Source organism: Chaetodon auriga, chromosome 15, assembly GCF_051107435.1.
Source record: "Chaetodon auriga isolate fChaAug3 chromosome 15, fChaAug3.hap1, whole genome shotgun sequence".
NCBI classification, from domain to species: Eukaryota; Metazoa; Chordata; class Actinopteri; order Chaetodontiformes; family Chaetodontidae; genus Chaetodon; species Chaetodon auriga.
Window position 1 is genome coordinate 8,032,658 of NC_135088.1, and position 144,179 is coordinate 8,176,836.

General features: G+C 41.4%; 2 protein-coding genes across 9 annotated transcripts; both read left to right on the plus strand.

Moving 5' to 3' along the window:
- Positions 1-789: 789 nt before the first annotated feature.
- Positions 790-31,616, plus strand: gabra1 (gamma-aminobutyric acid type A receptor subunit alpha1). 5 transcript variants are annotated; one of them, XM_076750966.1, is made up of 10 exons: positions 790-1,808; positions 3,280-3,385; positions 7,602-7,714; positions 8,817-8,884; positions 10,653-10,873; positions 13,110-13,192; positions 14,364-14,507; positions 15,320-15,472; positions 26,522-26,724; positions 27,439-31,616. In XM_076750966.1, exons 2-10 carry the CDS (start codon positions 3,306-3,308, stop codon positions 27,757-27,759), a joined length of 1,386 nt encoding a protein of 461 aa, XP_076607081.1. In that variant the 5' UTR covers positions 790-1,808; positions 3,280-3,305; the 3' UTR covers positions 27,760-31,616. The 5 variants fall into 5 exon arrangements, with proteins under 5 accessions (XP_076607081.1, XP_076607080.1, XP_076607082.1 ...); XM_076750965.1 differs by having other exon boundaries at positions 790-950; XM_076750967.1 differs by having other exon boundaries at positions 816-1,010.
- Positions 31,617-59,790: 28,174 nt separating this feature from the next.
- On the plus strand, positions 59,791-112,209 carry gabrg2 (gamma-aminobutyric acid type A receptor subunit gamma2). Of its 4 annotated transcripts, none has more exons than XM_076750533.1 (10): positions 59,791-60,350; positions 69,498-69,637; positions 75,231-75,298; positions 78,237-78,457; positions 80,123-80,205; positions 82,582-82,719; positions 101,317-101,469; positions 103,542-103,747; positions 105,399-105,422; positions 108,285-112,209. In XM_076750533.1, exons 1-10 carry the CDS (start codon positions 60,235-60,237, stop codon positions 108,564-108,566), a joined length of 1,431 nt encoding a protein of 476 aa, XP_076606648.1. In that variant the 5' UTR covers positions 59,791-60,234; the 3' UTR covers positions 108,567-112,209. The 4 variants fall into 4 exon arrangements, with proteins under 4 accessions (XP_076606648.1, XP_076606649.1, XP_076606651.1 ...); XM_076750534.1 differs by having other exon boundaries at positions 108,288-110,824; XM_076750536.1 differs by lacking the exon at positions 105,399-105,422 and having other exon boundaries at positions 108,288-112,209.
- Positions 112,210-144,179: the final 31,970 nt, after the last annotated feature.

Consider the following 144,179-nt stretch of genomic DNA (forward strand, 5'->3'; position numbering starts at 1 on the left):
TTGAGGGAAGGGAAGCAGCTTGAAATGGTACTCCACTTGCGTTACAGTAGCATTAACTCTACGGGAAGGAGCTCGGTGGGGTGGTGGAGTTTTTTTTTTTTTTTTTTTTTTCCTTGTTATCATTATTAAAATAGGCGCGTGCACCTGAGGCATTAGGTTACGAAGACGAAATGTGGGAGAAAACAGGGAGAAGAAGTGCACACATCCATATATTTGGATTATTATTGGTCATTATTCTAACTTAGTTGTATTTAGGAGGTTTGAAAATGACGTTCATGTGACATGTCCGTCCCAAAACGACGTCCAGTTGGACTGTAGATACACAGATAGACCTCTTATTGAACACAGTGAATACAGAGGCACATAAGCCCGTGACGTCCCTCATAACTAATCACGCACATGCACTACTTTAACCACGCGTGAGGAGGCTGCACACACACTCGCACTCACACACATCCACAGAGGAAACGTTGCACTGCAGACCAGACTGACGTGACTACACTGCCAGCTCACTCTGCCTGCTCTAATGAAAATAAACCCCGAGTCAAAACTGAAGGCGAAAAATGAGTTGCTCCTCTGTCAAAAGCGTTCCAAAATCAACAGCTGGGCTTTTAGACGAGGCTTATGCAACCGAGAATTACACTGACATGATCATAAACTGCCCATAAGAATGCCCTTGTTTCCCCCCCCATGCCTCCCGCTGTAGTCCTTGCTGATGAAAATGTCCTCTGATTTGTAGTTTAACTTGAAATACGCAGATGACTACAAAAATATACGCTGGGTATCATCAGCCCAATTTTTTTTCCCTCCCTTGCAGATGCACGCAGCTCAGCGCTCCTCGCCGTTCTGAGCTCAGTCTTGAGTGGCGCGGCTGTAGCAGCAGAATATTTGGCTGTAAACAGAGACGCTGTGCTGTTGCCTCGATGCGAAACGCAGGCTTTTAGGAGTCGGTGAGTGATTCGAGGGGGGATTTTATTGCAGAGGGAGGCTCGTCTCATCAGTGCAAGCTGGTGAGGGAACACGATTATCTTAACATTTTGGAGGTGTCTTTTCCCTGCTTGCGTGCGCGCGTATCCGAGCCGTGTCATCCATTCGTCTTTAATTCTCTCTCTTTTTTTCTCTCCTTCATCGTAAGTACTTACTGTCGGTTTTATGACTGCTACTCTTGTCCATAAGATGCCCTAGCTGTCCTCGTCGCGAGACGGTCTTTTGATAAATGTCAATTTTATCCCCGTGGAAATCATCACGTAGGAGTCAGGGAGCGAGACAGAGAAAGCGCGATGGGTACAAAAAAAAACAAGGGATCCCAGTTGAAAATCTAAGAGGATTTTTATTTAGCAGCCACCGAAAAGAGATTAGGGCGATAGCAGTGGAAGTTAAATTGTGCTGCATATAAAATGGGCGGGCTAGTCTTTATATTAGGCTGGTACAGCCTATTCTAAAATGAAACGCTCTGCGCTTGGACACAGTCTGTTTGCCATGCACTTTATTCACCGGCACGATTGATGAACTAAAAACATTTATTTTGGACAGAGACCTCGGTACCCAGAGCAGATTTGTTAGTTTAGAGGAACATTTTTTGTTGTTGTTGCTGACAGACTGAGAGAGTTCAACTCACTACAGCACCACCAATGAACAGTGAGAGAGACCTGCGCATATCGTCAGCAGCCGCTTCTCCAGCCTCAAGCTAAAATTCGTCAGATCTGAGATCACAGAGGATTTTTCTCATTCAGTCCGGCTGGAAAAGATATTCTCAAAAGTTTGAGGATATAGCCAGCGGACACCGAATATACCCCGACTCATCTGCTGTAAGTGATTTTCTCCATTTTTTTCCCTCGCCTTTTTGTCAGGCAGAAGAAGGGGAGAGGGGAGTAACACTCGGATTTAGAAAGGGATGGTTTGTGTTGCTGGACACCGCTAGAATCGAAGACGAGTTTCATTGGGGAGAAGGGGGAGTCTGCCGTCGAATTTGGGACCGTTTGCGGGGTATTTTATGGCAAACAAGAACCGCTTGATGGTTTTAACGGGAGGCAGCCTGGTTTCAGCACCACGGACAGCGCGCCGAATAAAACAGCATCAACGCACATTTGCTTAATTACTCCGCCACGCACGCACTGGATCGCCATGCATGTATTTAGACCAGCCTTGCAGGGATGCCAGTTGCATGCAAAATTTCTATCCAGATGAAATTCGCTCATATGTCGTCGGGGAGAGGGTGACATTTCCTCTGAATAACTTAGAAAGTGTGCTTGTGCGGGATTTTCTCCTCCATTCGTTAATCTGCATCATCCCCGCTTTGTCAAATCCTTGTCAACCAGAGGATTTATTTTATTTTTATTTCATTTTAAGAGAGCATTGTACGTCCCCCGACACCCATCCGCTCACAGTGCACCTTGGAGCGTCACAAGCAAGTATAGCAGGGGCATTGTCTTCTATGTGGGCTGTGTTTCAGTGGCAGGATTTTGTGCTCGTTTGACAAATATTGGTTTTGCGCTTTCCTGTAAGTAAGTAATTGGTCCTCTCGCGGACACATAGATTCTGCCTTCAAAAATGGACCGTGAATCTGAGCATTGTGTTTTGCATGCGCAATAGCGCAGGCTAATTGCTTACATACTTTATGACCCGGCTGACATCATAGCTTAATGATTGAGGAGGACGCAAATGCTCTTATTTTAGGGGATTTGGTTTGATATTGCGGTACCGCCGCGTTTCACATTGCAGGGTATTAGAGGAGGCTGTGTACAGGTGCTACACGCTCACACAGGGTGTTATGTGGTCGATGATGTGTTGCCTTGTTATTTATTCTTAATCATTATGCGCTACAGATGCAGCCATACCCTATGCGTGTGTACCAGTTATGGAAGTCGTATTTACACTGGATCTTTATCTGATCATTGACATGCTGAGCAGCTATTTTAAATCCGGTCTCCAACATAGTTAGGGTGTAGAATATGTCTCAGTCAATGTGACATAATTCAAAATGATGTAAAGTGCGTGTGTCATGTGATGGCCCAATGCATGTGGCAGGGCCATTTGGTTTGATTCATGTGCTGTCAGTGAATCTGTGAGAGATGTTAAGCAGCAGGACCAAAAACCTCACATAAAGCATCTCTATAGGAACAAGGTCTCCCTCATATCCTCCACCTCCACGTTGGCTGTTGTCTCAGAGCATCTACATGTTTGTTGACGCTTGATGTGATGAAATGTTGGAGCTCACGGTGGACCACTGGCTCATGTGACTTGGTAATGATGTTCCTTCTCTGTCTCTTTGACCTCCAGCAGTGAAAGGTCCTCATATTGCAACTATGTGTGGACGGAGCAGGACGGCCTTTCTGTGTCTGTGGGCTTGCTTGCTTGTGGCCAACAGCGTACTGGGTGCAAAAAGGTAAGAGCAAACTTTGACTTACAGATGCATGTAGCACCAGTGTATTACAATGGATCGCTGGATAATTCAAAATATATGAAAGCCACAACTAATTTGCACATATCATGCATGCTGTTTGTATGACTGGGATTTGAAGCCATACACTGAATGTGAGACAAACACTCAGTGGGCTCATTATCATAGCTGTGTGTTACCTATATGATCATGATATTACTGGAATACTTTAATCGCACGTATGACATTTGGAGGACAAACTGTGCAGACCACACTGCATTGGGCAAAATATGGAATTTTTTTTTCTTCTTCTTTTGAGAGGACAATTACCTTTTAATGCTGGTCTCAGTGCTTGCCAAATAGTCAACTGGCTAGTAAATTTGTCAGTAAATCAGTCAGGCAGTCAGCCAAGGGAGCAGCCAGTGGTGCACCTGCTAGGCTGATATTCTGCTTTCCTGCCTATTGCTTGCTTTATTGGGTTACACCCTTACAGAGCATATCCTCTGTGGTTGTAACTGGGGCATCCCCACAGGACACCTCCATGTGTATAATTGCATAAGATAATAAGAAATGCATCACAAAGAGAGGAGATGAGGAACCAAAGTAGCCCCTGTCCATGTTACCACGGTGTAACACTTATTTTGGTTGACGAGCCTTGTGGGCCTACAGCTGTTCAGTTTTAAGACCTTGGCTATGCCCATCAGATGATGTGTGTTGCAGCGTGATGTTTGGCACAGATTTGTGCACACGTGTTTTTGACAGTGACTGCAGAGATGGTAGGCTCAATTTACAGACACACTTCTCAATGTCAACACCGAGGTGTTGGATGTCACCGAACCAGGGGCAGACAGAAGCAGAAAGAGAGAGAATGACTGGATGAGAGATGACAGCAATGAGATCCACTGTCATGTGACTGAAACTGCATTAATTCCCACATGATTTAAATGCTGGGCAGCCGCTCGTGTGCAGCATACCTCAAGGCATCATAATCTGACTCCACTCCTTGGATTAATGTGGATAACTTTGACGTTGAACACTACAGTACATAAAACCTGCATACCAGTCAAACATTCAAGGTGACAAATAAAACTACGGCACCAAAGATTCATCAGCTGTTGCAACTGCATGAGATCGTTCTAGCTCTCATCCGACTGTAGTTCTTCTGGAGAACCCTGGAGACACTGAAGGGATCAGGCTTTTCTGCACGGTTGAATAATTCAGTAGAACTGTCGCAGGCGGTTGACTTGAACAGTGATGTCTTGAGATGGTCCAGCTTGCTTCTCTCTCAGTGACAGCAACCACGCCACAAAAACACACATCCATACAGTACACACAACATGCCTCTGCCTTCACGCCCAGAGCACATGCGGAACACAGATGGAACGTGTCCTACTTGAAATATATAATGCACTGCCATACGTCTCTTGAGTTGCTCTAACTGATTAATCACGGCTGTGGCTTAGGTTTGAGATGTACTGACTAGCCAGTGGAGGGTCTGATTTACAGGGTTTGATGTGCTGTGTGTTGAGCACATTAGAGAAAATGTAAAAGTACTGATTACTTTACTGAGGGACTGTCACTGCAAACTGCAAAGCAATTATCACCCAAAGATTTACTGTATAATCCAGTCCCCGTTTTGAAGTCAAATACAGAGTCACACACTCACACGTACACACACACCTAGGGGGATTTCAACGAGACACGGTAATCAGGAAGACCTAGCACTCTGCTACAGTATGTTGCCAACGCTAGAAATTGCCTTATAATTAGATATCCGAGTGAGTGGAGAGAGAGACAGAGAGACAGACAGAGAGAGAGAGAGAGAGAGAGAGAGAGAGAGAGAGAGAGAGAGAGAGAGAGAGAGAGAGGTACAGTAACATGGAGAAGGAGAGAAAAAGAGGGAGACATTGGCAGAGTGTGAACGGTACTGTTGCTGTTCAGATGACCTGTAGATGGGGATGGTGTACAATGTTTTATGAGGAAGTGGCCCCTGGCTGATAAACATGTGTATTCTTCCACAGCACCTTTTCCCTCTCCATTTTCTTTTCCTTGACATGCAACCTTAAACTCCCCACCACCCGAAGTTTCCCATATGTCACTGTAAAAAATGTCTACCTTAAATAAAATAAAATATGCGTGCCATATTAGTCAGTGCATGTACAAATTTGGGTTTTCTCCTGGGTTGAGATGAGGAATTTGACTGGTCGGTATCTTGACTCAAACTACAATGAAACAGTGTGCCCTTTTATCAATATGTTCATTCATTTTAACAAAAAAAATCATTTACACCATTGCTTCCACTGATTGCTAATGACTTATAAGGATGGATTTTTTCCTTGTATGTGTCCTATTAAGTGTATTTTAATTATTGGTGAACTTGAAAGAGCTGGCTTGTTTTCTCTGACTATAACAAGAGGACTTCAACCCTTGGGGCGGCTTCGGTGTCTCGCTCTGATTTGGAAATGCCTAAAAAAAATGTAGAAAGCAGGAATATTAAGAAGGGAGGGAAGAGGAGGTTGTGTTTTATTTCAGCCTCAGCTGACGTCCCATGGATCCTATTTATGCTTCCTGTATTTATATATAATTGGCTTCCCAGACCTGAACAAAACAGATTAATTATTGTTTTGAATGTGAGTATTTCAAAGCTGTTACCTTCAAGATTGCCGCAAAACAAAATTGCTCATCAGAGTTTGTACAGTTCTAATGCAGGCTTCGGTTTTCAGAGGGTCCTCTTTTTTTGGCAGATAGAGGGACGCTTGCGAATTAAGGGAAATTGGTGGCAGAGAGATGCGCATTAACCCTTTTATACAAATCCATGTGTGACGCGGATGCCGCATCCTTATTTAGAAAGCAAAATGTTTAGCTGCTCACATTCAAAGCTGTGGGATCTGCCTCAATCCCACAGCTTTGAATGTGAGCCGTGTCTCTCTGAAACGCCACTCCCCTGTTTCACTTAACGGTGTTCTCACCTTTTCCCCACCTCGCTCCTCTGCCTTTTATCTCCGCCTCCTCCATCTCCGTTATCTCCGTCTTGTTTTCTCTTCTTTGTCTTTTCTTTGGAGGTTTCCTCGCATGTTTCTCCAAGTGCCACTCTCCCTTCCGCCATCCCTCCTACTTTTCCTTCCCTCCCATTGCAGGTCCCTGCTAACTAATCTTGATGACCTCTCCCTCTCCTTGGAGCCATTCAGCTAGCAGAGCTTGTTTCTAAACACTTGCTGTTTATTTAGCATGCAATCAAACCGCTCGCCATTGGCATGAAAAGCGGGAGAGGGTGATTGCTTAGCGGCACACAATACATTGTTAGAGACTTTCATCTGATTATTATCAGCACAAACACACATGCAAACATATGCATATGTACATAAGCTTGCATGCGCGCACAGACGTTGAGCCTACGGTCCATTCACGCATTGATTCAGGTATGCAAACACATTCATGCACACACATGCTCTATAAACATTCCTGCCGCATCCTGCTTTTATGAGACTTAATGTAATTAGGGGCTGTATTCCTGATTATGAGTGTCTTGAAATATTTATGCGTGGAGATGCTGCAAACTCTGCTCTCACAATTACTGATTGTGACTGTTTTCGGCATTGCTCTAAGCATTTTGTTTCATGTTCAAAGAGTACATTCAGCAAGGCCTTTGTGGTCTAAAAGACCATATTAAGGGATAAATAATGTATTATGATTTCTCTCTCTCCGTGAGATTGTGCCTATGTGTGGGTGTGTGTGTGCATGCACGTGTATGCTCTGCATGCCCAGCTTTACAACCCGCAGATAACAATAACTTCAACACTTGCAAACACGCCTTTGTTAATACACAGATTTTCCAAAGCGATAATACAGGATTAATTGGCCCAATGAGATATTTGATATTATTGAATTAGCAGATATTATTGTCCACCTCTGAACAAACATTTGCGCCTTCGTCTCATATCATTATGATTGAAAACCTCACGGTCACACATTGTGAATTGTAAACTGTGAATTGTGTAAGTGTCATATAAGACTTTTTTGTACACAATGTCATTCATGATGCGTTCTCTCCTGCTCGTGTTCTTCACCAGAACGGTCTCGGTAACTACAGAGCAGGGATTCACTTTTTTTGGTCTTTGATATATGATTCATATCAGAGTTCGGTCTTACTCTTTTGGCAGTTGTGACTCTGGTTTTGGACTCTAGCTGTGACGACTTTAAATCTTTTGCTTTGCTTTGCCAGCTCTGGGCAGAACGGCATGACAGACGAACAGAAAGATAACACTACAGTGTTCACCAAGATCTTAGACAGCCTTCTGGATGGCTATGACAATCGCCTCAGGCCAGGACTGGGAGGTCAGTAAACTCAAGTCATTGAATGTATTTTATCCCTCGCGGTGACTGTTTGAAACGTTGTTTTCTTTTTTTTCCTTTTTCATAGAAATGCAAATATCATCCAAAGTGCTCCTACAAATAGCCTACTTTCCACATAACTACAAATAGTAATAAATGACTAAATCTTATGGAGGTGGGTTTGCTTTTAGTGTCAGATTCTGTGTGTGATAATTAAAAAAAAAAAAAAAGAAAGAAAGAAAAACAATTGGAGCCTCATTCTTCACCTGCTGCTTTTGTGAAACTGTGAATTGTCATAAAGCCAGCACTTCTAATAGAGCACACAGCGGATGTCATTTTATTGTGTGGGCTCCTCTTCACTCTATTGTCAACTGTCCATTGTTAGAGAGCGAAACAAAATGGCAGAAAGACAGAGAGCCAAATCCAGAAAGAGAAAATGAGAGAAATAGAGAAATAGAAAGAAACGGAGAGTTAAAGAGGAAAGAGGGAGACAGATAATGTGAGAATTGGTGTGTGAAGGACACTGAGGATCGCACAGTGTGATGCAGCAGACATCAAACAGACAGGCGAATAAAAGCAGGCCTGCTAGAAGTTCAGCAGCCAAGGGGAAGAAATTATGGATTATGATGGGTATCATTCATAAATCATGCTGTCATATTTCGGTTTCAGAATCACGAGGAACGAACCCTCACACACACACACACACACACACACACACACACACCTCGCCACATCGCCTCTGCCACCCCCTCCAATTGAATCCCCACTGGACCCATTTTGGCTATCAGTATTATGGGACCAGAGTGGCATATTTTCAGTAATACAGCAATGCGCGAATTTATTAAGAGATTGAACCACTGTCCGGGTAATGGAGCTGACACTGAAACCAATACCAGCAGAAATGGTTATCGACATCCAAAAATGGGCATTTTTATGGTGGTGTTTTTTTCCCCGATGCGTGTGTGTGTCTGTGTGTGTTAAAAATAATCTTGAATAGATTGAATGGATCAGAGGCTATAGCCAGGTGGTCTTGTATTAACAGGTAGTTAAGGGCTAATGAATGCCACTGATAGTCACTCACTCTGGCAATTTCCTGCTTCAACAGAGCGTGTAACTGAAGTCAAGACTGACATTTTCGTGACTAGTATTGGGCCAGTTTCGGACCATGACATGGTAAGACTCTTTTCGCCTCTGTAAATGTCACTAGCGTCCCCGTATCCCTCCACCCTCCATCCTGTCTTCTAACCTCTCTGGACACTGTGGGCTCTGAGCTGTAAGATGATTATTAATTTGATGATTCATTCCATTAACTCCTGATGTGTTAATAAAACTGTCACATGTGTGAAAACGTATTTTCTGCTGCACGGTTTGTAATCCCACTCTACATAAATGCCACCCTGACTCATAAATAAGGCTGCATGTGTCTTTTATGTGCATGCCGTAATAATCTTTGAACTCTGACCCCCTGTGTATTTGTTATGGAATATTAAAAACAGCAAATCTGATATGTCTTTACTGAAATATCCGAAGCTAAGAAATATGTAGATGTTGAGGTTCAACGACCAAAATGTAACTGCAGCTGTCTAGAAGTACCAGATTAAGATGCTGATGCTTCTTCCACTCCTGAAATGTAATTAAATTGCAGCAAACGTAGCCACAGTTTACGTTATGTGTCGCTGTGATTCGGAAAGTCAAGCTGTTGTTAAATCCCATTTTGAGATTACTGATAAACGCTGCAGTGTGATGACAGTAGGTGCTGATGACAAAGTTGAGAAATTTCACCATCAAATTAAAATGCTACATCAAAATATGAATCATCACTTTTGTGATTTCTTCAATATGCTGTCTAAAAAAAGCTGTGGGCTGTTCAAACATGAGCATCTGCTCTTTGCACTGTGCACCGGAAACCAATTAATCTCATCCAAATGTCTCCCTGCCTCTCCTTTACCACTTGAAAAAAGAAAAAGACTCCTGTTATCTGCACGTGAAGTGTGTGTACTCTATTTGACATAATCTCAGTTAATTGCACTGGCTGACATGCAGCCCAAGACTACTTTGCAGCCGTGTTAAAGCCAGAAGGAAGAGCTAAAGAACATTTTCTCCATCTCCAGTCTTTCCCTATCCCTCTCTATTACCTTGAAGCTCTGTTTCAGTTCATACTAATGATCTTACGCGGGCCGAGTGGAAAGTAGGAGGGTGGGGGTGGGCGAGAGAACAAAAAACAGGCTGAACTGTAATTTTTACAGGCTCCCTTTACTCTGCCGGGCAGTCATGTGGAACCATTAAAATCTGCTCACAGCTATAGTCATTAGCTGCCTCCAAAATGAAATGTCCTCCTAATTTTTTGCGTCCAGTTCTTCCTGTTTGTGTCCAGTGTAATTTAGATTACTGAGAAAAGAAGTTTCCCTAAAGATAAATGCTAACAATGATCATTCCTGGCACTTACCTAACAATGCAATACCAAATGACTAAATACCAAATGACCCACCACTTACATGGAGCGTATTAAACTGTCCAGACCACAATTATGTAAATGATAAAATGACAGAAAATGGAAAGGCAACCACAGGAAGAGCAGTTTCTATACTCTAACAATGAAAGCCGTTTTTTTAAAGGTACCAGCCAGAAAACTATCCACTAGATCTTCCCTAGGTTTGCCAAAGCCGTTAACATGAAGAGACAGTCACCGGCAGGGAAACTAGGCCAAGACTACCGTAAGAAAGTCAAAGTGACACGAGGGAGAGAAAAAGGGAAAAGCGAGAATATGAGGAAGGATAAGAAAAGGAAAAAAAAAAATGTTGGATAACTCAGCATCTGCCCCAAACCAGCTGTAGTAGATAGAAAAACCAGCTACGAGGTTGGGGTTTTGGCTCCTCTTATTTTTTTCATCTACTTCTTTGTTGACTTCTGTTTTCCCCGACCCCTCACTGTCCACCCGTAGGAGTACACCATTGATGTGTTCTTCAGACAGAGCTGGAAGGATGAAAGGTTAAAGTTCAAAGGCCCCATGGCCGTGCTGCGTCTCAACAACCTGATGGCCAGCAAGATCTGGACCCCCGATACCTTCTTCCACAATGGCAAAAAGTCAGTGGCCCACAACATGACCATGCCGAACAAGCTGCTGCGAATCACAGAGGAAGGCACGCTGCTGTATACCATGAGGTAGGCTGACACTCCACTATGATGGTGCAATGAAGGATTTTAGAACAAGCCAGAGACTAAAATGCTTTTGAGCTTGAAGAAAAAGCAGAGATCAGAGACCAAGGCGTTTTTTTTTACCCTGTCACATTTTTACTGTGGGCTCGTCTTTCACTGCAATATATAAGACCTGCACCTCGATGGAAACAGCACATTTGTGCCTGGAAGTACAGAGGACTCAAAAATGTCTTTTGTGCAGCACAACACACTTCTAATGCCATAAGTCATAAGAAGAGAACAAAAAGTTGAACTGCTTTGATATTTTGTTTTACAGAATAAAAGGAATACGTTTTCCAAGTGCCCACAAGTGTTACCAGCGTTGGAGGAAAAAGGGCCGGGGCTCCACATTCTGTATTTGCATTTTTACAACCTCTACAAACCTGGAGGTTTCCTCTGCCCCTCTCTGCTCTGTGTAAACACAGCCTGCAGCTCTGTTCACTTTCACTGAATTTTTGTCAGCTGCACTGATGAGCGAAGAAATGTAGTGGTTCGTGCCAACGGTTTATCTTTGGTGAAAATTAAAGTGAAAATACAGTGATTTTGGTGAAACATCAAAATTTTAAGCTTAATTTTGCTTATTTTTCCTGACTGAAGCATTCGTGTCGCACAATATGTTCAATGACGGTCAGAAAGGTGAAAATCTGATGATTAATTTTCTGGCTGTGATAAATGGTGACATTTTGGTGACCTTTTAAAAAAAAACAAGCCTTTTAAACCCACCGGCGGGTTGTGGGATTCTGAGGGTTGATATCAGTGCGCACTTCATTTGTTCAAGAGGACGGAGGGTTAAGGGCTCACTGAACCTATATTGCCTGAATTGAAAAGAGGGTGACTGATGTAATTTTATGTGGAAACATGACTGGTGACAGTTTCAATGATTCCAGCTCAAAGGATACGGCCAGCTTTATTCCATATTTTTCACCAAATCCCATCAAACAACCAAAACCAACAATGCGTTTACGGTCTCTCAATACGATTTGACTTCCCTACACTATCTGTAGCATGCAGCCCCAAGACCATTTGCAAACACAAACAGTTTCTCAGTAGTTTCCTAAAACAGCTCAACACATTATTCAAACTGGGTAAATAGTTGCTGGGGACCGTTTTCAGCTGCGGATTAGTACACATTTGGTGAACTAGAAAACATTTATGGCACCAGGATGACATATGTAGGATTGACTCATAATAAATTACAGTATCCATGTTCATGGTAATGAAGGAACATGCCACCGATGCTGTGGTTTGCTGATGTGTTTTGAATGTTTTTTGGACAATGATGGAGATCTTTGACTCATAGGAATAAGCTTCTATTAAACATGAAACATGTTCAACTGTGAATATACATAATACTTCACTTTCTATCGTTACATAGATATTTCTTTGCACACAAAGATTATTTACTACACTACTGAATCTCTATTTTTTATTTTTATGAATTTACAGATTATACTCAGCCATTTATAAGCCCTTGCAAATATCCTGTACAATTTGTCATTTTTTCCATTGTGGTGCTCACCAGGAAAAATAAAATAGTTTTATCCTGTCATGATTTATCACTCTGGGGATGCTACCTGACAGCTGCGAGCAGGAAGATAAGGTGTACGACCAGCTGAGCTGAGTTTAGAACCACTCGTGGCACCTCAGTAGCCTTCAGCGGAAAAGGAGCTAAATAAAAGCTTAAAGGCAGTGCAAACCTTGACGCACACCACGGGGCGATGCTAATGTGAGACGTCTAAGGCGAGGATCGTAAAACATTTGTTTTAGCATGTTTACTAGCGGGGGGAGGGGGTAGAGGCGGAGCCCATATTGCTGTCACAGATGAGCGAGATGAGGGATGGATGGGAGATTAGTGTGTCACGGGTGGCCTGACATGCTGTTTTTCACCAAGCTGTCAGGAAATAGAAACCCACAGCTCAGGGAACTGGAGCGTTTTCTGTTGGTTTGGGGGAAAGTATCTGCAGTTTGACAGTGTTTGGTGCTGAGAGACTGGAGCGGAAAAAAAGTACTCCACATGTTCCTGGTGCCTCACTGTACAGACATATCACTCTTGTGCCATAATTCTTCCAGTCCTCTTCCTCCGCCCTCCACCAGCACTACCACCATGCTTTCTTCCTTCCTGACTTTGCCACACGCTGTGTTATCCCTTCTTTTTCTAGCTGCTTTTCTAATTCACTATCCATGTCTGTGTGGTTCTCTCTAGGCTTACAGTAAGAGCAGAATGTCCCATGCACCTGGAAGACTTCCCTATGGATGCCCATGCTTGTCCGCTGAAGTTTGGCAGCTGTAAGTGGCCTCTGCGCTCGCACACAGCCTTACCTTACATGCACATAAATGCACACAAACACAGCAAGCAGACACACATATGCCTCTTTGACACGCTGTCGCTGCCTCTTCCAACTGGAAGCCCGACCCCGGCACCAGTCCCTGATAAGGGATGACAGTGTGGTAACAGCTGTTCTCCCAGAGGAACTGTCTGCCAAGGCCCCTCTGGTCCCCCCCGTTCAACCCTGCCAGGCCCTGCAAGACCCTGCAAGACCCTGGCAGGCATGTAGCGCACAGACCTGTGTTTATCCAAGGCAGCACTCTCTGTAATAGTTCCAGAACATCACACCAGCTGCTCACCGCTGACAGCTACCCCTACTCTGCATCATCCTTGAGAAGACATAACAAGAGATAGAATGATGGAGGTTGGAGACAAGAATAGAAAAACTAAAGGGTGAGAAAGGCATAGGGGGTGGTGGATGAGAGGTGGGAGGGGTACAGCAAAAGTGAAACAGATAGAAAAGTGAACATCACACTGTCTCTGCGCCATTCTTCAGACAGATGCACAGCGAGAGTGAAAGGACCGAGCCTTAACCCCCTTTAAATTGAACTCACTCCCTAAATATTTCAGTGATGAGCTCTCTTCCTTATGCTGCAGTCTGCAGTCGAGCCATCCTTTCCTCTGCAGTGGTCGAGCCACACTGCAGCTTTGACAGGTTGGGTGGCCAGAGGGAAGGAAAGACTGACTTGGCTGTTTTAAGGTCATGTCGTCCTGCTGGGATGTTGTTTGTTTGTTTTCTTGTAAGTCTGGGGATGACATGATGTGACACGACATCACCCGAAAAAATGGTAAAATGTTGGAGACGAGACAACAACATATGAGACGGGATGAGCTTAGATAATAAAAAAAGATTAGATAAAACAGTGGAGACGAGGTTAGCAGGCACTCTAACAAGGTGAAAGAAAAGGATAATGTGCTTAAATAGCAAATGAGACAAGACAGGCAGAATTGAGATGAGAGGAGCTTAGACGAGATGAGAGAAGACAAGATGAGACAAAATGAGATGAGGTAAGACAAAACTAGGGAACCTCGTTTCAGATTTGTCTGTTTTTTTTTCCCACCTGGCATCCCCCTGCAAGGCAACCAGCAGCAAAATAATTCAGAACTTTTCACTCTCTTCGTCCTTGTCAGATGCCTACACTCGAGCAGAGGTGGTGTATGTGTGGACCAGAGGGGCTGCCCAGTCTGTGGTGGTGGCAGAGGATGGATCCAGATTAAACCAGTACGATCTGATGGGGCAGAGTGTGGATTCTGGTGTGGTACAGTCCAGCACGGGTAGGTTTCAGCAAGGTTACAAACTGCTTACTGTGAAATGCGTTGCACCAGTCAAAGCCGCTGAGAAAGACTAAAGGTCGACACCCACACATTAACGTTTACCTTCTCATCTGTCTCTGAACAAACCAATGGCCCGAAACTGCAAATTTCCCATCAGTTTGTCAGCGGCGTCAGTTTGTCGCTTCACGTATGACAGGCCATGTCCCAGATTCATAATTTCCCTACTGGCCATTTCCACCTCTTCCTTTCTCAATTGATACTGGCAAAAATTAGTGACAGCATAAAATGGGTGACCTGTTTGCAGTGACGCGAGCTGCAGGCACAAAGTACGGCTTAAGACAGTCCGATCCCCCAGGCCACACTTTGCTTTATTAGCAACAAGCTCCCAAGTGACTGTGTCTACCGAGCTTGAGTGAATACGCTATGTTGGTGTATAAATGCATTCAATTGTTTTTGTTGCAGTTATTTATGTCTTTGGTAAACTCAAAATCAACATATTGTTCTAACCAAATGAAAGCTTAGTGCTGTTCCTGTAACTGTTGTACTCTCTGCGAATGGGTCTGAATGCACTGATGAAATGGATCATGCCTGGGTATTGAGTTTGTTGACAAATGAAGCCCATAACTGTTCCAATAAATCTCAACTACAATAAAACTGAAGGCCAAAACACAACAAACCATTTAGGAGAAAAACGCTTTAGACTATAGGGACAGGTACAATAGATCTTCTAAATATATATTTTAAAAGTAAAGCACAAAGTTTGTCTGTGCTTTCTCTCTGACTTCGTCGTGTCTTTTGTCTACTGACCACAGGAGAGTATGTGGTGATGACAACCCACTTCCACCTGAAGAGGAAAATTGGTTACTTTGTGATCCAGACATATCTGCCCTGCATCATGACAGTCATCCTATCCCAAGTGTCTTTCTGGCTCAACAGAGAGTCCGTCCCTGCCAGGACTGTCTTTGGTGAGTCGTCTGCTCTCTTCTCTTCTAAACATCTGTGGGTAGAGAAACGCATCCATCAACAGAAGGTTTCAAATCTGTTCTTGGGAAATCCATGTGGAAGATATGATGACAGGACATTAGGCACTCAGTCAAAAACTACAGTGCTGCTGACAAACAAACTGGGTTTCTTAAAGATGTGAGAAAAGTCCCTCTAAATGGAACAAATACACAACATAGCCTCTTGATATTATGATGTCACAATATGACATTATGTACTGATTTTACCTTGCAAACACAGCTGACTCATGATTAATATAATCTTAATAAGTATTACATGGTTGAAAGAACTATGCTATGATTTGAAAATGATGCTTCATCCATCATTATTATGATTGGTTAACATATTAATGAGTTCACACTACACTGTGCAGGATTGATTATGTCAATATCACAAACATCGTTTGAGCTGTTTCACTCTAAATGCACCACTTACTGCATTCGTTTACCGGTTTGTAAAAAAGAAAAAATGATGAGCGTATATGGATTTTTATCTTAATATAAATGAGCGTAACACCGTCTAAAATAAAATACTGACACTTGGCTTTAGATTAACTAGAAGCAACTGTGAGACACACGGCTTTTCCACATGCAGCTGTCAATGCCCCTGGAGTGTCAGTATTTTCTGCCATGTGCATAGCACACATTCATTTTTCCTACAAGGCAACACCTCAGTTGTCCAAAAATGAAGAAGAGGGCCATCGATCGATTGGCTCACAGTACCACAGAATGTGGATTGAGCTTAATGGCCGTCAAAGTGAAACGAATGCGTGACGGTTTCACGTGCCATCATTTCAGGAAGATTTTCTGATATGGACAAAAATCATCATTTAAAGGCATGTTTTGCGATTGTTTTTGTTGAGGAGGTTTAGATGAGAGCTGGAACTGGAAGGTTGTTAGCCTAGCATAGCGGAAAGCCTGGAAACAGGGGGTGGAAAAAGCTAGCTTGGCTTCAGGAATACCAACACCTCTAAAGCTCACTCATTTGCATGTTGTATCTGTTTTTTTAATCTGTACACAAACAGAAATAGACAGAACCAACACAAAATAGGACAACATGCTGTAATCATTTCTTGGTAAACAGTGGCCGGTTGCATGGTATCTCTGCTGGTTGCCCAGCAACCTCACAATGATGACAGAGAGGTATCAGCCTTCTCATCTAATTCACAGCAAGAAAGCTAATAAGCGAACTATTCCTTTGAAGGGTATCAAATGTAAAAAAAGACTGATTGAGTAATTACACATTCAGTCGGAAATTTGTTGTGCAGTATTTCTATTCTGTTCTGTTCTATCCTGTCTCTGCACCATCGAGGTGAACATGAGCTTTAATCAGTTGTGGCTGGCTGCAGTAGAATTTCAAGCGCAAGGCTGAGTGTGAATTTAGATTTACGTGCTCTGAATGTGTGTCCACAACTGTGTGTGCGTGCGTGTGTGTGTGTGTGTGTGCCTCCCTGTGTGTGATGTAAGTGTTCGTCTGTGTGTGTTGTGTGCATGTGTCTGGTCATGTGTATGTGAGTGTTTGTGTGTGTTTGTGTATGTGTGTGTGTGTATCTGGTGTGTATCTGTCTGTCTGTCACACTAAGGTCTTACATAATGCTGCCCAAAAGGAAAGCTCTTGCTAGTCTGCAGCATGCTCTGTAGCAGCAAAGCACAGCAGCAGGCAGAATGTCCTTGAGTTACCTCGCCCTGTACACTTTCTTCTTCTTTTCCTTCTCCCTCTCCCTCTCTCTCTCTCTCTCTCTCTCTCCTCGTGGATGTCAGTGAGTGTCTCCCCTGGCCCATTACTTAAAGAGCTTTCACAGAAACATTATACATGCAACAGATTTTGCAGCTCTGCAGTCTCCAGCAGATTTTTGTACTCTTTCTGCGATGTTTTGGTGTCTTCAGCTGCATATGCATGTGCGTTGCCACAGCTAGCTACCTGCGGTGCTCGTCACGTGTCAAGGGGAAATGAGGATGGCCTAGATTAGACTCAAACAACTATCTAGGGCATGTGTGTGTCCCTCATGCTATCATTGCTGGTTCTGCTTCACGAGATTACATGCATGCAGCATGTGCACACATGTGCACAAACACACATACGCAGTTGAATAAACACATGTACACGCTTTTATGAAGACGCAGAGCAGCACAGCATCACTCTATACTAGGTAGGTCATTCATGTGATTAATATGCATCATTTGAGACAGCAGATGAATGAGCCTGTTCTTCAAAGAGGTTACAATGTCAATATCGCTGTAAATGAATCATTAAAAAGACATAGCAGACAATCAGGATCTTTCATTGCCATCTTAATCCTTTGGTTATCATCTAAGTCAAGGATTTATGTGGTATATCAAACCATTGTACATGTGTCGAGTGCTATTAGGATGAAAGAGTACACCGAGCTGTCTTCAGACAGAGGCTTTTATATGCTCTGCATCTACATACAGCTGCTGAAGGCTTGACAGGACCAGTTGTAAATGCTGATAAACACAAATAACACTTGATGTACTGAAGTTTTGAGGTCCCTTTTAGAGATGAACCCCATTATGTGATATGTGATTGCAATTTTACAGTGTGTCTCATGTCTAAATCAGTGCCCAGGTCACTTTTACCTTGAAGTCAGAACGGCAAATTTACCAGGTTCGTCCCAGGTTTAACACTCCCAACACAGCACGAGTCTAGATTGAATGCCGTCACTTTGGCAAGTCTAATGCAGAATAAATGAAATACATGGAGAGATATTAAATGCACACACTGTTCTGCCTTATTAAGAGCACTGCAATAAATGTGTCACTTAATTATTACCTCCTATGCAAAAGGAAAATAAAATTGGTTTAACAATCCAGAAAACAAAAATGACAATCAGACCATCACTGCCGCCCTGTCTTTTCACGTTTCAGTAATGCCACCTGCATGTATGAATAATTGAATATTCTGCAAAACCCTTCACAAAAAACATGTGGGCAGATAGGAGTTAAACGAGAGTACCAGTTTAATGTCTCCGTGCTTGTGCACTGTTGGATATTAGAAAGTAGGCAGCACAATTCTCTAATAAATGATGAAATTAATGAGAATTTTGATTAGGGGGATTCAATGTGTGAAGTGGGAAGAGCATCACTCATGGCCATGATGGTCATTAATTAAATCTTCAAAAGGCAAAGCAAGTTGTAAAATCCACTGTTGATGCAGCCTGTGAGAGAACAGAAAACGCTCATCTTCCTTCATACCACATTATGACTTGTCAGTTCACTGCTGTTCTCCAGTTGTGCCACCGCTCTTTCTTGCGAACTAGGTGCGAAACATAACGCAAGCGTTGTAGTTCTTTCCGTATTGGTCATGCCTGATGAAAGGCGTAAAAAGACACATATGTCTGATTGACATGGCAACATTACATTAAAAAATACAGACTTGGAACCAGCAATGTTATGTATTCCAAGGCTCTAGGAGTACAGAAAAGCTCCTAAAAGAAAATATGGTGTTTTTAATATTACATTTAATGTGGGAGGAATGACTAAACTGCACAAATGCACTTTAGTCATTCCTCCTGCAGACACCTATTCACAGCTTGCTTTCTCTCTGTTTTCATTTCAGGACAGAATTACAATGTATCACATGACGCACCGACACTAAGAATAAAAACAAACAACTGCTGTAATACTACCACAGATGTGATCAAGTTTATGTTTCCAACGTAAATGTCTAAAGCTGACACAGAAACCCCATTAACATGGACCAGCACGGCACTGAAAACACTGTTCAAATCACATTGTGTCTATGAAGCACAGCCTCTGCTCTAAATCTCTTTCCTAAAGCCTGCCTTGTAGATGAATAGGCAATTTGAAAACACAGCAGTGGGTAGAGTTATCTTATTCATCATTGTGCAGATTAAGAGGTTGATTAGTTTATAGCTAGTTCAGTATGGTGGAAAACTGTTGGCAATTTATTTATTTGCAGTCCAAATGAAAACCAAAAGGAAGCAGCCTCTGATGGTGCTGATATGCTCTCTCCCCTTCCTCTCTCTGTATCTAAGCTGTCAGGGACAGCGGCGCTCAGAAGATTAGCTCGCTTCCTTCTCTCGTCTTTAGGAGCGATTGGCTGGGTATTTATTGGTTCTCCCATAAAGCTGTTTAATGTATCTGCTCATTAAGGAATAACTCCCTCTGTGTGTGTTTGTGTGTGTGTGTGTGTGGTTGTGTATTGGAGTTTGGTTGTGTATATGCACATAAGGGAGCACGTGTTTATGTGTTACGTATATGTATCTATGTGCGTGTGTTTGTTCACTATATGTGCACATGCTGATTGTGTGCCAGTGGGAGCTCATAAATTCATGATTACTAGCTGATACATTGGGTGTGTGTGTGTGTGTGTGTGTGTGTGTGTGTGTGTATGTGGCACAATTCCCACAGCTGTGGTGCTGGCACAGTCATTTAACTCACCCGCCAATCAACATGTCAATTTATTTCTTCATTTCTGTAAATGGGAGGTGACGTTGTGATGCTGAAGGTAATGTGTTTCTGAGGCAGGCCCCCCTGAGGCCTCAGTTATTGATAAGGCATGAATAAATGAGTAGCTGCAGCACAGGGGAGATGTTGATAGACATTGAACAAAGACACCTTCACTCTCGGGACTGGTTGAGGGAATATAGAAAGTTGTTTGACAACTCCTTACACAGTAATCATTCATCAAGTTACACGGCAGTGGCAAATTCACTAATTTATTAATATGAGATCCAGCTCATCATCTACATCTTCCTGTGAACAGTGTTCTCGTTACACATTACAGTAGCATATTACCTTTTCGCAACAACAAAGTCATCGAACACATAAATAATAACATTTCAGCTGGCTATTATTACTGTTAGTATGTGATGTAATATGTTACCAGCAGCTCAAAATGACACTGTTGTTACATACAGCTAATATCAAGAAGCATAACAGCCACTTCACAAATGGTTAAAACTATAAAACCAGCACAAAAATGACAATTACCAACAGAAACCACCACACTGAACAATAAACCACAATGAACAGACTCGTTACAACCACTGCTGTACAAACACTAATGGACAAGTAGCACTTTGGGATATAAAACAGCCAACTTAAACTACTGAGTCCAGCACGGCATGATGTGAAATGTAGGCTGAGCTCCAGCTTTTAACGAATGTGGTGCAAAAAGAGTTGTGTGTGTCTGTGTATGTGTGTGTATGTATATGAGGCTGTCTGCGTGCAGACAGCAGCACATTTTGCTCTGCAGAGGTTGCAAATGAAAGTAGTTATATTTATTCAGTGGCTTTTTATTGTGCATAAACCTGCTGTTTATGAGCGTATTGTTGAAAAATAGACTTAAAGCGTAAACAAATGCTTCAGCTGAGACGCGAGCCTGCAAGGAGCCGGTGCAGACAGCTGCATAGATTAACATGAGAGTGCATCTGTTGCATGACACACGCGAGTAAGAAAAACAGGACTGACAAAATTTGTCAGCAAATTTCCTATCAAAACCAGTCGTAAGGTAAGCTAGCATCACCATAGAGCGCAGGTTATGCTGAGGCTATAGTAGCAATAGCATTATTATTACAAACCAGAAAATAAGCATAATATATAGCCAAAGGTAACGCTCGTTGTACTTCTACAGCTATGTTGGTAAAAGTGTGATCAGTGACGCATTATTCTACACAGACAGTAACATTATAAAGAAACATGTTACTTTCAAAGTTTTAAAGTAACAAGCACATGTCATATATTACATTTTGTAAGTAACTTGACCAACACTGACTCTCAGTGAAAAACTGTCAAAGACTAAAATGATATGTGATATGCATGCAGGCAACTCTGATGTCTCCAAATAAACTTATATACAGCTTATTTCATATTTTCTTGAATGTATTTGTGGTTAAGTTTAGGCAGCTAAAAGCACTGGATTTTAGGGTTTGGACAGAGAAAGATGGTGGTCAAATAGTGAAAGAGTGACTGACGTGAAGCTCAAGATGGGAGACATTTAATATCTGTTCAACATCATTCCCCCAACCAAGTGTTCACCCCTGATGTCAAAGTCCTTTCACTAGAGGAGCTTTTAAGAGTCTTTTAAACATCTTCTTAAAGCCTCGAAAATAAAAGAGTATTTGCATCCTTGCAAATGTGTAACAGGCACCGTCCTTGTCCAGGTGTAATTGTGCCAGTAAACAGTTTGTAAAACAGTTCATTAACAGCAACTTTACTGCGGGGCCCTCTTTAGCATCCGGCCCAGACACGGCCTTTAAGTCACACACAAAGGACGGTGAATTCTTTGAGTGAGCTGCCTTCTCACTTCACAATGTACTTTTGACCTCGTCCCACATTTTGATTGTCATGTTTGATTGGTTGCCTACTCAGTCAAAACGTTGTCAGAGGCACATTTCTGCCTGGAACCAGAGAGTGCAAGGGGGGGGGGGGGGAGGGAGGGAGAGAGAGAGAGAGAGAGAGAGAGAGAGAGAGAGAGGGAGAGAGAGAGAGAGAGAGAGACTTGGCTGTTATCCAATGGCAGGGCAGTACATTTCACTCACTGGTTTGAGATTGGTCAGATTAGCTGACGCCTGTCATTCAAGGGTTGTCAATCAAGTACTAAAGTTGGAACCAACAGAGCAAACAATAAAGTGTCAGAAAGATCAATAATAATAATAATAATAATAATAAACAATGACTTTGCACCTTATGCTGAATAAATTGTTTGACCTTAAGGGACAAACAAAGTTCAGCTCAAAGAGCGTTCATTTATTTTTAGCCGTGCCTGGAGCAGTTTATTTTCTAATATGCGGCTTCTTACAGGCGGTCGAGCACTAAAAGTCTATCAGACTGATTACCCCGATAGACGTTAAATCAAATTTCAATAAGCTTTACCTTGCTATGTCAGAAACCTATTAACCAAGTGGACATTATTTTCCCAGCATTCTCCAGAAATGCACATTTGGGCTGTTTGCCTTCGTGTAGTTATGTCAAACTTTCCTCGCCTCAGGCAGCAGTCATAGCCTTCCCACCTTGAAATAGTCTGCCTCACCTTGTCATTCACAACCTTAAATAAATTTAGCTTCCCCAGATTAGCTTTCTCCCACCATCTTTCTCTATATTTTTACTGTTTTTTTTTTTTTCTCCCACCACCCTGCACATGTGTGTGTGAGTGCACGCATGAGTCTGCAAACACAGGCAAAAAGCTTGTTCGAAGACATGTATCATATAAATCAAGTGTCAGTGCCTGTTCACACTGAGCTAAATTGAGTGGAAGGAACTCTCAAGAATTGAGTTACACCACTATTAATCCAGTTAGAACTTTCCAGATCAGTGACTTTGTTCATTAACAGCCTTCAAAGCCTCAAGTCTATTAGTTACAACATGTCAAATGGAGTCATTTAAAACCAGCTCTGGAGTCATGTTCTAATGAATCAACTTAGTTGTTCTAAATTATTCCTGCGAAGGCCCATCACTAAACAGACACAGAGGGGAATCGTTCTTCCTGGAGGTGGGAAACCTGTCCACCTTGTTAGCACAGTCACACACACATACGCACACACACACACACACACACACACGAGGAACAAAGCGAGCCAACACTTAATGATCATGCATTGTTCCAAACCTTAAAACCGAGCGTTTTTCCCCTTTTCTTTTTCTTTTTTCGTTTTCTCTCGTGGTATTAAGACGTTGGAGGAGTTGGAAGACTTGTTTCCATGACAACGGAGCTTGTCAAACTCAGTAAAGTATATATGATTCCAAGCATCGGGGCGCTTTTGTGAGGACTTGTGTAATACCCAGTGGTGCTGCCTTCATCCGCCCCCACAAAATTAACTGATTTACTGGCAAACAAAATAGCTGACAGATTGACACCGCGCTGTTTCCACCCATCTTTCAGTCCACCTTCTCTTACCTGCCTCCATCCCTTCTTCTACTTTACCCAAGTGTCTCTAAAAGGCCTTCGCTCTCCCTCCTCTCATGTGTTTGGGCTGTCTCGTTGTCCCTCATAACAGATATCCCTTTGAATACTCATCTGCACTCACTCCATCTTACCTCCGTAGCTCTCAGAACAGAAGAGATGGATGTGAGGTGATGCGCTTTTGTGCTCCAGCACCTGCTGAGGCCGTAAATTCACATGACTGCTGGCAAAATCACTTCGCACTGGCTGCTCTCCTATGGAGAACATTGTGGCACCCACCTCATAAGCAGTGACACCTTGATGTTAGAGACACAAGTCCACTGGAAAACTCAACACACTGTTCTCAATCCTGGACTGGTCTTAAATGGGACACCAAGCGGGTGCATCCGGTCACATTACAACTGTATGTGCTGACAGCCTACAGTTGCATGTAACTAATTTGCAGGAGTAATTTAGGTAAACTTGCAGCTCTCCCCAAATCCATGGCTATTCATTCTAGTATGTTCATGGGCCCTCCTCACATGAAAACCCTGTGTACTTAGTCCCCTGTCCCCATAGTCCAACACCCCTGGATCCACTAAAAACACAAAAAGTCTTTCTAGCTTAGAGAAATGTTGAAGGTTGAACAAAGCTTTGAACTCTGACATTAACATTTACACCTCATCCTCTGAAGTGTCTCTTTATATTTATTCTACCCAAAAGCACAGCTCTTTCCTAACCAGGTGCTTATTGTGGCCTTAATATAACTATCACCCCCGTAATCATACTTCATGCTTCAGCAGGTGCTTTGGGAGAAACAAACAACATAATACGAATTGTTTTGTGCATAACTGATCCAGCACCTAATTTAGTGTTTACGTGGGTGTGTTGGATTTATATATTTATTGTTCCTAAAAATGCAGCATGTATTCCCCCAGAATGGTTTTTTTTTTTTTTTTTTTTTAGCTAATGCAAGTTAGCTGTGTATAAATGTAACTCTGAGCTGAGATGGAAATCTATGCATCACCTCACATTTTTGTATTCCCTGCTGCCATACATTCCCATAACGACATATCACAAACATTCAATGCACGACTTCGCATTGTGGGTACCGTGCAGAGCATGGCCAGCTCTAATAATACACTAACTGCTGTAGAAAAATGGCTTTTATACTTCACATCTTAGTGTATTCAACTGTGGCTACTTTCGTGATTCTTGCTCTCCCTTTCTGTGGACATGGCTTATGTGCGCGCCTGAGTTGTGTCCTTCCTTACTGGAACTGAACATTGCCGCTCTCATGTGAAGCTACCGTTGGTTTTTCATTTGTACAAGCTGTGCTCATGCTAAGTAAACCGTGTGTGATGATGAGGCAGCGGTTACTCTTGATTATCCCTGCGTGTACTTTTTAATCAATTTAAACAAATTATCTATGCAGGACATTTGATTAAAGAACAAGCGATGAAAAGCTCTGAAACAAATTTCAACAATAAATTACGTCAGAATAAATAACTTTGACCGATTTATTTGTTATTCTCACTGGAGCCATAATGAACAACACAAATGTGTGACCACACGCCCTGCGCACCTACTATGCAGATCCAGTGAATCCATCAGAGGTGTCTTGTTCAGTTATGGCTAGTGACCAATCATTTATTTGGCTCTGACTAATGAGAACATAATAATCATCCTTTATGCTTCATGTCACAGCACCAAGTCAGCAATGCCAAAAGCATGTGAAAAGAGAGTGGGAGGATGAGGAATCGGTGATTCATCACTTAACACTTCATCAGAGCTGAGGAGGAAGAAGAAGAAGAAGAAGAAGAAGAAGAATTCGGAAGGGAACCAGTAACATTGTAGAACACGTGCAATAACTGGGTACCAGCTACTTTTGTGACTTGGAGGTGGTGGACACAATAAGAGAAACCCTACAGGACAATATAATGTAATCCAATACAAAGTCTAACTGTACGAGGCTTTGCTTGTTTATTTGTTTTTGTAGCTATGAAAAGTCAATAACAGATTGCAGCAGAGTACCAGATGTTTGCTCAGCGTCACGGAAACATTTCCAAAAAGCAAATTTAATGTTATCATTTTAAGTCTGAAATAAGGCTGAGAGGATTTTAAGAGGTGGTCGGGCATTTCTGTGCATCTTTCAAACATGGATGTGTGTCTAAGTTGGGGTATCATGTGCACTTTTCCGTAAACATCTCTCTTCACATGTGTGGGAGGGTCCTCTCTGCATATTTCATAATTCCTGTGCAAGCCAGCTGTTCGTCAGCTCCCTTCACGATAGCCCGGGTTGAATTTGTGACTTGTTTGCTGCTCGGGCTGATGTTATGTGGTGTGTAAACATCTGCAGTAGACTGTTCTGTGATGAGCGCCGCATCGTTAGATATGCTCTGACCCAGTTCCTCTCCCTCAGCGTTCAGTCGCTGATGTTGTAGTTTAGCGATTTGGTTTTCCAGGGTTGACATGTGCTCCTTCATATGATGCCCTCTGTTTAAAAACATGCCTCAGCTGTGTTAAAGGATGCTTTTTTCATTGTTTATTTTGTTATAACGGCTTGCGCATTGGTGTGCAGGTCAGAAAGCCTATTTTGCCTGCTATTAGTCAGCAGCAGCAGTATCTCTGAGGCCAACTGCATCTTCCAGCTGCATCTGTGGAAGTCTACCTTTCTGAGTCTATTAAAAGCACAAGCTGCAAGACTGCATCAGCTGCTCACATAGATTAATGTGAAAGAACTGCTTGCTTGTTTGATTTTATGGAGAAAAAAAAAAAAAAAAAAAAAAAACTTGGCCTGGAAAGTCCCTGTAAGATGGTACCTTAAAATTGTTCCATTTTAGTTTCCTGATACATAATTTAGTAGTTCTCACACAATGTTAGATTATAACAACAGTAAATTCATATTCATGTCACAACACCACTGTTCTGGAAATTTCTCATTTAGGAAATTAATGAAGGTGGTTGTTTCCAGCCATTTACTTGACAATGACTTCATTCATCTTAGTGGATAGCATTTATAACACTGACATACTCTTCATATTTTCTTTTCAAACACTTATGCTACACAAATGAGTAACGATGGCAGTGAATTATCTGACATTTGACCAGATTTCATGTATCCATCTTGTCTGTGTATCTCCCTGCAGGAGTGACCACTGTCCTGACCATGACCACACTCAGTATCAGCGCCAGGAACTCTCTCCCTAAAGTGGCCTATGCCACAGCCATGGACTGGTTCATTGCTGTCTGCTATGCCTTTGTCTTCTCGGCCCTCATTGAGTTTGCCACAGTCAACTACTTCACCAAGAGGGGTTACGCCTGGGACGGGAAAAGTGTGGTGCCAGAGAAGGTATTTGAAGCCTCCGTTTTTTGTATTAGGTACACTCCTAAGAGATCCTCATAGACGAAAATGGAGATTATTCACAAAAACTTGATTGACTGATTGATTGACTGACTGTTAGGTGATAATAAGGCACTGGACTGCATTTATTAACCCTATTTCTTCAGCTACAATGTCGGTGTCTTTACCAAAACAAAATGCAAAATACCTCCTGGCAAAATGAGGGCAAATCCATGCACCTAGGAAAGGAAAGCCCCATGATCAGACCAGACACCAGTTACCAAAGATCTAATTATAAAAATTATATATATGGACTCTCAAAGAGCCATTCAGCAGGACAGTTAGCACTTAGCTGTTGAGGGAATGAGGCATGGCACATTTACTTGTCACCACCTCATCTAATAGAAAATGCAATTTGAGTAACATGGCATGAACATTAATAGTTTAGTGTTCATCTTGTGCTTTCTGCTCCACTTGTCTCTGTGCTGCAGTTAGCAGCAGCACACTCTGCAATCTCCTCCCAGATGCTGTTTAAAAAAAACCCACAAACATTAATTCTTAGGAAATGTGTAGATAGGAGGAAATGATATTTCTCAACTGAATATTCACCCAGTTGCTGAATGACACATTCGCATCAGTAATTGTGCAAAAGGCATAAAATGCATCTTTAAAGAAAAATCTGAACTCTATCCTTTTCACTTCTCCCACTACGAACAAAATCAGCAAAAGAAGAAGAAGGAGTCCCTCCTCAAGAAGAACAACACTACAGCCTACCCAGCTGCCACTGCTACAGCCTTCGCCCCCAATATTGCCAGGGACCCTGGATTGGCCACTATTGCCAAAAGCGCCCCACCACCCCCAACCGAGCCCAAGGAGGAGCCAAAGCCCAAGCCTCCAGAGGCCAAGAAGACCTTTAACAGTGTGAGCAAGATAGACAGGATTGCCAGAATAGCCTTCCCTCTGCTCTTTGGAACCTTTAACTTGGTCTACTGGGCGACCTACTTGAATAAGAAGCCCAAATTGCAGGGGGTAACTCCACACTAATCCATGTTTCATTCCTTTTAAATTATAACTGTAATATTCTTCTTATTTTTTTTCAATTTTCTTTCTTATTCCTCTTAAAACAGGTGTTTATTTTCAGACAAACATGGTGTCCATGCTGGTTTGAATTCCCAGTTGTTGCATTGCTTCTATGTTTACCTAAAGATTGAAGATTTTGAAAAAACAAAATAGAGAAAAAAGAACGATAACGATACAGACTTTTGAAAGGGTGTTGTTCAGGTCTCAGATGATGCTACTAAGAAAATGCTACTATAAATATATAGCCAAGAGAATGCTATTCTACAACTGCACATAGCCCAAACTTGTCAAGGGGCTTTTGTTTCTATGTTTGTTTTCTTATTTTACATTTTTCTTTTCTATTTTATTTAAAACATGGAATCACAGACATGGTAAAAGGCACTTGTGTATATGCATGGGCAGGGCATCTTCTTATTTCTGTTTATTTATTCAAAATACAGATCAACATTGACTGATAGCTTAGTTTATTTGATATCAGCAGCAAAATGCTTCGCTCAGTCTCTGTCAGAATATCTTCAATCCTCTGTAGATGTTTCATGAGATTAATTATGTCATACTTCAAAATACGTTAGGGTTTCTGCAATAGCAATAAAACATGTCTCAGTGGACCCACCATTTATTTAGGGATAAAAAATACAAAAATTCAGTCATTTCTGCGCTCAGCATTGAAAATATTGATTTCCTTTCACAGCGTTGTAAATATTATCAAGTGTTAGAGATGTCAATATTATGTTTCAGCTTTGCAAAGTGTAACTAAAGGGTATGTTTATTGAATACATGGAAAAAGTAAACTTTTTTTTTAATTTCATCTATTTTTGTTTCTGTTTACGATACTCTACAAAAAAGAGTATATAGTGGTCTAATTCACGCTTAAGTGACAATTTCTCGCCACGTTCGCGTTCCATTCAAAGCTGCTTTCACACCGAAGTTAAATATTATTCAACTGTGTACGTTTGTGTACACGCTAACGGCAACAACAGCAACAACAACAACAACATCAACGGTTTAAACTGAGATTGGCTAGAGTGAGAATGTAAAAATCATCTCGAATCCTGGAGTGCATTTTACATTTAGAATTAAAAAAAACCTCATTATTTACGTATTTTGTTTGTTTTATTTATGGTGGGGCCTCGTTGGCCAAAACGCCATTTATAGCAAAGTACAGTTAGCATCACTTGAAGAGGGGCGGGGCACATTGAGAAGGAGGAGAAGTGCCTTTTCCATTTCCAGAGTTGAAGCTGTAATGGCTACTGCTTTGTTGATTGATGGCGCGTCTGTATTTTCCATCCCACTGTGTCCCCTGACACTGTTTCCCATAGTTCCCATCTCCTTTCAGTTGAAAATTGAGACATAACACTCAGAAAGTACCAGCTACACTGCCTTCAGTATCACATGCCCGTTTGGACTCATTTGTTGCTGCTTGTTGGTGAGCAACAGCGAGAGACAGGGACAGAGACAGAAAGAGACAAAAGAGAGGAAGGAGACGTTGAGTTGAAGTGGCACTGTAATCTTGCTTTAGCCCGTGCTGTGTTTCGCACAGAGGACTTGTCTTGTAGTTCTACGATAGTGACGAAGATGAATATATTTTTGTAGCATGATGTCAATCCCTCTTCCGAGAAAAACCAACAGAAACTAACGCTAATGTGAAAAGAATGCTTTTTTTTTTTTTTTTTTTTTTTTTGTCTCGAACATTGCTTGCTCTTTTTTTCTTTTTACTTATAAAAAAAAAACCACACTTTAACAAAATGCTTCTTCTCTGATGTGGCACGTTGAGGTTTCTGAACAGTCCATTTTAGATTATGTTAATGTAGCAATATTAATTAGCAAGGGCTTTTCTTAGGACCTGAACCTGACACTCAGTCTGGGGGTAATATCCATTGTAGCTTTACATTGACCCCTCTCTACTTGTAGTTTCATCTGTATACTGCACATGGACATCTAGGATCTATTTAGATTTGGTCAAAAATGAAAGGCGTTCCATTGTGTGTCCATCATGGGTTCTGAAGCCACTCTAATCTTGTTTTACAAAATCTCCACATTTCTTGTCAGGGACTGGGGATGCATTGTATTGCATTATGGGTTCTGGGTCTGCTTTTTTCAATATGTTTTACAGGGCACTGAACAGGTCAAAAGCATGTAAGAACCCTCAGAATTCTCTGTGTGTTTGTGCACTGGGGTGAAGAGATCACGCTATTGCCGGAGGGAAACGAAAAAGAGATTGGTGGTTGTTGCTATTGTTATTATTTGCATTATCATTATGACCAATACCGAACCTATCCCCTAATGGCAGACGTCTTTGCAAGCATATGCAAGCGGTCTACTGTTAACAGCCACTTAACCTACAAGCAGAGGGTCAAGGAACTGCAAAGTTCAGGGTGAAGAGTTGTATAAAGATATCTGAATTCTAAACTATTGTATGTATGTTTATTATCATGAAGAAAAAATATATATACATATGTAAAATACATAATGCATACAGTATTTGATTCTATTAATGAAGATATTAGCTGAGATGATGATGAATATTGTTTGTATTATCAACCTATTGTTATGCATTTTGCACATTTAGAAGAACAATAACATTACATTTATGTAGTCAGCTTCGTGCTATGCAAGGACAGCTTTGAACCACATCATTGACCTTCTCTCCCTGACCATTGTGTTTCAAATTTACAAGCTATCATAAAAAAAAAAAAAGAAATAAAAAAAGCTTAGCTTTTATATCAGCTGCGCACCCATTAGCTTTTTTTCTTTCAACCATGGCTACACAGGGTGACATCAAAGAAAACAGTGGATTATCGCTTTTGTTTGCGCTTTGGATTTGTTGGTGGTTGAAGGGAAACTGGCTTTCATTGTTGATTGCACTTTTTCTCCAGAGAAATGCAATAAAGGGATTGAACCGGAGAAAAAAACAAAAACAAAAAAACAACAGGAGCAAAACTGTAACAAGATCACCTTGTTAATATTATTTCTGTTCACTTCTTGAGCTTGTTTGCCGTTACAAAAATGGAGGCAAGTGCAAATCTTATTTTGCTAAAGGGATCATTTTGTTTATCTATCGCCTTCCAAAGCTCAACGATATTACAGTGAGCGCCACAGAGTTCTTGACTTTGAGTAAAAGTGAGTTTTGTACACTTGTCTGTCGGGAATATCTTTGCTAAGCCCCTCTCTTGTACTCCAAGCAGGATCAAACAAATGCTATCGACCATTCGCAAGTATTTTTGAGCCAGATCTGGTTTTGCTACGTTTAATGCTCCAGAGAGAGAATGTGAAATATGAGGCACAGTGCAATCATGAGCTTCCAACTTTTACCTTCACATTCATATGCAGAGCATACATGTAAATATCACATTTGTAGGCACGTCAGTCATTTCTTTCATTATGTTTGATGCAAGGTACATTGCAGTTCTCAGCAGCACTTGCTTTTCAACATTGAGTCTTTGGTTATTCCTAGATACCTACTGGAGTTTTTTCTTGTATTTTTATCAAGCAAAATATGTTCTGATTTTCACTGAAATGTAAAAAAAAAAACTAATTTTCTAAAGCACAAAAGTTGATTAAGGTAAGAGAAGTTATAGTGAGACTGTATACATACGGACATCGACAAACACGCTTTCCAAACGCACACAAACACACATACCCACACACAGTACACAGGAATGTGTTGGTAGTTCAATGATACTGACAAAGGGTTCTGATGGATGTAGATGAAATGGTGAACCTTCTGTAAATGTTTTCTTTTTGTTTCTTTTGGTTATGATATGGCCCTGTAGAATCTGATTCTCTGCATTAGTCTTTAAATAAAAAGAAAACAAATGAAAGTCGTGGCTACACTTCTGTCCTTGTGCTATGGATTACCAGACAAAGAGTGCGACACATACAGCAGAGCTCGGTCCAAGCATAAAATACTGTTTACTGTCTGCATCACAAGTAAAAAAATAGAGCTCACATGGCTTGTGTTTTTAAAGATGTGTCATTTTCAGAATATGTGTCAGTTTTAACGCAGCACACATTAATATGACATGGCTGAACTTTTCAATAAGAGCTCTGATGGACAGGTTTCACTGGTTGGCTGAGGGAATATAAAAAAATAAATAAGCAGGAAACATAGGTATGTGCACATATAAGTCAATAGCTACATTTACATAAAACTTTGGTACGATTTCGGGTAAGAAGAAACCTGAATGATGAAGGGCGCCCAGAACCCTGAACCATGCCAGAGCAGGGTTTAGAGACCCAGTTGCAGCCCAAATTAGCAGCAGCCTTGACATTAAGTCTGATATCTCACCAGTAACTGAGAGTAACTGATGAATAGGAATAAAACTGGCCCAGTCGAAAAGTCCACTCCACGTAAAGAGATGCTGTAAATATCCTATCAAATTTTAACATAAATTCTGTTTCTGTTTTGTTTCTCTGGCTCTCGGCTGACAATGTCATTCCACAACTATCTCAAATATCTCAGCAACTATTTAGATGGATTGCCATATAATTCTGGACAGGATTAGGTGCCCAGAGGAAGAATCCCTCTGACTTTTCCTCCAGCACCACTAACAGGCCAGAGTTTCCATTTGTCGTGTAAAATATTGCAACATCTACTTCTACTAGAAATGTTTAGTCGTTCAGTACTTGACATAACTAATGATACTCCCATCAGCCTCTGCTGTATTTTCTGTTACTAATTAGTAAATATTAGTATGTTAACACACAAAGGTTGTCCTTTTAAGCCTACTAGCATACTGATGTTAGCATTTAGCTCAAAGCACCGCTGTGTGAAAGTGCAGCTTCACAGCTAAGATAGCTCTAGATTCGTTTGAAGTTTGCCCAGTGGGCATCCAGTATGACATACTGCACATCAGAGCATTCTTTATAATACTTAGAATTAAAATGGACAACTGTCCTGACTTTTCCCTAATCCCACACCCTTAAGCCATGCAGGATTTTCCCCTAAAGTCCAAACTTTCCCAACCATCCAACTTTTTAAATCACTGTTATCGGTTTTCAAGACCCAGATTAATTCAATCACAGTGCATCAGTGTATTTTACTGTACATCAGTCATTTTCTCCTGATCTGCGTTATAGTGTTGCTTCCCTTCTATACTTCAACGCTGTTGGAACTGGCTAAAAGTTACAGAGATTAATTTGCAGGCGAACAGTGGTGCAAAGCCTCCGCAAGGCCCTTTCCCTTTGATATTCCTACAATGAATTTGAATGTTGACTTATTATTGTGGTCTATTTCAAACAAACTGCTGTTGTTCATTTCTGTAATATAAAGCCTCATATTTCCCTGACACCCCTTGGTTTACAGCCAAAGAGTTCTAACTAACACAAAGCATTCATTAAAGCGACAAAGAACATTGCAAAGCTTTGACTAATTAATTGATTCCTGCGACCATCTCAGCTGACATCTGTATTTTTTTCCGGATTGTTTTCTGCCTCACTCATCGTCTCTTGCCGCCTCTGCTCTCAAACCTCCACCTTGTCCCCATCTTCTCCCACCCTGCCATGAGATTTCAGGTGCAGGGGAACGTGTGCTTCTTCCTTAAAAGCATGTGAGCTGCCAAGCCCTGAGACTGTTATGTAATAAAGCTGTTTCTCCCTGGCAGAGGAGCAAAGAGAAGAGGCTTTTTCTCTTTCTCTCTGCCTGCTTCTCCTCCTCCTCCCTCTCTCTGTCTGTCACTTTTTCCCCTCATAGGCACAGATTTTTTCCTGTTTTTTTGGAGGGGTGGAGGGATGGGGGGTGGGGACATGTCCCACTCAGTCCCGGGTGCAAGATGAATCGTACTCCAGTTGTTTCTGCCTCAAATGCGTATACTGTGTTTTTCTCTTGATTTGCGCTTTTAGACACACGTTTGAATTTCACAGAAGCGCTGTGTGGACGGCTATTGTCACAAGTACAAACCCCCCTTTCCCTTTTAAGAAAAGACACTGCTTTTTCCCATCTCCTAGTTTCCCTAGGATCCCCATTTAGAGAGGCACTGAACAGCCTTGTGAATTGTGTTTTTGCGGGAATGAATGTAAATTCAGGCAATCCCCACGTTATACAAAAGGGCTTGCAATGCTGTCAAAATGTAGCAATAGCTGCGCAAAAAAAGGTAAATCAGAAAATGCTTAACGGGATCGCCCTTCTGAACACAAAGCAATCCATCTCTGAACCACTTTCTTTGACTTTCAGTGGCCAGTGGAAGCTATTATAGCTGTTGTGAACGATTTCTGAATAAAGCTGATGCCTCTTAGCTAGAAACTTTGATAGCTGAAGGATGGGTTTTTGTTGGGGTATTAATTGCATATTGGCCAACAATTAGGTTGGTATTCTTCGCTGAATTTTGCTAATGAAGAGAGGAAAAATGTTACTTAATGTTATGTTATTTAGCCTATTGCACTGCGCTCAGGATATTGGACCATAAATGTGAAATTTCCCATTTCTCGTGGAAGTTCACATTGTCCACGTGGAGATGATGGAGGCTCCAGATCACTCGTTCCCACACACAGACAAAGCGCCTTTGTCCAATTCTCCAGGACTCTAAATTCTCAAGCAGCAGCCACATCAGGGACTAACATCTCCTGAGATTTCTATTAGTTCTCTCCCCGCTTGCTCATTTTTCTGTCCCTTTGCTTCAGTGGCTCACTCACTTCCAGTGCCCGCTGTCTTCCCCCAATTATCCTTTGGAAGACTCCATAGATTACTTGGCCAGGTATCAGGATCTGTGATTTGTTTTTCTCCTTCAATTGAAATGAATAAATGAATACGAAAACAGCAAGGAAAAAGCAATTGGAGCAAAAGATAATTACTTTACATTCTGCACCCACTGAAAGTAAATGCTTCTGTTATAAAGGCTTTGTGTCCAAGGACAGCATTGTTTTTATTTTTAACAATGCTTTCTATCTGCACATGTGCTGCAAACTGTTTCTGTACAACAGAAACTCCCTGCACCAGGGTGGCTGTTTTTATAAAAATTCAAATCAGTCATTTATTTTCCTCAACAGGGCTTAAGGAGTCAATATTGAATTGTACTCTCCAATGCTGCCATTTCCATTGTGAATTCCTTCCATTGTCAAAAGCTCCTCCTGAATAGGAGCTAGAATAAAATTTAAATGTCCAGTCCATAACAGCAAGATGTTCTGCAGTAATGTCAGAGTATTATGACACAAAGTGGTAACCTTTCTATGGTGACTCAGTGAGACAGGATGGAAAGGCAGGACACCTTTTCAGGTGTCTGTCCATGCACAGAGATGAATGCCACAAAGTATACTTCTAACATCAAGTACAGTTTGCTGATAATACTTCCACACTTTAACATCGGTATGTTTTTAAAAAAGGGACTCTTGCTTGTAATGGATTACTTTTCAGACTATGGAATTGGGACTTTTACCTTAAACGCGAAACACCAAACAGCAACCAAACAAGCTACATTAGGATTCGTTTGGAGTCTACAGTAAATGTTCTACTAGCAGCTTGCTGCTAACCTTGTATGCTAATGGTTTGATGTTGGGCAGGTAGTGTGCAGTGGTTTTTTCGAGCCATTTTCACTGAAAACATCTGCTTGCTGAGGACCGAATTTGGGTTCACAAGAATGATGAAATGTAAAATTACTGGTCGTAAAATCAAAACAATGAGCTGAAAGATGCCAGAAAACAGGTAGAGTTGATAATAGTTTGTCACTATGAGTGGCTCGCACTACACAAATGAAAACAAAAATATTGTTTGGTGAATATTTAAGCAAAAGGTCTGAAGACTTTTCCTGTTCTTCTTTAAAATATGTTTTTAAATGCTAGAAGGCACGGTATCCAAATAATTGTGACTGTGCAGTGCCGCAGTGAAATAAATTGCCATCACTGACTACTCTGTGGGGATGACAAGCTTTGGCCGATGTTGCTACACAAATAAGTGCTTCACCAAGGAAAAGCAACAGTTCTATAATGTGAGAAGTGAAGTTATCACATCCATCAAACACTTCTGAATTGGCTCCATGTGCTGCCTTTTCTGTCCATGACGTTCGACCCCGAACTGAACTCGAGAGCTGTGGCTTGTTCATTTCAGCCAAATTGGACGACGGCGCAGTTTCCCCTGAGGGGCTCTGTCGCACTGCATGAGATTTCCACAAATTACCAAGACACAAAGCAGCCCCATATAACGAAAGTATCAACCTCAAATGCGCTTAGATGCAAATACCACAAAAAAAGAAGTCCCTCTTGGGCGATGTTACCATTTGTTGCCATAATGTTGCACAGAACACAGAAAATGACTTGCTAAACTTGGCCAGGCCAGTTCATGGAAGCAGCGCGACGCAGACTTTAGCCCACGAGCTGTTTCTTTGCAATAAGGATAATGTTAGTCATATAACACGACATTTGCAGAGCCACCACAGTGACAGGTTTATCTCAATGAGCTAGTCGTTAAGTCTTGTTTGAACGTGGCACAACGCTGTGCATCAACTAATGATGGTGGAGGCGGCCGAAGGCAAGACTCGTCAGTCCAGAGGAAAGACTGGGTGATGATGAGGATAAGAATGGGACATATTCTCCAGGCCATCATGATATCATCAGCATATTGTCTTTCTTCCCACAGCTCTCATTAGAAAACAAACATCCTCTTTTGCCTTCTCCCATTCTATCATTCATGTTTAGATTTGTTTTCTAAGACAAGAGTCATGCATTCACCTTGTCTCCACAGTTTAGTTTTTTCCCTCTGTCCTTATATTACTCTCGTTCTTCTCATTGTTTTGAAGTTGACATTCACTGAACCACTGATGTCCTATTCAACCATCCCATCAGAAGAGTCTGTATTGTCACACTCGCTACGCCATAATGAAATTTGTTCTGCGCCTTTGACACGTCCCTGAGCAGTATTGGGCCTAAGACACATCTTGTAATGATTAGTGAAAGCTAGCCAAACATGCAGATTCCACACAGAAAGGCACTTGCCACACCCAGGATTCGAACGCACAACCTCCTAGTTCTGAGGCAACGCTGCTAACTGTGCTGCTCCAACCCACTGCAGCTGTTTCTCTACTCTCCCGGAGGAGTGAACTCGAGCCAAGATAGAAATGATGTACGGCAGACAGAGAGCACAAGTAACTAAAGGTGAAATGAGAGAATAGGAGCTGGATGGAAAGGGGTGGGAGGAGAGGAGGGTGGGCAGGGGCATGTGAGATGATAGATCAAGGGATAGCTGAAGATGATCAACAAGGATGAGCGAGGGTCCAGAGGCAGAAAAAGTCATGGGAGGAAGTAAGAATGAGGAAAACAAAGAAGTGAGAGGAAGACAGAATGGAAGGCAAAGGGAGAAAACAGGGGTAATTACAGAGTAAAGTGAAGAAGAAGAAGCTGGGGATAGTGGAGGGGAATATAGTGATTTGGGAGGAGGCGGTGGAGAGAAAGGCCAGGAAGGAGAAAAAGATGACAATGAGTTGAGAGAAGAGCACAGAAAAGCCCAGGAACAATTACAACAGAGAGATGTAGCAGATAATGAACCAGTAAAAGAAGCCGTTAAGAAAATATTTTAGTTATTGTTGATGGTTGATCATGTTTTGTGCACGTCTCTTATCAGCTTTGCCCTTTTGACAGCTCTCTCACCCGTTCTTCTCACCCTCCTTCATAGACGTCCCTCAACTTTTTCCTCTCACTCTCCCGTGTCCCATTCTTTCAGATTTACTCTTCCAGATTGCAAACACCACCCTCCTCCTCCTCCACCTCTAAATATGTATGCTGGACTTTAATAAGACAAAAGCCGCTTTGTCATCTACAGAATTGCTTTCCTTATTCGTGGGATACACATTCAATTTGTCTGTAGGGTTGACTTATATAATGGCAGTTATGTAACATAATTAAAAGTTGTTGTTTTACCATCATTGGATTACATTTGTGTGCTTTCCACTTGCCAGCCAAGCATCCTGAATCAAGAGAGGTCTTAAGCTTGTTGCAATCCGTGGTTATATTTAATACCAGACAACAGAGGGGTAATTTGTTTGGCTTACATCACCGAATGCATCCTGTTCCATTAAATTGCAAGTGAGGGCTTTCATGTGGAATTAACTGGTTTCCTTACTGCTTACAGAAACACCACTTCAACTCCCCCAGTTAATAAGAGCCACAGACATAGTACATTATAGAGGCATATGGAGCCCCTTGTTATTTTTGGACCACTACAGTAAAACATGAGTAGTTTTGCTGCGATGAAATAATGGAACTTTGATAATCACATTTGTTAACTGCGTCAAGCAGAATCTCTCAAGTTGCTCAGATAGGTACACTCATTAAAATGATATGTAGAAGTTCTATTTGCAGTGTGCTTTCTCATTTTTGCACAGCAGCAAGGTGGTGCTTATGCATTCAGTGACCATATCTGCAGCACACAATCCACTCTTTGTGGTAATACAACTGGATTTATGTGGAACAAATTCGACCCGTTTGCGGTTTTGAATTCTTTTATTCCAAACAATGGCCCTTGCTTCAGTTTTGCTGCAGTAAGCTCGTTGGCTACACAGTCAGTAAACACTGCCTAATTCTTGAAGGTCAAAGCATAAATACTCTTGGATCCAAAGGGGACAATATGTTTGCCTGGTTCAGTGCGAGGCTATTTGGAACTATTTTTTTTGCTCGGAAATGATTTTCTTTAGAGGGTATTATCAGAATGTGTGTGCTGTCAGCTGTCTTGTATTAAGCTCCAGCAGGCATGTTCAGTATTGACCCGATGCAGCTACAGTACCTGTCACAGCCAGAAGGCCCGTTGAGCACATAGATATCTAAAGAGCTGCGGAATGTAACAAATTTATAGCTTCACCTTTGCCAGTTTGATGGCATGATTTTTCACCTATGTGTTTACTGTGTGTGAGTGCCTGTGTGTGTACATAGTCATAACCTCATATATGCTTCATGCACTTATGTGTGTGAATGTGCGTGGGCTTGTGTGTGTCCTGCCTAGAGCTGCAATTCACTCCTATAAATCACAGTGTAAACCCACGTTTACCACCGTCAGCACAAGCATCACCTGGTTACGGTTCGTCTTTGTCTTCTGCCCTGTTCAACCTGAGCACCTTCAGGGATCCCCCCCCCCCCTTTTCTCCATCTGTTCTCATCCCTCCAAATTTTCCTTCTCCCTTCAAGGCCTTCCGGATGTTCTTTGTCAAAACCAATAGTTTCCATGCGTATCACTAACAAGCTCTGCAGTTCAAAAGGCTATGAAGCTCACTTCTGCTCAGCCACACATTCCCATTCAATCATATCTTGTTACCCTGACACGCCCCTTTGAAACCATCTATTCTGGGAGGAAAAATAGCCACTCAAAGGGCACAAGTTGTATTGAATTCAATCATAAGAGCATAACATTTTTTCTTCCTATCACATTTTATTATTCCAAGTAATTGCACCGTGGACTTTCCGAGCGAGCTTTGCCCTGCTCCCCACCAGGGATTACCCTGCAAAACTGACTCCATGAAAGTATGACACAGCACTGACTGGAACCTCAATAAATGTCTTGGCTTGTGCAGGTTTACAAACTATGATTTCCTTTGGAGGCCAGTGCTTTTCTAGTCTCAAGAGCATAAATCAATAAGGAACTTACAGGATAGCAGGGTGTGTGACAAAAGAGGCGCAGTGTAGAACATTAATTGGATGTATAGTTAGGATACATCGTGCTTTTGCAATGCAATTTTGAGGGGAATCATCTCAAGACAACCAGATTTGAGGAGGACATGCTTCTCTGCTTCCAGTTCTGTTGTCATATTTTCACATCATGCCACACAATGTCACAACCCCTCGTCATCGACCTGCACCTTTTATCTTTAGATGTGTGGTTTGGCTCTCAATCTGCTGCTCTGTGTGTGGTAGGCAGCAAATATTACAGTATGTTGAACCATAAATCAAGCCTTGATAGACTGTGTACACCGAATCGACACATATCTCACATCATCTCTCGAGGGATGAATGGGACGCTAAAGCATTTATCAGTGGACAGGAGGGCTCTTGATCAGACAAAGTGTATTCAAAAGATGTTGCATGCAGGGTAAAACTTGGAGCTTGTTACCAGGGACATGACAAGGCTAAATATGAAAAACATAATCAGTAGGTTCTGCTGACTTGATACTTCGCTCACACTTGCCTCCAGTGAGACTTGGCTTAACTGACATTAGACTAAAGACTCGACTTGATGTGAGACTTGAATGAGAACAATAATTATTCATTTTTACTTGTGCCTCAAATATGAATCTCAAAAGGTTATTTTATATAAAAAATATAACTAACTGTCACTGTATTCTATTGAAAAACAATCCCACATAAACTTGTGTTCTGATGGGTTGCTTAAAGCTCATCGCTCCTTTTGAAAAGTCAGTATGGCTGTATTAGCAGGTATGTCATGATTTGTAAGAAAGACGTTTTAGCCATCAACCAGAGGTGTAGCTGTGGTGTGGTTGCAGGTCAATTTTCTGCTGATTACTGATCATTGATAATAATAACACTATACCATGCCAGCAGTGCAGTTTGACCCGCTCTTGCAGCTGTGGAAATAATCCAGTTTGCATGGTCCAGTGTTGTTGCCACTGAGTTGAATGCGAAGGTTGTGTATTGAAACCTTTGCAGCACCTGCAACTATACTGAAAATGAGAGGTAAATAGCATTAATCTAAGTTGTTGGGGTTTTTTTATGTTGCCATTTTGTTATTAGAGTTATAATTCTCCTCCTTCGCTCCTCCAGCAAAAATCATCTATCACTGATACTGGTCTCAGCTACTACTTGCCAGTGCGTTGATTGACAGGGAAAACGTAAATGTGTGACGTTTTAATGGTCAAATGGCCTGAAATTACAACCTGCAATTTGACTGAAGACTTGTCCTTGCCCTCAAGGACTTACCAATTGACCCCAAACACTCAAACACAACTATGCTCTGAATAGTAACATTTTACACTGATTACATGAAACACTGGGGGAATATATTTATATGCAAATGAGATGAATTGGTGTGTATATGGAATAATGTAAAATATTAAGTCCTGTAACTGTGTTGGCCAAAACGTCAGGCTGAAGAAAGACAGCCGAGACTTTCTTTTGCAATATTGTGCCATGTCATTGTTTTGTTTTTAACTTACTTATCTATTTATTTTATTGCTTCTTTTATCAGCTCTCCTGGGCAATTGCTCTGTTTGAAGTTCTTCAGAAATTCAGAGATTTCAAAACACAGTGGGCCATGGAGGAAAAGACTTGAAAAACATGTTACGCTGTCATAAAATACAGATGTACTACTGTTGTTTTTTGGGCAACATTTGCATATTACATGAGGGTGCGCCTGAGGCTCTCTCTCCCATAAAAACCCTGCAGATTTCCTTCTCAAACACAAAAGATCTGTAGGATTTTAAATCTCTTCCTCTGTCATGTTTTGGCAAGAAGAGAAACAGCAAAGCACCCATAACAAACCGAGCTCTGTGTACGCATGCTATACGTGGACCTATATGCCACACACACACACACACATACACATACACATACACATACACACACACACACACACACACACACACACACACACACACACACAGGACAAATACATCCATTATAATTTGCTCTAGTATATAATTATGTGGCTGGTTACCATAAACAGTGCCACATATTTAAAAATCCTTAGGGAACACACATTGAAAGCACTTGTTTGTGTGTAACCCCTCCACTCCCTCACACTCTGAGGCACGCACGCACACACACACACACACACACACACACACACACACACACACACACACACACACAGAGCTAATGCTGATGTAATTTCTTCATGTTGACATTTGTTCCACCCTCAGGCAATACATTTTTCTACATTTTTCCTCTTCATCCACCCCTTACATTGTTTCACTGTGTGTCATCCGGCATTCTGACCCCACCCTCCGAGCAAACAACAACAGGAAGAGAGTGATAGATAGATAGATAGATAGATAGATAGATAGATAGATAGATAGATAGATAGATAGATAGATAGATAGATAGATAGATAGAATACTTGAAAGGATCTTTAAAATACATCAAATATATAGAGAGATATGCAACTAAGACGACAGAGAAAGCTCATGAGGGTAAGAGAGTAAGAGACTGAGAGAAAAAGATCGGGACAGATAGAGAGAGATAGAGAGAGCACCTACATTATTCATCTGCTCATCTCACTGCAGTAGATCCAGCAGGGGGAGGTGTTGCAATATTTGGTTGGTTGCTGGCTGTCTGTTGCAAAAACCCAACTAAACACACAATCACATCACATGTACAATGAATGCATGCAGCTTCTTCTCCACGCTTCAGAAGCTTTTCCCGAAACAGAGACGCACAAAACTGCACAGTCATTGACAGAGTCTTTTGATATCGAATAGAGAGTTGATGTGTCTTTTTGTCGGTTTTCCCTCTCTTCATATCCCTTTTACATGTCACTTTCACTCTTCTCTTTCTCCCCTCTTTTTGTGCTCAAGTCCGACTCACTTTGCTGGAGGAAAGGTACGAGTGGTGCGGGATGGTGAAATAGCTGTTCAAAACCATGAAATGTCTCCTCTCACTTGGGAAGTTCTGACGTTTTGTGTGTGCGCGTGTGTGTGTGTGTGAGAGAGAGAGAGAGAGACAGAGAGAGAGAGAGAGAGAGAGAGAGAGAGAGAGGTCGTAGCTCTCTGTCACACACAATGTGATTGCTGCATTCAGTAGGTCGTCATTATCAGTGTCACTGTCACGCTGAATCTCCTCATTTGATTTCACGGGCCTCTTAACGATGTGTGAGTCTACAACCCTGATTCCAAAAAAGCTGAGATGTGTGACACATAAACACAATAGAATGTGATCATTTGCTAATCCTAAAGACAATATATCTAATGTTTCACTCCATCAACAAGCCCTTGAGTAACATTTTAGTATACTTGAAGTGTAGACAGTTGCTAACTTGGCACAGCTTTTTTACAAACTTTAAGTTCACCAGTGAAAATCATTCATGAGCATTCAAAACACACTTGTAGTACCATTGTATTATATCATCAGTGTGTTGTAAATATACTTAAATATACTTCAAATGACATGAAATTGAAGTACACATTGATTAAGCATGCTGATGCATTACACAGGACTTGAAAATATGCACACTGTATTACTATTGAAAGCATTTGGAATTTAGTACACTATAAAAGTACACTAAAGCACAATTTATAATACACTTACAATAAAGAACACTTTTTATAAGTACTTTGAAATACCACTTTGAGTATTGCAGATTTAGTATATTAATTTTTAATACATTTAAGTAGAGCTTAAAGACATCTAGTTGGAAGTACACATTGTAAAAGTACACTTAAGCACAAAAAGCAAAAGTGTACTTGTAAAGGCTTTTCTATACTTAAATGATATTTCTAATACTCTAAAGCATACTGCTTTTTGAACTGGGCAAGGACAGAGTGACGATCACCACTTGGTGCGACTCATGATTGCATAAAGGATATGACCACATGGGCTCAGGGACACTTTGCAAAACTGTTGTCAGTAAACACAGTTCCTTTCCAATGATGACATTCTGTTTTTATTTCCTTTTACACAGCGTCCCAACTTTTTTGGAACTGGTGTGTTAGTTTAAAAAACGAGTGATATGTTTGACGCTGATTGGCCCAAGCTGTTCCAGTTCCCTGTTTGTTTTCCAGACTTCACTTCTGCTTATGTTGCGGCTGAGGATGCGAATTTGACAAATAACCGCACACACAAGAACATAATTATCAAGAGACACGCATCCCGTCAACAATAAGTATTTATCTGACGGATAAAACATGTCATGAAGTCAAAATTATAACAACAAGAGGCAGAATTTTTCTTACAGGTGCCAATTTTGAAATGATGTGAAGTCTCATTTACCGCTACATTATTAAAACACTGCCCGGGCACACACACAGCCAGGCCGTGACATGCCTCGGAAGCCAGCTATTACTCATTCTGAGACCGGCCACGTGTATGATCTTGATTTTTTAGCACTAAATAAATCATTTTTGTATTCCAAACCTGACCGCTGACAAATCTCTCTCCCTGCATTTCTGCACAGTCCTCCAGCCCTCTGCTTCCCTTTCTGTTCCAAATGATGTCTCAAAGCCAAACTCATAAAATTCTTGCATTTGAATTTTTCATAAGTTGGTGTTTTGTTCAGAGAGGAACGGCTCCCTCTGACTGAAATTCAATTAGGCAAACGAAGCAAATTGTGTTTCATAAATACGCCGGGCAGCCAAATGTCTGAACAGATGCATGTGTGTCAACATAATCAGATTTTTATTAATTCAAAGTGCCAATTAACTTCCACTGAAGGTGACAAATTCAGTTTATGGTCCTGAAAGGCCACTGAACCATCTTTTTTTTAACTTCATTTTCTTGTTTTCTTGCTTTCATGCTGTGTTTAGGTTCCTTAACTCTTAATTCCATCATATAAGTCAATTAAAAAACTTATTTGTTATGCTAATGTGAAGCAAGCTGTAAAAAAGTCTCCTGACGGCAGACTGTGAGAACAGAGCAGTTCATTACTTTTATGAACAAAAACCAAATTCTCTTCATTTTTATTTTTAAAAAAAAATGTAAAAACTTCTCAACTAATGCTCAGCCATGAAAATACATATAAAGTCTGAACTAATTATTTTAAAAAAAGAGGCTCGACATGGTGTCAAATCATTGCACAACATTATATGTTTAAACATAATTTAAGAACCCTTTATACCCCATAACCTTATCCCCTTAACTGTCATGGCAACAACAGCTTTCTCCCATTGATTTTATGTTTTTTGCTTCAAAGAACAGAACACTTTTGCGAGTATTACAAACACCAACTTCTAAAACAACAAATGCTCCAAAAAGTGTTCTCAAAACTCTGGTTCTACTTGTGTCTACAAAAAAAAAAAAAACTTGAAATAATAAACAAGGACCATCAAATCAGAAGCTCACAGCCGCAATCGTAAAACTGAAAATGCTGTAAAATTGATCAAATATCTGAGTCAGCCTGTTTACTACTCCATATATTGCCTGTCACTCACACACGCCCACAACACGGCTGCATTTCCAACTCTCTCTGATACCAAGTTGGTCACCTGGTGCAGTTACGCTACATGTGGTTTCACTTCTTCGACCTCTGCATATTTTCTCACATTTAATTAGCCAAAACCACAGAACCACTCTTCTTTTCACCGGGATCGAGAATGACAACATTGTGAGCAGGGCACTCTCTGCACTCTTTGCCTACTTGTGTGAATGTTCTGCAAAGCTTTCTGTGTGATTGATAGTTGAGTGAAGAGTGGAGAGAACTGTGCGAGGAGAAGCAGAAATCACTAAAACTGCAGTCTTGGCAGAAGTACATCAAATCAATGGAGAAAAACTGTAGTATCTCCTTAAACCCTGCCCTTGAGGCACTGCTCTCTGCCAAATTGTCTGTTGTGCCATCCCAGCTGTAGTGGTTTATCCCTCTTGTCATGTTTTTCCTCCTGGCCTTCTTGGACTTTTTGCCTCCATGCTTTGCTCCTCTGGACGTAGCTGCCGGTTCCCACTGCGAGCCAGTGACTGAACAGAATGCATTTAAGTCCACAACCTGTTTTCCTGAGCGGTTCTATAGCAAAAATCGTTTTCGCGTAGATAAAGGAGAAGAAAAATCTACTTCATTGTAAACATAGAGAGCAAACTGAACCAAACTCAAGCAGAAATCTAGTGAATTCTGTTCTGAATGTGTTAACGAGCCTCCCTTTCTGCCTGCAGCGGTTCAGCCGGCCTCTTCATGCATGAGCCTGCAGTCAGGGAGGGTTGTTAAGGTAATGTTGTGGCACCTGTGCAGGCCTCCTCTAATGCTAGAACTACCAGCCTCTTCTCATTGTCTTTCTCTCCTAGACTGCACATCTCCAGGTTTTGTATTTGGTTTGGCGTTTTTGCTGCCCCTAACAGTAACACAGGCAGTACATCCTTCACTCATCCATTCATTCCACTCACGAATGATGCAATTCATCTCCACACCCCATAACTTTCTTTGTCAATAGTTATGTTTATTTTTAGCACATTGGCACTTTGAACTGTCATGTCTCCCCTCATATGTGTTGAGGTGGTTTGAGAAAGTGGGGCCTTATTTTGTGGTTATTCACCAACTAATGCCAGTTACTTCCCTTAAAGTATTTTGTGGGAGAGTTTGGTACGCGTATGTTTTTGCTAGTTGATTTGGGGGGGCTTACCTGGGGTATTTTGGTATCTGTTTGAGCATGAGTACCTTTTCTCCTGTTAGGCTTGGCAGCAGCTTCCCCTTTGAGACTTGTGGTGTCTAATTTAGGCAGCGCTGAAGGTGGATGTTGGAAGGGAACAGCATTAGTCTCCAATGTGTTTGCAAACCTATAGTATAGAAATTAAGTCAGGCACTGGTGCATGTAATTGGTGACTACTGCCACATCTCCTATGCATCTCCTTTGCAGGCAAGTCTCAACAGGAGACCAACCAGTTTGCTGTTTTCACTTTAGTGTGGTGGAAAATGTGGGTGAAGACAATGTCTTGGGACCATTTCCGTGGTTTCAAGATAGCCGCCAGTTCCCTGGTTGCCTTTAGATTCTGGTGAAATCAGTGCATAAGTGCCCACCACCAGTATTTGTCTGAAGACTAGGGTTGAGACTAGTCAGATTATTACTGCATCAATGCACATGTTCCAATACATGCGTAAGCATTTGTTCCTTGGGTTTATAATCTTGTGACAAAATCGGGGCAGACAAGCACTCGTTTTGTCACAGCCCAGCTCAAGGCTGGACAAAGAAGGGGAAAACATGCAAGACAGCAACTAAAAATAAGTTCATTTTACATAACTTAAAGGAAAATGACAAAGAAAATACAACAAAACCAAACAGGGTGGAAGTGAGGGGAAAGAGCAGCTGGCTCACAGCCACCAGCTTATATATCTTTGGGCCAGAGCTGATGACATGCATCTCCCCAATGACTGGATTCTGCACATCAGGCTCCTGGAGTGAGAGGCCTCCTCAGAGGGTCATCACAGAGGGTACAGTACTTCATGTACTGAATGTCAAGTGAGGGTCCACGGTAGGTAAGCATGTGACTGACAGAGCATCAGATATACCACTGGCAGGGCATAGCGAGACCACCGTTATCTCATATGCGCTTTCTCTCTGTCTCTCTAGTGACTCTTCCACGCTGTCTTGCAGCCGTCCAAGCGAGTTTCATATGCATCCCAACTGGCATGAGACCAGACGCGGCGAGGAAAGCAGCGGTAGAGCGAGGGACAAAGAGACAGAGCAAGAGATACAGCTTGAAGAATGATGGAGGGAATGTTAGAGGCAGCAGAAAGGTAGGGAGGAGGAAGTGAGGGATGATGAAAAAAAAAAAAATCCAGTAGAGGTTTTGAATGCTCTCCAGAAAAGGCATTAAGAAGTTAATTAGCTGAATCCATTATGCTTCACAGGATGTGGCTGTCTCTTTGCTCTAAATCAAATCATGCATCCAGGTAATTGTTCTCACATTAGAAAAACTACATCCTACCTCCATCCTCCTGAATGCTCACTCACCCTGCCCCATCCATCTGAGATGAGAGATGGTTGAAAGTGCAGGGCTGAGCATAAAGTACGAGACGGATGATGATGGTTATAATGTTGATGATGCTGTAAACACTACGAGGACGGTGTCACCAAGATTGTGTTGATGAGATGAAATGAAGTATAATGAAGCAGAAACAACACTGAAGACAAAGATGACAACATTGGGGATGGGGATGGTGATGATGATGATGTGATTACCTCTCAGGATTTAGTGACTGTGCCTGTGACTTTTCAGTGGCACAGTTTCTCAGTTACATACCGTTATGCATGCAGGCTCTCCAAATGAATGCTGTTCTTCTGCTGAGGACTGTGCTGCCAAAGGATAAGTACCTTCCTCAAGGTTAGCATGATGCGGTTTTGGAGGACCATTGAACATGAAACCTCACACAGGTTCTGAAATGTCAAATGACAAAGAAAGAAGTCAACAACATACAGGAAATACTTGTAGGTCAAGTTTTGAGCACAGCTGTAGAAAACATTTTCAATGACCTTGGCAGCTACAAAAATAAAAAAGAAAGTCCATCAGTCAAAGACGGATGAGACAAACTCAAGGTTTCCCATAAAGGAACCAGCAAAATACAAATGCTGAATATTAGTGAAATACTTTGCAGTCTGCAATGAAGAGGGACAAGAGATGATAAATCAGTTTATCTACAGTTATTTAAATTGTTTTTAAGATCCACTTACGAGCTTTTTTGGAGCTCAGTGGACTTAAGTAGCACATTGTTCCACCTGGAATGAAATATGCTATCGGGTATGAACAAAGTTTTGCTTTCTTCAGTATGGAACGTGGGTCGTATGATAACAGTTAACATAAATGTGTATCTTCTACACAGCATAATTTGAGCTCAATGAAAAGTTTGCTAATATGGTCTCATGCATAATTTAGAAACTCATATAGCCTTTAACACACTAGCACACAAATCAGAATTTACAACACACTGCAGGCGGACCACATTAGTCCTCATTCGTTCTGCTGCAAGTAAGAAAAATGACTGTGCCACAGCAAATGAATTACTCAAACCTTCAATGTGTGAAGCCCAAATTGACCTTTACATAGTGCCTATCAAAGGAGTGCATTGCATAATTGAAAATCTTTAAAATATAAATGGACACTGAATCTCATCAACTTTCAATGTAGAACATCAGCAGGAGTGGACTCATGTTCCTCCTCTGCGTTCTGGGTTCAGTCCAGTTCTTTGACTTGGTGTTTTTTTTTTTTTACATCAACCAGAAAAATGTTAATTTCAGTATCAATTACTCTCGCACCACACACACATACCCACCGTCTTTCTTTAGCTTGAAGATTGAAATATTCCTTTAAGACTGTTAAAAGTGTCTACAACTGCAACGTAAGCTAAATGAATCTCTCTCTCCTCTTCCGAAGTGCCTTGCCCATTCATTATCTTTCATTGAATAACACTAAAATCAGGCGAGTTAGAAGATGCTGTCCAAGATGCCCACTCTTTTACAGAACTAATCCGCTACGGTCAGTTATAAAAACCCAAATAAAGTCGCAGTCTGACCTCCAATACTTTGATGTCATTTGCAGCTTTTCAAAAGCATGCCTGAATCCACTGAAATGTGGTTTAAGTCAAAGTGAACATAGTGTCTCTATGACCTTGGCTCATTCGGTCTAATTCTGCAAACATGAAAAACTCTCTGGAAGTCACACAAAAGAGAGTGAAGACTAATCTTTGAAGCCGTCAAGCAACACCTCCTGGAGCCATTCCATTTGCTGTGGATGGGCCAACTTTTTGAATAGTGTGACAGCGCTCAAGGCTATTTTCTGGGGATATAGGCCCATCTTTTGGTTCAGAGCACTTTTATGAAATAAAACCCATTTGGGTGTAAAAGACCTAACAGTTATTCTTCTATTAGAGGCAGACTGCCCAATCCCCCATTATTTGGCATGAGAGCAGCTGCAGAAATGTGATCCTGATCACATAGTTGTGGCTGTCTGGATTTCAGCTTTGGGGTCCACTTGTTCACGTTCATGAATATTGATTAACAACAGGAACAACAGGAATTAATTAACAGGATGATTAGTGTGTGAATATTATATCTGGTCATAGTAGAATTGAACATTATGGAGTACGATTTGATGATGATTTGAGTGTAATTGTTATGAAAAGGTGTTTGATGAGTCACACAATTTTGTAGTATTTAATGCATAGCAGCACAGGAAGAGTAAGAACTGGGGCAGTTGTACACCTGCAGGTCTCTATAACTCAATTTTGTGGATGCTTTTATTCATAATATTAGATTATTTTAAAGAATTTGTCTCAAACCAACTTCAACATTAAGAGTGAAATGTTGCCAAATTAACTCCAACAGTTTGGAGGCTTTGTGAATGCAGCAGCTCATCACCTAAAGCCTGTAAAAATAAAACATAACCAGGGGTATTACCGTGAACTCAAGTACACTCCCAAAGCGGAGTCCTACACACGGCAATTTTACCAAATGCATCGCTTTCTGCCCAAGGCGCTCTATTCTCATCCCTAAATTAGACACAAAGCATGTTTCGGGTCCCCAGGTAAGCGCGAATGGCCTTGGGTTAGGCAACAGGCATGAAGACACTCCCACTGATCCAGAATATATTAGGCTGCTTTATAAACAAAGCACGCTTGCTAAACTCTGTGATGTGTCAGAGGGGAATGAATTTTGTAGCAATTCCTGATGTGATTTCTTGTCGACAGGAGGTCTCTATCAACAACGCCTCTTGTTTGTTTGCACTTCCTGCATATCATCACCTCCTCTTATTTTACCTATTAGGTTATCTCTGACTGTGTGTCTCTCTTCGTCTCTTTCCCTGTTATTTCTCAGTGACTGTGGCTGCTGGCAGATTTCCTGTCCTTCATGTCTCAAAAACCGTAGCGCTGTCCTTGATCTGTCTCCAAACATCAGTCCAGCAGTGCACTTTACCTCTGGCACTGGTAGTATTTCTGCGTGAGGAGCCCAAGGATCCAAACTCGTAGAGGCACACAACACACGGTTATAGCTTTGCTGTCCGAGTTCATACAGCAAGCCAGTCTGGTACTGAGGCTCCCTGGCCGTTGAAGGCTGCTGACTAGGGGAGCAGAAAGGGACAAGCTTCCACATACGCCCCAGTGCCCAGTGGAGAGGGATAAAAGACAGTGGCAGGCAGATGACCTGCACTTGCCAGATGTACAGCCACATCTCAGGGTACACAAATACAAGTGGGTGCAGAGGCACTAACAGGTTGTACCAATACTGGAGGTCATTCTGCACACATGCAGAGGCTTAAATGTAAAACAGTGGTGCTAACCAAAAAAAAATTCTGTACAGCTGCATGAATCAATATTGTGTCTGTGAATGTGTGTAGTGTGAAAGGTGTTGCTCATAGTGACAAACGCAAAGAGAATTATCCCCCAACTCTGAAGGTTTCCTCAGCTCAAGTGTCTTTCAGCACATTGTTTGGATTTCACTGCCTGAAAACTTTTCAGTTTCAGTTCTCTCTCAGCGCTCTCATCAACTTCATTTCTAGCCAAAGCAGACAGCTCAGGTAAACCAGCTGTACACCACCTGCCCACCACCAAACAGCAGCCAGTTAGCTTCTACAACCCTGATTCCAAAAAGTTTGGAATGCTGTGTCAATAAAAACAGAATTCAACCATTTACAAATGAACTGTGTTTACCAACAACAGTTGTTCCTGAGCCTGTGTAGTAAGATCCTTTATCCAATCATGTGTTCACAAAGTGGTGAACCTCGCTCCTTCCTCACTTGTGAATGGCTGAGCCTTTCCAGGATGCCCCTTTCATACCCAATCATGATACTATCACCTGTTACCAATCAACCTGCTTACCTGTGGAATGATCCAAACAGGTGTTTTTGGAGCGTTCCACAGCTTTCCCAGTCTTTAGTCGCTCCTGTACCAACTTGTTTGAAATGTGTTGCTGGCATCAAATTCACATATATTAACAAAAATCAATGAAGTTTTTGTACTGTTTTAAATAGAGTATATGCCAAAATGGATTAGCGAATCATCACACTGTGTTTTATTTATTTTTACACCGCATTTTTGGGAATTGGGGTTTTTCTTACAGTTAGGCAATGCCTTCAACATTGTGCATATAGGAAGAATAAATCCAGCACAAGTTGCTCTCTTCCACTCCATTTGAATTTGGCAAATGGCCTAGAGAAATCGAAGTGAGAGTTCATCAACCAAGCAAGAAATATAACAACATCTTAGATTGAAATTCAGTTTTCAGACTTGTTTCACCTTGTTGAATGGAAGTTCAAAAAGACAATGTGTCTGCCTCTATCCAAATTGTTCTGATCCAGTAAACCATCCATTGTATATGGATTGAACAAACCGTAAGGATTATTTAGATTTTCAGTTTGCTCTAAGCCTGTAAAAGTCAAGCTCAGTCAGCTGCTTTCCATGAGGCTTGCACACGCTCCTGAACTGTGGCTCATGGGGCGCCTGCCAGCATCGAACCTCTCCTCTGTGATTAGGGGGAAATTTAGCTGGCTGATTTCATAGCCTCTTTATATGGTATTTGGTCTGCTTGACGTTAAGCAGGTATAATCTCCACTCCCAAAGGTAGATCACAGGGAGTTTCTGCTTTCAGCTCTGGTATTATTTCTGAGGCTTTTATGTTCTCTTCAGGGTCACGGCTTTATCAAACACAAACCACAATTGAGCCCAAAGTCACTGATGCAGATACTACAGATTACAAATGAGGAGAAAAAATGCCAAAATGGAAGAATGGGGCAAGTTGCAGGCAGGATCCTGCCAAGCAAGTTAAAACAGAGGGATGCTGGGATATACGAGTGTGTTTTCAAATATTTCTGTGTTGAAATCTCAGGAATTTGTCTTTTTTTTTTTTTTTTTTTTTTTTCTAAAGCCTCTTTATAAAGGAAAAAAAAAAAAGTGGGAGAAAGCAGCACCACAGAAATGCTTCCACACAAGTACACACACATACCGGATGCAGATGCCAAAATATTTATCTGCTTTGGGATGTACTTACAGTATGATGCATTTTTCTATCAAAAGTAAATCTCCCTATCATTACACAACAGTTGCCATCAAGATTAGCTGTTCCGCTTGCAGAATGCTAATGCCTTGAAAATTCCAGCAATGCTTGTAGTGCTGCACAGAACAACTTCACAGTGAAAAACATTTCTGCCTGTGGCCTTCATCGCACCCTGATGTTTCCAAAATAAAGTTGTTCTCCACAACACCACAAGTGCTGCTGGTATTTTCACCTCCAAGGTGGCCTCTCTGTTTCCATTTACCGTTTTATGTAGTTGAAGATGTGCCAGAGGCCAGCTTTGTCATCTGAGGAACTCTAATGCTCTGCCACCCCCCATTCATCACAGCCTTGAGTTTCCAAAAAAGGCTTGAGAATCCATATTATATTGTTAGTCTGTACAGGCTTATATATTTACTTTGATCACAGATAACAGAAAAAGCTCTAATGTAGCCTGATGCCTGTGTCAGAAAGAGGATAGGCTGCTGGCACCCGTTGTCGCTAAATGGACAATCCCCAGGGAACTCTTCACCATCACATCGACCATCAGCTATAAACTCTATGTCTCTGTGTTTTAATGGCATCCAAAGCACCACACTAGAGGAGGAGACATTTAGTCCATTTACTCTGGCCTGCACCACTACGAATTCAACACCCCTTCAAATTAGAGGATGTCACCTAAGTCATTAAGAAAACAGCAGGGGAATCGATTCTCAAGGCAATATTTCTTTCATGTCTCATTTTAATAATATTAAAAGAGTTTCCTAATGGTGGCCAAAGGCTGTGACTCACACCACTGCAGATAGGAGAGCAGAGCACTACTGTATCTTTGTTATTCATTAGCCAGCGTGGTGATGTCATGGAATAAGTCAACGTGATTGGACGAGAACTGTGGGAAAAATGTGTATGGGTAATGTTTAAAGTATCATGACTATCATATGAAGATAAACCCGCAGAAATTGAATCTCTGGGCGAAAATAATGACTGTTTAACATTTACTATGAAATTCTGTTCATCGTACAGGATCACCTGTAAGGGTGAAGATGAAAGCTTAATTGTGGCTGACACTGGAAACATTGTTTTTACAGGGCAGAGCAACACATCGCATTCACTTTATGAGGACATTCAAAAGGACTGGGGAAGAAAAAAACTCTAATTCAGCACAGCAGTTTTATTTTTATGAATATGGGTCCTATCTCACCTAATCAGTGCAGTGCATCTTCACACACCTCAGTGGTTTTTAATGCCTTTGATTTAAATTCATTGCGTAGGAAAGGGCTTTATCCAAACCTCATCACTCATTTCTGTGCCTCCATCAGGATGCTTACATAACATCTTGTTCAACCCAAGGCCACAGCACTCTGTCCCATTGTGCATAGCTGGCATATTGGTTACTCACAACAGCAGCTGATAATTTACCTGGCATTGTTGAGCTCATGGTGGAGGGGTCTTCACATTTTGTCTGTGACTAAGAGGATACCAACAGCCAGGGTTGATATATTTGAGTAGTTCAGGTACTGTAACTCCCTGAAAACATCCTAAAACTGTTGAAACTGTAACTGAAAATGTAGTTTTTAAGTTTCCATGACAAGCAACAAAGGAAAAGCATTTCTTAAACAAGCTCCATATGAAAGACTGCACACCAAAAATTGTCCACAACCTGTATGGACTCTCTATGATCAGAGCTGCAAAAAAGAAAAAAAGAAAAATCTCCACAGAAACCTCAAACGCTCTTCCCCTGTAGGCTTGACAGCTGGATGTGTTGCTCGCTCCTTCATAGAGGATGGCAGCTGTAGTCAGCTTGAATTCACAACACTTAAAACAGATTTAAACAGCAATTCAGGTTCATAGGGGGGAAAAAAAATCCTTATGATCAGTGTGTTCCCAGAACATTTCACCATATGGGCAAAAAGTTGTCGCTAACAATTAGCAGTATCCAAAAACATATGGTCCTTTTACAAGTGACTAGCTTGACCAAAATCCAAGATGATTTTAGCATCATGATTGGGTATCCGGGTCCCGACGGTTTTGGAATCTGGGTTGTAATAACAATCATTATTGAACAAAAATATCTATACTGCATGTACAGCAATGAAAATTAAGCCAAAGCTATTGACCGTTCCAAGCATTACAATGTGCAGTATGTCTTAAACCGGCTGTTTGAGCTTATCTTCAAGAAGACAACATCTATTATTCCAGCAATCTGTCAAAACGACCTCAAAACCGCTTCAAATTGTAGATTGGCTGATGATCGTTAGACTATTGTCAATTAAATTGCACCTTATTGCCAGATTCCCTCTTGTAGCTCAGTACAACTCTATTTCACATGCAATTATTTAGAACAATATTATTTTTATATAAAGATTAAGTACAGCATCCTACCAAACTGCACATTACGCTTAGCCTAAAATGTCAATCATTCATCACATCTGCTCACTCGGAGAGTCATTTTTCTTAAAGTCCAGTATTTAAAGTGAGATCCACCCACCATCCAAACACAGTCCACATAGTTTGCCAGGCTAAATGCAAACAGCGTGAGGGTAAAAGCCTGTTTAGGCACGCCATCATGCCTGAGAGGTGATTGATTTGGTTGTCTGTGCCCCCTTCAGTTTGACAGATCTGAATGTCCACAAATCTGAAACAGTTCACACCCTCTGCAGCTGTCCACAGCTGGGGGATTGCTGGCCCATTCTAGTGTTATTATCCTCCACAGTGATATCATGGTGTTATTCAGCTGCAAACCTCCAGGCTTTACTTAACATAACTTGAGCTTTTGAAAACAACTTTCATTAAAAATCCAATAATACGAAGAATATGAAGTAACTTTAGGTACTTCAGATACTGTCTGAACTTATGGTACCAGTTGTTTGGGAGAGGTAGTATGTTTGACAAGGAAGTGTCCACATGTTCCACTCATATACAGATAATATACAGCACATTTAATATTCTGGTTTAAGGTGCAATGATACAAAAACTGCTTATTTTCAAGGCCATCTCTGAGAATGTCCACTAGGTTGTTCCAGTAATCAGTGTGCTGCTTCTAGTTAACATGATGGATGTTGGAGTGAAAGAAACCATTATGAAGGTAAAAGCAAACTACAGAAAGAGACACAGAGATGCTACTCTTAATGGGAGCCCTCATTAAATCAGCAGAGAGCACCAAATGACACAGCGTGACATGTTGTTGGATTAAGGAACTATCTTTTCTAAAGGGGGTCTAATAAAGACTATATAACAGGCAAGGGAAAATAAAGAGACAGCGCGGATTCCAGTCTGGTGGTATTTCAGATGTCCGAAAACTCTCAGTAAGGAGGAAATGTGTTGTGCATTTCAGAAACAGACCACCTGGCTTTATACTGCACCTGTCTTTTACAGTTTCAGCGCTCGTTAGTTGTTTTTTTTTGTCATTGCTTCGGCAGAATCCAGGCAAAATCTCCTGGTGAACAAGTTTCAGATTTGGTTGCGTATGTTTTTCTCCTACTGTTTCTGGATGTCTGATGTTACATCACTTAGGTCTGAATGCCAGATTGCTTCTCATATCCAATAATGCTTACCGTAGATCATTCTGCTCCCACAGCTTGATGCTAACCGAGTGGGGCTGTGACAGCATATGTGTGGGTTGTAAAACTGGAATGATAGTGGAACTGGGCATCTGTGTGTCCAATGATGCCATTATAGAAGACTACACCTCCCCCAGCTCTTATCTAAAGATGACACAACATATCATCGCAGCCAGACTCACACATGCCACTCTGTCTGCAGAGAGAATGGATGCCACGCAAGATGAAATCATTATTGATTTAAAAAAAAAAAAAAAAAAAAAAAGACATGTCACTAATGCCAGTACTGTCATTGCCCACAGTGTACCCAATCTTTTTGAATACAGAAATGAAAGCCCTGCATGCTCCGTAACTGACTTCTGTTATTCATATTATGCTGCATTCTAATACTCTCAATACATTTCATGCACCTCAACATGACAGCACAGTCAGACATGCTCGGTTTTGCTTACTACAGATATTTGGATCAGGTTTGTGTAATGCATCTGTATAACACTAATTTCACGTGGAAGTCTGGGGCCTTGTAAGATTTGTACACTGATGTCAGTAAAGGTAATTGTCTGCATGTACAGTATCTTCTCAGTGTTATAAGCACACACAGATGAAGAGTCCTCTGGAGGTAGGTCAGCGCATGAGAGCTCAGGTGCATCCATGATATGGGGAGGCGCCAATTTGGCTCAAATTTGTGCTGTGACTATTGAACCGAGCGAATATAACCTGACGTCTCTCTCGCTTTCTCTCTGTTAGTGTGCGTGTGTGTGTGTGTGTGTGTGTGAAAGAGAGATAGAGACAGAGTATGAAAAAGAGAAGCAGAGGCAGATTCTGCCAGGGATATTAACTGGCTGCCTTGTATAATCAGAAAAAATGGTCAATATAAGCAATATAGACTAAAAGCAACCATCTAGTCTACATGCTGTAATCGGCAATAAGTAAGCAAAAGCCTCCTCCCTCTAAAGCTCCACCCATCCTTCCATTCATATATCTAATTATCAACCAACCGTGACCGTCTCACATCCACATGGGTTAATTAGGTGTTACAATATAGTGGCCATTGGACATATCAGCATTTATCTAAATTACCTCCTCCATCTCAGCTCGATCAATACCTCCTACCACTAACCAGCATCCCTGATGCTGAAGTTTAGGTCATGACCTGCGTGGCCAGAGTCTCTTGACAGCTGCGGTGACATGGCTGCAGGGCAGAGAGAGATATCCGGCCCTGGGGACCGAATGATATATAGGCCATGTATGTGTGTGCCTCTGTTTAATGTACAGTATATGATGAGTAAGGCCTGCATTTACATTTCCAAAGTGGTAGCTATGTAGAATATTTATACATGAAATGTGAGAATAATGGAGATTACGCATCTTTGCTTTTTACTCAGTTCATGGCAGTGTTGGAAAGGCACGAAAATTATAGAATAGCAAAAGAAAGAGAGTGTTTTTCGAGGATAGCCATATTTTTCAAACATGAAAAGAGTGTCAAAATGACCTAAATGTGTCCCCTGCTTTCCTCGTGAAACCTTTGATCACAGTCAAGAAGTGCTGAGGTACAGTATCGCCAAGGAACGTGAACTGCAAACTGTTCATAGGAGTGTGTGTTAAATATTTCAAGAGACTTCCTGTCTTTATCTAATCTTTATTCAGGAGTGGTTGCTAGTTTATGCTGCTTTGAGGAGCACTGCATGGCTGATGAAGCATCTGTCAATTTCCTTAAGATGATTAACCTACGCCGAGCCTCACTTGCCACAAATAAACACATGATGGTGTTTTCAAATCAGACACACCTAATCTTCCATGCATGTCACACTTAGGCGGCAACAGCTGCAATCACGTCTGATTGCCAGAGTCAAATTTTAATAACTAATGTTGAAAAACAGAACCCAGACAATGACTGGTTGTCATTCTGGGTGAACTGAAGTTTAAAAGGCTACAAATGGATAAAAATGGCCTCATGGGACTGTAAAAGTGATTGTGCAGCATGTTCACGGCCTGTACGCCCGTGGAATAAACGTTCAGAGGGAAATTTGGGCTAATGCACCATGACAACGTGACGACTCTGCAAGCACCTGCTTGTTTTCACTGCACCTGCCACTCTCCTGAGTTCTCACTGTTCCCCCCTTCAGCTTTCACGCTGGTAGGTTTCATTTCAATTTAGATCAATTAAGTGCATTTTTGTTTGCTTTTATGTGTCACTGGACACCAACATTTTACTGGATTGGGACAAAATATACACACATAAAAAATGGGAAAAAAAACACACCAGTTTTTTTTTTTTTTTTCTTGTTTTGGTCATTTTGTAACCTATGGGTTGATATACTGAAGCTGTTCTTCTCATCTTCATTGTGTCTAACATACAAGAAATGCAGTTCAGGTGAGCTCAGGCATAAACACACATATGTGTCCTTGGGTCAGTCATAAGAGAAGGCAGAGCAATGCTGCTGAGGACACGTGACCCGCTTTGCTCAAGCCATTCACGTCACGCACACAGACCTAACAAAGACCAATTGTTTTATTTATTCATTTCTATTCATTTTCCTGCTCTCTCCTGAAGTAAGATTCTAAACTTGCCGTTCAAGCTATGAGTGTGTCTGGAGGGAAAGAGAGGGCGAGAGAGAAGAAGAGGAGAGGGAGAGATATTGTCAAGTGTAACAGCCGTATCAAAGTAATTTATGAGACAGTGCGGGACAGGCTACCATTTTGTATTTTAGATTATGAACACATAGTTTTTCCTCAAACATCCCCTCAAGGAGTCCTTGGAAAGAAGTTACACCCTACCACAGCAGGAGCATTAGCATACTTATGTAAGGATTTTTGAAATGGGTACTGGAGCACCTTTCAAAGGACAATGCAAACCTCAGGATACTCTCCCTGGACCGGTTTCAAAATATGTTTGAAGACCTGGAAAACCAGATATATCATAGAAGAATTGTGCCCGCTGTCCAAACATAAATATATCCTCTGGCACGGGGTGCTTTCCTACTTAACCTCATTCAGTCAAACCATCAATTAATTACAAAATCAAACAGCAAAGTAAACTAAACGGATTTCTGGGCTCCATTTTGGGGATGTCAGGATTTATTTATTTATTTTCCGTTAAATCGGGCGGGCCGTGAGAGGCAGCATTCCTCTGATTTAAGCAGCTACAAACTGACGGGAGCTGTCCTTGGTGCTGATTGGTGGTTCATAATGCTGATGAAACTAATAGAGCTGTCCAAGGTGCTGAAAGCGTGACTGGCCTGGACTGGTGCCTGCGGCTCATTTAGGATCCCAAATAGATCTGGGTGGCATCAAGGAACCCACGCGCGCGCACGCACGCACGCACGCACACACACACACACACACACACACACACACACACACACACACACACAAACACACACACACACACACACACACACACACACACACACACACACTTCTCCACCTGAAAGGATTTGTGTCATCACTTATACAAGAGTTTCTTTGTCTGCACTGGAGGTCGGAAAAGTGCCAGTGAAGCATGATGACAACTTCCTGTCCTCTACAGACTAATCGCGGTCACACATTCTGCACAAACTGATGTGTTTGCTCCTCATTAGCCCGTTAGGGACCCCAGGATGCCACCTTTGATCTCATTTTGTGAGCCCCTGCACTGAATTTTGTTAATTGCTGACTCACATTATTTGGCAGTAATTATCAAGTTTTACACTCACACCAGAAGCCATGTAATTTTCCTGATACTGAAAATATATATATATTATTAACAAGCATCACGTGGTACGCACCCGTAGTGTGCTGGCAGTAAGAAATAAAACCACCATTTTTTTTTCCTGTAGCACCAAGCTAAGGCTTTTTCCCCCTCTTCTGTGCTCCCCTGCTTCCGCTCGCTGAAACCACGCATGTGTTGATCCGTGCTGCAGCAACGTGCATCAGTTCCTCCCTGACCCCGGTGTTAATCTGCATTCAGACTGAGGCTCCGCTGGTTTTCTCAGCTGCTCCATATCAGTGTAGCTTATTACAAGACAGAGAGAGAGAGAGAGAGAGAGAGAGAGAGAGAGAGAGAGAGAGAGAGAGAGAGGGTGGGGGGGGGCTTCATCGTCTGTGGCAGTTTTTGAGGGCCCCGTTAGGCTGTCGATTCGGCAACAGACACGAAAAAAAAAGAAAAAAAAAAAGCGAGCGATACGAAATCAGGCTTTCGCCTCGCATCGATTTTGTTTTGGCTGATCTGACTCCACCGCACGTCCGCCTCGGGTCTGGATTCGCGGACCCGCTACTGCTAACGTGCGTAATGTATCGTAGACAGGAAACACAGTAAATAGACGGACACGTCCATCTGCAATAAAGAGGAAACGAAGATGGTGATGATGGCTTCGCCAAATTTAGGCTCCAAATGCTCGACAGCAATGGCGAAGCCTTCCCTGCCCCTGAAGCTGCTTCTCTGGGTGTTTATTGTCGTTAATCTCCCGACAAGGTAAGCTATGAATGCGTGATATTTCCTCTGTGGACCGTATTTCTGTGTCGGCTGTGTTGGGTTGCATTTTCTTCCTTATTTTACATCATTTTGCGGTGCCTCCCATCTAATGCCAACACAAGCCTGCTATTTGAGCGGCTGGCCGTCTGAAGGGAGATGTATAGTTTTAGAAGAAACAAGCAAAGCGCGCACTGTGCGTATTTATATCACATTATTATCAGTGTGGTTCGACGTGGATGTGCAATGTGAATTTTTCAGGCACAGCGACACATGTATCGCGTTTCTCTGAGGTTTCGAGCCTCTTTATGTTTCTATTCATGGGAAACAAAAACGACTACAGCTTTTGAATATGTGGCGGATGATTTAGCGATTTAATGCGGATAAACGTCCCTATGTGGACACAATTTGCCCCGTGTCTCTCACAATCTGTCCGCCGTTAGAAATAGCACAGTGGCTGGCTAATTTGCTTGAAGCTAAGGCTACATATAGTCTCTGCTAAGCTACCTTTAAGGATCAAGTCTATTCTAAGAGCCAAAGCCTCATTACCGAACGCATGTACCGATGTGGCCCAACTCGAATAATGAGTCGTTTGTAATAAAGACAACTTGAGGATAAGTGAGAGTGCGTTTCATCCCACGTATTTGGAATAAAAAAAAAAAAAAAGCATTTCAAAATGGCAGACAATCACAGAGAATTCAAGTGTAAAGGCACAATAAGGACAAGGATAACACATATGGACTGATCCTTGTCTTGCACACAGTGGATGGACTGCCATTTCTGCTCTCACTGAGGTGCACATTTGAGTCTGTGGAGAGGAGCTGCTTTGGTCGTCCCTGTCAAGACATCATTCCCGAGCACCGAGATAAGAATAGTCAAGAGGAGGGATGGTTAGGCTCCTCGCACCGCTTTCGTCTTGTGTTGCTGGAGGGTGAAAAATGGAGGCAGATAAATCAGTCGACGTTCAATCACCGTCAAGCTGATCGCAACCCTGGGGCTCCCTGCCCAGCCTGCACCGTCAGGCCTGTGTGTTTTGTAATTGTATGCACAAGTAGTGCTCACAATACGCTTGAGTAAACACTACACCTTGTCCACTCTTGCACCCAGAGCGGGATATGGATTTTGTAAGTTGTGCATGAGTGGTTGAAGTATAATGAACTGAGGCAGATCCCATGCAAGTGACATTTCCCTGCCTCTTAGATAATCACAGGGCCAAGAGTGAGCTCTTTATGTAAACACCTGCACGAAGGTAATATCTGCGGCGTAAACCTCATCGTGACAGCAACAAGTCTGGTGTTTGATAATTAAAAGAGAGCCACTGCTCGGGAAGTTGCATTGGAAGTCATTTGTGATTCATGTATGAGACCTCTTACATAACACATCTCTTCTCAAGGCCTTGGGCATGCTTTCAGTAATCTATGCTACTTTGTGACTCATTGTGACAGTTACTATGTGTAGTGATGTCTGATGGCTATCAACACACATTAACCCCAGTGTAAAGTCAGATGCTGTTTTACATTAAAGGTATCACAGCATCCAGGTCTGGCTCAAAAGCCTCAAGTTGAAGCAGAAGGAGTGTTGTCGCAAATGTTTTTGGCATCGATCAGTCGGTCAGAGAGCTTCAGATGTAGGCCCGGGATCCACTGGGGCTGACAGTAAACCACGACAGGCCGTGACGGAAGGAAGTGGTGTCAGAGCGAGGGGGCTCTGCTCAGGTTTCCTGGTCAGTCAGGTGATGTTTGCTGTCCTGCAAACTCGCCTCAAGCGTTTGAGAGGTGGTGGCTGATGAAGTTCTTTACGTAACGACAATTTGGGACACACTGCAGTTCATTTTTTATTTTTCTATTTTTAGTTTCTAACCTTCACCAAAACATATTGTAATGCTAATTTGTTCCTCTCATTGGTCAACAAGAGCCTAAATTGGTTTGATGGTCTTTGTATACAGGACGTGGGCCATAATAATGATAAATAGATAGTCCTCTATTGTCAAATAGTGATAAATTTCTTTCAATTTAATACGATTATATGAATTTGACCAAAAAACAAAACTTTTGGTCCTTTCAATGGGGTATCATTGTCTGTCTAGTATTATATTATTGATCCTTGGTGCACCCATTTTTTTGTGTATTTGGCCTGTTTTTACATGCGTTTCCAGAAAGTTGAAAGCAGCGCAATTTAACTGCAAACCTTAAACTACAGCAGTGGACTCTGCTATCACTCTCTTATTGATTGACAGGCTTTTTAATGCACCAACTAACACTAGACAGCATATTTTATGTTGCTGTCAAAGGGTTTGTTTACATCATCTTTAAATCAAACATCCCAGCTGTGCATGTCAGTATAACCTCACATTTAAATAAGAATTTACTGACTGAGCCTTTAACTTTGTGGAAGCAATATTAAGAACATTACAAACTGGCCTAATTTCCCTCAGTGTTCCACTGAGAGAAACAAGTCAACCTTGCATGCCAATGGTAGCTAATCTGGTTTCTGCTGGACTGAGAAGAGTCTGCAAATTCACTGCCAGAGGTCAGTTAAGTAGAGCTATATATCATTGGTCCTTTCTCCATTTAAAGCATTGAAACACTCTCTGTACTGCACATTTTCTCTTAATCTTTCAGGGTTTTTACAACATTGCACCTGAATATTTCTCTGGTGTGAAAATGCTGAGTTGCTAATGTAAGTGCATCCCTCAACACCTTTAATGTCAAAGCTACATAAGATAACAAAAGCTGTACAATGCTACATGTAGCTGCAGCCAAACAAAAGATCCTTGTTAAACAAGTAACAAATAACAAACTGATACCTTGCCAACAACATACACGCCCACACAGTTATTCGCAGTTGCCATAATATTATATAAAACAAATGACAATAAAGGAGCTTAAATTAAATCAGTCATCAGTTGCTTAAATTTCTGGCTAAGAGTAGCTTAATAGCAAGAACATGCTGTGTACAGTTTTCAGTGGAGTTGCTGTCAGTGTGGATGAAATTTTATAGGAGAACACATTTTATGCCAATTTTATGAATTCAATCCTGAGTCCAACCTGCCACTTGTTGCATTCCAGTCATCCCAGATTAGCATTCGTTCTCACCAAAAGGCATTTAAAACCCCCTCCCTTTAAATGGGAAACCTACAGTCAAGCCATCATACACTATCTGCCTCTCGTCACAACTTGGAAAGGCTTACGATGCAGAACTGTCAATCTGTCATGTCTCCCATTAATGACTATCATATGTGTTTATGTCTCAGAATTCTTAAAATGTAGTTGATAGCATGGATATGTCAGCCCTCTTCTTTTCTTATGTTGATGTTCAGACAGTTTGACAAGACAGACGCAGATGACAAAGCTCAGAGCTGCCTCTTGCTTACAGTTTCTGTCATATTCATCACCCAGGAGGTATTAAGGTCAGAGTGATTTCACATTTCTGGGATAGATTTGGATGGTGGTGTGAATTAGCAGCAGTGGTGATTGGTCTCTTTTCCTCAGGTCAGTAAGTATAACCATAAACTTGAAGTAGGACCATGGATTTTGGCACATAACACACCTAAGACAGTGTCCTATCTAAGGTTTTTCACTAAAGCCACCCCTGCTGTCTGAGCCCTGTGAGTTCTGTCTTTGTCCAGAGAGTTTCCTTGGGTAAATTTAGGTCTTTTTTGGTTACTCTTATTCCAAAAAGGTTTGTGCATTTCTATTTTAGGGAACTTAGTCAACTTAGGATACTTTTAAAACTAGTCCACCAATTTTTGGGGTTTCTGTTAATATATATGGTTTTTACGTGCATTTCCAGAAGGTTGAAAGCGCCGCAATTTAAATGCAGACAGACAGCTCATCCTGCAGCCTCAAACTTTAAAACACACTCTCTTATTGATTGGCAGGCTTTTTAATGCACCAACTAACACTAGACAGCATATTTTATGTTGCTGTCAAAGGGTTTGTTTACATCATCTTTAAGTCAAACATCCCAGCTGTGCATGGCAACTGGAGTTCACATTTAAATACTGATTGAGGCTTTAACTTTGTGGAAACAATATTGTGAACATTACAAACTGGCCTAATTTCCCTCAGTGTACTGAGCGAAACAAGTCAACCTTGCATGCCAGTGGTAGCTAATCTATGCGATCTGGACTGAGGACTGAGTGAAGCCTGCACATTTACTGCCAGAGGTCAGTTAAGTGGAGTGTGCTGACACAGTCCAGTTTGTGAGTGCTGTTTATTTTTGCAAATTGACAGCCTGACCTATTAACCACTAGCACAATTTCCAAACACTTGAAATGATCAGATTGTTAATTGCATTGTTTTTTGTTTGTTTGTTTGTTTGTTTTTGTTTTTTTTTGGGGGGGGGGGGGGAGGGGTTGTTTGTTTTATTAAGAGCAGAGTTTGTGAACGGAGGCTTGATGTGCACGAGCGGTTTGCTGTGTTGTTGCCATAGGTGCAGGATCAATTTCACGTGGGTTGATAATTAGCATGAGGATTCATTAGATGTGGTTCCTTTATTAGTTTGAACATGAAACATGCAAAAATCACAGCTCAAAGGGCCTGATGTGGATGCTAATGGTAGGCACATAGCTGTTTCCATAGCTATTTCACCCTCCTTAGACCTTCTTTGAACATGTAAAACTGCAGAGGACGGGGCACTTCCCTGCTGCGTTACATGAAACCTGAGATGAGATTTTAATTGAGATCTGCTCAGTAGTAGGGACACGTTCTGACTGCTGCATATACAGCAGAGTGATGATGGCGCTAAATGTGAAGAGGAAGAACGTATTAAACTGTCAGATTGTCCTCAGCGAGGGTGGCTGCGAACACAACACTTAACTCCAGTACTCTCCATCATTACGTACACAGCCACGGACATGCATATGCATGAAAAACAAACACGAGTACACACACAAACAGTAACAGCAGGCGCACACACACAGGCGCAGACCTCTGTGGATCCTCAGGTACCGAATTAGCAGGCAAAACCTCAGATCTGCCTGCAGTGGAGCACACATGGCTCCTCCTTTGATGTGCTCGTCTTTGGAACATTTCCATAAACACAGAGATGCTCTGAGAGATGAATATAGATGATAAGATTTCAGCAACCTGAAAAACACCACATATTTTCAAGTTCTCACACCCTGCTCAGTCCTATCTATCCATCAATCCATCTATGCATCCATCCATGTATCTATCTATCCATCTATCGAGTCTGTGCAAGAGACAGGGTATGTTTCTCCAACGTAAAGTAAGGCCTGTCTAAAAGGGTCCACCTGAGTAAAATAATTAAGATTTAATGTTTTTTTCAGGCACCGGTGTTACGGTGGAGACGGATGGCACTTAATGCAGTCAAAGGAAGAGTGCTGGTCGAAACATTATTCCTTGCGCCCAGTCGAAAAACACGAGAAAGCTATCAGAACTTCCATCCTTGTACTTTACCATGGAAACAGTGTCTTTTTTTTTTCTCGCCCTTCCTGATTCTTTATTATTTCATTCAGAAGTCTATTTTCTTCTCGTCGCTCTGAAGCCTTGTTGAAAGCTCACAGCTGTTTTCAAGGTTGATCTTTTATGCTGTTGGCCATCTCTCTGACGCTCCAGTGGTTCCTGGAGGGGCACAGATTGTCCAGAGCTGTGACGCCACCACTTAAAACTGCGTCACCTCTCTCTGTTTGTTTCTATCTATCCATCTATTGCTTTTCTCCCATCTCAGCCTTTGTTTCTGATGCATTGTGCATCTAAATGAATCTGTGTTATTAATCTAACAGCTGCAAATGCAAGTTTTCTGTCATCCGAGGCACAACTTGCATGTAATCGGTGAAGCAGGTCTCTCTCTAATGCGTGTGCATATGAGGAAGGTGGCACATATAGCAGGAGACGTAAAATGTGTGTTTGATTGCACATTTCATTGGGTAAAACTCAGGCACTTGAATTTTCAGTTTGTTTGTTTGTTTGCACATCCAGAGAGTTATTATCCTGCATTCTACAGATATCTTAACATCGATGGATAGCTTCTGTCCGTTTTCTAACACTAAACACAGCGGGGATTGGGAGTAGTGACTTTTTTATTAAGAAAAAGTAGAGCTTGACATTTAGCGAGTTGCTGCAGTACCGAGATACTGATTGCACTCTTGGTAAGGTAAGCCAAGGCAAGTTGAATTGCCTTGTTGCTGAATAGTGTTCTGTAATTTAAAGTTCTTTACATAAAATAGAAAAGCACAAAGACAAGATACATAAAAAAACAACAAAAATATAGTGAAGCAGATTAAACAGCATAATAAAAATCACAGTGCAGCTAGAGTAGAGTGCAAAATGTGAAAGAATAGTCCCAGATTGAATTTATTAAAGGCAATAGCAAACAGTAAAGTTTAAGCAATGATTTAAAAGAACTGAGATTTGTAGATTTGTTCGTTAGAGATATGTGACATGATGAAAACCTGCTCCTCCATCTTTAGTCAGGATACATTTAGACATTTAGATGCTTTTTTTTGTTCCATAGCTTTTTCAGTTCTGCAGTGCTTTTACAAACCTTAAATAAGTTCAATATTATGATTAAAACATAGCAGTAGTAGTTGCCTACATGATTTTCCCAGTCTTGGTTATCCTGTGCGTTTACCTTCTTCTGAGGTTATGAACTGCTTATGAACTGCACTTTTTGAACTCTCCCTTCACGTACAAAACACGTCTAGAAGGCAGTCCCAGACACTGATTGCGTAATGAACTGCTGCCATAGTAAATCACACACTAATTACACACAGACAGCGCTTGCACAAATTGAATGAAAAGATGCAGCACAGATTCGCCCTGTGCTTTTATGTACATAAATCTGGCCCTCAGTCTCTTTCACACACGTCACGTATGTGTTTTTCTGTCCACTTGTCTCTTTCTGTCGCACACTCGGAGTGTCTCACCCCCTGCCTGCTGGCGCTGCCAACCTCCCCTCTTATTGCAGACAGCATTATGTCGCTCTAAGTCTCCTGACATACAATAGCCCCTCTCCATGGCAGCATGTTGTTGTCAGCATATAAATTCGCACTCATGCATTATCATTGGGGATCACATCTTTAATTCAGGCGTCAAACCGGGAAAAGGATCTGTTCTAACAAAGGGTAAACCTTCATTCCAGACATATAATTCACCGAGAGAGAGCAGGAGAAACATTTACAGCTCCACCATGGCTGTATTTGTGGTCGGGGGCTCTTGAGACATCATTATCCCTTCAGTTTGAGACGTCTGGGGTGAGGAAGTAAACTGAGGAAAATTGGCTCTCTCACAAACTTGGGGGCCCTAAAAACCCTCTTTATGACACGACAAGCAATTCTGCCGTCAAGTTGCTCAACGTTGGCATCTTGGAATTCATTGGTTATTTTTGTAGAAATGCTGAGTTGAAAATTGACTGAGAATTTCAGCCGTTAATGAAGGTTATTGTGGAAGTTTTCATTCAAACTCTCAGCCACTTCTTTCACCACTTTCACATATAATGAAGGCCATTTGGAGAAGCAATGGGAATTCTTTGAATTAGATTCTGTTCCTTCAATTTCATGTTACATTTTACTTGCAGTATTAAAACCAAAGTTCATGTCTTAATTTTAATATTCCATCTTCACGAGCATGTGTCATTGGTCAATCAACACTACGATCACAAAGCTGTGATGTGAACTGAAATGATTAGTGGAAAAATTAACAACCACTCTTCAACATTAGACTTTTAAATTCAATTCAATATGAAAGACATGGCCACACAAAAGAGGCTCACTTTGATGGAGTTCCTGGCCTGGCCATTTTATCAAATTCCAACTTCCACTGAGTGACAATTGCCTAAAATTGCCCTCCTTTCATGAGAGGCTTTACCAAACACATTTTTGGGGGCAAGCTCACCTGGATGGAAGCAAACAAAAGGGAAAACATGTAACTTTGAAAGAGTCACTGTGAACTTGTTTCAGTCTTAAGACAAAACGATGAATTGACTTGACATCAGTGCTCACATCAGGTGCCTAAACTACGCTGAGTTTGCATCGCTGATGTTTACAAAGTTGCTGACAGTCTAACCACATTACTGGAAACATTAGCAACACCTCTCTGTGGGGGAAAAGTGTGCAAAAGGCTCTCAGGTGGACAAAATGAATGGCTAACAACTCAACGCTCAACTAGTGTGGTGGTGCACAGTAAGACGCATTGATGTGGGTTACAATGAAAATAGACTAAAAGTGTAAAACTCAGATAATGAATTAGCATGTCCCCCTTAGAGACAGCATCATCCCATCAGCCAAAAGGTCTTTTTATTCCTGTTTGATATTCTCTTAGATGAGCTTGTATGTATGAGCCTCGTGCTATTTTTAGGCTACCATTGCTTTGTGCTTTTGCAGTTTTCACATATCATGCAAGTGTCTATGGCACGAAGATGTCATCTTCATGCAGGGAATGCAAAGATCTTAAGCAAATAAGATCAGTCCTTTCATCTCATTTTCACATCAAACATCGGCCAGCACACAGGTTGTTTTCACTGTGTCTTATCTAGTGTGGTCTGAATGCATGATGGGATTGGTACTGAAATACTGGCGGGTTCTTTGCCCCTGAGTGGTCCTAGATGTGGGTTGAGTTGGAAATGTCTGATATGGAGTATCAATCTGAATCAATCTAAAGAGGGTGGAAATGTAAAAATGGAAATTACACTAAATGTGCAAAGTGAAGAGAATTTATGCATCTCACAGTGAAAAAAATGATGTAGTCTGGAGTATAAAGGAGACAACAGGACTTTGCAGGGCAATAAACCAAAACTACATGAATATTGTATATTTATATGCATGTTCTGCATCACATGTGTTGCACTGAATGTGATTCATATGTTAATCCTTAAGTTATTTTCAGTAACTTAAAAATGGAAACAACCAGCATAAAGGACAGACACCAAAGGGAAAGGGAAGATTAATCACATGTATTGCAGTGTGTCTACAGTAGCAATGATGTGGTGATGAAGAGTCCTGAGTTCATCCTCTGACCTTGGATTGAGCACTTTGCTCGCACTGTGCTCGCACTGTGTCTCTCGTCTCTTAATATTTTGGCATGAAGTAAACAGAGCACACATGGAAAGACACTGCTTGTTCTCCTTTTAAAAAGAAATGACTGACTGCATGCGTTTTCTCTCCCTTTCCCCACCTCCACCCCGCAGCTCCTTCCAGACTGATGACGATGATGAGGTGTCCAACAAGACGTGGGTGCTGACTCCCAAAGTGTACGAGAGTGACGTCACACACATCTTGAACAGCCTACTAGATGGATACGACAACAAACTCAGACCTGACATCGGAGGTGGGCGCTGATTTTTCACGGATGATACGTTTAGTCACAGAATCACAAAGAAGTACACCCACGTTTATGGTTAAATTTGCAGTCAAACACATATATGCGCTTATTAACTGACATGCATGCTCATAGCCAAACGCTTTGCCCATTAGGAAAATGGAGACGCAGCATCTGTGATGTCATGCAGTGATTTTTAGAGGGGACTCTTTAAAGCCCGGAGCATGGCATTTTCTCACTTGTTGTAGACAGATAATCCATGTTTGCGCAAGTGTGTGAAGCCCAAAACACTATATATACCCCTCTTTAATCTTTTATCTCTATAATACAGCAACGATTCTCAAAACCAAGAAATATACATTAGATCAAGGGAAAACTTGTCTTAGACTTCCTTCCTCCAGCAGACAGCAATTAGAGGAAAAGCATCCTAATTCCATTGTGATGCTCATTTGATTTTAATGCCTCTGGAGTTTACAATGCATATGAAAACTCAAACCGGGAGAAGACACTTGCATAGCATAAAAACAAACTAGTGACACTTATATTTTAAGTTCACTTTTTTTTTTCTTTCTTAAACAGAAAACACATCAGTTTTTGAGGATTTGAGAAAACAGTCTCGCTCTTTTGTCGTTATTCGGGGGCTGATTTTAATTGCCTGATTGGACTCAAGGCCCAAAGATTATGATAAGATTATTATTATGATATAAGAAGTACTCTTTTTTCCTGACAACAGATATATTTTAAATGAATCCAGCGTCAGCAAGTCGCATCACACAAACACAAGGGGAAGGTGCGTTTGGTGGGCTTCACATTGTTAGGTCGCCTCTTTTTGCTGGTTTAAATGGCACATTGCCAGTTGCAGATTATATCACCCGTAGTTAGGTAACATTAATACTGTTGGCTACTCGTGATCAGGCCAAAATAATGCTTGGCTGTTGTTTGGATGTGAAACTGGATTCAAACTTGATAAAATGCCACCAAACCATAAAATACCTGATCTATTTATTTGATAGTAGTAAATTCACCTGTGAAAAAACAGGCATTATTTCCATAAATCTCTTACTCTAAAATGGTTCAGTTTGGTGAAAGATGCATGAATTGTTGAGGATTCAGAACACAAAGTTTAGGACTTTGTGACTTCAGACTTGTTTGTGACCTGCCTCACTGTGGCAGCAGGTGATAATGTCAGTCATGCTACCTGATGGATTTTGAATGTCTCTGCAGCAAACTGTAAAACATTAAGAAATATGGACCTTTAAAAGGCAGAAGTTAAAGATGGTACGCCAGTTGCACCTGAATGGCCTGTTCATATCCACTGCTGTAGAAACTGAGCATGGAGAGCATTTAATATGCACACCGTGCCTTGCACTACAAGGTGTCTTTGTGTATTCGCCTGTTCCCTCTCTATGGGTGTGTTTGTGTTGCGCGTTGACAGGCAGACGGGCTGACTATAAAGTGTGTACATGTGTTTATGTACACGCATGTGTTATGGTGGAGATAGCAGTCCGTCATGGTCCTGCACGCCTTGTCTCGTCAATGTGAGAAGTGGACAAGTAGCTTACTCCCTTCACTTTGACAGACAGTTGGGCAGGTCTCCCTTGTCTACACAAGTGCACATATATCCTAAAGCCTGTCACGTCCATCTGCAAGAGCTGAATAGGGAGATCTTCAGTACCCTTGAACACTTTATTCATGGGTCAGTATTCCTGGGAAAACTGTCACATACAATCTGTCACATACACTTATAGAATGATAAAGATATACCACTCTATATGCTAGGCGTGAACTGCTCCTCCACCCACTGCAGGGGCACTGGGTAGTGCTGTTGCAAAGCTACAAATGGCAAGAAAAGAATGGCAAGCCCCAGTCCAGTTATCAGTCTATGTCACAGAGTTCCATTTTAAGGCACTTTATCTGTGTCTCGTAGTGGAGTACACCCACAGGAAGAGGAAAGCAAAAACTGAAACAAGCAGAAGAGCGCTCCTTACGACGAAGAGGAGTGATTCCAAACTGATGAGCCAGCGTTAAATGATCAAATTCTGTGCAGTTAATTGGTTAATTTATGCAATATTACATGGTTTCTTGGGATTAAATAACAAGTTTTTAGCTCAGGTTTTAATACTGCTTAGAGCCACCAACATTTAAACGTGCCTAATAGACATTTTTGTGCCCAGCAGGCATCCCTAGTGCAACAAAAAGGGAGCTCAGAAGCTTCCCACCTAGCCAATTCCCAATGGCTATTTGTTTTAGGTGAAAAAAAAAAAAAACCCTTCAAGCCGGAGGTGCCACTGCTGGGAATTGACCTACCCCAGCTTTAAAGCATGACAAATGAATTGACTGAAATGATGGCACGAGATGAAAGCCACGGATGTATAATGTAAATCTGTTACACTGAGCTGCTTTCATGGCTTTTCTCATATACTGTACGATGTGTACAATGCCGCATTTAATGTGCACATTTCATGAAGGGCATCATCTTTAGTCTTAAGACTTCAGAAGTGGGCTTGTGCCATAAATTGAAGAGCAGCTCAGATCTGCTTTGAGGTGCGGCTTCAACCCAGAGAGCCGCTGCAGAGCAGCGCGGCTGGCTGCCACCGTCTTAACCATCATCTTCAAACACGCTATGATCTCGCTCTCCCATCATTGGTCTTCCAGCTGCTGCCAAGTTACACAGCTACAGAAGGGTTATAATTAGCTGGCTATACTGTCATCTGATCCACCAACCAATCAACTAACCAACCATACCACGGCAAAGCGAACTTTCTCCTCCACTCCTCAGAGCGCTGAAATGCTGTGGATTTAGATTCATCGCTGATTGTGCCACAGCTTCTCTTTGAAGTCCATTGTGATGCTCATTTAATTTTAATGCCCCTGGAGTCTACTGTGCGTATGGAAACTGAAGCAAATAGGACAGAGAGAGAGTGAGAGAGAGAGAGAGAGAGAAAGAGAGAGAGAGAGAGAGAGAGAGAGAAGGAAATTTGAAAATCCTTAATTTATACCACATCCATAGCACTGATCAAGGTCATTGCCTTCTAGAAAATAGATTGTTTCACAGCATTCACAAACATGGAGCGCAACGGCAAGGACGTACAGTCATTGTACAGCAGGTTTAATGGATTTAATTAACAGGTCTTAATGACTGGTAATGCACGGTGATGCATTTGGTCAGAGTCTGTGTGCTAATTCGATCAGCCTTCGGATGCCTGAGGTGGGTGTATCGGCATGTGTTGTCTCACACGCCAAGTTAGAAATCTTTGCAGAGCCACTTTATGTTCACTGGCATCTCAGAATAATGCTTCCTTGGCATCTGTTTGTTCATTTATGAAAGACATCCACTTTCCAGTTGGCTGCGTAAAATAAGACAACTTTGTTTTTATTTATTAAAATTCTATTAATGCCATGCCTGTAACTTTATGTGTGGTTTTTACTAATAATCCAGTCCAGGGTTACATCTTTTGTGCATCACATTTTCAGTATACAGAATACAGTATATTCAGTATACGAATTTTCAGTATATTTTTGCCAAGGCAATAAGATCCCCAGTATTCATAGCCACTCACTGATATATGTGGCCAAAAGCAACACTTACAGCTTCATGTGAGATAAAGTAGAACCCAGTAAGAGCAGTGTGTTTGTGAGTGTGTGCAATTGCGTGTGTGTGCTAGAGATTGTTCATGCATGTTAAAGTCTGTGTGGAGGAATAGGGCTGCAGTGCACACTCATGTATGCCTGCGAGTGGCATGAGAAATGGATGGGAACCTGCACTCACTCCCTCTGTCTCTCCCTCACACTCGCTATCGTTCCTGCATCAAGCCTCGAGTCCGGCTGAGTCCCTCCTCTCAGATGCAACGTCCAGTCATCCATAAACATACGCATTCGATGGGAAAGTGTAAAAGCGGATCCAGGCTGACTTAGGGGATCTGACAGAGCATGGACGTCCATTTGACACCAAGCTGTCCAGTTTCCTCAGCCATGCTTTGTCTGACGTCCATCTGTCCGTCTCGCTAAACCAGTGTAGGCAGTAAACACCAAAAGGTGTAAGGCATGGCATTTAATTGTGTCCAGTGTAACTGCTGCTCTAATGTTATATGACATATTTGTTCAGGCTAAGAATTGCAATCTTCTCTCAAATCTTGTCATGTCCAAAAAAGTCAAAAATTTATGAGGAACTTCTAACCTAAAAGTGCAACTCTGTGGGAGCACCGGTGCACCAGCAGGTCTGTGAGAAAAGAGAGCCGATGATTGGCTTTCAAGACGAGCCTGAAGCGCAGATGGACGGAAAAAGGGATGGATGGGATGTTGCAGAGGGCACATAGGTATCCTGGTAAATGGGTCAGGAGTTTGGCCGTAAATACAGTGTGCGGGTCTCTGAGTCTGGCAGGAAGCCTGTTTGAAGATGAAATTGGTCCTGCAGGCTCCGGTGTAGTCTCCTTGCAGACAGAGGAGCCAGGGTTTGGATTTCATCAGCACTGTCTGACCAATCTTAGACCTGGTAATGTAATACAGTGTCATAAAAGGGAAGTGGGATCATTTGATTTACGCAAATTACTGTATGTGCTTGAAGTGCGTGAGCTGAATCTCATTAGCGAGTGGATCTAAAAGGAAGTGAAGAAAACACTACCCAGCTTGATATCTTAGGCCAAAAAGATGAAATTGCTGTGTCTGTATTCTGATTATGAATATGAATATTTTATTAGTAGTAGCAGTAGAGTTATAGTAGTTGTGGTAGGAAAACTAAATACTGCAATAAGAAAAATGGCAAGAAATCATAAGCGGTTATGACCCCAATTGTTCACCGTAGATTAGTAAAGAAAGTACATTTTGGGTATTGTTTTGTTTCATTTTCATTTTTAAGCCAGAAATTCACACTCTCAAATCTCCAGCCTGACCACACCTGACCACCGATACCACCTGAGACAATGAACGAAAAAAACATCCCTGATATGACACAGACTTTATAAATCTCAAGATCAAAATCTCAAATTGTTTTTTAAAATCTTTCTTCATTAGTCATCATATTGGCCTGGTATGTTAGAAAAGATGGGACTATTTACTTTTACTTGAAATATTAGCTTGATATTTTATGTGATGCTATATTATTTATTTGGTTAGGAGACACAGAGTACTTGTCAGATATTCCTCCAAGCTCGTCTCCTCAATTGGATCTGTTGCGATAAAGATAACTTACTTTGCTTTTCCCATCTAGGGATGTATATTTTTTTTTATTCAAATATTGATGGCGTTGGATTGATTTTTCGATTGGTTGCTTCAGCCTGTGGCTTGAGTATGAAGATGTTGTTGTTCCGTGTTGAGAATTTGATGCCTCATGAAGGTCCTTGATTGCATTTCCACTGAATTTACTGTGAACAGTGTGCAAGAATCCCAAACTTCCCTTTGCATGATTTCATCCCTCGCACCTGCATATCTGTTTTCCAGCAGCTTTGTGTTTACACATTCACAACAGGGAGATTATTTCCCTTGTTTTTCTCATTGATGACGATGATTTAGACAAAACTGATAAACAACGTCCTGAAAATTGTTGTGTGTGATATGATAAAACATTTCTCGTCTCTAAAATGGATTTTTCTGTGCTTCTTCTCAGTCAAACCGACAGTGATCCACACAGACATGTTTGTCAACAGCATCGGCCCAGTAAATGCCATCAATATGGTGAGTAATACCAGGATACGGAGTCAGTGTGTCATTATTGTTATTAATTATCAGCCTGAAACTGCATGTATAACCAAATGAGAATATTTATTCCCCAATTTTTGCTCAGCTGCCTCCATCCTCAGGGAGGTGAGTGAATAATGACCAAGAGAGTAGCTCTCCTCTCTGGAGCTGGCAGAGATTCTTGCTCAAGCACCCTTCAGCAGGTCAGATGCTTGCTGTCATGGAGGATTGGTTCGTCCAGCTAATCACTATGCTGCCCCACTGCCCTTGTAGTGTAGCAACACAATGCAGGTGTCAATCAGCTACTTAACTGCTGCACTGGCCTTTGCACCACAGTGGATAAATGTGGTCCATTTACTGCGTCTGACTGCATTAAACACCTCTTATTTTGAATCTGAAATCCTGATTAACAGGCAACCAGTTGTGTTGCTGGAAACACAGGCCAGATCTCAAAGCAGCATATTTGCAAATGGCTGCGTGCGTTGGCAAATCCCAAGATGTTCTCTCTCTTTTGTTGTTGCCAGGAATCGCATCAACTGCAGTCCAAGGTGTCACCTGTTCAAACTCTTTGTGGTTTGTTCAAATAAATATACCAATTTGTGGTTTTCCTTGGATGTGGTTTGTAGATGAGGTTTTTGTAGGCTTTTGATCATTTCTGTCTGTTGTTATAGTTAGAGAGACACATTCAAATTATGTTCTGGTTGCTCTACATGTCATCACCAGCTGCAAAGCTGTTTATTTTCTATAAACAAAAATGGTCAAATAAAAGCTTTTTTTAGCACTATTTCAGTAATCTGTATAATGACAATGAAATAACCTTGCAGTCACGTGACAGATAGGGTAACCTCGCTACAAACAACATGCGACCATCCATTTTTCGTTATCAGTGTTGGACCTTATTACTTTAAGATGTAAGAAGCTTATGTCTGCGAAGCCAAGTCAGTGTAGCTTTTGTTCAGTTTCAGCCAATATGAGTGGGAGAGCTGGTACAGTATCAGCTTCCAAAAATCATACCAGTGTATTCGTATTGATTGAAAGAACGGTTTTACAAAGGTTGAAAGTGTTGGAAATGCTGAATCAGATTCAGGTGGGAAGACAACTCCCCATGCTGATTATCATTGGTAATGTTGCCACGATGCACACTAACACCGCACATAAGCTCTAGATTTGAAAACTGAGTACTGATAGCAGAATACACATAGAGCTGTCATACTGCAGTGATGTCCAGAACAGGGCAGAGCAGGTCATCTGATAGTGGAGAGGAAAGATGCTAGAGAGGAAGAAGGATTGGGAAAAAGCTCACATCAGTGTGGCTTTATGTTTGTTCTTTTCTGTTGCACGTTCCTGCTGAGAACCCACTTCTGTTGTGATTGTGCAGAGCAGTCGGCTCTACATGGTGGTGGAGTTCCGTTTCACTTGGTCTTAGCTACAGCACCCACTCTCAGCAACAGCACAGTGAAGTTGGAAGAGGAGCATCGGTGGCATCAGTTGGAAAATGTGTTTGTGCTCTCATTAGGGAGTCTGCCTGCGTGTGTGTGTGTGTGTGAGTGTGTGAGTGTGTGTGTGGCGAAGGCATTCTGCTGACATGAAACGTTGACTGATTGCTTCACATTCATATGTAATGAGCGTGGCTGGGCCTGCGTGTTCACACTATGACGTGACAAATGCGGTGAGGTTGGTAGGTTTTCTGAAGAGCATCTCAACATGAAAACAATGTGATTTTTTAATTTTTTTTTTTTAATTAGGCTTCAGGAGTCTTTGCAATATCGCAAAGTTGCAACTCATGAGAGAGAGGAAGAAGAGATGGGATAGACGAAGAGAAAGGTTTGAAGAAGAAAGAGAATCATAAATTGATGCTTTGTAGCCACTAGAGACGAGCAGCTCTTCGCTGCTCTGAGATGCGTGCAGCGGTTTGAATTGAAATTATTCTGTGAAAGATCCTGCAGTATATATAGGTTGAAGAAGAAAAAAAAAAAGAAGTTTATCCCACTCAGCAGGGCCCAGATGAAGATCCTCAGGCATTCAATCTTTCTCTCATCACTGGATTTGAACTGTCTGTCCTTTGAGGAAAAAAGGGATGCTGAAAGGATGGGAATGTTGCCTGGTGAAAATGTTATTTCTCAAATCTCGTTTAGGACTCTTTGGCATGGATTTAGGCTTTATTGTTGGGCTAAGCTTTGTCAGGAAGTTAATGCCTCTATGCCCTCTTGCACACAAATCCCCAGATTTTTTTTTTCTCTCTCCTGCTGTACTTCACTTTGAACCTCAGGGCTCAACCATTCCAAATAACAAAATAAATAAGAAAAACTGATAGCTCCCTCTCACTCACTGCCGCTCCCTTCCCTCTTACACCTTTCAGCTCTTCATCTCTACCCATGCCTCTATCGCCCATGTTTTCATCCCTCGTGCGTATGTTCTAACACACCTCTCAAAGGGACTGAATAGGAGGCGGAGGGTTTTGTCAGACTCGGGACAAAGTGCTGCCAAGGCGGCAGGTTATGAGGTTAGATAATACTTGAGCCAAACAAGGGGAATTATTAATTGCCCCGTTGAACATTTAATTTTCAGGTTGAGGGCGTCAAGATGGTCTTTTTCAGCAGTGCTCTTTAGTGGGGACAAAGGGACTTCTTGGCCTGAATAGACACCATCTACCATCTTGTCTGAGGGGAATGTGCCTGCAAATGTGCTCAAGTTCCCACTGGTATAGAAAAGTTCCCCCTCAGACAGAAGAAACAGTGCTTTTGCAACCCACATTTCGACTTGATCTCATTGCATCTCACAGTTAAAAGCTACACATCGGTGACAACGCTGGCTGCAAACAATACTGTTTGCAAGGCTTTCCTGAGGAACAGGGACTTTTATCTAGTGTGTTACATAAAGCTTTTGAAGTTAAACATAACAATTCCAGTAAAAGCTGTGTTTTATCTGTCTTCAGGAATACACCATCGACATCTTTTTCGCTCAGACCTGGTATGACAGGAGGCTAAAATTCAACAGCACGATGAAGGTTCTGCGCCTCAACAGTAACATGGTCGGGAAGATCTGGATCCCGGACACTTTTTTCCGCAACTCCAAGAAGGCAGACGCCCACTGGATCACCACGCCCAATCGCATGCTTCGAATCTGGAACGATGGTCGGATACTCTACACCCTCAGGTAGAACGTCAGACGAGATATTAGGAATAGAACCGCTGTGGCTATTTCTCATTGATCTGAGACCCACAGTTTGATTGATTGTGTGACAGAATTATTCGACCTATCAGTTATCATCACCGTTTCGTCACATGGGAAGGTGAAATGGTCAGTTATCGTTATCTTTGCCATTTAGCATCCTGTTTTTCTACTTGTGCGTCTAAACCAAAAGATTAAAGTGCATTTAATTATCCACTGGAAAAAAAAACAAAAAAAACACAAAAATTAATTCAAGCTCTCTCAGCTGAATAAAGCAGAAAACAAAAGATAACAATGAAAACACATGGTAATTAGTCTTGTCTCAACAATTTTTAAGCATTAAAGATGGTCTAAGAACTAATCACATATGTGCAGCATTTAATTTTGTATGTGTATTATTATCAATTTGTTACCGCGAAGGCTCTTCCTGCCCTCCCTGGCATCCACCGCAAGCAGCAAGCAGTAGGTGTAGCGGACAACTTACGGCCTCTCTGCATAAATGATTCATGGTACTGATGATCCCGGACAGGCCCTGGGCAATTTTAAGTTTCAACATTTTAGATTTGACATTAATTATCATGCAGGAACTCTGTCCTACTGAATGAGGCAGGTCATTGTCAGAGACGAGGGAACACAGGAGCTACATTGCCCTAAACTGATGCTTGTAGACACCCTTGCATTGAGTATATGGCTTGAAAGGGAGTATTTTTTTTAATTTTCCGACAGGTTTTTAATTTAATTTGAGTTTCTGAAATGCTTGGGAAGATGTTTTCTAATAATAATAATTTAATGCCATTTATAAATATTGCTATATTGTCTAATGGCCTAAAGAGTTGGAGACTGGACGAATACACAGTAGTGAGCAGGAATTGACTGCTCTGACGGGGTGGAGGCACCAGATGATGTTCGTCTTTTAGCCCCCGCATCGCAGCTCAATAATAACATGGCAGCAGATGGTTTGTGAGTGTAAAACAAGAAAATAGCAAAAAAAAAAACAAAAAAACATGTGAACTGTGTAAAACAGGAGGATCAATTAAAAATATTAATTGTGCTTGTTATCACGTTTTGTGTTCCATCATAAATACAGAGGGCGTTTATACTGACGCCACAATAGATCATCAGTGATAATAAGAGAGAAAGTGAACTCGTCTGGACTCCATCAAGCCGTGATGGATGTTCTGCTTTGCAGACCACTACCCCTCCACTTCATTAATTTGTTAAGGAACTCAGAATTTAACCACTGGTTAATTAGGATGACCGCTGTGATTGGGAGGACAATGATACATGACAATGGCGAGTGCATGGATGGGTAAAGTCATTTAAGGTCTTTCTCTCATTAAGAGGAAGTTTAATGACTTTGCCTTCAAACTCCCTCATGTGTGAAAAGGAGAGACGGGTGTGTTGCTGTGAAAAACATCAATTTAGTTTAGAGAAATTTTAATTAATAATCCCTTGTGTTAATACAGATAAGGGTGGGGGTTTAATGCTCACGTTTACACACTCCTTAATGTAAACTACTGTATTGTGTGTCATTTAAAAACTATATTTACACGCATTCATTTGACTTTATATATTAACATTTTTTTATTGTTATTATTTTTTCACTATCAAACATCTGAGTCAGTGGATCCAAACATTGTGTCTCTGCAGGTTGACCATCGATGCCGAGTGCCAGCTTAAACTGAACAACTTCCCAATGGATGAGCACTCATGTCCCCTGGAGTTTTCAAGCTGTAAGTCTGGCCATATGCTGATCCCCTACTGTCTTACCCCGCCCTCACTTCCTCTGCTTCATCTCAGACACACACACACGTGCACACACACACACACACGCACACACACACACACACACACTGTGGCCATATGAGCCTAACAAAGACATCATTTAAGGAATAAGGAACAGGATCACGTGGAATCACAGGATGTGCAGCATATCTTGCTCTCTTTGCAAGCTAAAACGCAACCTCAGCTTTTAAAGAACTCTGTAATAGATAAAACAATGTGTATTTATGTGTTGATGTGAACAAAAATGAATTCATTCATTCATTCACAGTATGCACTTGCTACCTTTATTTCACAAGGGACAGCCACTGAGAGCAAGCTTTGCTCTGCATCTAAAAATAATAATACATTTAAAAGGATAAAAACTACATTATGACACATACACAATAAAAAAAGCTGAGGTGCACCAAGAATACAGAAAAAGGGATCAGCTTGTCTAGTTTTAAGAGATTCTGCAGGTTGTTCCAGTTGTGTGGTGCACAGTCTGTTAGAGCCAGTTTCCTAGTCTCAGTACTAACATGATCCTCCAGGACCAAATAGTCTAATAGTGTACTTAAGCTATGGTGAAGAAGACATGACAGATACTCAGGTACTTTACCAAGAAGTGGTTTATTGATAAACAGAGTGCGGTCCCGCTCTCTTCTGACTGCTAACGACTGTCACCCAATTTTTATTTTTTTATTTTTTCAGCAAAGGGATTTAATAATAGATGTCTCATTGCCAACTCGACCAGAGGCAAAGCGCTGATTGATTTTCCTGCACTTTGTCAATACTGCTCTAAAAGACATTTCAAAAAGTGACACAAGTCCAAATGAGTCAGTCCCCCCCCCATGTGAGGGGCGTATGGGGGATAAGTTATGCTAATGAGGCCACTATGGATCTACAGAGAGATGCACCATGGGATATTCTCGAGAGAGAATTCTCCCTAAATAGCTCCAGAGCAACAAGAAAGAGGAACCAGGGGGGCATCAGGCCTAAAAATGGAACAGAAGCATTCATTTAAATTTGATGAAAGCCATGGATGTTTTCAGAACTTTGAACATCGCTTGATGTACAGTACATGAGCTCAATCTCAGAGGCAGCAGGCGGAGCCGTGTGCGCAGCAATTTACCACGCGGCATATTTTCTCAACACGTGCCGCAAAGCAACAGAGCATTGTCGAATTTCCAGCGCAACCTTCTTTGCGGTGGTTGTGACTACGGCCGGAAGGATCAGATGCCACTGAAACGAGGTGCGGTGTGTTATCTCAGTTCAGCTCAAAAACTGCATGTTCGTATTAATATTTTAATTTCGACAACAACAAGACAACTAGTTCCAAAGTGAATCCGTGTTACTGAGCTCCAGGAGCATTGTTGTTCGAGCTTCCCAAAAGGACGCTGAATCAATCATTCGTCCTGGATGCACTGCCAGTGAAGGCGCAGACTGCCTGCCTGGATGTTTGTAATGTGGCGAACGGGGCAGATCCTTCCATCCCCTGCTGCTCTGAGGTCAGGCATTACTGAATTTCTGAGAGCACTTTAGTCACAAAGCCATTTTAAGTTTGCAGCGAGGAAGCTTCACGTGCATTATTAAAGCCACTCCTTCGTCGGCTGCGCACGGCTCATCACCAGACTGAAGACGGCACTCAACGAAATCGAAAGAGAATTGGCTGATTACATTCAGACTTCAGCACCTGTTTATGTCCTGTCACAGAACAAGGAGCCCAATTCTGAACTGAACTCGTTTAAAATAAGGTCGAACAGGCTTCTTTTTTTTTCCCCTAAATTTGAACACCGGACATGAATTCAATGCTAAGAAGTATGATTTGATTATGAAAATGCATCTGCTCGTCTAAGTGAATCAGTGTCAGACAAGTAAGACTTTTATTGTGATTCTCACAACCGGAGAGCGTCCTCAGGAGGTAATGAAATTAGTCCGACTCGTAGCCAGCCATGGATCAATCATGTAATGTTTGCTTTTACGTCAGCTCAGTGCTTCAGAAAAAGAAGTTTTCTCCCCACAGATGGACTGGGTATCTTGTCAACATGTTGTGCAGGAGTCTGTTATATAATGGCTGTTTCATGAAACAGTTTATTTGCAAGCCAGCTGACTTAGTGGGTATGGATTACTCTGAAATAAAACAGACTGTGCTCTATGGTTTAGATTTCTATTGAACAGTGTTGGAACACATTGTTTTATACAGCAGGGAGCTTATGGAAGGAGTCAAGTCTGAAGATATTTCCTGAAAGGGATGAATGTTAGTCTTTAAAAAACATTGTGTCATTTTTGCACCAAGCTCCTCTCCTTAGTTTACCAAAGCTCCTTTAACTCGGGTCTTTCCTGTTCAGATGGCTACCCCAGGGAGGAGATTGTGTACAAGTGGAAAAGGAGCTCAGTGGAGGTTGGGGACATCCGCTCCTGGAGGCTCTACCAGTTCTCCTTCGTGGGCCTGAGAAACACCTCTGAGATTGTCAGGACTGTCTCAGGTAAGAACGTAATCTATTGTTTTCGCTAACAAGCCCCTTCTTTGTTTCTTATTCAGTCAAGGCTGACTGAATACACATGTTCTTCGCAAGCGACATCCTGCTTTTGTCGCTGGACTGTCGTGTGTGTCAGAAGTGATTTCTTGAACATGTGGTGGCTGCAACATAAAAGCCATTCCATGGGTGCTGCACGACACATTCACGTTGGGCATGGCGCATTTAATCTGATGGAGGCAGGAGGGTGCAGGCAGCTCACCCTAATGTGATGATATGGTGGAGTCTCATATATGAATGGATGAGGGACATTATTGCTGTTATCAGGCGGAACCGTGCGTGCCAGTGACTCTAAATATTTTATAAAATTAAGTAAATCCCTCTCTGACTCTCTGAAAATTGCAATTCATCTTTCAAGTCTGATCTGCAGACTGATCCTGTCTGTTGCTAGGGGTTACAACATGATCTAGTAGAATAACAGGGCCTGAGTTGTAATGTTATGTTTGGTTCCCACTGCCTCCAGTAAAATCCATAAGGGGTGCCTGCTGTACATGTCACTTCCTGTGGGATGGACAGATTTTCAGGGTAGGACGGCACATTTGGGGGAGCTGTGGATGCATTGGAAGAACTGGATAACTGTTCCAAAATGGCGTCCCAGTCATTCATATATTCAGCGCATGGACTTCCATAAAAGCTTTTTTATGGCTTGTCCTGACTTTTTTTTCCACACGCACAAGTGACGCTTTGACTTTTAACTATATACCAAACATTGTGGTTCAAATTGAGACACTTAAGATGGCGTTTTGTGTGATACCTTCAGTGTTTCACAGCCGCTGCTGTCATTAAGAACTCTGTGCGAGTCAGAGTGCAATATAACCTAAAGGACACTTTGTGGCTGCTCCTCAAAAATCATGGAGATGCCTGTCACGATTGAGGATGAAAGGGGCGTCCTGGGAATGCTCAGCCATTCACAAACAAGGATGGAGTGAGGTTCAGCGCTTTGTGAACACATGATTGTATAAGGGTTTATCTGCATGGGCTCAGGAACACTTGTAAAACTGCTGTTTTGACACTGAAACTAGTAAATGTAATTTTATTTTGTCATATTTTTATAATCTGTTACATGTCCAAAAAAGACTTCTGTATGAATCATTGTCCTTAATGAAATGCACGTGGAGGATTTATTATAAATGTTATAACACATTTAGAAAGCCTTTCTTTGCAAAATAGAAATGCTGTTTGCCAGCAAACCTTTGAAATATTGACTCCCTCATTTCTTCCCGATTTTACTGCTATTACACCTGAGTGAACTGTCCTTCATGGCATGCTGTAACAAGGTTGGATGGCTTTAAAGAATGCGGCGCTATTAAATAACACAGAGAAGGAAATTGTGCGTCATTCACACAGTATTTTTATGATGCGTTGGCTGGATTCCATTCAGAATGATGCAGGAATACGGATGTTTGCTCGAGGGAAAAAACAGCTGCTTTTCCTGGACGGTGTTGACGTTTTAGAGAAGGGCCCAAACTGTTTTTTCATGCATATGCTTTTGTCTGTTTATGTTTATATTCATGAGATGTCAGTAAGTAATATATGTGATGTTCTGCAAGCAAGTGTTTGTGTTTTTTTGCACTTGTCTGTGGTGTGAATGAAAGAAGGCCTGCTGCAGAGATTAACTTTGGCCAGAGGAGGGTTCATTCTCATTAGATCAGCTGAATTATCCAGAGGAAGTGACTGAACATTTAAAATAAGGGTCTATTATACATGCACAAGCAAAAGATCCCCTCATAAATCCTACTGTTAAATGGCTTAGAAGGAAACACAGCCGCTTCAGCACTTAGTTGCCCAAACTTGCTCCTTGCTAAATGATAAAAAAAAAAAATAAAGAAAAAGATGCCACACATTTCCCTAATAAGACCAACATAAAGGTAGCAATCTTTTCTTTTTTAGCTTCAGCTCAGTCTCCTTTTTAGGAGATATTCATCCTAGTCTATCCGTTATGTGGTATTGATCGGGGGAATGGATGTTTTTTGGCTGTGCTCCATCTGTTTAGAATGTACTGCTGGCTGGAAGGCTACAGAAAGTAAAGTCATTGTATCAAACGTGTGGCAGCAGGGCCATTATTCTTGCTATCATATACAGCTCAGTATGTGTAGTCAGTTAAAGCATTGTTTCCCTTTCAGGATAAAAGTCCAGGCTCTCTTCTGAGAAGCACGTACTGGACCTAGAGAAAGACGTACCATATAAAGTTTTTAGTGCATTTTAAAATTTAGTTTTTAAACATATATAGGAGTTCTGTTGCTGAATGTTAAGCTTATTTTCAATATATTGCCAGTTGGTAACAGTGGAACCAATGAACAAAGCCTTCCTATGATGAACAGTTAAGTTGTGTTTGGAGTGTTTGCTGAGGGTGTTAATAGCTGCTATCCCTGTTAGGTAAGCCAGCGCTCCGTAATGGTGACAAACAAAACTGTGACCGTGAGTCATCAGCTTTAACAGAGAACACTTTTTGGAAATGTTTGATCGCGGTGCAATTTTGATGTGGTGACATAAACTAGAAATAATGCACTGGCCTCTGTAATATAGATTATTGTTTTAAATATTTCAATAAACTCATGAAATCAGACAGAGAGAGTCAGATTCACTATTCAGTGACGCCCAGCAAACCCAGCTTGTGTGCACTCATACACATGTAGCCATGGGAGTAGCTGAATTCACCTTCACTGCACTGCGATGCAATGCTCACACACACACACACACACACACACACACACACACACACACACACCTGTACACACACAAGGAGGCAGAGAGGGTGTTCTGGTGCGTACAGTACATGTGCACTTGCAAAACCAAATGCTCAAACTACTGTGGTGCAAGTTGATAATAAAAAAAAAACTTGTAAAAACATGTAAATTTTGTGTTTTAATCAAAACATTTTTCAAGTGACAACGTGAAAAGGCAGTCTGCGTAGGAGGCTGAGCTGTAGTGGAGAATTTGCAGCGTCCTCTGACTTGCTCTCTCTCTCTCTGATCGGGTTTGTTATTTCCACAAACAGCCATCTGCTCTTTTGTCAGAGCGGAGAACCTTGACTGTGGCTGAGAGACCTCTTGTCTCATTTTGCAGTCAGTTTGGGTATCTGACCTGCTTCAAGATTCATGAACGCAACATCTGTCTCCAAAAGCACTCAGTTAGAGCGTTATAATTTCCCAGTCATCTCAAGTGCTCGCCATGCAGCGGGTAGCGCTCCTGAAAGGTGTGCTGGAAATGCAGAAATATTCCTTAACACGCTGCGTCATTATCAGCTCCATTTGTGCATTTTAAGTGTCGACAAACATTCTTGTCATGAACAGTTGCACTCGTGATTTAGACATTTTATTTCTTTGATCACTGAGATGATAAATTCACATTTTTGACAGTGGAATTCAGGTTGCTTTCAAGCTACAACCCTGATTTCAAGAAACTCGGTACGCCAGAAAGAACAATTTTCCAAAAGCCCACATAGTAATATCCTTTATACAGTCCTGTTCATAAAGTGATCTTCGCTCCATCTTTGCTTGTATTAGTGTGCATTCAAATGCATAGAAATATGCTAGATTGCTAGCAAGCATTTTATTAATTGTTATAATTTATTATATCTTGTACTATGATAGCTCAGTTTCCTTATTTTAGTCATGTTATGTGAAGCAGTTCTGGCTGTATACTTGTATGAAAGTGTGATGCAAGTAGTACAAATATCAGGATTTTTCTTCATAAGAAACACAAACGCTATCATGACTTATATTCTTGTTGTTTTATCCCTTTACTGAGAGTGAAGCTTAAACACTGCTGCTTTGTTGACCGCTGCATTTTCTAATCTCCAGTGATGGAGTGTTGGTAGCGGGAGCCTGTAGACTATAGACCGCTAAGTAGGGAGACTGTCCTTCATCCAGACGACCCTGAACTCAAACTCTCATTTCAGCATCTGCTGGTGTGCACCACAATATGTTCTCCAGTACGCTGAATCCCTGCCAGCTAAAGGGTTCTGTGTGTTTGCCCTGCATGGAAGGTTATATTTAGTTACATGTATTCTTTAAAAAAAAAACATTTTACAGCATTGCAGTTCAAGCACTATGCTGCATCCCCATCAGTTAAACCGAGTCAAACCGGGTCAGGTGAGGCAACAGAGGGACGTCTAATGGTAAGCTAGGCAGACAGGTGAATTGGCCTGATCCAGACAGTGATGACTGTAGCAAATAGTCAGAGGAAGAGATTCTCTCTCATTCTGTGAGACAAGCCAACCTCTCCCAGGCTCAACATGTCACAGTGCAACCATCCTGCATTATCTCGTATTTGGAGTATCTCTTTAAAATACAGCATGATAAAAAAAAAAAAAAAAGTGATGCAAGATTAAAGAACGATTGAGTGATATTGTAATGAAGGGGGCTGGGGCGGTGACATGCCATCTGCTGCCCTGATGCACTTGTGTTGTAGCTTTTTATAAAGGCTATGTCTGTTTTCATTTGTTGTCTCTTCCCTCCCTCAGCCAGTGTCCAAAGGCTTGGTCTCTTAACATGTCACTTCCTATCAGGGCCGCCTGTACTGCCTGGAAGCCTATACCTGCTTTTACAAACACAGTCACACACACATACACTTGCATGCACGCATACTATCTCAGGCCAAAAATTAAAAGGAAAAAAAAAAAATCACTGCTGCTTGACAAGCAAGGACCCTTTAAAGGACACCAGTGGACATAAAGAGAGGAGCTAAAAGAGATAGCCAAGATAGCCAAGGCACTAACTAGTTACACAGTTAACATAGCTGTTAACCTCAAAGTTAACCCCTCAGTGACTGGGTTAAGCTTGACGCTGGGAGCTGTGTTCTCACCCATCTGCCAGGCTGGAGTTCAGCGAGGAACATCACAGTGCAGACAAGGACAGAGAGGAACGAAAGAGTGAGCAACGGGAAGAGGAGGAGCAGCGAGCAAATGATAGAGGAGGGCGAAGGGAATGAAATGGAAAGGGATGGTAGTTGTGGCATTTCATAGCTCCTGCAAAGGAAAATTACAGAGCAGGGTCCATGTTGCAAGTTTGCAGAGGTCAGGTGTGTAATGATGGGAGACTATGAGCATGTGTGAAATGTGTAGATTTACTCTGTCTGAGGCTATATTTCAGAATTTCTCAGCAACAATATTATATAAACTTCTTGTCCCACAGGATTATTGGTAGCTTTTTGGAAGCAAACAGTCAGAAAGTTAGAAATCATTGGTCACCAGTTTGCCTGAACAGGGAAATTAGACTGTTACAAACAGCTGCAGCAACAGTAGCAGGAATAAAAAGAGAATAAAAAATACAAAATATAGAATTAAAGCAATTCTTCTTATTATTATTATTATTGTTATATAAAAATAATATTGCTAATGGAAAATTGAAAAATGCACGGTAAGGTATGCATAAGTCCAGTATTTTGTACTATTTCACAGTAGATATATATGTAACACAGCAAAAAATAAAAAATAATATATATATATATATATATATATATACACACACACACACACACACACACACACACACACACACACACACTGTATATATGCATTGGCTTAGTACAAAAAGCATATTGAAAAATTTCATCAAGAAATGGGTGATTTATTGTCTAAAGCCACTCAATAATGCAGCCAGCGTGGTGCATTTACAAACTTTCACTTTCAAATGCTATCACAGGGGTCTCTGTGCAGCCGTTAACCATCTTCCCAGCACATTAGTGGAATAAATGAGCTTAGAAAAAAAAAAAAAAAAACATTGCATAGATGGGCAAGAAGCTTTTCCTTTCAAGCAGAAAAGGTCGATGCCATTTGCTGTCTTCTTCCTTGTTTAGCAAGTAGGCTCACTTTCCTCAGCAGTGAATCATGGGATGGATTCAGCAGGACGTGAGGTGGTTAATTTGCTGTGCTTTTAGCTGTGCACAAATGTCCGCTACGAGCATCAGTCAGTGGAACATATCTGTGTGTGTTCGACAAAATCCAGAGTGCTTCGGTCTGCGCCTGTGTCCATGAATTAATGCATGCTCCTATGTTTCCATTTGCTTGCATGCACATTTCAGTGTGCGCTCTCCACTGGATCTGGTCCTTTTTTTTTTTATGTATTGAAAGCTATTCTTAGAGTGACCTTCCAAAAGCCATGGCGTGCAGCCCTGTTGTCTGTGTGCGCCCGCCTGTGTGATTCAGTTTGAGTGGAGAAAGCCCAGGGACACATCAGTGGCCCTCTCCCGATTACGGAGCTCCACAGTTTGCAGATGATTCTTTGATGGGGCGAATCTTGAGGCTTTGTGGATGAAAGGAAGTGACCCGGCGAGAGGAAACAGTCAACGAGACAAACACATGAACGCCCATGCGCGCGGTAAGCACAGTCATTCTCTGACAAGCCAAAGGATTCCCCTTATAGCATGGCAGAGTGCATCATTGTTCTATCTTTAGGCCTTCGGTGCTGCGAATGGGGACCTAGACCATAATTTAATCCTTAACTACACTCCTACACACTCTCACATACAGCTGGAATAGATATAGTTCTGCTGCAACAACATAGCAGAAGGTGAAGTATGGCGTTACCACGATACTGGAATTTCTAACTTTGATAAAATAGCTTGAAAAATAGCGATATTCAACACTGTTTTCTTTATCACAGGGAAAAATTGACACAACCAAGGACATAAAGATTTAGACTTATATTGAAAGATAAATAGAACATAGAATATGATGCATATCTGTAGATTAAACTCCCCGACAGAATATAAAGTAGTTAAAATTAGCTCAGCCTTAAACGTCTACAGCAATAAAATGCAACATACGGTTTAATGCAGCAGTATTATTCCTCCAGAAACACCATATATAATAGTAAAACACTGACAGGGACCGTTTCACTGCAGAATGAATTTGCTTTTTATGCTTAAAGTACATTTTGCCGATAATACTGACAGACTTTTACTAAAGTGAGGTTTTGAATGCAGGTCTTTAACTTTTCACTGTGTGGTATTAGTACTTGTGCTTAACTAAAGGATATGAGAACTTCTTCCACCACTGGTGTTAAGCACAACAGCATCTAAGTTCATTTAGTTTCGATCATAATCAAAGTATTTTCCTATCAGCTGAAACTCTGCGGTCTGAGATCCGTCAGGTTTGATAACTCTGAGGGGGATTAGCTTAGCTGTGAGCATTACAAATGCATCACAAACACTCTTATCAACAGCAGTTTACTGGGCCATCTTGTTTAATGCTTCAGTGATGTTGAAATGGGAGCTGTCACCAACCTCTCCAAATTCTTTATAGAGGTCGGCGTGTGTGTCCTTCAGGGGCTTTGCTAAATTTGTTGTGTTAACACCTTTCGTTAGCATTGCTGTAGCATCGCCTGCATAGGGGCTTGCTTTTATCCTTCTCCTTTCCTTATTCGCTTCCCTCAAATGCAAAGTATTTCCAAACAGCACTCCTGCTGCTCTCTTTGTCAACTAAAACGGGTTGCTGAGGCTCCGCATTTGCCCTCTTTAATGAGCTAACACCGTAACAAAACCTGCAATATACCACGACCTGTTGCGAGCGAAATTCATCTGAGCAAATGAGACGAGTGAGGGGAAGAAGAGAGCCCTGTGAGGGAGCGAGAGGAGACGGCGTGTGTGCCATCCCGCTGTCAGGGAGGAGGGAGCGAGAAAGCACAGCTGGTACCAGCGAATCGACGCTGCAGAAAACCAGTGGTGAAACGGTTTCAAGATATTCAGAATCGATGTGTATTGAAAAAACAATATTTTTGACAACACGAGTGAAGAATCACATCAAGATGAGATGGAGTCCTTAAATATTTTATGCCACGGTCATTCAGTCACCAGCTTCTTTTCCCCATCCTTCTTTCTAATATCACTTTGGGGTCATATAACTTAAAGAGGGGTCTTTGTAGAAGAAAATGATTGATTGTGAGTCCTTAGATAACATCTGAGTTTTGTGTCGTAATGATTAGTGGGGTTTCATCAAGGCTGTGTTGTGTTATTATTGCACCGCCAAACAGAAACGCTGTTCCTTTAAGGAAATCCACTTAAAAGAGAGGTGGGACAATATTGCCTTGGCGTCAGGAGGTTTGTGAAATCCCCCAGCGGTGGTGTGGTAACGGTCACGTCACGTATGGGTTCAATAGCAGGAATCCAAAGCAAATTAAAGGGAAAATGTAATCAGATTCCTCGAAAGGACAGAAAAAAACAATGCCACTGAGACAAGGATGCTTGTCACCACCTGCCTGGTTTAATCAAGAAAAGATGGAGGGAGACAAAAAGCAATAAAATCACAACGCCAATAGCTTTTTTTTTTTTATTGTTACTGAGACATTGCATCCCTGATCAAATAAAACACCTGTGAAAGCATATTGTGTGAAATTATTCCAGTTTCCGACGCATAAATTGCCTTGATGAGTAACATTTCATCTTCCGAATAATTCACGAAAATGTGAAAAAAGGTGGCGCAGTATGAGAGCGAGGAACATGCAGATGCATACGGAGCAGGAAAATGCTCAAATGTTTCTTCATGGCTGTAGAGTAAGTACCCTGTCATGTCTACGCAAAGTAGTTCAGCGACGCCCTGTTGTGAACGATAAAGTTTTTAAACTCGCAGTGAACGGCAGAAGTGGAACTGCAGGGCTTAATTCGTTGGTTGAAATCGCCTTATTTTCGGAGAGTATTTAGTCAGACGTATGGAGACAAATTGAAATGCTGCGCAATCAGTTGCACAATATGTTATCCATGACTGTACATGAAAACAGTAATTTAATCACAGTAATAATACCTTGCCGCTTTTTATCAGATGACGGCCGCTCTGTCTTTGCTGAAGGAAAAAGGTTAAGAAGTGCTGAAACAATGCATTAGCCGTGGTCGCTCTGTTGCTATAATAGCTGCTGTCTCTAATCTCTCCCTCCCTTCACCCCCCCCCCCCCCCCCCCCCCCCTTTCCTCCCCCCCACCTCTGTCTCTCTCTCCCTGTGCATTCTCCCTCTTGCTTCTGGGTGATAGTTGTGATGGGCAGGAGTGGGAGGAAAAATGCTCTGACTCAGCCAGAATCCTCCTTTTGTGAAGTTAAATACCAATTTACACTCCTCCCCGTCCTCCACACACACATCCGAACCCACCCCGTACACTAACAGTATTCACATGTACAAGCGTCTGCTGTGCACAGCCCACCCCAACCCTTCCTCCCTGCTCACTCTCGCAAAACAGATGATTTTTTTATTTTGCGCCCGGTGTATTCCTGTGTCCTACTTTTTGCAACCCCCCCCCCCCCCCCCCTCCTGCTCTCTCCCTCTCTTCCTCTGCCTTTCTCAGTTGACAGTCTAATAAGCCAGTAATTAAAACCTGAAAACAGGGAATGGTGATAGGCCATAGGAGAAGAGATTGCTTTGGGAAAATAAAGCTCTTGTTTTCTTCCCCATCGACCACCACCTGCATATAAAAGAGCGCCTGTGGTGCAAAACAGAGGAGCACAGATTTAGAGCAATAGATTTTTTTTTTTTTTCTTTTTGTGGCATGTTAGATTGTCAGTCCTCTCAGCATTCTGTGGTGTTTGTTCTTTTTGGCCGACAGACCATGAAGCACACAGGGATATGGATTGAAGACAGTGGGTGAAGCTTGAGAAATAGAATAATATTCAATATCTAAGGCAGCCCATCGCTCCACTCCCGCAGCTTATTTAAGTCCCTACCTCTTCAGCCTCAATATCTGAATAGAAATGTCTACATAATGTATGTTTTTTCATCCGCTTTAAGGACACCAAACCTCTCCGCAGCACAACAACATGTGCAACGTGAGTTTCAGGGCAATAAACTAGGACACTGCAATACATCGACTACGAAATTAAAGCCATCTCATTTGCAAGAGAGAAAGATGGGGAAAGCAAGTGGACGTGAATAAGTGAGGGTGTTGTTGATTTCTTTTTTCGGTTGAGATGCCGGTAGGCAAAGATGGAGGTCATGGGGCGGAGAGATGCAGGGATGAAAAGAAAAAAAAAAAAAAAAAGGACGAGAGGGAAAAAAAAGAGGAGGGTGTTCAGCCAATTCCAAAACAGGTCAGAGCTGTCAGAGATGCTGTTTTTGGAGGTTTGTGTTCTTCTTGACTTCTGCTGGTGCAGCCGTCATTCTGAAAGATGTTTGTCACTGCACCAGCATGAAGCAGTGGAAGGTCAGACTTCAGTTGATGGGGTTGCTCTTAGATTTTGACAAAGGAGGAGTGTAATACACGATAAATACCTGCTGGTACTACAAGAAACTTTAGTGCTACTGTTACCACTACTGCTATATGGTGCAGTACTTGTATGTGAGTTCGACAGCCTTTCCTCTCTCTACTAATTTTTGGTGTTGGAGGAAAAACAATGTGTATTTGTCACGTTGGGCTCTGCGAAATTGCGATGTCAGTTTTCATCATCTCCTGAAATTTCACCAACAAAACAATCGAAAAATTAATTGATAATGTCAGTTTTTATTGTCCTTCCTATGTACTAAAAACAGACCAGTGGTGGAAGAAATAGAAATATTGCAATAATTAGATATAATAATGATAATTTGCCAATAATTTTTGACATATACTCAATTGAAAACAGTATGAAGACAATATATTTAAAGTCTTACCTCATCAGCTTCTTAGATTTTTGTAAAAGTCTGCTTATTCTGAATTTGATGCAGCAACACGTTTCAAACAAGTTGGGACAGGAGCAGCTAAAGACTGGGAAAGCTCTGAAACACCTGTTTGGATCATTCCACAGGTAAACAGGTTGATTGGTGACAGGGGATAGTATCATGATGTATGAAAGGGGCGTCCTGGGAAGGCTCAGTCGCTCATAAGCGAGGATGTTTGTTTTCTTTTTAGAAATTACTTACTGTGCATTGAAGTAAAAGTATTATCAGATGATTATATTTCAGTTACTGTTATACATAGCTTAATTTATTACCATGTGTCATATTTGATTAACTATTTTATATGGAAAATCTTTGTTAACCAGTAACCAAAGCTGTCAATGTCGACCCAATAGAAGAAGCACGACTAAAACAGGTTCACACAGTATTTCTGTGAAAAGTGTGACTAAAGTGGAACAACAGGGCTCATTATTTCAGTCATGCACAGAATGATTTGGAAAACGTATGTTGCAACAGCTGTTATTACAGCATATAAATGGAGTTTGTACATGCTCACATCTGCATGCACACACACACAAAATGAACTTTAACAGTCTCATCTTGCTACCCGGCTGAGACTTATTTAGATCTTAAAAGCAGACCAAAGTTGATGCCACTCTGTGGAGCAATTGTTCCGAGGCCAAGCCCTCATTGCTCAATAAATTCTTATAAAGTTCCATGCTTGGGTGCTAGATACTACTCTCAGTCAGCTTATTGGCCTTACATAATATTCTGCAACCCAGGGTTTCAAAGTAATTAGCCATAAGAAATAAGGAGAGAGCAGTGGTGGAACATCCTGTGTGTGGTTGGTTAATGCATTTCATAAGAGGATAAATCTCAGCATTGCTAATAAAACAGAGGTTTCTCATGAATCATAATGACACTGTGCAGCACATGAATTCTTGGGAAGCACTTAATAAAGTAAAAAGCTTTTTCTGTTATTGTGGTATCAGAATGCTGTAGAATCCATATTTATATGTCATATGTGACATATGCTATTACCAGTGTAAGCCTTGAAAAGAGCAAAATACATCTGATCTGTGCACATTATGCGAATCAATGTCACAGATGCTATAATCTATCGGAGACCTATTACCAACACTACAGGGAAATTAAATCCCAAACTGGCCATGAATCTGTATGAGGGAATGCATTGTTAATATTCATGCTTGATAGCTGGGCTCATGTATGAACTTAAGCACAAACAGCACCTTTGCCCGTAAGGTGTACTGCATTGAAAACAGCAGTTTCTTTAAGTGTGCTCGCTGTGTTGTTCTGGGAGTGTCGGCAAAGCTTTGTGATGATTAAGAGACTTAAAAGAAAATGCTACTTAGTCTGAGTATGCACGGGCATAAATCAGTGCTGTAGTTTTGGGCAATTCAGTCAGTATGTTGAGGATGATTAATTAGATTTCAAAGCTTAAAACCAGGGATCCAAAAACTCTAATCTGTAATAGCACAAAGCCATTGGCAATGAAGTGGGGATTGATTGTCTAGGCTTATACAGTGTTTGTCTGAGCTTATCCATCGAATTTAAATTTAAACTACATTGTTACTATTGTAAAGACCAGTACATTGTGCCATTGTGACTGAAAAATCATCCTGAAGATACCCTTTTTTTCTGACAGCGCTTAATTATTTATGAAAGTAGACATTGCAGTCAAATGAGGTGCAGTAAATGTTAACAGATTCCTCTTGTTATGCAAAACCTGTATTTATGTGATTCATGTTAATCAACCTAAAATAGCGACACATCTCAGTTTCGATTGTGATCGTTGACACTGCGGTAAGCGGCTTTAATCTGCACAGCTCAGCGAGTCAGCAGTGTGTACGACCTTGTCTTCTAAAAGTTCAAATGTTCTGCAACGTCACATCGCCACATTACAAAGCCTGTATTCTGTTGTTGCAGTTCTTAAAGAGGGCATGTGGGAGGTACTTGTGGATTTTTTTTAACAGCACCTTTGGGAAACAGTCCTGTGCAAAAACACCACAACAGTAACAGTTTATCATCAGTTATAAAAAATATGGCCGACACTGTGACACCGTTGCCCTTCGATTTTCTGTTCGAGGCTCTGCAGGCTTTTCAGCCACAGTGGTTATTACGACTGAAGCTAACTACTCACTGCTTCTGCTGTTTATTGAAAACAAATTGCTGTTCCTGCTGTAACTCTCCTTTTTTGTTTTTTTTCTGCAAAGAGACAATCAGTATTCTGCACCGGGTGTGTAGGACACTGCTGTATGAAGGTAAAAGCTAAAGCTTCAAATAGCTATCGTTGAATCACCGGAAAAGATGCAAATCGCAGACATTGTCCATCTATCTCCTTCTGACAGCTTGCCTTGAAATATCAAGGCACCTGTCCATCCATCTGTGTTTTTAGGTTTGCCATTATATTTCTCTAAGCTGAACAAATCCTCCACCAAGTGGTCTCTGGAAAGCTTTCTGTCTTTTTTTCCTGCAGTTTTCTCTCCCTGCCATAGCGTCACGTTCTCTCTCCTCTTCTCCTTGCTTTTACTTTTCCCAAATTAGCTGTATTTATTTTGAATTGCAGCTCATCTGTCCTTGTTAAAGAAGCACAAGTGGGACAAATAGCTTGAGCCATCAGACTGTTTAAGTTACCAGTGACCTGGCCAAAATAGTTAGAACAGAAAGAAAGACCAAAGAGGTGATATATTAAACATGAGGAGAAAACAGAGGGAGCGTTGAATTTTAGAACTTGGAGCTTATGTAATAAGTGTGAATCGCATCTTTCCTCAGTCTGTGAATAAGAAATAATGAAGCCATTTATAGACGAGGTAAGCTGGAACATGGATGAAACGGTGAGAGACTGAGAACAAAGTGAGAGAGGTGGCTCGTGACTGTGTTGGGTGCTTTTATTTGTATGACGTGATGGAAATAAACTCTCTGGTGGAGTTTGGGTTGCCTTCAAATTCTACAAATTTTAAGCGCATTTACAGCAAACTTGGGTGGCGTGCCATCACGGAAATACTTTTTTTTTTTTGGTGAATCTGAGCAAAATGAGTTGGAAGAATGTCTATGTTTGTTTCTAACATAAGCTAATTTAAGGGTCATACGCTAATTGGGGACGGCTTGTCCAGCTGAGGACAAAAGCTGTGCCCCCATTCGGGAGAAAGGTGGATTTTTGGGTCAGTGGTTAAGTTTAAGGTTAGGCAAGTAGTGGTGAGTCTCCAGGAAATCAGTGCTGGTCTATGTAATGTCCCCAAAAGTGACTAGGGTGTGTGTGCGCGTCTCAAAGGGGGCCATAGTTAACTTTATCCCGGGGCCCCTCAGCAGGTTGATCCAGCCCTGATGACAGGACGTGACATCATCATATAAATACAAAAGAAAGAAAGAAATCGTTCCTTGTCTAACTTCCCCACTTTCCCCTAAACTCCCAAAATAATGATAAGGAAACCATTCTGGCAGCTTCTTACTACCTGTCATAAATCCTATAAACAGCCTTGCTCTAGATAATTTGAGAGCTATTAGTGTGTCTGAGAGGGGGATAATCATCTGTCTCTGTCACATTCACTACAATGTTAACAACAAGGCAATCAAACTCTGCAGACTCCTGTCTGCTGTTTAATCATGCTGCTGTGTTGCTGCAGTTACTCACCACGACAATGCCGTGACATCATCATGCCAGCCACCGTTGGGCACAGAAAAGCAGCCTGTGGAGGAGAAACGCAAAGCCGTTTTAACTGGTTAATCACTGGCCTCTAGTCATGTCACAGAAAGTGGTGAGTTAACATTCTCTCTAAGTATCGTCGACCCTGGCGAGCAGCCGTGGCATAACCCCGGTCATTAGCAAAACTCCTGTCTTTCTCACAAACACGCACGCACAGTAACACCCGCTGTCACCTCTGATGTAGATGACCCCTGACAGGAGAGGAGCTCAGTAAGACAGCCTGTCAGCCGCTCTGCAATGTGTCTGCTTGTCTGTCTTCATAGGATGGCCAGCATGTGCCTCAGGTCTCTCCTGCCCATCCATATCCACACCAATTTACAGCCTGGCTGCCAGCAGAATGATATTCTCATGTGACACTGTTTTTTTTTTCCCCTCCCTTCGTGTCAGCAGTCCTCCATTACCATGTTATATGCCGATGAAAACCCCTGTGGCTATTGTGCAATAATGCACAGCCACACTGGGATCAGCATTCCCTCTCGCAGGTTCAGTATTCTCCCAACAAATGCAGGACCTTAGAACAACTTCTGTTTTCTGATAGTCATAAAAGATCCATCTTTTTTTGTGGCTCATATGGAAGAGTGATCTTTTTTTACCCCCTCTGCTGTTTGTGTGTGTGTCTAATTCTGTTGAGTGTGTTGTCTCTGCAGCCTTTAACAACAAAGCAGCTCTGTTTTCTGATGAATGATCATCCCCGCCAAGTTTTTATTGCTTTCCGTAGATTACATCAGCTTGTAGTAAATAGCTTTTGCCAGGGAAATTTGTGATCCTAATAAAAATACTTCAAACCATATCTTAATACAAACAATAGTTTTTGAGCTGTCTGCGTAGTTGATTTTTCACACCGCTGTCATCAGCGTTTTTCATTCAGGAATTACAAGCAGGAGGGAATGGATAGCAATGTAATTATAGCATTAAGATGATAGGATTGGAGAAATGTGAACTTTTAGGGAATTTTAATAGCAAAGATGCAAAGAAAAGATCTGAACTCTGAGTGTGTTCTTGCCACTGAACTGATGGTTATGAGGTTAGATGTGAAGCTGCCTGCAGGATCACAGGATATGTGGGCACTGTTGGACGCATATGAAAGACTATGAGATCATACATGTTCCATCAGTGTCGACGCACAGAACGGCGTACGTTCAACCTCAGTGGCAACAGCTTTCGAGAAGAGATCTTTACATAGACCCTGTGAAGACGTGAAGTGTGAACACTCTTGTGAACACACCCTCGCCTGTTGGCGTTGACAGATGTGCAGGTCTTGCTAAGGTTAGTTCGAGGGCCCCCATTAGGAGGAGTGCAGGCACAAAGGCTTGGATGCTTTGATACCCCTGCTGCAGTCTTATGAGAAATAAACAGCCATCCCACGCAGACAGGCATGCATGTGACCATGTTTCCTAATCTCACTGAAATGGAAGGAGCCTCTGTCTCTCTGTCTGTCTGTTTTTCTCAACAACCGTTCATCCAATCGACTTCGAATCGTTGGTCTCGGTGATTAAATCATTGAGAAATTTCATGTGGTTTGACGACCAAAGTGTTAGAACTGCCGAATTATTGAATTATCATATGAAAAGCTCAATTTGCTAATTTTTAATTCCCCTGACATAGTTTTAAAAAATAATTTCGCTTTCTAACGATGTGCATTTTAAAGTGGGCTGTGATTTTGGAGGATATTCTTTTTTCTTTCTTCTTTTTAGCTGTTACAACACAGAACGGCATGTTGTGTACAGCTCGCTCCCCATCTCTCGCTACACTACATTCAAGAACAGGTGAAGGGTGTTGTGGCCGGTGTATTGCACAGGACCCAAGGAAGCGCTGTGACAACTTGCTTGGATGAGCCAAGCAACAAGAAAGCTGCAAGCAGCAATACCAGAGGCCAGTTCTGTAGAGGCACGTTTTCAGCCAGCACTTCACGAAAAGCAAACAACAATAACGAGACAAGAACAAAAATTAGTTTGCTTGTATGCTTCGAGGTTTTAAGCTTGCTGAGGTGCTGCAAGACCACAAGGCACAGTGTGGGGCGAGGGGAAACACCATTATCCACTAATGACAGTAGATGAAGTTGATGTGATTCGCGTCCAAAGTGGACAGATTAATAAACTGCTTTTTACAACTGGGGTAAAATTAGTATTTAAAGTCCCTTATGTGTAGGATTCCCAAATATCATCCTTGTGGTAGGGAAGCTCGTTAACACTTAAAGCTACTCCCCCACCCACCACACACATAGACTGCAGTTTTCACCAGGAGTGGACACTAAACATATGTGATCAGAATACTTCATTGCAATCAAGTATAAATGCAAAACACACAGTCCACTAATGGTGCTGAGCCTGTTTCTCTGGAGCACAAAACCATTTGCTCCCCATACAGCAATGTTGTGAAATCCCAGCCAAACACTTAAACTAGTGAGGGAACTGGAAACCATTTTGTTTTTGAGCAGAACGAGGACGTTATTAACAAACTGATGCATTACTACGGAGTCATAATGGCAGGCAGGCTGATGCAGATGCATCAGGCTGCCAGAATGGAGGGCACCGGTCGATAACACCTCCTCAAAGTGTCTTCCTGCCAAGCGCTGCGGCCTGTAATGAAACCGGCGAACAGAAGACGAGAGGCGTATGGCAGCAGGGTCTCATACCAGCTGACCTCACCCTTGTGGTGGAAATCCCATTATCATTAAGAGTCTGAGGTAATGTGAAGGAGGCTTTGCGCTGCTGACCAAGCTGGAATAAGTGTATTAACCGGCAGTTTCTCAGCTGTCAGGGGTCTCCGTTTTGGGCCCCTGTTAATGTAGTGTTAATAAAAACAAAATAGTGGGTTGCAGGACCCCTGAGAGCAGCCTTCATGTGTCTCCCGTACTCCTACAAACTGAGGCGGTGCGCTGTAATATGCCACGCACCTGCCTGCATCAGCAGAAAACACACGTGGATATGAACAGTTATGGTTGTGCTGCTGGGGATACTGCGCTTGGTTTATTTAATGATGCTATCAATGGCTGGCTGAGCAGAGGTGCATGCTGGGATAAATCTCAAAGACTTGGTCCCTGTCCAGACACTACGAGGACTCACTCACACAGGGCGCACATGTTCGCAGACATAATAAACACTGACAGTCTCATCTCTTTCTCTCTCTGTCTCTCATTAACACACAAATACACAGATGTTGGTTGTTTTTCACTAAACTGCAGTATGTGTTGTGCGCCCTTTCTCCTGAGGAAAATTATTAGCCAGCTGTTCAGTCCCCAGCTGCAGAGACTGTTCCATGAGCTGTGGGTGCGTAAACACACACACACACACACACACACGCTCACACACATACACATACACAGTGCCCTGCAGGTTACAAACCACAGCGAGAGGCCAGGGGAGGTTTCCGACACTGTTAGCAGTCTGATGTTAATCAATTAGCAGACAACTGACTGAGCTGGAGGCCAGCAGTGAACTGCCATTAAACCCGGAGAAACAGACAGTCAGGTACATGGATAGAGAGGACAGTAACTGTTGGCAAGCATGGCTGTATTGCCAAGCTGCCACAGATGCGACTGGAATGTGTGTGTTTGTTCTTTTCCATGCCTGTCTTCTGTGTTTGGTCCTGCTTCAGTTCACCCTCCTTGCAAGGGTGTTCGAAGCACATTTGTGTGTGCAGGCATGTGTGCATTCGTGTGTGCATGCATGGCTTTGCATGCATTTTAAACAGGCAGGGCCAGATGATCCATATTGCCAGGGTCAGGTCTATCAGGGCTCAGCTAACCTCAACCTCTTAACACCCAACATCTGCTGGGGCCAGGCAGCCAGCACAGGGATGGCTCATCATCAGCTGCATGCTGGTGGTCATGTTCCAGCTAACTACTGGCAGGAGACGAGGGCGAGTGTGTGTGTGTGCGTGTGTGTTTATCCAAGCAAGTCCAGCTCTCTGATTCACTCGGTTTCATTTTAGATCTCCAGTTGCCCTGGGCAAACATGCAGTGAAGACTTTGGTTACACAACATTATGTATTGATCAGGCCATGACTTTACAGTTTGTTTAATCCGTGCTTGCCGTTTGCGTGTCAACAACCTTCTTTGATCATAGTAAGACGATGTGAAGTGATCTAATTAACTGGGCATACTGTCCACCTCCTGTCTTGCCTTCTTACTTTTTATCTTGTCCTTGATTTGTGGTCAATTCCATCCTGCATATAAACTGTCTACCCCATATCGTTCCACAACGCCCTCACTCTTTCTTTTCTCCTATTACGTATCTCTCTCCAGGAGACTATGTGGTGTTGACCGTCTTCTTTGACCTGAGCAGGAGAATGGGTTACTTCACCATTCAGACCTACATCCCATGCACCCTGATTGTCGTCCTCTCCTGGGTCTCATTCTGGATCAACAAGGATGCGGTACCTGCCAGGACATCACTGGGTAAAAATTAGACTAGAAGTTATTTCTGCCGTGAGATTTTTTTAGGATTACTTGTACATGTTGACATCAGATAAAAAATGGAGAAAGTCTTACACCAGTGTGGTTCAGTAGCCATCCTGGCTTTAATTACTCCCTCTTGTGAAACCCATCAAGAACCCTGTGTTGGTCACACACTTTATATTGAGAAAAGCAGCCCACTTAAGCTTCCTGCCAGTCTCTCCTTTCCTTTTGTCCTCTCCTTCCTAACTCTCTCTTTCCCCTCCTGAGACAGGGGCAGCTACTTAGGAATCTAGTCCATCTTGATTAGAAGAGCCTACCCTGGCACATATGTTTTCATGCATGCCTTAATGAGGTATTAATTATGCAGTACATTAGGGAAGATGCAGAGATGCAGCCTCAGCACAATAATAATGCAGGTGGCCTCTTCAAAGCGTGTGATAGAGGGACACGCAATGGAAAAAAGAGGGCAAATGTGAGGATTTCAAGGAAATTTGTCAACTTTTGAACTTGCCCTTGGTGTCCAGGGCACATCCTCCAAAGTTCACTTGTGATGCAGTTACATGCATATTCCTTAGTCAGCTTTCCGTTTGGCCCCCTAAGGCTCTAAATCCTGACCTCAAGTCCACATGATGTGATCATTAGTGAGCACAACTGAATGCAAAACAGTCCCTGCAGCCAGAAACCCTCATTCTACCTCACTATCATCATTACTTTGTCCATCATTAATCTCTCTAAAAATAGGTTGTTTTGTTTTCTCCCGCTTCTGCAGCTCCAGACATGTTTTTGCAGTCGGAATAATAACGTTATTAATTCCCTACTAAAATTGTACCAGGAGTCAAATATCTTAATTTCCTTTGAAAGATGATGCGGGAGGTACAGGAAGCCAGGTGGTTAGGAAGCGGATTAACGCAGATGACATAATTCTTAATCCTTCAGTACCATCCCGAAATATATCAATTCACTCACAATGCTGCAGTGTTAATCTTGACGTCTTTTAGTCCACATTAACTACAGAAATAAATCATCTTCTATATACAAGGCCACGACTTGAGTCTATTTATAGCAAGGAGGCGGTCGTCTTAGTTGTTTGTTTGTTGTTGCCTGGGAGTTGTGACACTGCTGTCGGTAATCTGTCGCATCAGTGCACTTATAAATGGATTTTCACGTCATGTAGCATCACCCCTCCCTCCATTGACATCATCATGAGAGGCAGAGAGAGTGGGTGAACAGAGAGAGGGTTGTCAGATAAAGGAATGCCAGCGTGGTGGTCAATGGCAGCTAAACCATTAAAGTATGCGGATCAAGAGGACAGTAAAACAGCTGTTCACTCCTCCCTCACGGGCGTCTAACTGCTCAGAGTTTGCAATCAAAATGTTAATCCTCCTTCATGTATGTGTCTATATGCTTCAGATATGCAACTCCAATATCATTAATTCTCTTGTGATTTTCTTCTTTTTTGTTCCACTAGGCAGTAAATGTGATTCTGAAGTGAAAGATTTACCTCCTACACTGAAACATTTAGGAGCACAGGTGTTCCTAAGATGAAAAATGTGTAAGCACATGGCTGTACTGAATTAATAGAAATAAAAAAAAAAAAATCTATTAACAGGTTGATAACTGATCTGTGAAAATTATTAAAAAACGTCTGCTTGAGCTCGTCTCAGGTTCCCTCCAGCTGCGAAACTATTCTGAGGAGACTGTTCTGTTAGCAACATGTGCAATCATTTTAATTAATTCTTCTTTAAGTTCCTGAATAAATGCCTGAATACAGCTGTGAGCATCATACACATTATGTCCTTGACAGATTTAAGAACACATTAAGATTACAGTGAGGCAAGCTACTTCTTACAACAGATAAGACTCGATATAAGACAGGCAGCATTTTGATGTACGGAAATTGCTTTTATGATATAGAATAACTAAATTAGAGCGTTCTTTAGATGAAACAGGAATGCAATGCTCTATGTCTTGTGGGCTCTCGTGTCACGGTGCAAAAGAGTGGAGTACAGTTGAACTTACACATTTCTATTTTGTCGCATTTTGTCTCATTTTCCCTCCAATCTCGTTACCAGGCATCACCACTGTGCTGACCATGACCACGCTGAGTACTATTGCCAGGAAATCCCTTCCAAAAGTGTCCTATGTGACCGCCATGGACCTGTTTGTGTCCGTCTGCTTCATCTTCGTCTTTGCCGCGCTTATAGAGTACGGCACACTGCACTACTTTGTCAGCAACAGGAAGCCGAGTGCCAAAAAGGACAAGAAGAAGAAAAACCCGGTGAGCGTCTTTCGAAAACTAACTGAAGTGAACGTTTTCTATGCATATAATTTCCTTAAGGTTCAGTTTTCGACCGTGCTCAGTTTAGCAAACATCACTGTCATTTATGTGATTTATCTTTATGTAATGTCTTTACAGTGTTTACAGTATCCTTTATCCAGGAGAAAGGTCAAGTTCTCCCCACGCGCTCTCTCTCCCTCCCCCACTGCATTACAGTACCGGGATAAGCCGTGGAAAAAAAGCTATACACTGCTTAGTATCCCTAAGGGAGCATCTTCCCAGGGGCCACCACATCAAATTACTCAATGAGCGAGGCGTGCAGCTTGAACCTTTTCCTAATCCACCACACATCTGTTACAGTTGTAATTTAGACCTGTGTCACATGACAGGAGAGTTGTGCCTCATGTGAGCCTTAAATCCCTCAAGAGATCATGGCAGCTCGGTTGAAGGACCGTGAACCCTCAACAAAATATACTATATGAGCACTTATGAGGCAGAGTATGTTTACCCTTGAAGGAAAGACTAGGGCTTCTTCCTCATCAGCTACAGCTGGTTTATGGTTCTAGAAATGAAGAGACTGAATGACAATTAGCTCAAATCTACCACTTAAAGTCTACGTATGAGAAGACGTTTGTGTTTTATGCTATGCAATGTGTTTTTTTAGGGGTTGTATGTAGCCAGATGAAATCTATCTTTGCAGTTATGGCTGTTTTTTTGAGAGGGAATTGAACTTGAAAGATATTAAATCTTAAAGCTCTAAGCATAGTGTGCTTGGGTGAACCGGAGTATCGAACTGGAACTTGGGGGGGAAAGTGGGGCGCTCTAGTTTCAACCGCTGTAACTAAGGTTTTGCACATGGTCTCGTGGGCAAATGAATGACTAATAAAGTGGAAGGTGCAATGCCAGTTTGCCATCTCAGAGGGACTTTTCTAGGTTCTGCGTGACCTGCCAAGATGCTCGAATGAGGAAGTATGCAAGAGGAGGTCTTTGACCAAACTTCTTTTGATGCTCATGAATTCTTAAAAATATGGAAATAATAGGAAATATAATTAAAGAACCTGAAAAGTTTATTTTACCATTTGTAAGCTGTTTTGGTCGCATGGGATTTAAGTCTTCTTAACATTTTGAGGGGTTTAAACTTATCAGATTTCCTCCTGTCAGTTTATCAGCTTATTTTTTCATTTATATACACAATATTTGTGAGATTTCACGTACTGGAACTGACAAGGATGCTCGATGAAGTGTAAGACAAATGTTTCCAACTTCATGTGAAGATGTACTGCTGTCACACTCACAGGGAGTATCTGAATTTATGAAATGTGTTTATTTAATCCCCGTAGTTTTGCAATATGTATGCACTGTAATATTTATCCTAAGGTGATGCTGCCATAAGAAGCATGTGAGATACATATATCCCACCATGCATCTCCCCCGTGTCTGTTTGTAACATGTACGTCTCTCTACAGTATATTTCTTCTCTTTCCATTTTGAGTTAGACAGTACAGTGCTTGTAAGTTTCACACGTTATCTCGTGTTTCTGTTTCTTTCTTCCTTTTATTGATGTCTTTTGTTCTCTGTTTACATGTATTCTTTGTTTTTTTGGTACTCTCTTTCAATTCCACATATTCTTTGTTTCCTGTCTGGACAAAAGCTCCTCCGGCTCTTTTCCTCAAAGGTATATTGCCTGTGTCTGACTGCATGTGTCTGATGCATTTTGGCTCTTTGAGCCCCCAGCACCTCACTGCTTTTCTGTCTGTTCTACAGCAGATACGCCTCTCTCTATTCCCTGTTTATCTACCTGCATTCTTACTGTACTCCTCATAAGTTACTAAATAGGTATCACAGATAACATTAAAAAGGGGCACTCTGCAGTGCACAGTGCGGAGGCAGCCAGCCAGACGTACTTATGCAGTTTTTAAAATTCAAATAAGCATCCCACACATCCCGTGTCCAGAGGAATGTAATAGTCCAGGCCCAGTGTGGACTCATTCTGGCTCCCTCTGTCCTGTTTCACTCTTTGTTGTTGTTGTAACCGCAGTGAACTAGCAGCTGCTGCAATAGCTTCCTCTTCTTTCCCTACTCCTGCCAGTAAATCTATACCTGTGTGTTTGTTGGGCTTCTCAACCTGACGCTTCCTACAGAGTCAGCAGAGCCTTAACAGACTGAAATAGACAACCCCTGCACTGTGTTAAGTCTAATTAGAGTTGGAGGTCCATTCAGAAGATTAACACGTGCTAATCTTTAAACACCCAAAAAGCATCCAGGGTGGGTGGGAGCAAGCAAAGGTCTAAATTTAACCCAACACACAAGTCAAGACAAGATAATCTGCTTTTGCCACACAGAGGCCCACAATATTTATTTTTTCACACTCAGTATTTTTACTAAGAGGGATATTTTTCAGGCCAGTTCATTTAGATTCACAGGCTACTCATCAGTATAAATGTGCAGCTGAAAAATCCACCTGCAGTATTTAAACACGACCAGCAAACATTCCACTTTAGCCAGATGACCATGGGATCCTCCAGCAGTGATCCAGAATGCTTCCACCTGTAATCTTCTCTGTGAGGTTGTCTACTTTCAGCCAGTTAAAGTTGCCAGTGCCACTGTGTTGTATCTTTGTTGTTTTCTTTGGTTTTTGTTTTTTGTTCTTTTGTTTTTTGCTAACACCAACTCAGCACAGCCCAGCTTGACCAGGCCATGCGGCAGGATGCTGTTAATGCTCCTTCTGCTTGAGCTTCCACTGCGCTTCCTCCAGTGCAACCAATCCCCTTTGAGAACTGAGTCATAACCTGTTCCGCTAATCCCCTCCTTAACTCAACATACCGTCCGTCAAATGAGGACAAAATTGCTGAAACTAACCCGTATGTTGCTTTCTCTGTGGTTATGTATGGTTTTCAAAGGGACCGCAGGTTTGTGCACTAGTGCTGGGCAAGATGAGAAGTTGTAGGGAATGAACAGATCAATCAAGTTTAAGTATTTTAAGCTTGTTTGAGGATGCATGCTTACGGCAGATATTGTTTTGTCCAAACTAAAACTGCAACGACCTATTTTATTTGCAGCAAGCATGCCTGTTGTAGATACATAAAAATGGGGCAAAAACATTCATGTGGCAAGAGGGAAAAAAAAGTATTTGCTGGTTTGTGATTTTTGTTGCAAATAAACGCTGATTAATATTAACATGTATCTCATACTCTCACAACACAGAGCATAAATCAACGCTGCAGAACATACTTGGTCCTAGTGCAGTCGTTTCTGGATTATTGTTCCTGTGTTAGAAAGACAACTCATAAAGAACAGCCTATAAATGACAGCTACTGGCACTTTTGTGGTGATGTGAAATTGTTAGAAGCTGAACTTTGGAGTGTGCTCGACTCACTGCGTCTTTTTTTAATGATGAGCCCGACACCCTAGTTTATCAGCAAGGTCAAGGAACCTTCCATTTCTGCCAAAGGGGGGGGAAAGCATTTAATCTGCCAAACAGCCAGAATTCCAATTTGTGCAAAGGTGGCATGGTGTTTCAAGATAAAAGCTGATGAAAACAGTCTGTTTGAATACTAATTGTCTCCCTTCAGAATGACAGGGCCGCAGACTCACTGATGTCACTGTCCTATTTTAGGAATCTTCACAAATGAAAGGCATGTGCCCTCCAGTGGTGAGCACAGTTTGAAAAGAAGATTTATTTTAACCTGTTTAGTGACAGAGAGAGTGGGCTGGAGAAATATTGAGCCGTGTGCTGCACATCTGCCAACACATGCTCCTCCCTAAGCTTAGCTTTATGATGCACAGTAAGCCAGTTACAACATATCTTAGAACTGTATTTCAGAAAAAAATGCTTGCAACATCCATGAAGGGCCAAATTGTGACATTTTGTAGAGTCACTGGGAATTCAGCTGTGGTTAGAATAAATGATGCATATCCATCTGCATATAATTCCAAAAATCAATGAAGCTGATGAGGTCAAACAACAAATATATTGTCTTTGCACTGCCTTTTGAGTTTCTGTCAACAAGGATTAGCAAGTTATCACATTCCGTTTTCTATATGTTTTGCACAGCATCGCACCTTTTTTTGGAAAAAGAAGATGTGAAATCAGATTTTACTCAGCGTCACAAATTTATAGGAGTCGGGGGAATCAGTGGCACAATCAGAATTGAAAATAGAGGGGCATTGCCCAGCACTAGCTTAACTTAGCTGCTAAATAAAGCAATATGGACTGCTGCATTATGAGTATTATGATTTCCTCAGCTGCCAGATATACCCCAGCCCAAAGGTGTAATTTGCATCATGGGTTCCACAGGGACCAACCCTTTGTCACTGTAAGCCTCACTAATTACAACCACAGGTGGCAGATATATGTTGATATGTATTTTTGTGACATTAAAAGGGTCCATTGGACAGTTAAAGGTGCAAATTACATTTTACTGACTAATGACAGAAAATGGCGGCTCAAATTAGGTCCCCCGTCACTTCAGTGAGGTCTTGATTATGGCGCTCTGAGACTCCGGTGGCTGACTGTGTCATTTTGTCCTGTTAAAAGCAGACACCCACGGTGGACATCCGTCCACGCTCGGCCACTGCCATTCAGATGAACAACGCCACGCACATGCAGGAGCGAGACGAGGAGTACGGTTATGAGTGTCTGGACGGGAAGGACTGCACCAGCTTCTTCTGCTGTTTCGAAGACTGCCGCTCCGGAGCCTGGCGGCACGGCAGGTTGCACATCCGCATCGCCAAGATAGACTCGTATGCACGCATCTTCTTCCCCACTGCATTTGGTCTCTTCAACCTGGTCTACTGGGTCTCCTATCTCTATCTCTAGGCCTGGGTGTGCGTCCGGCCTTGTCATACAGTTCATTACATCCTACATATGCTCTGTGCCAGCAAGGGACATTTTGAAGGAGGGGACCCACTGAAATACCCATTAATTTGATTTAAAGCACTTGCTTTAATTCCCTAGTTTTAATCTCTTTGAACTTTACTCATTTCATTTGATAATTTTGACAGACACTGCAAATGTTGTAGCATTACATCTAAATGGAATGAGGAGGTTCGTAGACGTGTTGTGAAAACGTTGGTTGTGTGAGCAATTACAGTAACCAGAGTCTTAGTTTCATTTTTGTTTTCATGGGTTCATTCTGGACTTTTTATTTGGAATTTCCTGTTAATTTCTTCTCAATTGGGTTTTTATGTCAACAAATACATTCCTTCCGCATTTAAAGAGTTGAAATAAATAGCAATTCAGATCACCGCAAACATCTATTAGAAAAGGCTAAATGACATGAACGGTCTTATTTACTTTCACTCGTTCTTTTCACTTAAGACACTACCACACAAAATCTGAAGCACTTTAATAATGCTATGTTAGACAGTGACATCCAAATTCATTTTAATGATGCTGATTTATTTTTAAGTTATTTAGCTTAAGTGTGGGCACAGTTATACGTTGCATTTTCTATGTGTGGTCGGAGAAAGAGGATGCTGTTTATGGAAAATGCTCAACTGTACAGACACTGTATATATTTTACTATTACATAGTGGTTTACATTTATTGCATGCACCTTTCAGGCCAAAAATCCACATGTTTTATGGTCTTCTATTGTTGGCTATGGAAACTAAAAAAAAATGAGCACTGTTGATTATGATTCAGGCTTTAATTATCCCTTTTTTTCTAGGAAAATTGGAAAAAAAATAAATGACAAAAAATGTGCCCAGCTTATCCTTTTAAGTTGAGAATTTGTCTTTACATTGCAGGTGGGAGGATCAGCCCAGGATTTCAGGCCAGACAACTGGTTTCATCTCGTTCCTCGCAGCCATTAGCTTACTGTATAGACAACACTGACCTCTCATCCTCGCTTCCATTTGCCGTTAAAAGCGAGTATTTACATAATGACACGCTGCTGGTGTTTGTTTTTTTTTTTTTTTTTTGGTTATGCAAGTTTTCCAGAGAAACTGGACTAGAAACAAGTGAGGTTTTCTTCTGCAACTCATCATTTCTTTTTTTTTTTTTGCCCTTCACATTTACAGAATAACTGCAACTGTGTTTTGCCTTCAAATAGAGGAATTCAAACCGATCTACACTTTAATGCAAATGTCAGTACAGACAGTTGTAGGGTATTTTGAAGTCCCTGCGGTAGAACCGGGGTCTTTCTGTCGTTCTCCTAAGATGAGCAAAAAAAACAATGAAAAACCAAACGAGCAAAAAAAAAAAAAAATTGATAATAAATGAATTTAAGCGCTTCAGTCAAGTAAAACAGCATCCGCATTTGTGTCGCGAACAGATGTGCAAGCCTTATTATCAAGCATCCAGCATCCCTGCCTCTTTGACAAGAAACGCATTGAGAATGTAAATCATCACACGCTGAGCAAATTGAATCGCTGTCCGGGCGGAATTTCATTCATTTGTTTATTTTAGATTTTCAATCTATGTTATTCATTCATATTTGCTTTGAATGCGCGGAAGCATCTAAATTGTAAATGTCATGTATGATAATATGACCCACATGAGTTACAGCCCGTTACAGATCAATTTTGATAGACACCAGTATGCAACAAGTGGAGACAGTGCTTCAGTATGATTTGTAAACTCACAAGGAATAGGTGTAAATCACATTGTCTATGTACATAAATTATAAAGGGAATAAAACACTTGTCAAGCCCTTGGGATTTTGTAAAAGGGTATATATTTTGTAATTTCAGCATTGTTACAGTATATCATCATACAGTATATTAGACTTATTGTATTATGCTGGACTGACCATGTAGAATACTTGGGGGGATAATGGGGTATTTATTTATTTATTCATTGATGGTATTTATTTATTTATTTATTTTATTGAAAGAAATTGTACTTTAAGTCCATATAGCCCCTGAAAAGAACCACAGAATGCTGTCATTTATATCAAAGAGACATTTTTGTTGACGTGTCAATGGAGCTTGAGCTTATTTATCTTGTGTTTTCTATGTTGTGATCGATGTACACTACTTTCACAAAGGCCTGTCAAACTGTTACATCTGTTGAATTAGTGAGTTGCAACATTACCTGTTGTGCAGCTTCTGAGTAGTAGACTTGAATATTTTCAGGGGGGGAAAAGCAAAAAAAAAAACCACACACATACACAAAAAAAAAGAAAAAAAAAAACAGTTCCCAAACCACCAGAAGAAGAACATTTGCTTGTCTAGATGACTACTAATGATTTCCACTTTTTCCACCACCATGTTTTCATTGGTCTTGATATTTGCCACCATTAATAAAGCATCAGGTATGACACTGACATTATGCATTCACCAGATTCTTTCCCCTTTGTATCTAACGGTGGTCCTGTTGTGTTCCGAAGCTGCTGCTTAGTAGTCTCAACCTGTCCTCAGTGTGCACATACTCTATCTCTCACATCTTTAGGGACGTAAGTGTGTCGGTAGTGACGTAGACTGGTCCTCATCAGTGTTCAGTAGTTTACAGAGAAGAGTGATTCCATCTTAAAAAGTGCCAAACAGACACACATGCAATAGAGAATATAGGACTATAATATCATTTGTGAATCCACATGTGGAAGACAAAAGTGACGCTAAAAGTGTGTGTTTTCTGGAAAGAAATGCTGTACAATGAACGTTGGGCATGCCAATGCCAATGCCAACGTTTTGTTTGTTTGTTTGTTTGTTTGTTTGTTTTTTTATATATAGTACAGAACCAAAAGCACGTAGAACAGACCAATAAAAATCAGCTCAATGAAAAGAAATAATTGCATCAGGATAAACTGGAAGACACTTCTGATTCAGCCTGTATCTGACTTTATTTCCAAACCCATCTCGCTGATAACCGAGCATGTCTTGTGTTTGAACAGTAGTGCAGAAAACAAACATTATGCTATTTTTTTTCCATGCTGGTAGAAGCTTGTTTATTCTATTTTTTTGTGCACTCTACTGTAAATGCAGAGATATCACGGCGTATGGGAGATACTGAAGTGTGTTTATACTCAGTAGTGTGCATGTTGAAGCTGTTTTCTGTCAAACAGGGATGTTTTGAAGAATTGGGACTAATTCAAGCATTGTGTCATCTGGTCTCAGTCCTTTGCCTGCATTGACATGGACTTTTATTACACTGTACTTATTTTTGACAAAGTGATTTTATTTATTTTGGGACCCACAAATGAAACATATACGTGAACAGCACATGTAGATATTTTCTATTGTTATGTATTTTGTCAAACTGCAGAAAACAAAATAATACGCACTGGAATTACAGAACTCCGTAAAAAGTATCCAAGAACAAAATAAATTTCATATGATCCTCATACATACAGTATGTTAGTTGTTTGCCATTTATGTATATTTGAGTATTGTATAAAAGGGGCACTGATCAATTCTGTTAGGGTCTGCATAATATGCTATACATGTACTGGAAAAAATCCTTTTCATAAGGGAATTGCACATAGCTGTGGAATTTTACAATAAAATGATTGCATTTATCAGTGTGCATAGGTTCATCATTATCATTTATTACTTGCAGTATTGCTAGTAGTTGTGTAAATATATGTGCCATCATGCACAGACAAGGTGGAGCTACTTTTAGCTATTTTACTGAAAGGACAGAAGATAACGAATGAGATATGAAAGAGGAACAGTTCTAAACACATTTGTGGACTACCACCTTTGTCTTTTTGTTTGTTTTTCTTTTTGTGAAATATTGGATAATTTCTGGGTCTAAAACAGTTATTTAAATGAAACCATGTGAGGACTTTAGACGGGAAATGTCTCTTTGGTGGAGCAGCTAACAACTTTTACGTATCTTTGTGTTTTTTGTCAGGGGTCAGTCACCCGCCAAAAAGAAACACTGCAAAGTGTTTTATAAGCTTATCTGTGTTTGATTATACAGACTGAATTTGTGCAGTAGAGCTGTCAAATAAACGTAGTGGAGCAATAAGTACGATATCTCCAAAGAATGGAATTAATCAAATAATGTACAAGTACCTCGAAATTGTATTTCATTTAATTACAGTGCTTGGGTAAATGTACTTATCTCCTCTCCACCACCTTTTCTGACAACTTGTCAGGAGCTCAGATTGCTCAGCGGCATTCATCTCCTGCACAATTAGACTCAAAACAGAAGAGTTTGTCAGGAAGGACCTGCTGATGGTGAAGCACTGTGTGACTACAAATTTCAGCTAATGGAAAAAATATGTGTCAGACACTCAAAATTTAGGCAATTCCAGAGTTCAAGCCTTAGACTGAGGTTGATGATAATAACCTGTCAAGAGCAGAGCACTGCAGTGTGCGAGTATGATGAAAAGGAGAGGTTGATAGTTTTAATAGAAGATGTCACATACTTGGAGCATAGAAACAATGATTTTGGAGCTACATCATGCACAAAAAATGTAGAAATAAATAGAAAAGTACAGTAATGGTTGAAATCCTAAAGGCAAGCAACTACTGATATACTTAAAAAAAATCCTCACTTTTCAATCAATCTACATTACTTGACATTGCTATGAATTCCTGTCAGGCAGATTTATGTTAGACTAAACAGTCAAAGTGGATTAGTTCTTGCTGTGAGTAGACAAGTGGTGAGTGATACCTGGGTTTACCCTCCACTCCAGCCAGAGCAGTTCATACTGATCCAGGTAAGTCAGAGAATTTGTCACACAAAACATAAAATCTGTGGGAGTCCTGGAGTGGACACTACATGGCCACTTTCAAACTTCAGATTTTAATTACTCTCAGGCGATGAGTGGTTTAACAAGCTGTAATTCAAGTCGACTGAAAAAATGCATTTATCCAATTTCAGTGTCAAGGGGTCACTTTAATTACATGTTTAAAATTTACTTTCTGAGACATTTAATAGCTTCTTGATTTTAATATGTGCGTCTTGTCCAGGAAGGATGGATAGAAATCATGTTTATTTCCACTTGTGGAAGCAAAACACATATAAAAAGTCCCGTCCTGCTGTGCCTGTCACTCATCTGGATGTACGAGGTGCCCAGCATCCCTACAGCCACCGCAAGTATGGAAGAAGCAGAGGGTGGCTGTTATATTTGTTGGAACGCACATGTATTTCACCTATGGTGTAATAATGAGACTCACGTTTGTACTTTGATTGTCAACTTTTAAAGCTTGATTGTAAACCACAAATAAACAAGGGTCATTTTAGTACAAGCTGCCTTTCAGGACATAGCTAAGGACATTAGTTTAGGCATGACATAACTCTACCAAAAAGCATATTTTCATTTAATAGGACAGTTTTCATACAGGAATAGCACAGCCTGTTCCAGTCTTGCCCAGTGACTCTCTTCCTTCCAGGAAAGTGCACTCGAAACAGAGCAGCAGTTGGCTGATGGACCCTTGTGCTGGCACCTCTCCCTCCACTGGGCAGGGTGGCAGCTGCAAAGGACAGCCAGTGAATCCCTCTGATTATTACACAACCGTCTGCAATGTACCACAGCACCGTGCCGTCAGAGCTGGCCCTTTCATCAGCTGAGGTACAAGCTCTTCAGCGAGTGCAGAGCTGGGAGTGCGGGGAGCCCTGCATGAATAATGCAGTCTGCACATGGCTCACTTTTTAGGACTTCACCCGCTTGCTTTCATCACTGTGTGCAATGAGATACCCAGAATATGAATATACTGACACCTCGTCATGAATATACTGCCTCCAAGTCGGTACATTCAGTAGTGATGTGGTCTACAGATGGTGGACAGCTATCAGTAAACTCGAGATGGGGACTGATTTTTTAATTGTTATTTTATCTAAAATGAAGGCAACATACTGCAGCCAGCTTAATGTTCTTTACATCTATCATGAAAAGACCAGAAGAAACAATGAATTGATCCGGCTAACAAGTATTAGCTGTACATCCAAAGCCTGCTATGGCTTAATCTTCTCATTAAATGACCAAAAACTATTAAAACCACATCAGTTTGCAACACAGTTACATTGGGTAACATGTTGCATTACAATGAAGATGACCACTGCAGTTTATTCCAAGTCAACTCCACATACACCAACCTGCTGCCATAAATGCTCACTAGCACACAAATCGAAGTAACTAATGCTGATGTTTGCCCAAAACAAACAATGGGGTGTGCAAGTCAGCAATGCCAGAAATGAGAGCAGTGCATGGTTGCAGTGGAGCAGTCGAGGGTGCAAATCAAAAGGAAGTGATGCAAGGTGGATGTCAGTCATTGGAAGAGAGAGAAAGAGTGAACACATGGGACAGCTGCATCAGCTGACGACCCTCCCATGTCAGCCAATTGCCTGTCAAGGTTAGATAGATAGATTCCTTATTGTCTGCTTCCAAGGAAATTTATGACCATAGTCTGGACAGAGCCTCACATAAATACACATATTATACCTCACAACATAACTACATGAAAGACATGAAATAGATCCACATTTATACTCACATACCCATAAACACAGCGTCTACACATGGCAGTTATGGTGTGTTTTGTTGAGTGATGCTACAGCAGAGGGGACAAAATTCCTGCCAGAGCGTGGTTGTTTCCAGGCCAGGGATCTGGATCTAGACCCGGTTGGGAGCAGTGTGAAGAATGGGCTGAGGGGGTGCCTGGGGTCATGTGCTATGATGTGTGCTCTGCATGTAAGGGCTTTGCTGTTGAAGTCCCAATTATCCTTTTGTAGAGCAGCAAAAGATGCACTCAAAGAAAATGCTTTCAGTCTTTGTTTGTAGCATATGTGGATGTCAGGTTTGCCAAGATAGCCTCCTAAACAGTGGAAGGGGTGTCAAAGGACATAAATACCAAGTAAGGGTGACCTGTTTCCCTGCAGTGGATATACAGGAGGCTCTGTGAGGAGATGATAGAGGCATTTCAGTTACATGACGAAACACAGACTGACTCAAGAGGCATACAGCAAATTGTAAGGGGAGTTAAGGGAATTAAAGGGACAAATATAGTTCAGTGGACCAACTGTCAGCATTAATATGGTGCAGCTTTGCATTTCGCATTTGCAATTGAAAAATGTGCAGCTTTTTTAATATAAATACTTCAAAGTGAACTACAAAATCTCAAGACTCGTTGCCATCGATTCATCCACACCTATCAAACGAACAACAGCCACTAAGAAATTTGATGTCTGTCATGCTTATGATAGCGACCTCTTCTCACAAGTTTAAAAAGTCAGGATACTAAAGATACCACCCCGCTACATCAATATACCACAGACTTCATTAGAGATGACATTTAATGACTTGCTCAATCAATGATGCACGTTGTAAAATGTCAGCCATAAAATAATTTGACCTTTCACATTAATTTAGACTGTGCCCCCTGTGTTAGCACAGAGGGCTGACGGGACTGACCACCAGTGTCCATGTGTGTGATTTTAAAGCTGCATGCTGATTTTTTTCTGATGTTTCCGCCTCTGTCTGGGACATGTATTTAGTTGTGCGTGCGTGTTTCGGCCTGGTTTTCCGCACCCCTCATTAACAGCTCAAATGTAATCTGCTTTGGCTCAGTAACAGTGTGCGCAGGGTAACGGAGAGTTGGTTGCGTAACTTCTTCCTTTAGCCAAGACACTCTGTATAAACAGGGATTAATTACCAGGGCTTACTGTCAAGATACTCCAATCCACAATCATCTGAAGCAGATGAGGAATAGGATCCTAAATGCATGAGGACGACTGAGTACGCATTTGCACAGACACACACACACACACACACGTATCAATTCTTGTCATTTCTCACACCAGTGAAAGCAATAAATGGTTAATTGTATTTGTTTATTTCTGAAGTCCCGTGTGTAAAAGTCGCTCACTGAACAAATGAAACTTAACCAACCATTGTCCCTCTGTCAAGCCCCACATCTCATAATAGCGTTAAATATCTCCAACTTCAAAAGGCCAAAAGGGACAAATTGGGAGATTGAGGGTGAGTCAAAGACAACTAAGAACTTTCACTTTGGTAATTAGCAGAGACTTTAATGCCTGTAGAGACCTCTGACATTCATGCTTTTTTAAATTCCCACCCAGCTTTACTCTTTACAGCTGCAACTGCCTGCGGTCCGCACATATTCAGATGGGATATTTTACAGTGATCCAAAAGACAGTTATTATTTTTCTTATTTTGAAAGTCATCTTGAATCATGTCTCCTATAAATATACTTGCAATATATGCAACTATTTTGGTCAATAAACATGTGATTCAGGTAAAGTTAAAGCCTCAATCCATAACTTTCTGCCCACTTGAACAATAGCAAGATGTGATTAACCAACCGGGAGTTTACTGCTGAAGTGAGGCTGCATTGACACCGTCAATAAGGCATATGAATGATAAATATTAAATATTTGAGTGTCTGCAGATCCTAAACCATTTGGTTAAGGTCTGATAAAGACAGAGGTTATAGCTAAATGAAGAAAGTAACGATGGTGCTACAAGTCTCTGAAGCTCATGTTTACAGTCCAACCACCATGTCAAAGCAATATGGACATATTGTAACACTGATGCATCTTTCTGTACATTGTTGCATTTATTTTTCATTGCTTGTAATTTATTGTGCGGCTATCCTGCACTTTCTTTCATGTGCTGCACTGTCATTTATAAATTGTACCTCCCTTTGTTCTACATTTACCTTTTTTTCAAGCATTTCAAGCTACCTCTCCAACCAGCCTCACATTCTGCTGAACCACATGCACTGAACATAAATCACTAATGCAGAATAGTTAAACAGGAGACAGGGTTATGTGATCATAGGTGTGAAAATCACGTGAGAAAAACCCTGAGGTTTTCTGAAGCTTTGCTTTGTGCTTCCAGTGATCTTACCAGTTCCTGAACTACTGCATACCAAATTTGGTGAAGTGGGAGGTGGGAGGAGCTCCTGTGGAGCTGCGAGCAAGGGGCAACTACTATGACAGACTGTGATAGGCTGAGAAAGCTGCAGTCAAGCAATAAAGCCCCAAAACATAGTGTAAATGCCATCTAGGTGTTCTGAGTTCAGAGAATCCCTGTTGTGTTTTCAGGTTTGAAAAGCCCTTTATTTTTAGCTGTTAATTGAGCCTCTGGTAACACAGAGTAAAGAAAAACAAGCCGTACTGGCAGCACTTGTACCTTTAAATGCCACTGAAATTATCTAAAGTGTGCAGAGTGCTGATGTTTTGTCAAAAGTGCATTACAAATGTTACGCACTTGAGAGTAAGAATACTATTGGACCTCTTTTTCACTATTTCTTGAGCACAAATCTGAAAAACAGTAGAGAAAATACCCTTGTTTTCAATGCAAGAGCAAACATCTCACACAGCATGACAACCTTGCAATGTCTTTTTGTAGACAGGGTACATTGACCAGGAAGTGAAAGCACCATAAAGCACAGGCTTTATTGGGAACTTAAGTTCAATGACCCCTGACGCTTTGAGCTGCACGCTCCAGGCTTCCCATGGTCCTTCAGTAAAATTACTCATTGCTTTTATTCTGACCTGCCTGAAGCTTTGGAAATGTGTTTAAGGTTCAAGTTTGATTCACAGATCAATGTTGGTTTAGACGTTTTTAATACTAAGAATACTACAAAACATAAGTCCTGGGATAAAATGTAAGCTTAGCTAAACGTATGTTGTTTCCTTTTATACTGATGTTGGTGTCTATTTCATGTGGAAAAAAAAAAAAAAAAATGCTTTTACATGTTACTACACTGGACTTCACATAAATGTTTGTACAACATCAATTAAATGTAAATTTAAACACAGAAATACGAAATGTTACTGGTGCGTCTTCTACTATTAAAATATTATAAAAGTGCATGTAGAAAGACAAGTCATGTGTTCTCTTTAGTCCAGAAATGGCATCAGCAAGTGTCTAATGTTGAAGCAGAACATTTACACTTTAGGCGCTGGTGAAAAACACCCAACAGCTGAATCACAAGGTCATGGCTCAGGCGATACACCAGTAGCACTTAGCCAAATGCGACCAGCTCTCTCATAGCAAATACAACAGGTTCAGCAGAATTTACATCTGCTTACCGCAAACCTGTTCGACTCTTTTACAGAGACGCACAGAGAGAGGCTGGGATAAAAACGAGAGGACAAATCAGGAGAACGCACGTGATGCTGTTACAATCACACAACATCAACAAATCTTATGGTGCAAAATCTTGCTATGCTGTGCTGCTTGGTGTATGAATCATCTACTCTGCACCCAGACTGCAATAATACCTTACTGGTTTGTTCATTTTACATTCTTTAGTGATTAACATTATTATTCAGTCATATATTCGAGCACTACTGAGTATGCGCACACACGTGAGTATCAATTTTTGTCATTTCTCACTTCTTGTGTTTGTGTGCTGAGGAGCCAGAATAGTGGAAAACTTTGGATGGGTTGTCGGGTTGAGCTTGACACCCTGCAGGCAGCAACAGAGGTGAGAACAAGGACTGTACTGCATCCTGTGCAGAAATGTGCCCATCTCCCACACCCACTAATGTTATCACCTTCATTGTTCTGCTCATCCTGCCAAGGTGCAACTTTCAGCATCACACTTTCGCCAGCAGCAATAAGACCGTACCACAGCACTTCCCAAACAGCCACGGTTGGAAAGCGAGCAATGTGCAGCGTATAGAAACTGCTTTGCATCAGATCTTTCTTCAGCACATGTGGCTCAGTTTTGTTCTGTGTATAGAGTACTGGTGCAAAATGTAAACTTTTTAGGAAGTGAGATCAAAAAACCTTCCCCATAGCATCCATCTACCGCTCTATGTATAATCTCTCTATCCATTCCATTTTGTATTCTACTTTCCTCGGCTGGATCCTGTTGCTATTTGCTGATGCAGCTGAGCTGGTTCCCCCTCAGGGACCATTAAAGATTCATCATATCTGAAGTATGAGGTGGGGTTGAAGTTGTTAAGTTGTTACTTGGGCTGAAGTCTTCACCATTTCACATACAGCATAAAATAAGGTTGTTTAAGGTCTCAGCTCTGTCAAGGAAGCCTCAGGTCTCGCTCTCGACGCAGGAAAGCACTGGGGAGCAGGAGGCAGGGAAACATGCATATTATTTCAGATTATACTGTAGCACATATGGTTGACTGGCTTTGACCAACTTCAAATGGGATTTCACGGTATTCATACATGTTTATTTATATCACAGCTATAGGAGCTCGGTGGCAGGTGCAGGTTGGCTTGGATTTCTTACATTCAGTCGATTTATGTTCTCACAACGAAATACAATTTCATGATAAAGGCTGACCAGTTTGAGGAAGATATGCAAATATGGTTTTTCTGGCCAGTTGCTGTTTAAATTGTGATTAATGCCTCAGTTAACACCAGCATTGGTCGTATTTCTACATGAAAATAATCAGAAATAATGATACAGGCAAACCTCAATGTAGAGGCACTGTTTTAGGCAAACGACATTACCAATCAAATGCAAATTTAGTAAGATATTACTTTAAATGTCTACTTATTAAGGTATGATCATGACGTTTAAAGTAATGATAGCAACCACTGGACATGCCGTTGGTCTCGTTAGCTTAGCAGACTGACAGGATGAGAGGCCTCACAGAACCAAACAGCAGTCCGGAGCTTTTAAGGCTTAAAACAATATGACGTGCTTAATTCACCATCTGCCAGCTGTCAGTCATTTAATTTTACATTTACTACCGAGCCAGCTGGTGGCTAACTGTCTGAAAACAGCATGATGTGATCAGATAGATCATGTTCTACACAAACAATCAACACTGGTCATTTTGAATGGTCCACTATCTATGTTTTCAACTAATCAACATGATACAGAGTGGATGAGTGTCAATAGTAAAGACACCATCAAGATTTTAATTTTCTAGTTCAGAACATTTATTAGCCGCAGCTGACTGCATTTCCCAGCGAAGGCTGTCAACACGGCCAGTGGATAAGACAGTTGCAGCTGGTTATTGCCCAAGTTAAATGTGGCTCTTGTGATTTGATAATTGTACTCTTTCTAATTGCAAGTTCCATTAGTTAGCATTTGAGCTAGCATTTAATATAACATGAGAGGGTTCTGGGTTGAAGGGCATCCCCTTTTGGGGTCATTGACAGTACAAGACGAAAGTAATGTGATATCAACAAGTTGACTTGTACTTCATGAAGAGTAAAGTCAATGTTTTGTCAAAGCTTAATGTCAGAAGTAATTAGAACAACTGGCAATGCTGAGAGTCATTATTAAAGACATTAAAAAAAATACATCAGACATTAAAGAAGTTATAATGTGGTGTTATGACTACAATCCTGTCAGAACTCATTTATGCCTTTACTCTGCAGTCACGTCCAGAAGATTAGTAGCCACGTACTGGGAAACTAAAAGTCATTCAGCTTCTTTGTATGAATAATCCCACTTTCTTACTCCCCCTCAGAGTCTCATGGACCCCGTGCATCTACTCTGTTCCTTTTTAGCATGCTGGCCCTGCAGGGAGAGAAAGCTGCAGGTGTAGAGATGTTTAAATCTCTAATCTCTCACAGTGACTGACTTCATCACTGTGACTAAATCTGTGAAATTAGAACACTCTGTTGCTTTGGGTTACACTGCAGATAAGAGTACAGTCTGGCTGATGTTGATTAAAACAGCCTAGAAAAGTTTAGACATTCCTTATTTAGAAGCTACTTTGCATTCCCTACAAAAAGTGTTTTACAGCTATGATAAAAGATTTAAGAGTTTTCCCTGTGATTTCAAATTATCTGCACTTTACTTGCAGTGCAGACACATTAGCTCTCAGTCTCCCTGTGGGGCAGCCACCTGTTCTGGTGTTTCATTTCATCTAGGCTCTTTGGTCTTGCAGGTATCCTCACATTTTGTTCTCCTGAGCCGCAGCATCACGTTTTTGTGTCCTTACCATTTGTATCTGACTGATATTTCTGAGTAATGAAATAAGACTGAGTGAAGCATGAGGCCCCGGCCCCTCACATCATTGTTTGCTCAGCATTGAGTGTCTATTAGACATAATCAAAGCCCGATAAGTCAAGCCAATACCATTACAAGGTCTGTTTCACAGTTTGGTTTCGAGATGAACTGTGGCAATGAGCTTTGACAGGATTGATGGAGCGTGCAGACAGGAATGACACAATGTTAGACACATCGCCCCCCTCCCCCAACACAACCCACATCACCTTGTACTGAGATATAAATCGTTGGAGAGAATCAAACATGGTGTAACAGTGAGACATTTGAGAGCTCTCACACACAAACACACAGTTGTTCACAATAAGGAATATGATGCTCTGACCTTATCCGTTGTCATCAGGATGTGTAGCTTCAAGCTAATTGACAGAATATGTGATGCTTGGTTAGCTTGTCTCTTAATGATGTGAATTCTTAAAAGAAATAAATCTCAATGTACAAGAATTTTAATGATCTCAATCCACAAAATGGGTTTAAATGCTGATAACTGTAAAGTACCGTACAGCAAGTAAGCATCTGTACAACAAGGATTCTATGTCTTTTGTGGCTTAAGGCAAACGCGGGTCACTGTCCCAAATAAATGATGAAAAAAAGAATATAACATGATAAAGAAAGGAGAAGATATCAACTGGGCTGTGACAGAATTTCATCATATTCAACACGCACAGCATCACTTCCTGCCATTATGACTCCAGATTTAATGGATTCAGGCTCATATGTCCCCACTATACATTTGGAGCTTTAACTGGTGCAGGGCTGTCTCCCATATCACCAAACTTCCAAAATGTTTTTAATTCCAATAACAATTTGGTAGCACCACTGCCTCCGCAGACCCCTAGATGGCGCTCTGCGGTCCACTGGTTTAGAATTGCTTCGATCCCTGACCTGAACAATGCCAACGTTGAAACCTTTCTCTTTCCTTAGTCATTCAAACATAGTTAACTGATAACCAATGGCATAACCAACTATGCTTTGCAATTGGATGCAAGTCCAAAAACAAAAACTTGTCTTTTAATGTAATCCAGGATTTCACAGAACGCTCAAATATTGACATTCTTGTCTGGCGACATGGTTGTTCCTTCTCCGTTGCTGTAAAGTGATCACAGACTGGCTGAGTGAAAAACTGTGAAATCCACAGCCAACATGTGCAACGTTTCCAACTGCAACAAAGATTAAGGTAACACACATTCTGCTCTGACTGATGGAGTTCTACTAAAGACCTGTCCAAAGCTTTGCAGGATGAAGTGGTCTATCTGAGCAGGGACACTTGTATTGACATCACACAGAGTCTAAACCTTAAGGCTCGCATTTCATCAGATGAGTTTTCAGACATCTTGTCAACAGGTTCATTTGTCATTTTTCTCTTCCAGTTGCTGCCATCCCAAGAAATTGGTTGCCATCAAGTGGCAAATGTATGGGCCCTAATTTAGACCGAGTCAGATTACGACTGCACACACACATACCATCTGCAGATATAGGGACAAACTCATATGGAGACCTTCAAAAACACACAAATGCAAAATAAACCTTTGAGCATATGTGGATATAAACACTGGCAGATGAAACATGCTGTGACAGCATGAAAGATATGTGCATACCCCAGCACACATACATCAGCAAAACACACGCACAGTCTACTGCTTGTCGTACAATACCTTCGGCAGCTGCCTTTTCCAATCTATCGGCTGAGCAGATGATCTGATCTGTCAGATCTTGGTTGAGGGGATGGTCACACAAAGGGCTGTCAGAAAGCACTGCCACAATGTTTTAAGTTTTGGTGTGTTTACACATTTGCTTCATCGTGCACTGTTAAGTAGTAGAGAAAAACAACGCTCTGGTGTTGATGCTATTTTAGAAACCACCTGTTAAAATTGTTTAAACTCCCAAAATATAAACCAATATCCATGACCATATAAGCCCTTGGTCTAGTCTTGGTTTCAACTAATAGGCAATCAGTGCAGTTAGACTTCACAGAAGACCAGTGACTAAGCACAGACTTGCTGTAGAGCAGAGGCAATAATCAGTAGTCTACATGCAGAGCCAAACAGTGTGACGTGAAGTTCAAATTGAATGTTTTTTTTTTTTTTTTTCTGTGCATCACATTTACATATACACTGAATATTTAGATTATTTGTAAAGCTTTCTACAAAATTATGACCCGACACATTCAAATTACTAAAAATCTAAATTATGGAAGCAATCTAAGCCTTCATTTTGACAAATTATTAATGTGCAGTGTGCGTATCAGCATATGTCTACCTGAGTGGCGGTGGTGTGTATTTACATCCACATTTACGCTCCTAAATGTGTGTGCATGCACTAGATGGCTGGTGGAGCACGCCTCTCGACCACGCTGCCCTTCACACTACCTCTCTCCATGTGACCGCGCCTGCCTGAGCCCCCCGAGGCGATGTCGCTCCAGCGTCAGACCTCTCTAGTCGAGAAAACTGGATCTCTCTCTCCCCACAGGGCTGAAGGCCCATGGTTGCGTGCCTTAGATATCTCCTCCACTGGCTGTCCACTCCCCCCTGGTCCCAGTGACTCACCCGAGCACACAGCTGAGTCACTCCCATAGGGGGAACACAGACAAGATACAGGCACAAACATACTGCAAAATACATTCCGTATATATTTTGAGGTATATTTAGAAATGTGTTTTGAATACATAAAAGGATTTGGACAAAAATTTGGACGTATAAATAGAGACTTTCACGCCAAATTAGTCTTTTTTTGAGAGGTTGAAGCATTATTTTTGACATCAATAGGACACTGGGAGACAATTTCACCAGCGACAGTTTTAAACGTATGTTATCTCTGTATTCTGTTCATCCTTATTCTGTTGCTTGTGTGGGTGCGGTCCCCGATGGAAACAGGGTAAGCCAAGCAGCTCTCCCTAAATGCTTCCTCTGGGGCCTCTTGGAAGTTCCTGAAGCATTTCCAGCCCAGGTGAGATAAATAATCCCTTCAGCATGTTGTGGGTCTGCTCTCAGTTGGGTGTTCTAAGACTAACTCCACAGGGATCCATCCAGGAGGGATCCTGATCATGTGCTTGAACCACATTCAGCTTACTCCCTTCAATCCAGTGGAGCAGCAGCTCTACTCAAAGCCCCTTACAGATGTCCAAGCTTCTCACCCAGGGAAGGAAACTAACTTCAAGCCCTTGTACCACTGATTGCACTCTTTTCCTGGCACAAGGATGCTCAGATGTTCTCGCAAGAATGAAAGACCTGGTCCCATAACTAGCATGGGATTCGCAGTGCTCCTCCTTACTCAAAGGTTTGACAGTTCGTACTCGGCACCCTGGTATTAGCTATTCCAAGAAAGCTAAGAAGTGCAATATCTAAAAAAATAAGCTAAAATAAAAAAAGAGGAACAATCACCCTAGACCCTTATGACCAAAAAACAACAGAATCAGCCTAAGCTGCCAGTCCATTAGCACTGTCCCAGCACTGACATCAATATTCAAAGCCTTTTAGCATATTAGTGTGGTTTCAGGAATTTCTAAAGTCATACAGTCACAGATGATATGATTCAACTACAAAGTCTATTAGCAGTCTGAGGCTTAAGATGTTCTGGTAACAGGTACACAAATGCACTACCTTAATCTAGCTCAAAAATCCAATAACAATACATCACTTTGATTCAGATCAAATAAGCCATTCCATTGGAATCATCTCCTCCATGTGTCTCTGTCACTACACCGATATGCAGCAAAGTCCTCTGACAGATTGGCGACTCTTTGGAACCCCATCCAGAGACCCCGAAGAGGGAGAAAACTTAAGTAATCAGCCAGGGGTAAAACTCATACATATATTTGCCCAGCACCCCTCACCCAGGGCAACACAGGAAGAATGCAGCACCCATCCTGTTGCAGAGGGAAAGGATCAAGCAACTATGCACACAGCTGGCAATCATGCACATATGGATATATGGTAAACTGATACAGTACATTAGCTTAAACAAACATACACACACACACTAATACACAGTACGACATTTCACTGATTTCTGAATGTGCATCACATAGTGAATAATTACCCTTTTATCCTTTCTGCTCTATGAGGGAAATTCACATCCTATAGTTATAATAATGTATAGATCAAACACACATGCCTGCACACTGCACATATAAACTGCATACAAACACCCTCATGCACACACATACACACACTATAGACAAAGCACTGACGCAAGTCTGGAAGTATCATCCATGTGATGTTTAAATGTAGACTGGCATCTTCCAGGAATTTCCTGTCCTGCAATTTGGCCTGGCAGGGAGCGAGATGAGGGGGAAGGCATCTGGAATATGGGCTGCTTATATAACAGCTGGATAGTCTACTCCCTACCAAGCCTGCTTTGTTGTATAAGTGTGAGTATTTGTTAAATGTGTGTGTTTTTGATGCTGAACTCTGCTTCACGTGGGGACGATATCTGGATTTAAGCCAGTTAATTGTAACTTTCCTAACCTGGGACAAACTTAAAGAGGTGCTCCCAGTTTTGATTTCATTACATTCAGCATAAATTAAATGTTTCCTGTCTTTAGGGGTGGAACAGTGGCTCAGCGGTGGCCTTATCACCTCACAGCAAAAAGGTCTGCAGGTTATCCCAGTATATGTATTGGTTTTTTCCCGGGTGCCCCGGTTTTTTCCCCTGGTCCTAAAAAATGCAAGTTAGGTGAAATGGAAGCTCTAAGTTGGTGTAGTAGGTGTGAATGTGAGTGAATGTGTTCATCTACAGTATATCAGTCAGTCCTGTGCCTTTCTAAGGTGTACCTCTTGCCCAGTATATACTGGAATAAGCTCCAGCAACCTCACAGCCCTGAGCAGGATTAGCAGTTCCAAAAACGGATGGATGGATGGATGTTTTCACTCACAGTAGGCTATGTGTCAGCTACGGTTAAGACTAGCACAAGCCTCAAGGGAATAAATATAAATCAAAGCAATGTGCCTTTATGTGACCTGGCTGTGTTTGTGTATATATGTGCATGTGCTCTTGCCTCTTTTTTGTCTGTTACATCCATATGGCTTTTGTGTCTGTCTAAACTTTGTAACAAATCTTGCAAAAAGCAAAACGTGAATGATGAGACGACAACCAGAACAACAAGGTCATGCGTCACTTTGCGATTTCCCCTCACTCAAATACAGTACCGTTATCTTGAAGCTGCACTGTCACAGTCGTGAGTGAAAAATGTTGTCAGCTGTCTGATATAATCATCTATAAACATAAATGTCACAGCCGATGTTGGAATGAGCACAGCCATTGAATTCAAATGACTGTCAAGTCAGAGGATAAATCACAGGCATTGACAAAAGGTCAAGGGTTTGAGGAGCTTTTTATTTAATTATTTACGCTCAACCTAAAAATAAATCTGCAGAGTCCTTGGGCATTAGATGGCCTTTAGAAGTATGCTCAGGAAGGCGGCATTGATTGATGAGATTCCTCTAGATGCAAATGTGAGTTTAATCACATTTGCTTTGATTTGTTTCTTGATTTTTTTTCTTGTTATACTGTATGTTTGGTACTCACAGTGTCAAAAGGCATGGCCTTCTCTCGACTATCTAGAGGACCCATGTGGAAAGAAATGAACAGCGATGACTGATTAAAAACTGTGATTTATTTATGGTGCAATTTCGAGGCAGACCGGAGCTGCTTGCATCTGATGAACCTTTTAAAATGAGTCTGTAGAGTGCCTGACAGATGGAAATGCCAACCGGCAATTCGAACAGTGCAACACAACAAGCATTACACAACTCTAAAAACAATCATCTATGTCTCAAGCATGACTTAGTTTAATTGAATAACATGTGTGCTCTACAGCTTGCCCATATGCTGTTTGTTTCTAATGTGAAACAGAGTGTGGTATGAAAAACTCACAGAGGCATGCAAAAAGGCTTTTGAACTTTGACCTTTTTCAAACAGCTGTTCCCCCTTACCCCAGACTATAAATAACTGATAAATAAAAGAAAACAAAAACACATTTAACCCATCTCTATTAAACATCTCCCCCTGCAATCAACCAAGATAAAAAAAAATAATAAAATCTGAGCGATTACAAAAACGTAGCCTGAAAGCAACCATGAAAATTAAAGAGTAAAAGAGGAGACAAGTTAAAAAAAAAAAAAAGTTTGACAGAAATTGAATGAGCCAGCTGTCAGAAAAGTGTGTTTTGTCATGCACAACCAACAAGCATTAAACTTCAGCTCCTATTTGCATTGCTTGAAACAACTGAAATGAATATTACGGCCAACATTATATAAGAGAGGATAACAGTATTCTGCTCAAAGTCATAGAAAGTTGACTGAGCGTGCGTTCCTCTTCTGCCAACTCTGTTTACATTCATCTAAGTCCACATTCACACCTGGAAGCTGCCAGCGCAGCCGTAGCTTTCTGCCGTTGATAAGTGAACAGCTCAGCTGGAGTAGTTAGGGGTTTCGTGTCTGACTCAAGGACAAACAGTAAGAGGGGAGCGCGTTTCATTTCAGCAACCAATATTTTCTCCGGTCGGCCCATAATTTTGCACAGGCAAATTTAACATTCACAGGCTCAATTCTCTCTGACAATGACACGAACCATTGACTGAACAAAACAATATGTGATCAGCTTGATACTGCAAGCTGATTACACAAGTGAATGCTGAAATATCCAGCATCAGCAATTAGGAGGGGCTGCAAAGAAAGCAATTACCCACCTGTTTGATAGAAACACAGAGTTTCAAATCTGTGGTTTTCTTTTCCTTTTTTTGAAAAAGCTTTGGACTGAAGGTTTGCTTAGTGTTTACAGCAGCAAAGAGTCTTATTCATATTATTTCCCATTCACTCTGTCTGCACTAAATCCCATTGTCAAATATTCAGTCATTTAAAGATAAAAAAGGGTTGCTGTGTGTGCTACATCCACTCAACTGTTTACCATCCCAAGCTCTGTCGCTGTCAACCCAAAAATAGGCGACATGTCAAAATCACTCAGGTCAGTATTTTACAATAGCATCCATCTGTCGGAACAGCTGCACAAACACCAGCAACTAACGTGTCATCTCACTCTGGATGTATTATACATCCATGTATCTCACTGGCAGCTGCTACAAGCAGTGGCATTTAAGGATGACACCAGAAGAACCGCTGTCTGCTGCCACTGCCACTGCTTGAACCAGACCTTGCTGAAGCAAAGTGTATCAGAGTGCACATAAATACTCATGACACACACTTTTGCTATGCAGCACCTCTCAGTTAACTCTGACTCTGCAGTCCACCTCTTGGGGTTCAGCGGTCAGTGAGTGGGAGAGAGTGGACACATTAAATTGACTGCACAGCAGCCTGAAACAGGGAACTTATGCAGACGTGGCACAGTGGCACATGTGTGAAAAGTAACACATTTCAGCCATATTTAAGACGTCACAAAGGCAGCACCAGTGCTGTCTTTCCCCTTTTCCCCATCAGTTACTGTGTTTGAAGGTTATCTTCACAATTCTTCACAGGTTCACACACACTGCTACACTGGATAACTTTGTCTCAACAAGTGAGCAACATCGTTACGCTCTAGTCTACATTGAACCTCAAACAGCACCATTCAAGTTAGACGTCACTGTGGAGTCAAGAACTTGTGTTGTTGCACTGATTCTTGATTATAACCACTGTAAGCTTCCTGCCTTGCCCAGAGCAAGAGAAGTGATGCAAAACTCATTGAAATGTTACACTGCTCTCCCTTTTATCTCTCCGCCTTCCCTTTTCCCCCCATGATCCTTGGTGGTAATGGTGGGCTCTGGCCCCTGAGGTGCAGGCTGGCAGACACCACATTTTAATCGTCTCTGCATTGTATTCTTGTTTTGTCACATCTGCTTAACCTTTCTTGGGGAGTCTTGAGATAGATAGGTTTCCCTTTGGATTTCTTTCAACATGTTCTAGTTTCACTCAAGATGTCCTGATCGCCTTTGCGAAACGGCCCTTCGGCCGACTAACAAACCAGCTTTTGTCCAGAAAATACTGCAGATTGCCTCTGTTTTGCTAATGACTTGGGGACATTTAAACCCTTTTTAGCCTAATAGCTCTTAATAGCGAAGCCTCTTCAGTGATTCTGTGTGACAGGATAAATTGTTTGTCAATATGGTGCTATCATTCCATGTGCAGCCGCTGCTGCTTTTGATAGCTTTCGTAATGAAACCAACAACCTATAGAACTGAAACCTGAGAAAATTAACACTTCATGCTTAAGTAATCACCACTGTGACGTCCACAGGAAAGACGCCACACTGCAGCTGACATGTTGCACAAAAGCGGTACCATGCTTGTCAGCTGCAAAGAAGACCATTTGGGATAGAGATGCTGCTATTTAATTAGCTTAAACGCCTTTCCTTCCCAGTGTGCATTGCATTGCTGTTTGTTGTCCAGATGGCTGTCGAGATCCACTTTACTCCTTTCTACTTGCCTGATTCATCTCTGATGTTGAGGAGGAGGACAGTGAAGTGGGGACATGAAGGCGGTGAGCTTTTATTTCTCGCACAAAAATTCTGCTGACTCTCTCGATGGAGGGAGCGTGATTGATGGTTTGAAAAAAAGCAAGCGATTAGACATTACTGCATCCATTTATCCTAACAGCACCACTCGCTGTGTGTTTCTGTCTGTAACCCTAAAATAATTTCCACATAGGCGTTCACTAACACTGCAATGAAAGGAAATTACTTAAAAAAATGTTTGTTTGTTTTTTCCTGTGTGGAAAAAAAATATATGTATATATCATTAGTGGCTGCTCAATCAGTGTGTTTAACCCTGGACTGTGTCTCTTCATACACTTCATATAAATGTGGCTGGCTGTAATTGATTGGATTTGCTTTGATGGGGCTGTGAACCATAGAAGTAGATATTCATCCTCTTACGAGCTAAGTCTGGAATATAAACTCTCAAATATAAACAAGTGTTTGCTATCATTAGTACTTCATGAGAGAAATCCACTTATCAAAAGGTGTGAAACACCCTCTGATGCCAAAATTAATATAAACATAACATGCTATTTTATTCAAAAGTGTTCTCTGGTATTCTGATACTGTGTACAGTTTAAAAACCTACAGGCTGAAATGTGGCATCTTACATGGCTACTAACCTCTCAAACCTTCATTTCTTTGTCACATGCCGCTTTCCTATTTGTACTCAATTTCATGCAGCTTTCTGCAGGTTCCTACAAAATGCACATAATTACAAATAGCTATGATATAGTCCCCGCCCCCTCTTTTCACTGAATCCCCCAGAAAACCACCAACCCTATGCTATCATGGTTTCCTGCCTTTGGTGGCAGCGAAGGCTGGAGATGTGAAGGTGCATTTGCCTCCAGCATTCTCTGCTGCCCCTCTGGGAACAGCATTTAGTATATCCAGAAGGCAGCCAATGGCTCATATCTGAATACCAATACACCTCTCAGATCCCTGTTGCCACTGGAGCTTTTAAGACACCTTTGCTGCAGCTGCTGGAAGGTAGCTGAGTGAATCATATCGCTGTCTGCATTACCGCCGGAGGCAAAGGCATTTGGAAGAGACCTGATAATTAGCCCAAGTCAAAAGCTGTTTTGAAGATGTCCTTAAATTGTCTTGTTGCAAGGACATTGGGGAAAATTGATTAATCCATGTCCTTTAAACCTGGTTAGCCTCACCTATGCGTGTGTTATCAAAAGGCCACACACTGTTTGGGCTGACAGAAACTTAAATTCTTGTTCACATCAAAACATTTTTAAACAAAAATATCTCATGCTGAGTTATATAAAATGTCTGTACTTAGATATTTTTGAAAGCAGCAGATAACGCCATGTAGTGTACTTTAAGACTCGTGGGAACTGTAGTTGCTTCTAATCAATAATGGCTGTCGTATGAGTTAAAGCAACAAGGAAACAGGTAATGCCAACAGAAGCTAGAAGCACTGTTCTTCTTCTGATCGTTTATTTTCACTGAAACAAATAACTCTTGTGCACCACGCTAACCTTAAATATCACACAACGTATTTATAGAGCTCTCTCACACACAGGAAAAACTTCTTGGCTTGTTCCAGTGAAAATTACTGTAAAAAAGAAAATATATATTTGTTACAATGAACTGGCTGTATAGGTGTTTTGTAATAATGCAAACCACAGTGGACAAAGCGAGCTAACTTTTGACCAGAGCTTTGAGTGTTATGCCACAAGACCTTAAGTTATACAGCATGATAGATATTAAAGTGGAAAGATCAGACATGAGAGAAGAGAGAGTCCCTGAACCTTGTTATCACACAGACACACACACCCATTCAAACACCACCTGTCGTGGCCTAAAGCTAGAGCCAACGAGCACAGGGGTTCTGCTTGTTCAGTGAAGCTGTCAGAAGCTTTGCTCCGCCTTACAGATGTGAGGGTGTGCGTGTGCGTGCGAGCATGTGCGTGTGTGTGTGTGTTTGGGTGATGGAGCTGCAGGGGGCCGCTGTGCAGGAACAGGGGTGCTGTAAGTTCAATCCTTTCACGGAGATCAAAGTCGAGCTCCTGGCACTAATGATCTGATGCGAGCAGCTGGCTGGTTGCCACTGCTGCCACTGACCTGGCTAAAAGTTTTCATTTGGACTAAGATAGATGGCCTCATTTGGCCGTTCTCTGTTAGGAGGCAGACATGTTAGCAAACAGGACATCAATGGAGTGGCCAACAGTGCAGTAAGCTGTGGCCTCTCAGTGCTACAAATGGAGTCCCACTGCCTGTCCAAGTCAGGTAAAACATTATACAGGAAAGGTTTAATTGCAGGTAAGTTAAATAATTCAAAGTAAGGCAAACAAATGTCATGGCTAACGAAGCAGCTGTAAAATCAAGACCCCCTAATCAATATTATGTCCCCAAATTACTCACTGATTCCATGTTTGAGTATGTGTACGGTCACATTTTTGGCTCTTATCATTAGCAATAAATAGCACAGAAGAGTAACAATCTCATTTCTATGTTAAATGCATTCTACTGCAGCCTATTTTTGCAAAACAGATGTACAGTATATTTTCAAAGTAAATAATTAAGGTAATATTGCCAGTCTGCTGCATTTGGAGACATTGTCAAAACTTCTTAATCTCAAAACACCCTTTCTCTTTCTGAGGCCTTCTTATAGTTGAGCAGGTTTTCCCCAAATTATTTATTAATCACTAATATAAATTCTTCTGTGGGGCTCGTCTGTAGGATTTCATTCAGAATAGCGAGAAAAGTTTTGTAAGATTGTGCTGAGGCATCTCAGTGTATGGGCTTTATTTCAATTTTCATGTCATTTTTCCAGCTAAGCACCTGGCATCAAGAGATTTATCTAACCTATCACAGTTACATTTTGGAGATACATGGCAGATAGATGGTAACACCAGGACTTTTCTCAGAAATATCCACTGTATAAGTGACACCTGCAACCACCACCAAGATAAATGGATGTCTTTTCCCGGCTAACTCTGTACTCACTGTTGCTGCCAGACCGAAAGACCAGTTTTTTCTCCCATTCTCCCCTTCCTTTGTCCTGACACACAAACACAGAGCTACCCTGTCTTGGTCATAAGAGAAGTGCATGATATCACCCAATTTTGTATTTTCTGTGGCAGTGGGATATCCACTGGATATCCGCTCTCTTATTGTGAGTATGACAAAGAGACCTGTGCCTGCCGGAGGGTCTGATCTGTCCTAATGGGGCTTGTTTGGCTTTACAGAGGCTTTCGATCTCTGAGAATACACTGTGGTCGATTTCACAGACATACCAGCTGGTCTTGCACAGGGCCTGCCTTCTCCACATAGAGTACCATGAACTGTTGACGTGGGCCAAACAGTGGCTGGGTGGCATTAAATAGATTAAATAGATGGAGGCAATGTGAAGTATGAACACAATCGAGTTAAATAGTTTTTACCTGAGTTGCTCTAAGTCTTTGCAGAGAGCTAACAAGACATCAAGCGTTCTGCAACCATTCATTTCGACACTGAGCCTGTGAGGAACATGTGCAGACATCTGCCTCTAGGACAGAGAAAACTTTAGATGGTCCAGGGCAAAATTCACCCACATTGGCACAAATCTCTTGAGAGAGCACCGGTACTCTATAGACGCCTGGAAGACCACTGACACAGCTAAACAGCCTTCACAAATTAATCTTTTTAAACTAGGACTGAATGCTGTGAAGACAGTAATCAGCGAGCAACCGCTTACTTTGCCCTGGGGTAAACTAAAGCCTCACGAGCCCCATGAAAACACAGATTCAGCATCCCAATGATGAAAATAATCAAGCAGCTAGCAAGAGCCCAACTTCTCGCTACGCTCAGCAAGTGGTAAATGTGAACCTCCACTGCTTTGGCTTTCATAAGCCTCAAGAAAAAGCTGGTCTGACTTGTGACTCTGAAGACAAGCCAGCTCTCCAAGGGGTAGAGCGGGTTCGCCATTAACCCTACGGATGGCAGTTTGACCCTCTGCTCCTCCTGACCAATGTCCTTGAGCAAGATACCCAGAGTTGCTCCCAATGAGCAGGCTAGCACCTTGCATGGCAGCTCTGTTGCTAACGGTGTGAGAGTGTGTGTGTGTGTGTGTGTGTGTGTGTGTGTGTGAGAATGTGAGACAAACACTTTCTGTTAAGGTAAAACAAACTGCTAAATAATTGCAGTCCATTTAAACTGGCACTCTGGATTGATGATGGAAAGCTGGCGCACGAACATCATCTTTCACAGTACATGCACTTATGGTAACCTCATTTTGCATAATCGTAATGATCAATGAGGGTTAACCACACATCATCCACCTCACCTGACCCCTTTGGTCAGTCATCGTAAATTTGAAATATATAACTACATGGAGAGTCTCAATATGATGGAAAACACCTTTCAGATTCAGAAATTAGTACCATGTTTAATGTAATGCTTCTCTAGCTACAGTAAAGAAAGTGCTACCTCATGCACATGTAGTTGTGAAATGCTTGTGCTGTAGTCCCTTCCCCACAGCCATGTCATTGAACACTATTGAATGCTCTTTCATGTAATACAGATGTTCATCGATTTTCTCTGCAAAAACCTGAACCTCACACTGAATTATTAGTAAGAAGCACATGCGGGCTGGTGCTGGAACGCTAGAGGTGATGTATGTGGTTGCAGCAAAGGCACATATAAATGAAAATTGCATTGGCCTTCTGGGTCACATGGCAGATTTTTTTCCACAGGGAACATGCTAACATACATGCTACTGTAAGTGTGGTGAAAATGGGCTTAGGATCTATAAAGTAATGAATTGTGCAGTATTTTAAGAACACTTATTATCTCCCAAAGGACACTAGAAGTGTATTCTTAAGACATTTATGATGAATTAATAATTGAGTTGTTTTCAGGATAAAACCCCATGTTGTGGCTTTCACAACTGAACATTTTAGGTCACTTGAAGTATATATTCTTTTACTTTCTGCTTTATTTGTATCTTTGTATTTTGCAGCATCCAATATCTTTAATTGGAGGATTAGCAGAAGCTTGGTTTATATTACCTGCAGTGCATTTAAATCAAGAAAATATCTGAAAGTTTTCTCTCTTATTCCAAGTGTTTTGTCAAGTCATTGACTTAATTCATAATATGTGTCATAGTTAAACATATTACAGTGACTCACTCAGTTGTTTGAGGTTTTCTAGCTAAATATCAGGCAACAGGCTTACCACCGGCTGCTAATTTAACATTCCTTCATGTTAAATTGTGTAAATAGACTGAAACGGACTTCTGTGCAACACCTGTTAACTCCAACTTCATAACCTGCCTCCCAATTAGTTTCCCACTGAGATAAATTGGGTGTTCTTGCTGCAAGTGCACAGCTCTTCATTGCCCTGGGGTCCCAAGAATGACATCTATTTGAGGTGAGAATTGAGAGCGCCCTAAAATGGATTGGGACCATATGGCAGCGTTCTGTTTGCCAGGGAGGCCAACAAGTTTTCAGCGCTAAAATAAGATGTGTTCCATGATCCAAATCAACACGTCTTAGGTTCTGGTGATGGCATAATTCTGAGTCTAGAAGTCAACTAATCCTGTCAATTTTAACAAGTGTATTAACAAGTGGTGCGGTGAACATAAGTTTTGTGTTTGATTATGAATTTACCAATCTTATCTGTAAAACAGAGAGCAGTGGCTTTCAGAATCATGTCATCAGACAGTAGATGGTGAATTATTTCCTATAGCGGCATATCATATGACACTGTAGGTGTGATGAAGCAGTAGAAAACAGTGCTATTTCAAACTGCATTTACATTTACATCGACCTTTTCAACAGTTATTTCCTTTCTAACAGTGAAACAAAACAAAACGTCTGTAGTCATGTTAACACCACAGTGAGACTGTCATGCTCATTATCACATCAGAAAACCAAACTTTTCTGGAGTTTTAAATGTTAATTGATGAACAGATTTTGATGCAGGTGCCCCGCAGCTCTTTTCCACAAGTCAAGTGATCAAAGTATCCACTTGAGGTTTCTTTTGACGACTTAAAAAGCAAGAGAGAAAGTCAAAGCTGGTTGAGCTGCAGGAAGATACACAGTGAGACACAGTACACAGCGTTTTTTACAACCTGGCAAGCCTGAAGCTCATCTGACAAATGGCTAATTGCAGATTAATAAAGTGTTAATACATTTCCAGTAACCATTAATAAAGCTGTTAATTTGAACTTTCAAATACTGTATAATATGCTTTTAGAATAATCAAATAATCCTGTTTCACTATTGAAGAGTCAAGGTTGGTAAATATCAAGCAGCAGTTGATACAGTACGCAAAAACATAAACCTACATGACATATGCAAAAGAGTGCATGCACACACACACGCACGCACACACACAGTCAGACTACAAAATATGGCAACATGGCAGAATTAATGTGGACTGAATCTCAACATAACCTTGCATGTTTTGGTGCTCAGTCTGAGAGAGTGTGAACTTACAGTTGGTGCATCAGAAAGATGATGTTAGTTAATATTCACATTATGACATTCAAGAGGGACCCACTCAAAAGTCTGATTCTATCAATGTTTGATCCTCAGCTGCAATAGCATTGAGCTGATTGATGGAGAAGTGACGAGGCTAATCAGGAACCTCAGCTAGTCTGTGTGAAAACAGAACCATCCCAGAAGATAGAACATAAGAGGCTGTAATGTTTATGTCATAGGCTCCATAATGATGCACTTCAATTGCCTGCTGTTTTCCTCTGTTCTTCCACCACCCACTCCTTTACTTCCAGTGAATGACAGCCGTTTGATCGGTGGTCCACGCTAATTAGCATTTAGAGACCCACTGTGAAACTGCTCTCAGTTTAAAAGCTGATTTCATTTGTTTGCATTATCTTACACCTCGCCAAAAATGGTGTTTCATTCCATTTAATGTATTATATGATGTTGCATTTCAGTGAGAAGTACGTGAATATGCAGTACCAGAAGGCGAGGATTGGTGTGCATTATTTCAGAGGAAGCAGACTGACGCTCAGCAGGGAACCAGCAACCTTTTGCAGCAATGAATTCAATTAAGTTATGGAAGACAGATGGATTTGGATTTTTCATGACGTGGGTTCATTTATTCGGTTTGAATTACTGAACTTGGCTACAGTCAGTGTTCCCACTTCCTGATACTGCATATTGCCTTAACCTAATTGGCCTGCTTCTCCGAGATTTGGATGAACAAGGAATTGAGGCCTTTATCACACGTACAAGGATATTTCCCCGCTTTTGTTTTCTTTTTTCTTTTTTTTTTTTTGAACATCTGTCCACCCTGTCTTTGATTTACAAAATATCTCCATACACATAGGAACACAAAAACGATTCCAAAATCATTGAGATTCAAGGAAAACAAGCAGTGGTGCCACAGCGCACAGAAGAGGCTACATATTGGATGAGTGAGGCGATTGTTTAAACTGTCACACCTACATTGATAACAGCTTGAGATGCATCAGGATCTGTCAGACTGAGTTCAGCAAGTGATTGATCGATCACACAGTACAAACAGCGCTTACCGCCTCATGCTGACCACACTGTCTGCTGAACATTTATATTTGTCAACAGAAACCTATTTTTTTCTAACATTTTACACTCTGAAAGTTTAAGGAGATGATGCTGCTCTTTAAAACTGTTATTGTCAGTTAGATTAAAAGATTTTCCAACATATATTATTGGAATTAATGCCTACATGTATCATATTCTAAAAGCCTTGAAAAACAGAAATCCAAGATTACAGATTGTTTTTGCTTCTATTTGACAGTCAGAGTGAAAAATAACAGGAGCCGTGGACATCATGTTTATGTGTGCCTTAACCATTAGGCAAGTTGCACACTCTGCAGAGTTTTTGGACCTTGTTTTATTACAAAGGTATTTTAGCTATGAAAAGCCAGAGAGGCATTTTAAAACATAGAAGTCAATCAAAAATGTGTACTTGTCAATTCAAGGCAGCCTCCTTTCCACTGAGGTATCGAAAAAATGGTATTTTCCATCGCATCTCCAGTGCAACAACGATACATGAGCTCATACTGTCGGGTGGCCAAAGAGGGAGCCGCTGACTTGTTTTTGCTGTCAACGCTTTTGTGACAGGCAAAGAACACTTGAAGATTGTACTGTGGGGGAGTGCACTTACTGGGAGACAAACGCACGTCCATTTTACAACTCCAAAGAATAAGAGGTCAGCAGAAGCCTCTGTTCGACATCTCATCTCATCAGGAAATAAAACTGCTTGTGACAACAGTTTCTTCCATCAACAACTCAGCAGGTAAATGCATGCTAGTGAGTTAGAATATGAGTGAGTGCTCCACAATATACGGGGAACAGGATGTGTGGGGAAGGAACTGCTGCTATTTTCAACACCCACAAAGTTTTCAAAAGTTCTTCACTGGCAGCGTGTCAAAAAGAGTCTCGGTGTACCTTCTTCTTTTTTCGCATCGATGTCTGCAGAGTGACAGACTGAAATACTGAGAGACAGATCAGGCGGCCTTCATTCTGAGTGGCTGCTGGAAATGGCACTGAGAGACAGAGTGGGGGGGGGGTTGGGAGGGGGCAGGATCAAACTTTTAAATTCTAGTTGGAAAGGAGACAAGGAAAAGGAAGCAGCTCTCCTGTGTATGCTTGATAGGGCCTGGGAAAACATGGCATCTAAGACATCTAGTTTTCCGAGAGTGGTGTCAGGGGAGGTGAGCCTCTCAAGCTCTAGACGCCAATTATGGGAACGCTTGCCTAAGCAGGTAACGAATAGAGCCATGCTCCCTGATGCTAATGAAAGTCCTAATTATTTCAGACAAAGCATCCGGGATTGACACCGCAGGTTTCTGAGGGGATTGACTCCCTGTGCTTTCATGCCAAACGTCGACAGAAGCTTGAGGAGAAATCGTTGGACTGATAGGTTCCCGCAGGGTGGTTAAGGATTGAATGGCTATGGACAGATGGATAGATAGATGGAGAAGGTGAAAGAGAGAGGGAGGGAAGATGGGAATGAGACAAGGTGTGGGCTGGAGAAAGGCCAGGATGGGCCTTCTGTCACCGGAAACGAAATGCAATAGGAGGTAATCTGTAGTCACAAAGACCTCTCTGCTGAGTTGCACTGATGGTCCCCAGGGAGCTGTCATGCCTTAACCGCTGCTGTTGCCTTCTAAAAGCTTAATGCTGAGGAGGAATTAAACCACTGCGTGCACGTGTGTCTGAATGTGGGGTTGTGTGAGGGTTGGGTGTCGAAGTTGGTCCGGTCGTATGATCTCTGTGTTTGGCAAACTTGAACAGGCAGAGCAAATAATCAAGCCCATTAACAATGAGGTCCTCAATCACTTCCATTACTGCTTCTGCAGCTGAGAACTGAGCGTGGGTCAAATGAAATTCCTTTCATGAGCCTCAGAGGAACCACACACACGCACACACAAGTCCGACGCTACACAGATGAGCAAACAGTAACTCTACATTCAGACCATTAGCAACCACATATCAAGCTACTGCCTTTGCTACATTGTCAAGCTACTAATTACTAAGACCTGAGTTCTAGCTTGTGCTAGTTTGATGAGAACAGTGCCATGTACTGCTTGACAGTAATGCGATCACTTTCTCACTTGCATTACATTACATTCATTCAAAGCGACTTAGGCATTCCTCCACACAGACACACATTCAGGGTTTTGGACCAGAGGAGCAAAGGATAAAAGCACCAGCAGTACAATTAATAAGGCAACCACTGATATTCCAAGAAACACTCTGGTCATAGAACAAATTGGAAGTAGGTGTTGTTGAAAGGCCTCTTTGACAGAAGTACATAATGTTATGCATAACGTAAATATCTACTGTCAATGCAGAGTAACTGTGGTAAACATCTGTACATCCAAATAAATAAAGAAATAACTAATAATAAATCATTAACACACAGTGAGGACATCAAAGGTCTGCTGTGCTGTTTAAAAAGGCTGTTTTTTTTAATGAAAATACCCAATTGGAACCAATTCTAACCTGCCCTGCATCCCACATTTCACTACCGTTTTATTGCTGAATCTGCAGTGTTTCCTTCAAGAGAGCATTTATTAGCTGCTCGAGCAGTGAACAAGTAGCTGCATTGTATCTTCATCAAAATACGCACACTGACACAGACGCAGCGTTGTTGTTAGCATAGTGTACATCACTGCAGCTTATTAACCACATTAGCTATCAGTGATTCCTCCCTTTCCCTTGTGTAAAGTTTACCTCAGTGGCTCCCTGATTTCTCCCGACATTTCCCTCTGGAGTACTTAACAGTTGACCTGGCCAGTAGTTAACACCTGTTATGTATACATTGCGTACGTTGGTGATTAATTAAAGCAATCTATCTGGAGCTCCAGAGGGGAATCAAGACGCTGTTGGAAAGATTAGTGGTTAAAGAAGCAGTAGGAAGCCTGAAGCACTGCTGTCCCTCAGGGTAAATACAGTTAGCCAGCAGAGAATACTAGATCACTGTATGATACACGATGCAATTCCCTAATATTCTTAGTATTTATGTGTGTTTATGTATTCAGGCGACGAAACTGTAGTCCTAATAAAAGACATCACTGAGGGGGCTTTCCAAGTGAGATTGCAGAGACAATAATAAAAGCAGATTTCAAATGTGATGCTCCACACTTTTCACAATAAGGAAAACAACCAAAACAAAGCAGTTCACAGGGATTTAAAAAACTGCGAGTTGTTTAGGTCACTTGGCTGTCAATTCATCCTCATAAATTGTTTATCTTTGCAGATTGGCTTCTCTGTGTTTACCCTCATCTGTCAAACTTTGGATATTCATGTACAAGCTCGGCATGTTTGAGAAATGCCTTACTTGAGTCAATCCATTATAGATTTGAGCAAAATAGCATGTGAAAGGACTTTCATATCAAAGAAATCTTGTTCTGTGCAGGTTGCAACCAAAAAATTAAAATAATGTAGCGTGTACAAAATCCCTTGTCTGCCTCTCAGTGTCTCTGTCTCTCTGGCTCTATGCAGCAGTCCCATTTCAGAGTTAATTCTGTTCTTGTGTCCTTTCATCCATAATTAAAATAACAAGCAACTAATTACTTTTGAATAATGTCAAGCCAGTCAGGCGGGTTGCACAATCCCTCTCCATAATTAAAGTGCACCCAACAGTTTTGGCAGACATTCCCCTCGTAGCCACATCACTTTGCATTGTTTCAGTGAACCAGTGTACAGGCCAACCCTTCGGAAAAACCTTCGAGATACTCCAGGGTCTGAATGTCAGCTAGCTTTCAGATGCTCTGGGCGTGAGTTATTTGAGGATTGGAAATACAACACGCCCCATTCTGAAATGCCCTGAGGGCAAAAACACTGTAGCAGGAAGTTGGGGATTAAACATTCTCTACTCTTTCACTGAGTGCCAGCCGGAGAAACAGTGGAACAGCGATTGTCAAGAAGTAATGAAAGACTGAATGATAGCTGCACACCGTGTCCAGTGTATTGAAGCAATGCCACAAGATGGTGTCTTACAAGAGAGAAACAACTTTCCTTTACATGCATCGAGGAAAAGACTCCACTCACTTTGAATTTACTTCCTGCTCCCTTTGCTGGGTATTAAAGTCTGTCTGAGAAAGCAGTGAGACCCTCCTGGATTTTCAACACATCGAGAAAAAAAAAAAAAAAAAAGGAAAAATACAAACCTGCAGCTCAGTGAATATAGATATATAATGTACACATAATAAAAAACAGATAATATTTAGTTTTAACGCCTACATTTGATTTAATGCCTGTATATCACATGATTTCAGCCGATCATTGCTTGTCCATTCTTATAACAAATTGCCCCACTTTTACTGCCTTCCCACAGAGCTGAAGCTCTAAAACATGGCTCCCAAAGACCGTGGGGAACACTCCGGTGTATAATCGTGCCAGGAAAGGCAATTTATCAGAAGATATTGCCTCTGTGTAGAGTGAGGGTCCCTACGCTCCTCCCTAGCAAAGACTATTGGGTTTGGACCAGCAGCAGAAAGAGGGGGAGGTCTCCTAACTGATCTGGGGCCTGCCACGATCAATCTTCGAGGGATCCCAGTGCTTCAATGGACACGGCTACACAGGGCCTAATGAAGGCCTCACGCGGCGCGCTGGCTGCTGCGACAAAACATGTTTATCTCTGTCAGAGTGTGCTGGGTTAAAGATTAGAGGGTGGATAGATCAGCTGGCTTATGGTAGGCGCGTTTTCATCTGCTGCTTGTTTCGCTTTGTTTACAACCTTCCAAATAATTTTTTATTTATTTATCTATTTTTTTTTACCTTTATTCTATTTGTGTTATCCTGTTTTTCAGTGCAACGTATATGGAAGGGATTATGGAATATGTGTCTCTCCACACACAGGAAGCCATTATGTGTTGTTGTTGTTTGACTGTGAACTTCTGACATACCCATTAATGGCTAATTACGCTCCAGCCTGCATCCTCTTGTCATGCCGTACATAATTGACACAGCATCTGCTCAGGATGTTCTCCTCCACCACTGCCATTGTGTGTCTCTCCCTCTGCTTTTATCAGCTATATTTGGAGAATGGTTTCATATGAATATTGCTTGTGTGCACCAGCTAACAATGCATATAAAATACATACATTCAGAGGCTCTTTATTTGGTCTAAGTTAAACAACACACTGCCAGTGAAAATATGATTTTCATTCTCTGACTAGCCCAATTACATGCAAAGCAGTTGGTTATTTTGTATCCATGCTACTCAATTTTTTTTTTTTCCCCTGGAACACATGCAGTGTAATGATCTATCTATATTCACTCTGCTGTGATAGAGAGGAACATGATATGAAAACTGGTGAAATGGGTATTTATCTTCCTCAGCTTTGGGTAGACAATCATCCTCATTCTGAACTGTGACTCCATGGAAATGAAGTGATAACGACATTTACTCAAACTTCGATAGGCAGAGGAGGGATTACACGTGGTTTTCGCACGTTGGCCCTCCCCATTTGCGTAACAGCTGTTGTGGTGTTCTTTTTTCGATCATATGTCGTCATTGCATATAGTTAAGTTAAATAGACTGCCACTATTGTATCAGTCACTACCCTGGTGATTTATAGAGCCACTGTTTTTAAAGGGCTCTCAAAGGTCCTTATGCTGTCAAGAGGGCTTCACCAACAAAAGTGCCAATTTTGGTATTTTTAATTTTGCAGAGGTCCATTCCACTGTAATTTTTAGCACAATGGCAGACTGCGCTGTAACTGCTATTCAGACTCAACATTTCGGTCACCTCGCGGTCATCTCTACTCGAGACAGACACGAAATGTTATATTAGATCACATCTGATAAACAAAAAGCCTCTGAGATGGCGGTCAGCGCTTCCCCATGCTATCAAAAGACAAAGGCAGAGATCTGTTTGTGGGTTTTTGATGTGGAAAAGTTCTCTGTAGCATGTAGAAATGGTGCTAACTGAAAACTCTGAATGGATGGCGTCTCATCTGTGTGAAACAACTGCTGGAGAAGGCTCTAAGTGGTTTGCTGTAAGATGTCAGCTTTGTTCACGGAAAGTAGGTTAACTTGTAAATGGTTATGGCACTATGATGGGCAGACAGCTGTGGAGTTTCAGGAGCAGGATTAAGAAAAAAGATTGAAAAAGAGTGAAACCAGCTTCTGTTTAAAAACCAAGCTGTGCCAAAAACTAAAGTAAATATTCAGCTGTCTTTAACAGTAGCAGACAAAGCAGTTCCTTGATTAAGATGAGTGCTCCGGTAAATTTAGACATCAGGTTCAGACTTTAATTATCAAGCATAGCGAAATGATTTTGTTTTCATTCTGTTTATTTACATAGATGATTGGAAGGACAGCCTGACTTCTCCACCAGTGCACAAGCTAAATAAAAACGGCATATATATGTGCTGAGCAGAATTAACCGCAGGTTAAATAAACCCAGTTATTGGGCATGTCAAATTCAGAGGTTTGCATACATTTATGGCTTAATTTACAGTAATTTATTGCGTAAAATAATTTCCCCCTCATCAAGGATAATTGAAAGAGCAGTAATTACCAAAAAAAGAAGTGACATCTCCTTTGTGGTCTTGTGAAAAGCTGTGAAGGAGATTGCTTTGTGTTAATGTCTGCTTGGTTTCAGTCACCTTCTAATTGGTTTATAGTGCTGATGGTTGCTAGTTACA

What these genes read in the sequence shown, in the direction of transcription:
- gabra1 (XM_076750966.1), top strand. Translation starts at nt 3,306, where the DNA reads ATGTGTGGACGGAGCAGGACGGCCTTTCTGTGTCTGTGGGCTTGCTTG. An exon ending in TCCGCTGAAGTTTGGCAGCT is followed by an intron (nt 13,193 to 14,363) that starts GTAAGTGGCCTC and finishes CGTCCTTGTCAG; the next exon opens with ATGCCTACACTCGAGCAGAG. An exon ending in CCCTGCCAGGACTGTCTTTG is followed by an intron (nt 15,473 to 26,521) that starts GTGAGTCGTCTG and finishes ATCTCCCTGCAG; the next exon opens with GAGTGACCACTGTCCTGACC.
- gabrg2 (XM_076750533.1), top strand. Translation starts at nt 60,235, where the DNA reads ATGGTGATGATGGCTTCGCCAAATTTAGGCTCCAAATGCTCGACAGCA. An exon ending in ACCTGCCAGGACATCACTGG is followed by an intron (nt 101,470 to 103,541) that starts GTAAAAATTAGA and finishes TCTCGTTACCAG; the next exon opens with GCATCACCACTGTGCTGACC. An exon ending in ACAAGAAGAAGAAAAACCCG is followed by an intron (nt 103,748 to 105,398) that starts GTGAGCGTCTTT and finishes TCTGGACAAAAG; the next exon opens with CTCCTCCGGCTCTTTTCCTC.